This window comes from Solea solea, chromosome 10 (genome assembly GCF_958295425.1).
Source record: "Solea solea chromosome 10, fSolSol10.1, whole genome shotgun sequence".
Taxonomy (NCBI): Eukaryota; Metazoa; Chordata; class Actinopteri; order Pleuronectiformes; family Soleidae; genus Solea; species Solea solea.
The window spans coordinates 23,196,281-23,340,459 of record NC_081143.1 but is presented as its reverse complement, the minus strand read 5'-3'; the positions used below and the strand labels follow the sequence as shown (position 1 = coordinate 23,340,459).

General features: G+C 41.9%; 1 protein-coding gene across 1 annotated transcript; it reads right to left on the bottom strand.

Moving 5' to 3' along the window:
• Positions 1-37,114: 37,114 nt before the first annotated feature.
• Positions 37,115-124,250, bottom strand: LOC131466996 (xylosyltransferase 1-like). Its single transcript, XM_058640655.1, has 11 exons — positions 123,907-124,250; positions 76,873-77,458; positions 70,737-70,909; positions 68,619-68,821; positions 64,581-64,661; positions 62,449-62,665; positions 61,621-61,797; positions 57,292-57,557; positions 52,215-52,413; positions 46,031-46,364; positions 37,115-40,423 (listed from the first exon to the last, which is right to left on the bottom strand). The coding sequence occupies exons 1-11, from the start codon at positions 124,195-124,197 to the stop codon at positions 40,101-40,103; spliced, it is 2,850 nt and encodes a 949-aa protein (XP_058496638.1). The 5' UTR covers positions 124,198-124,250; the 3' UTR covers positions 37,115-40,100.
• Between the last annotated feature and the right edge of the window lie 19,929 nt (positions 124,251-144,179).

The window sequence follows — 144,179 nt, the reverse complement described above, 5'->3', positions numbered from 1 at the left end:
AGCAAAAGGCGTGTAAACAGTTTGACATTACTTGTGCTGAGTGTCTGTACTTCCAGTCTGAGCATCTTAAAATCAGTCAGGAAGCTCAGGAACATCCACGATTTCCTCTCTTATGTCTCTCTCTGGCAGGGGGGGAAAATGATTTAAAAGAAGACTTGAGCTGACATGTGATTAGACTACAGGAGAAAAACACAGCCCTGAGGAGAAAATGTATGAAAATCACCTTTTCAGGTCGAATTTGTGGTGAGCTTTAGTTGGTGGCATTTAAAAACTCCTTCAAGGGTAAGATAAGTGATTACATTTCTTATGGCTAATCTAGATAAGTGGGTTACTCGAGTTTTTGAAATTCAGGTATGAAATGCCACAAGAAACTTTGAAATGTCAGGCAGGAATGTAGAATGATCAATATATCTACTTTTTTGTTTGTTTTTGTTTGGGTTAATCCGCTAAATTCAATTTCACTGCTCTTCAAAACTGTAACGTGGAAATCGAACAAAAACACTGGGGTTAAAAGCAGGTCAGTAGTTTCTGAATAATCCTGCTGACAGACAACAATGAAAACATGACATTCCTAATGGAGGGAACCATGCACTTCATTTCATATGTTACAAATATTTCTACTTAGTTTCTACATTTTTACTTCAACAGAAATAAATACAGACCCTGGATTTTTCAGCAGCTCTTATATAGATTCAGTGCGTGACATTTAAGAAGTCTAATTTGCATAAATTGAATTAACGACCCACGGGTATGCGTATAATCGATTTCAATTTTAAAAAAAAAGTTTGGTTTCCATAGCCTGAGAATATGTCTTTTTATGTATTTAAAGCTGCTGTGTCCTTGAAACAAGCTCTGTCAAGCAAAACTATCAGACCTGACTGAGTGGGTGTTTGTGTGTGTATACAGTAGCAGGGCAGGGGCAGGTGGGGACTAGAAGCTTTTATCCCATCAAACCGCCATAGAACCAGGTTTTTGGGGCAGTAGGATTCACCTCTTTATGTTTTCAGTCATACTGTCACCAGTTTACATTAACGCAGTTACGCCAAAACATGCAGAGGTTTTACGTCTTTTCCCGGTGCTTGAAGGCCACCACATTTCCCCTGATTCACTTGGAAAAGAGAGAGGGCTGGGGGGAGGCGGAGTCTCGCGTTTGTTGCACCCTGTGGTCTCACCATAAAATGTCACTAATTCTCACTACCTATCGCTAATGTTCCCATTTCCCCTTAAACCTATGACCAAAGTGAGTTAAATATCACCCGCTCAACAACATAAAGGGAATCTAATATGTCTGCGTCCAAGTGACCAAATGGGAAAAGTACTCATGCTTGAAAGTATTTTGGTCTAAAAAATGCTTGTGCTGTGATATTTATTGAGAAAAATAAAACTCCTGCAGTAACTGCAGAAGCACAGAGAGTTCCTATTTGGTCTTTAAACAGCTTCCATTTGATGATATTTGACTTATTGTATGGCAATCTTTAACCCTTAGAACTCAGAGCCATTACTATGTTAAAACGTACAGTATATACAGAAACTATAAGAATGTGCAATATAGAATGTCGTATGTCCTTTTTTTTTCAGCACAACCTAGGCAACATTTTTTCATTTTCACCAACTATATAAACACACCTGAGCAAAAAGGACTCATAATGTTTCAAATCGGATTGAATTTGTGACATTTGGAAATACGTCACAAACTCTCAAACTTCACATGGCTCCTTTTTATGCACAAAAAGAAAAGAAAAATGGTCTATGTTTGTGACTTCTGCACAGTTATTGCTAAAAATGTGATATAAAATAAATTATAACTTTGACTCAACAAAAAAAACTAATTATTTAAAGCCTGAGTATGTGACCTATAAACACACAACCTCAGGATGTCCATATAAGGAGTTGTGTATTATTCCCACAGCAATTTACCATGGGTGCACGGTCTGTGTGAAGAGTGGAAGACACAACACACGTGTGGAGGAACGCAGCCCACAGCCTCACGGCCTCCAAATGGATGGATCCGTGAGATATCCCTAACCCAACTGTGGAGGAGAAGAGGAGACGCGCTGTTCCCAAAACAAACAGAATTCATTAATACTGAAGCAAAAAGACTGTGCCATTTGGACCGCCTTGACAGAGAGAGCCAGAGCCAGAGAGAGAGAGAGAGAGAGCGATGAATAGTTGTGTGTTTTTGTGTGGAACATGTGAGACTGAAAACATTGCACTTATGAAAACATGATGACATATGATGACATAAATCTAATGAGTAAACGCACAACTGTGGAGGGTTTAACCATTTTACCTGCTGGCAGCGTGAGACGGAGACAATAGATGTGTTCACTTCAATCTCCCACACACACACACACACACGTATATACATCCAGCCTAACTTGTTTTGGAGCCAAGCAGATTTTTCTTTTACAACTCGGCCACATGAAAAGAGTTATCACCAGTGACATTTACACTACATTAAGTGTCCAGTTCATTAAACACTTACATATACAATATAAAATAACGCTGATCAGTGTTGGACTAATGCTAATGTAGCAGACTGATGTATATTCATATTTATTTCATTCTGAAAACACTAAACTACATCCAAAGCAATAATAATAAAAACAAATTCTTCTGACTTAGTCACCCACACAGGAAAATGTGTTACTAACCACCTTGCCAATGTAAAATTATGTAGAATTATAGCTAGAAAAAGCAAAAAGCAGTAGTGTAGGAGAAGGGTCAGTTACTCAGGAGTGACTGTAAAACGCTAATTTTTAAAGAGGGTTTTTTATATTGTTACAGGATTTGAGGAGGCGTTATACTAACTCTTTTTCTAATATTTATCGTTTTCATGTCTTTACACCACAGTTGTCATTTTTTTCACAGGACCTCAGCCACTCACGCCTTTGCTTTACACACACTTTAATAATATTTTAAACTTAAATGTTTGTAGCAAAAGAACACACACACACACACACACACACACACACACACATACAAAGTGGTAAACAATGGTTGTTTGGATGGATGCTGGTTAACTCACACTGTCCCGGCGTACATGACACTGGAAAGAGCCATCATTATTGTGATCACTAAAACCTGTGTTTATGTGCCAGTTGTAATGTTAACTGTGTATTTAGACATTTAAATGTCATATAAGTAATTTAAACACTATTATAATTATTATTATAACACCATTTACATGTATTAACAACAGAGAAACAGACATAAACAAGTGTCTCATGTTACAGATTCCTGGCTAAAGGAGCACCAGCACCTTTTGTGCCTCAAAGTTCCACTTGTGAACACTGGAGGGCAGTAGAAACATGTCTCCCATTCCTCTCCCATTCCTTTCCTCCTCCTCCTCCTCCTCTTCCTCCTCTTCCTCCTCCTGTGGACCTCCTCATATTGCATTCAGTCCTGGTCATTTGGCTTGCAGCAGGACTAATTATGATTGATTCACAGATAACAGAATTAATATTGGAAACGCAGCAGAAGAAGTATAAAAACGTTGATTCATTCAAGAGAAAGATATTTCTTTTTAAGGCAGCTTTACTTGTCCTGTGTCTCTAAAATCACTTAAAGGGTCAGAGTGAAATGAGGGCAAAAAAAAAATAAATGATTAGAAAATTGAGCGGAGATGTGTAAAAATGAAGGAAGTCTCTTAAATGTACAAATCAGGTTCCAATACAGCCTCTGACGCAAAGTCTGCTCGGACAATGGACCTGGAACGTTGTTTTTGTAGAGGTTACAGACCTCAGTTATGTGTGTGAGTGTAGAGCATAAATCTGAAATGCGTATATATATACATTGTTTTCATCTGTATGAAATATTCACACATGAGAGACCTTTAATTTAAAGTTACAGGGGAAAAAAATCTACTTGTATGTTAAGGATTTCCCTTCATATCAAGACAAATCTGCCTCCATCTTGTCCTCTCCCTTGTGTCCTCTTCAGTTACACCAACTGTCCACATGTCCTCCTTCACAGCATCCATGAACCTTCCTGTGGTCTTCCACTTTCTCCTCCTGTCCGGCAGCTCCATCTTCATCATCCTTTGTCCAACATAATCACTGTCCCTCTCCTCTGCACGTGACCAAACTCATCTCAACCTCCACTCTCCAAACCGCTCAACCTTGAGCTGTCCCTGGAATATTGCTCATCTCTAATCCTGTCCATCCCGTCACAGCCGACAAACGTCTCAGCATCTTCAGCTCTGACACCTCCAGCTCCTCCTCCTCCTCCTCCTCCTCCTCCTGTCTTTTAGACGGTGCCACTGTCTCCAAAAATAGATGTGATGACAGCTACAAACAAGATTTTGCTCCGAATGTTTCTCAACAGGAAAAAAACAGGAGGGAAAAAGTGCAAATCAACAGGTGTGTAAAGACAAAAAAGTAGCAAGGAGACATTATTTCTTAAAAATGAGAAGCCATCAAGTGTGCGAGCCGTCAACACATTGTTTTTGTTTACTGTTTGCCTGATGAAGGTCGAGCACCGAACCGTCACAGCTCTGAAGGTTCAGACAGTCTGTGAGCGTCTGCTCAGTGTGCTCTTCACTTCACACATGTTTATCTTCATAAATACAACTCAGTTACACTTGCAGCGCTCCATTGATGAAGCGTTTCCTGGGTTGATTGGGGGTTAGGTTTAGGCAGGGCCGGCCCAAGGTTTCATGGGGCCCTAAGCAAAATTAGATTGTGAGGTCCTTTTTGACACCAGTAATAAAGCAATACATGACATGATGATCCAGGGGGAATTCTGCACAGTTGTAGCTGTTGTTGCTGCCTTACCCTTTTATTGGCTTTAATCTTAAATAGTAACAAAACAACAACAATAATAATAATAATAATAATAATAATAATGATAATAATAATGATAATAATGATAATAATAACAAAATAAAGAAGAATGGCTTTCAAAGTGGCACAATACTACGAGGCAAATATGGCGCCAAAAAGTATACTAAATCAATAAAACAATGCATTTATTCTAACCGTGACAATAACTAAGTTATAAAAAATAAGTCAGTAAATAATTATATGATATTATCATTAAATATTAAAGCAACAATGAGAGTATATAACTGAGTAAAACAGCACCTTGTTACTTCACAAAAACAGTGTTGTAAACAAAAACAATAAATTGTAAACTGTAAAAAGATAATGAAACAAAATACGTTAAGAAAAATCATGTAAAATGGGCAAAAGACGCACTGTTATCACTGTGCACAAACAAATAAAAATAAAATTATGAAATAAAAATAACAAAATAATAATGAAATGCTCCAGGGGACCCCCTGGTGGTCATGGGGCCTCTGGGTTTGGGCCCAAAAATGTCTAAAATGACATTGTCACAGTGTCACAGAAATCCCCCCAAAACATCACAAAACATCACAAAAAGAAAGAGACCTGGTTACAGTGTGTACAATTGAAAAAACTATGCATAAGTATGTTTGTGTAAGTTTATTACTGCTTGGTTTTCATAGCCTTTTATATACAGTATTTCTTTTGAAGCCGCCACCTAGTTCCACTACACAGACATGTGTTTCCCATTCTGAGGCGAAAGCTTACAACTCAATCGAAGGAGGATTGCTTCACCCACAGAAACCTGATGCATAAACTGAGGAAGAAGAAGAAGGTGGAAACAGTAGAGCGAGTGAAAGAGGAAGAATGTCTAAAGGTATGCAAAGGCCACCATAGTTCTCTGATGCACTTAAGGAACTTTATTCTCTCAGTACAGAATGTGCTAAAGAAGTGTTTTGGCTGAGAAACCAGGAACAAAAAGCCTGTGCATCAGTGTAACCAGCAACATACTGTAAGCCTGCAGGCGAGGCTCTGCCTCTGCCTCTGCCTCTCTGCTACAACACAAACACATGTTGTTTATGTCACCGTGCTGCTGTTGCATGAGATCATATTCTGCATTGCAGCAGCCATGTGATTTATTCCACCACCCAAACCAGCTCCAGCAGACCCCCGTATCTACAAAGACCAGAGGAAATCCTGAAATTAATGGTGACCAGCTGAGAGAGAGGCCGAAAATGTATTTTTTGAAGAGAGTGAGAGAGAGAGAGAGAGAGAGAGAGAGAGAGAGAGACGACTATTGTCCCCACCCTATAGTACAAATGAATTCACCCAATTCCAAGGAGAAATAGAGGGCTGTGCATTGTCATATGGTCATTTCACTGATGCACTTATCTCATGTTTTTCACTCTCTGCCCCTATCTCTGTCTGCATGCTTTATTTACCAGGACGAAACCCGGGGAGGTACAGCACTGGTGTGTTCACGGTGCAGAGGAGTCTGCTGTGTGTGTGTGTGTGTGTGTATGATGAATGAGATAGTTAGGAAGCAGTGAATTTATGGTTGTGAACGCAGCCGTCCATTCTGCCCAGCAGTCGCCAGCTGTCCCCAAGGACACCACACTCCTTGGGGTCTCATCTTGGGGGTCTCGCTCGCCATCGCCATCGCTTCTGCTGCTGCTGCTGCTGCTGCTGTAGAGTCAGCCCCTCCCTCCCCTCCGCCCCCCTCACTACATGTTAAGCAATGGTTAATTAGCAGGCGATGAACACAAGCTGCTAAAGTACATATAATAACAGGGAGACCAAGAGGTGCCGGTGAGAGGCCGCTGTTATTAATTAGGCCTCTCATTTGTCCGCTATAGATCACCTTGAACATTATGGCGCAGTTTGGTCCCTAATGCGGATGATGTACAGTCTGCCCCGCTGAAAATCACAGTGAAAGAGGTGATTACCGTTCAGGCCTGAATAATTAACAATGAGTGAGCATGTAATGGTACTTAAGGTAAAAGAGTCACCGCAGATCTGGATCCATCAAAGTAAAAAAAAAAAAGGAAAGAAATGGACGGATTAAATCGATCCCAGTCGTCGGCTAAAATGATTCATGTGTCGTGAGCGTTCAGCAGCAGGATACACTTTGGAGGTTCCCTCTGAAACTGCCATGAGTACAGAAAGTGATGGGATTGATGAGAGAGTCTTCTTTAACTTCTTTAAGTCAACAAAATATGAACGGCGATGTGCATTTAAACACAGAGAGGTATCATTTTATCATGTCATTACTGTTACTGCCCTGTCATCTATATCCTGTTCATGTAGAGTCTGAATTGTGATTAACCCTCAGTGCTCACGAGGCAGTGGCACAGATCTGTGCTGCTTCCTGGCAGTGTGTGTGTGTGTGTGTATAGGTCACATATTCAGGCTTTAAAAAAGTGTGTTATTTCGTCTTCTTAAGTGTTGTTGAGTCAACGTTATGATTACTTTTATATCGCATTTTTAGAAGTGATATAAACTTGCTGCAGACGTTTTGTTTTACATTCATGTTACACTACCACACTGTGAGCAGAGTCACAGCCTCAGCCCTTAAAACTTCACACAGCGTGAGGTCACTCTCGTTGGATCTGATTGCATTTGCATCACATATTGTATCAGAACGGATTTATGCGATTTGCCGCGTTTCATTACGACAGGCGACGATAAAATCCAGGCGAGGAGACGATGATTGTAAAAAAAAAAAAAAAAAAAAAAATACACAGAGACGTTACAGTTGTTCCCTGCAGCTTCTTCTTCTTCCTGCATCATATAATTCACAAACACTCTTCAGGCTCCATCTGCCCACATGCGAGTCGGTTTATCGTTTACAGGTGGTGAATCTTCCTCTTTAAGACTGTGTCCTCTCTGCATGTGAAAAAAAGAAAGCACTTTTCTTTCTCTTATGCCCCCTGAAAATAGCTTTATTGTTTTCTTTACAAAGATGATGTGAATATTTATCGAAGTAAATCAGTTTTCTGAAAGCAAAATATATATATATATATAATTTCTTTTACTAAATATGGAAATAGTTTCAGCATTGCTCCAAGCAATGATGATTCAGAGCCATGGTAGAAGAATATCCTGTAGAATTTTATTTCCAAAAGCTTCTGTTATCTTGGTTTTAACTGTCTGCTTGTCGCATTTTTTTTATTCCATGGTTATTGTGAAACTAGTCAGACGCTTTTATTAAGCGTAATCCACAGTGACATTGACGTTGGTGTTCAAGGACGCTCACACGTCTTATCTGACTTCCTCAAACAGTTCAGACAGAGTTCCACAGCTGAGTTGTCTGTGTTTTAAGAATGCTTTTGTAATTTGGCCCCTGCACCGCTGGGCTGTCCATGCTCTCACAATACGACACTTTGGCGAGGTGACATCACTACGTAATCGCATCATCAGAGGCGTGTGACGCAGGTCGATACAGATTTGTATTTAAAGCTGTAGTGTGTGACTTTTTATCTATCTAACGAGTTCACACAATTCTACGTGTGATGCTCTTCTCGTGTTTTTTCTTTTTTTTTCGTTTCTTTGGACGATGCTGTGTTCACACCGGACGCGACTCCAATTTGCAGCGCAACAACTTTACAAACAAAGTCAATGCAGGGATAGAGGCGTTTGGCGCGCAGTGACGCGACAAAATTGCGCCCATCGCGTCTATCGCACAAATTGCATCTGACACTCAAGTTGAAATTTGCCAACGATTGCGAAAATAGCGACAACACACTGGCCACTCAGCGTTGAGATTCTCCCATGACGTCACGTACTTACCATCGACTCAAGGCTCCGAGGGCCCATGTTGACAAGATGTGTACACAAAAGTGGAAAAGAGAGGATATTACTCAAAGTGTTCTGGGGCAAATGTAAATGTTTAAGTTTTTTCTTTTTTCTTTAAGAATGTGCATTTGAGTGTTTATGTTGTGTGTGTGTGTGTGTGTGTGTCGACAGAGAGAGAGAAGAAGCAGCTGTAGGAGCCGAGGGGGACCTGGGGCTCTAAAAGACGTCAGCCCCAGCTGGACGCCTCCAGGGAAGGTCAGAATGTGTCGACAGCTTCGTGAGGCAGATGAGAGAGCAGACGTGGCTCTGCCTTTCATCTCTGTGTGTCTCTGAAAATGGCACATCACATCACATCAGGTTTCTCTGTAATTAACACTTTTCAAGGGCTTGCTGGAGGGTAGGTGTGTGTCTGAGGGAGGCTGGAAGGTGTGTGTGCGTGTGTGTGTCATTAATGCACATAACAATGAGACACTTTATTGGCAAAGGTGTGTGTGTCTTCATCAGCTGTGCATCCTGACTCTTCTTTCTCTCTCTCTGTGTGTTGAAATTCTCTTTTTACTGAGATATTTCAAGGTCAATATGATTTCAATTACCAAAATGCAGAAAACAAGACAAGGCCTTCTTGATATAGAAAAAACAAAACCAATAAAACTGCAAGAAATGACAAACAAATGACAGCTGAAGCGTAATCAGTGCGACATTTTCAGTCATCAACTGTTGGTATTTTAGGTTTAAGATATTTTCGAATGGCGGCTTTCCTGCTGGTAGCACCTTAAATCCAAGACAAATGTTCAACTCGAGGGATCAAGTTACCTGTAGGCAAAATACAAAGTCTCTAGTGGGAATCAAATGTCCCTTTGAGATATTTTTTGGCAAAATCTTATGAACCTCCCACCAGAAAGTTATCAGTTATGGGCAAGAGCAGAATATATGAAAAGGATTAGCCTAGAATAGCCCACATGTTAGAAGATGTAGTATTATAAGAAACGTGGGTGTACATATAGATCAGGACACAGGTCAGTACAACAACAATGCCAGCCTCCCTCTTTCTCTCTCTCTCTCTCATCTCCTCTCTTCCCTCTCATGACGCCACAGCGCCCACAACATTTGGGAATAGATTTATTAAATAGTTGTAGAAGCCTCTTCAAGCGCCTCCCTGCTTAAAAATCCACGGAAAACTACTTGTAAACAGGATATGATGGAATATTGACACACATATTTACTGCTGGTCTCTTTGCACAGGATTAGTATTACCCCTGGGGTCATTTTTCCGGAGTCTTGGTAACTTCCTCTGTAACTTTACCGTCTGAAATCACTGAGAAGCTCTGGGAATAATTACTTTAGCCCACCTCTCCATGTTAAACTAATTATTTTCAAAAGGGCTTTTGACTGTACATAAAAATGGACACAGTCTTCCCGTTTGCAACGTGAAGTTCCAGTAAGTAGGGCGTTAGCCACCAGGGGGCGACTGCTGTTTGTGGACAAAGCTCAGTTTGAATGAAATGGGAAAATGAGTCTACTTCTCACTTGGTTTATAACATCGGTAGGCGTTTTCTTGAGGAATTAATGGTATCAATCAATAGTTTCAGGTCTTCTTCAATCAATTTTATAAATTATATTTGATATTTAGAAGAAAATAGATGATGGCACGTATCATCTGCCAATTTCCAGTTGCAAAAACATCGTCGTGGCGTCGCTCAAATTGCAAATCTCAAGGTTTCAAAGCAGGAGTTTGTTTTTCCAGCAAAACTCTCTCCATAAAGTAGAAGCGTTTCCTTCCCGACTCTTCACACTCATCAAAATCCCTTCGGTATTTATGTCCGCACGTGGAAGTCACCAGGTGAGCACAGGTGACATTAAAGAAATCACTTAAACTCCATAGTTTTCTCAGGCCATTTTATAGACGATGGCATTTCTCAGGTGACAGGTTCACTCTCTCTGTGTCGCGTTAAAGCCTGATATCAGTACCTCGTCTGTCTCAGAATCACTTCATCCCTCTCTCGCACCACCAGGTGCAAAAGGTCAGCGGCAGCTGTGATCCAGGCAGCCGTCCCCCAATCTAGGTGCCTTCCTCTTTGCTTGGCAGCCTCCGTATTGATTTGATTAGTTGCTAATTAAAACTTGGCAGGCTGGGCCAGGCACAAAGGAGATCACTCAATTAGCAGGGTGTCAGAGAATCTAATTCTCTCTTTGTCACCCTCTCCCGCTCTCACTCTCTCCTTCTGTCTTCCTCCCTGTCCCATCCTGCTCTATCACACATCTCCATTCCTTTTAATGAGCAGGAAGGATGAGTGAAGAGGGAGTGAGGATAACTCTCTGAGGAAAGAGATTGAGCACTCTCAAGGAGCTAAAAGCATCCAGCCCTGTAATCCTTAAACTAATCTTTGCTTAAAGATGCAGTTTGTAGGTTGTAAAGAAAGCGTCGCCTGCCAGTGGACGTTTGTTTGGGCATGTTGCCTCCAGCGCGCCTTGATCCCCCTTTTTTTACCTTCTCTTCTCCTGGCAAAGACAACCACGTTACACACAAGCTGTTGCAGTTTTAGTGTGCGTGCCTCTGGGAGATGGAGTTACGAGCTTTAAGATCCTGCTTTTGTGTTTGTCAAGACACCAGATTGTCAAAGCTCTCTGGATGGGGACTGGTGTGTTCTATTATGAAGGCTCTTTCCACAGAGGCGCTTTCTCTGTGCTGCTGAATCCACTCATTTCCACATATTTCTTCTTCAGAACTTAGATTCACAAACTGAGTCTTTGAGAAAACATACGTGTTAGAATAACATGCTGCCACTGCAGGTCCTTTTGGGGGATGAACGCACTCCTTGTTGAATTTGTCCCTTTAATCCAAAACGACTGCCTGCCTGCTCTGTTAGATCCTTGTCTGTCTGCAGCCAACAGATACGAGGAGGCCAACCCTGTGGCACCATTCTCATTGCATTGATTATTCCTCTTTTTTTTAAGGGAAGACATGTGGTCAATTGGAGGCATTAGGTGCACATGATAAAACATTTGTAGATGTTTGTATACAGTTGAATATGTGATACAGAAGGGGAACTCAGGAGGGACGTGTAAGCGGGTCTATTTGTTTCAGTGTGTTATCTGACTGCAGCAGCAGGAGTCTTGGCTTTTCCGATTCTTCTCTGCTTCCAGCGACTGCATCTCGAGAGTCGGCTCCCACACAGAACCCCAGCTTTTCATTCAGCACCTCTCTTAACAGTTTAGACACTGTTTCCAACTCGGTGCTGACAAATACACACTCACGGATTCACTACAGGAGATTCCAAGACGGATAGGGAGAAGTTTGTGGCCGATGTCAAAATACTAAAATATTCAGAGAGCATTTATTTTTTTCTTGTTTATGTAACACATTCACTTAGTTGTGCTGAATTTATAAGCCTGTGAGGCTGCAAATGAAGAATTCCTCCCAAACTTACACCCACTCTCACCAACACACAACAGCTCTGCTAAATGTCTGTGCCGTTAAGCCTGGCTGTCATCGTCCTGCAGCTCCCGATCGACTGTACACAGCCTGCATTCATTAGCCACCTTCATACTCTTATATAATATTTACAAGCAGCAGTTTATGTGAGTGCAGAGACCTGGCCTTCCACTGAGGCCCGGCCCGGCCCGGGGCCAAGGCTGCAGGAGAGGCTGGCTCACCTCGGACCTGATTGACTGTGGCTTTTTTACACTGATCCTCCATGTTTGCATTGCAGCAGCACGGTTTCAAATGTCAGCGGTTGCCAGGTGCCGGTGCCAGCGACAATTGCTCATAGGCTGGCACTGATTAACTTTGAATAAGCCTGAATAGGAACCTGGCCTGTGGGGTACATACTGGGCTATTGTGTGATGATGGGATGCACATAAGGAGGATTTACCTCAGACATGCTTGGATAATGCGGACAGATTAGTCCTATTATTCACACAGAGGTGCTCCTATAGATCATGTCACTGCCTCGATGTGGACACTTGAAGGTGAAAGCATGAGGTAAGTATTCTATATTATCTTAGTTATAATATTGGGACGTCTCTAAGCAATAGATTCCTAAATGAGTGCTAAGTTTGAACTGTTAATGGTTATTATCAATATCTTCATCCATCCTTCATCTACAGCTATCTATCTATCTATCTATCTATCTATCTATTATAATAACTAACTAACTCACGTCAGTGCATTAATCAGGCTTCAGCACGGATGTTTTATAAGAACTGGATCTCAGACCAGATTGCACGTTTTCATTTTCCGTGCATGTCACAGTGCATAATTTACACTGGTATCAGGAAACAACACTTACAAATAGAGTCTTTCAGCTCTGGGGACGCTCCCTCCATCCTCCAGATTAAAACATAATTCAGAGGTGATATTGTTTACACTCTATAAATTCTCATAAATGTGGCCCATGTGGGGAATTGTATTTTTTGAGGTTAATTAATAACACCTTCATATATTATCAGACAGGTTAAATTGATACACCTCACAGAATGAGGTGAGATTAGATGGCAGGCTCTGTCAGGCTTATGCTGCCTTGTGAGTTTTGTTTCTCCTGTTTTGTGGCTAGACAGAGACTGCAGAATTGTTTTTACTATATTAGTTGAAGCTAAAAGCTTTTAGAATAGGCTTTTTTCCAGGTGTTATTTTGGCCTTGGAGACCTTTTTTGTTTTTCCTGCTCCCCCTTTTCTACTGTTTTACATGGTTGACAATGTAGACATTGAAATAGGTTTCGATGGTGAACAATAGGGGATGAATTAAGTCAACGAGTGACATAAGTGTCCTCATAAACATAGAAGTTAAAGCATACGTGTGTGTGTGTGTGTGTGCGCACATGCCAGGTGACAGAGAGGGATGGGAACATGGGCAGGTCCTGGTAATGAAGGACTGATAAGTCCCCATTTCCTGGGCCTGGGTTAATTGTGCCCACAGATAAAAGGTAATAAATTGTCACAGGGTAATGGCAGGAGTCTGGACTCGGTCCTGCTCCACATTCATCACAAGCGACTGGGCCTGTGAGCCTGGGGGAGACTTTAAAACTGGTGGAGCCAGGCTGACGGGGAGGGAAGAGGAGGAAAGCTCACAGGATTGAATGAAGATATGATTTTTTTTTTTGTCCAGAGATGACCTGGTGATGGAGCTTTTTAGAAAAAAAAAAGAAAAACACTGTAAATCAGCTGTAGGTTAATCATTTTGTCAATAAAATAATTCTACTTCATTCTGACATTTATGTATCCCCCATTAACTGCTTCATCCCCCGAAAATGACATGCCCAAACTAAATAAGTATAATAGTATACCTCTGCAATTACAAGCTCCATGTGAATTATCTTGGTATCAAAATAAAGATAACACTTCACTGATCACTGTAGATGCCACTGTGTCAGTGTAAATGCAGATGCATAAATTAAGGATTAAATATTGCATTTTAAAGTAAATATCACCTTTATAAATATGCAGTAAGAGCTTAAAAACATGTGAACATTAGCTGTGCAAAGACAGATGCTGCTTAAGTGAAGCAGAGCAAAATTACAGAGGTTTTAGAAAAGAGATGCCTACGCGTTCTCCAATTTGGCACAGTTTGCCACATTTTGGCACCACCTGTGCCATTTGAGATTTCTAAGCTACCAAGCTATTAAACTGACTTGATGACAGAAACAGTGACTCACATCCTTTTCCCACTACATAAGTACCTTTTCTCATTGTGACAATTATAAATCATTATGTTGCAATACCTCTAAGGCTCAGCAGTGGGCCGCAGACCACAATTTGGGAAGCACTATTACAGATAATCAATTAAAGCCAATATCCATTATACTCATTTAGCATATGATAAGTGTGCAACAAACAAACACTGCTTTTAAAATCGTTTTCAGGTTTGTGTCAAAAACATTCAACGAAATCCCAAAATCAAGGTTCATTCCGAGCTGCTTAAAGGTGAACGTGGGAACACTGAGTCACACGTTGTCATCACACGAACTGCTCTTTTTTGGTTTTTAGCGGGCCTCAGCGCGCCACCCTGCCAGCTTGACAGATCACTCGTTCACACTGAGAGATTGCGATGGTTGGTGGTTGGCGCGGAGGCTGAGGAATGATACATCCCACACATTATACAGCGGAGCTGCTCCCGCAGAGGGAAGTTAATGTCCCCACCATGCGATGATGACACTCACTGTGTCATGACATATGATGTGTGTACAAACAGGAAGCTGGCAGGCTGCGGCTGTTGTGCCTTTAACTGTTATGTGGGTCACACATGACATGCCGGGGCGCAGAGAGGACGTTTTTCATTCGACCCATAAAACCCATAAAAACAATACCCTTGAGATGTGATTTCGTGTCTCACAGGAAATCACCACACAGACTTATGGCGGTAAACGTCCATGACATTGAACCATGTGAAATGTTGTGCACTTTGTGTGTTCTCTTATTCCTTTTGGCTGCATATTTTCCCCCTCCGGCTGTTCTCACGGCATCTCATTTTACTCACAGAGCCTTTTGAAGAGGAGGAAGACGCCACGTTAAAAACAGAAAGTGAAGATGTATCGCAAGTGTGAGCTTTAGATTTCGCTGTCATATGGTTTGTGTTTCTCCCCCCGGGGGAATAAATCAAACCTACGGGTAACTGTGATGTGAGATAAGCTGTTGTCACAGCTTTACTTTCATTACTCAAAACAAGGCAGAGAAGAGGAGAAGCTGAAAAATACAGGAATAGGTTAACGATGAAAAAAAAAATAAGGAGAGAAAAACATTCATTCGGAGAGAAGAAAAGGAAGAAGAACTGAACAAAATATGGAACAGCTATGTTTTCAGCATATGTTTATCTGTCCGTTTGTGAGCAGAGTAACTCAAAAAGTAAAGGACACATTTGGATGACATTTTCAGGGGACACAGGTTGTGGCTCAACAAATGCATCATTAGGTTTTGGCGAGAAATGACTCAATTGAAGAATAAATGTCAGGTCAGACAAGCATTTAAATTGAGAGAAACTTCACATGATCAGTGACTTTAACCCTTAGTGCTGCACCTTTGATAAATTGCCGTGGGATTAATACACAACTCCTTATATGGACATCCTGGGGTGTCTCTTTATAGGTCACATATTCAGGCTTTAAAAAATTCCTCTTCTGTGTTGTTGAGTCAAAGTTATGAATAATTTTATATCCCATGTTTAGTAGTGATATAAACTAGCAATAATTGTGCAGAAGTCACAAAATTAGACCGTTTTTTTAATTTATTTTTGATCATAAATACGAGCTGAGTCAACTTTGAACTGTGACATATTTCCAAATTTCACAAATTCAATCCAATTTTAAACATTCAGAGTACTTTTTGCATAGGTGTGTTGGTGAAAATTAAAAAAATATAAAACACTATATTGCACATTCTTAAAGCCTACATTTTAACATAGTAGTATTATGAAAATGTGTGACATTTTATCAAAAGCAGCCACTGATCAGTTCATCAGCGTCCAGGAAACTGCTTTAGCCTCTGTATGTGTATGTTTTATTTAACCCTATTTTCTCCATAAAGAGGATCATTTATCTCACTGCATGCATGTGCATGTCGATGTGCACGTGCACGACATAAACAAAGAGGATACGCACATAAAATAGGAAGAGATGGGGAGATTTGAAAGCACTAAAAGCATTTTTATGGGGTTGTGTTGTAATAAGAAAAAAAATAAAGAATATTTCCAGCCTTATGTCTTAATTAGGGGAATTAACGTGGAATGCAAATTTTCTGTCAAGTTTGAATTATTAAATAGGCGGCAGGCGAGAGGGGAAGAGTAAAACTGACATGAAGAATGGAAGAGAATCAGTGTCTTTGGACAAAAAAAATAAAATAAAAGAAAGACTGGAAGGGAAAGGAATTTCACAGTAGAGAGAAGATGACAGTAGAAATCAAGGGAAAGAGGGAGATAGTATGAAAGTAAAAAAAAAAGAAGTAAAGTGAGAAGATGGAAAGCCGATGAATGCTCAAATTCATTTGTACTATGCTTTTCTCTACCTGGTTGCACACGGCTTCTCTCCGCTCCAGCAGTCAGTGTTCACCGCTATAAATCTTAGAGTGACATTTTGGCCGGCGAGTCCCACGTAAACACGGCTGGTGAAATGTCAGTGCAGGAGGCAGACAAGCCTGACTTAGGAAGAGGGAGAGTTGAGGCAGTAATGTCACCACACTTTGACACACCCACCATCAGTCTTCATGACATTTAAGAGATCTATCCCTCGGTCCCGCTGGCCCTGGCACATAAAGGAAAAGTTTGGAGGGGAGAGAAGGATAAGTCAGGCGGTTTAATGGGCAGATCTGATCACAAACAAAAAGCTCTCGCCCTCACTTATGTGCATTTTTTTTTTTCTTGCCATGTCAGTCAGATTTTTTCCTAGCCTTGCAGTTTAACGGCTGCACTTGAAAAACAAGCTCACTCTTGGAAGATAAATTCTGTGATGTGTATTTATTGTTATTTTTACAACAGCTTTTATTTCTTTTTTATTCTCTCCCTAATCCAGACAGGTCATTTGAGAATGCATTGCTCATGTGAGGTCCACGCTGTCAGTTTAAAGCTACCGTGCGCCACTTTTGGTGATTTTTGTCGTTTTGTCGCTATTCTTGTTATTATTCTGCCTCTTTTTAGTCTTTGTGAACAGAAAGGATGAAACATCACTTGTACGCTGCAAACTACATACATCTGAAAATGGGCTCTGTCAAGCAATACTATCAGACCTGACAGAGATCAAGAAAGTGTTTATCCTTACAAACTGTTGCAAGAGAGAGTAGTGTTTGTGTCATACGCTAAACCTGTTTGCAGCTTTCTTGATTTATAAGCACAATGTATGGAATTAGATTTGTGTCACAACACTTTTCACGAAAGCAAGCAACATTTTTTAAGAAGCAAGCAACACTTTATGAACTGAGCAAACTTGGGGGAGCCTGGGAATACTTTCGGTCCATTGAACTGTCGCTCAAGTCAGAGCAAACAAAATTCCGATCATTGCAAACAAAAAGTATATTTTCAAACAAATAAAATGCAATATTTTTGAATGATTAAATGGATATTTTATTTGCAATTTGTGTGTTTTGATTTTGTGGTTCATATTTGTTTGCTCAATTCATTATGTGTTGTTTGCTTCGTGAAATGTGTTGTTTGAAAAATATTGACACAAATCTAATTCCATAACAATGTTGCCTCTGTATGTGTCGAATCACTTCCTGTGTGCAGTGCAGGAATGTCACCAGGTGACACGAGATCTGGACACAGAATCAGAGAGAATGGAGATTGTAGGTTTAATCATCAGCATCGTGGGAACCAAAGTGTGGCCTATGGCCCCCTAGTGGTTTTGTGATGATACTGCAGATGGGCCTAGTGTATAAGTATAGAATAGAATAGAATAGAAATACTTTATTCATCCCCATGGAGAAATTGTTTAAAGTACCTAATGACAGCGTGTCAGCATACAGAGCTAATGTTTCCGCAATTGTACACAATGTTAATTTGTTCATTTTAATTTGTGGCTAATGGATAATGATGCACTTTGTTGTGAAGCTACACCTTTCAAATATCACATATGACAGTCAGAAAATGAAGTGAAGTGGACTGATTACTAATCTGCACTGAACTTGTGTCTCAATAATATATACTTTGTTGATCAGATTGGTGATTTAAAGTTTAGGCGTGCATGGACCTCAGAGGATTTTTCAGATTTCAGTCACTCTGACTGACTGAGTGTAGTAGTGCAGTCATTGCACTACTACACTCAGTCAGTCTCTTAATTCTCTTCATCTTTGAAGTAAAACATTAGTGAGGACAGTCCGACCTCTGAGGACCCAACATTCACCTCCTCATAATAGCCTCAGGTCTTGCTTGTCAGTAAGTACACTAAAAGCACATTAGAAGCATCTAAACATGAATAACTGATCACAAATTAAAAACCAAATCACTCCCAATTTTACCATCCCCGTTCCTCTCCTCCGACGTTCTGTCTTTTACCTCCCTCGCTGCTGCATGGGGGTTGTATTGATTTCTAAATGAATAATTGAGGAAGTCGGCTTAACTGCCCTTTTCGAATCTCCCTATAGCCTCCTCTCTGATTCACCTCGCCTCCTTCCCTCTCGCCTTTCTTCCTCGCTGATCTACGCCTTCCCCTTCTCGATCGTGCCATCTCCTCCTTCCTCACCTATTCCTCTTGTACCCTTTTCCCTCTCCTCTCGTCTGTCCTTCACCCCCCCCTCCTTCCCCACCGCTCCTTCTTTCACACTTCTTTTCTTTCTTGCACCACTGATGGGGATCCTATTCAGAGGCTGTTCAGGAGGGAATGGGCTGCTTGCATGGCTGGCCATTCGGCCTCTGCGTATCATCCGTCAGCGAGACATGCTGTTGTTTTAGAGTTCTGCTGGGAGCTGTCTCCTTGTCTCTGTCTCTTTCTCAGCTCCTCCACTCTGCTCTCTCTCTCACACACACACACACACACACACACACACACACACTGTCCTTTGTCTCTGTCTCCCTGCCTCCTTCTCAGTCTCCGTCCGTTCTCGCTCCTGACTTATTTCCACTGCACATCTTAACTCAAACACACAGCTGATCAGCATTTTAAAATCGACCTCAGGCTCTTTGCCTTGAGTGGATCAATGACTGTGTTAGGCTGAGACTGAATAATCCCAGTATGTTAATTCAACAGAGCAAGCTTTGGGGAAAAAGACTGTTTTGTTTTGGGATAAATCCTGTTGTTTGGTATATACATTTAATTTAATTTAGGGGCCTATTAGAACACATTGACATACTATAATGTCTACATTGGTCTCATGCATACATATTGTACACACACGGCTGCAGCACCTCCTCTCTCCCTCACTTTGTGATTGGTCAGATGTCTCCCTTTCATGTGATTGGATAAGACGGTGTGTCAAATTGTAGTGACCCTGAGCCAAATTCCTCTTGATCAGCTGTGAACACCAGCTGTGGTCATGGTCACAATGGTGTTGGTTCTGCTATATCAGGTCGAGCCAAACTATCCATTAGATCAGTAAAAAGATCGGGGCTGTTTCGGACATTGGCAAAGGGCAGGTTTCTACAGATGTATTGGTTATTGTCAGTCTCCTGGTGTGTTGTCTACAATGTTCACTGGTTGGAACAGAGGCGGGCATTCGGAAGACATCACCATATGCAATGTTACTTTGGATAAGAAATATTGGCCTAGTGGTTACTGTATGTGTGGCTTCCGCTGTGCAAAACCTTTGACCAAAATCGAACCAGTTCACCCTTGCCCATGTTAACATTTAAACAAAGTGCTCTTGCGCAAACGTGTCGTCACCGATCCGCTCGATGTTAAAGGGTTAACCAAATTTCAAAGGAAAGCATTGGACAACCAGACAAACAGAAAGGCAAAGCCTCCAGACACAGCTGCTGTCTGTCTCTGAATAACAGACACGACGGCTCTAGTCAAAGCAGCAGCCTCTTATGTGCCACACTGTAATTAAGGCTACATGAGGTAAGAAAATTAATCAGTAATTACTACTGGACATTCAGACTTACGGAAAAGATGAATCATGACCCAAACGACTGCTGTCATAGTTTCCCTTAAGGACTGCGTGATGTCTGATTATACTTGCCTCTAAGTCTTTCAGATGACACGTCATTTTTTCCCCAAATTTTAGTTTGCTAGATGATGTAAAACCAGTGACGGATCTCAGTGAGTTAACTGGATAACCACCAGTAATTACAACAAAGGGTCAGAGCACTTTTATGGTTAAGTCTTTATCACTCATGTGTTAATGGAGTTTAATATGGAAACCTTTATCGTGCAACAACATCCAACATTGTCCATTTCAGGTGGCATTTTTTTCTGCTTTCCATTCTCATTCCTATGAGAAACAACACGCTCAATACGTGTGCAACCTACAGGTTGACAATGGAGACGTGAATAATCCAAACGCACACACTCGACATCAGTCTTTTCACCTTGATCATTTAAGTCAACACAAACAACAATTTAGTGAGAAACCCCCTCTTCAAATTTGGAGACTGTAACAACACCGTGATCCGGAAACTACTTAAGAGGCACCGTGCCACACGCTTGCTGTCAAATGCTTAGTCATTTCAGAGCGTCCATGGCTCAATCCCATTTCACTCATTGCCCCTGTAATTTAGCCCTTCAAATGGAGACATTTCAGAGACTCACTTTAAACAGAGGACACTGAGAAAACGCAAGAGAACTGATTTTACTGTCCTATGGCGAACACTGACAGTAACACTTAAAAAAATCTAATAAAATCACGTAGTTTCCTTAGTATTCCCAGGCATCAAATATCAGAGGTGGAAAGTAATGAATTACATTTACTCGCATTACTCTAATTGAGTGGGATTTCTGTCATTTTTAAAATTTGCAATTTTACCTTGACTTAAGTATGTTTTTTACTACTACGTAGCAAAGTACTGTACTTCGCTTCTTTGTTGAGGACAGGTGAACGATGAGAACAGGTGAACGATGAGGACCGGTGAACGATGAGGACAGGTGAATACCTGGCGTTACTGAGTGAGTGAGAAAGTTAAAGCCTTTGTGACCTTGGGCCCATTTTGACTGATACATTACTGTTTACATATTTTATTTTGTTTGTTAAATTTGTAAAGTTTTGCCTTTAATTAAAAACAATTCATGTGAGATTTGTGTCCCCTTGTCCTTTTTGCACGACACAAGAAAGAACCCCAACCTTGTTACAAAAGTAACTAACTTTTACTCTGAGTACATTTTAAACAAGCTACTTTTTACTGTATACTTTAACATGAGTACATTTTTAGACCAGTCATTTTACTTGTACTAGTAAGTCAATAAGCCAGCGACAGTGTGGGACTTAACTCCATGTGGGACAGATTTCAGGTGAAAGCCTCCGCCTGGGCAAACTAAACTGCCAGTTTGTTTTCCCACTGGAGTTTCCTGATTTTGAAATGCACGACTGGCCTGCATGATATCAAATAGCAGTTGCTTGTGTTTCCTTCTTTATGCCGTTCTTATATGTATTTCATGTCAAGGCAGATCTCTGCAGACACTTGCCATTCTTTTTCTTCTTCGTCCTCATACATAAATGCATGAACACGGTGTGTGTGTGAAGCTGGTTATTTTTCGCCCGTGGTCAAGTTGTCTCTTCCTGCCTCGCTCCTGCTCACGCGCACCTTGTACGGGCAGGTGTGTGAGTGGAGGCTCGATGGATGCCTTCCGCTCAGCCTCTATTATCACGTGGCCTTGGCTCCACTTTCTCACTCCTAACGTTCCCCGGCGTTGCTATCTGTCCGATTGCTGATGTTTTCAGACACTTCCTCATGTAACACCTGCCCAGACCTGTCACCCCTCACTGCTGCTCCCACAACATCTCACACCGAGCCCTTGCTGCATCCACTCCTCTCATGCGCACCGTGTCACTGTCTGTGCTCTGTTACTGAAATATTTAGCACCTACTCCAGCTAACAAGCATCATGTGCCTGGCTCGAAAAATATTGGCTTGGGAGTAGAAGTTGCATTGGAGAGCGGATGTTCTTCAAATCGTATTCGACTTTTATGGATCTTTTTCCTCGCGTTCGGGCTGACGCGCCGCTCTCCACAGAGTAGTAGGATCATGCTGGCCTTGAAGGATGATGGGATTATTCTGCCCTCTGGACAGATGATGGGAAAGATAAGTGTCATTACAAGCCAGCTGGTGATCAAAGTGGAGCAATTTCCATTTCATTTAAATCTTTTAGTGGCCGTGATAGTGGCTTCAAATGGTAGTTTACCCCCCCAACTAGATCGATTCTCATCTCAGCCTGAGCGTTTGGTTGGCCCCAGTGTTGATCTTTAAAAGTTACAAGCAAACAGCATTTTTCAGTGTTGTTGCTGGATGCTGAGAGGAGGAGTTCATTAAGACATAGCGGGAAGACGACAACAACAAAGACAAAAGGAGAGACACTGAGACTTGTTGCATATTCAGTTCAGTTGATGATCAACTATGATAAGATAGTCCTTTATTTGTCGCGCAGTGGGGAAATTTACATTGTTACAGCAACAAAGACGGTAAAGATAATAAATAACAAACATGCATACCCAAAATAAGTACACTTTATAAAGATGTTAACACTAAGTCTATTAAAAAAAATAAGTTAAAATTTAATGTAGAATGTACAATATAGACAGTTATATACACAGAATATACACAGTATGGGCTTGATTTTTACATTATAAACAAAGACAAAACTATGTAAATTACAGTATATTGCACGTGGTAGAGAGGAATGAGTAGCCTGGTTGTGTGTGGTCTACTGAGAGCAGTGCTTGTTGTACAGTCATAGAATACATTATATCTAATAATATCTAATAAATATACACACAAAATCTGGTGTACAGTGGTATTTTTTTTTTCTTTCAATAAAATGTTCAGTTTTTCTTCATTTTAAATTGTTAATACACTATTTTAACATGCAGCAAATTGCAAATAAGTGCCAGTTATTCAGGGAAAATGGGCAAAAGCACTTACACACATTACTTTTCACGTGTATCGCATTGTGTTTGTATTGGGTTTGGAATTGTCCTATGTGTATTTACAGTATAGTTACTGTCATCAAATAATGAGCAAAAACTCCATCAGTAGATTCAACTACGTCCCATAATACATTTTGTTTTTAGCTTCCCTTGAAAATGGTTTGGACCTGGGAACGAGTAACTGACACATCAAACGTGGACAGGCATCAAAAATCGACCACCTGTGCGTTGGAAAGCTGCCTGGCATTAGCGGCCAGATGGACGTTTTACGCTTTCTTGAATTGACAATTCACTTTGAGCCTGTTGGATAACTGGCCACGAGTGAAAGTCATCACTTTTTTTCCTAAATGCAAACTATCATCAAGTATCGATAATCAAACGCAGCTCAAATCTCATAGGTTGTGGATATTGTATTGTTTTAAACAGCAAATAGTCTATAGTTTATGTCATACATTCTGTAATTGGTGTGAGTTCTTTTTTTGATATTTTATAGTCAGTGTACCCCGAGGACGCTGGCTCAGTGTAATCTAAAGTTTTGACTGCGGAGCAGTTTTGGCAGCTGGAATGTGAAATCTTGACGTTCAGTATCTCTGAGGTGCAGGCGACACAAAGGATAAAGGATGAGCGCACTACTAGATAGTGAGTTTGTGACTTTAAGTATTGCATATTACGTTGGATTCAAGTATATTAGATATTATTAAAGGATTATTGTTGTGTCTGTGTGTCTGTGTGTCACATTTATAAATCTTGCAAACGATAAGTGAGACAAAGAGAGGAAAGAACGGGAGGAGCGCTGCACACAAGACAATCATCACATTAGTTAATTCATAATTATTGCATGTGGTTTAAATGAAGCTTGTTTTTGGGCTAATTTAAGACCTTAAAAGGTTCAAACTCATATCTCCCAAAAACTATTTAGACATTGTAAGGTCAAACATTTAAGGGTCCAGTTTTTTGGAATATTTAATTATTTATAATTAATGAATTATTATAGTTTTTACTTGGTAGAAATGAAAGATAAAAATAATAATGATAAAAAATGTCCTCTCATTTTTACAATAGCCCAATATGGACAAACTTAGCATCTTCTGAGTTTTGCTGCTGTAACAGAAGGTTTCATTGTTTTCCCAACACTCTCAAGGGAAGGGTGAAGTGAGGGATATAAAACATTAAAGCATTAAATTGGACTTTTAATGATTTATTAAAATGAATTTTGAGACATTAATTTTCTTCAATCGTCTTGAAGTAACCTTTAAAAAAATACAACTTTATTTTGTACTTTCAGCAACAAATCCTATGAAAACACCAAAACTAAAAAAGACTGACATTCCCACTCCTAGTAATACACATTGTTGTATTTAAGTTTTTATTAAGTATTTTTCCAAAGTGGTATAGTAACAAACAAAAGAAATAACAGCACAAGTGAAAATAAAACCAATGCAAAACAAAATAGGGCAAACGGTCCAAGACACGGAGATATAGATATACTGCTGACAACACTAGTGTTCTAAATTTAAACACAAACTCTCATTCTCCAGGAAGATGTGGGTGGCCCACTATGGATCACATTAAACTTGGCAAGATGGACTAAAAATGGCAGCCAAGTCTGCCTAAGTTCTGTTAACTCCTTAAAATGAACCTCTTTGCTATTATCATTGATGCATAACAGTGTTCAGAGTCAATAAAGACTAGAGAGTAGCTAAACAGTGCCACCTCTGGCTCTGGTTTTACTCAATTAAATATTTTTACACCAGAAATCATTTGGACGTGTCCAGAAAAGGTGAGCCATCAGCAGACTTACTTACAGGAGAGATTGCAGGAGGACTTCCATGGAGTTTCGTTTTTCGATCATGAAGTCTACGAGTGGCATTAGTCATTCAACAGTATTGAATCCTACTGAGGGCTCTCCCCCCAATGTTATCATCAATCTGTAACGCCAGCTCTGGTTTCTTTTAAGAGTGACTGGGAGCACTCACTTGACCAGAATACACCTTGACAATCTGAAATCAAATGTTGTGTATCATGTGAGGCAAGCAAAAAGACCAAAAACCCTCAAAGTTACTTGATCTCACCCTAACCCATCTATTTAATTATTATTATTATTATGTTAGAGTCACCCACACCCATTAACAGTAATGTAAGCAGAAGCACGCATACTGCAATTATGTAATGTAGGTGTAAATTGTGCAGGTTGTGAAACAGTAAATGATTAGTTAGCTATAATGAGGCCGATAATGTAATCAGTGGTTTAAAAGAGGAAACGATACCCTGCCCTGTTCTCCATGTGCACAGAGCCATGATGTTACAGTGGTGAGAGGCAGACGATCAGTGTGTTGTTAGCCTCTGTTTCAAACGTGTTAATTAATGAAGTCGCATGTGTGTCAGAGAGCGAGAATTAAAAACTGAAAATAATCATATAGGTGTTTTATGTGCCATTAATTCGAGTCACAACATCAGCGGGATGGCTTTCAATTATCATTCTATTTTTTTCAGTGGTTGAACAAACACAATAAAGCTGCTAATAGGAAATTCAGCAGCACATGGCTGCACATTTCTCCCCACAGCCACCTCATATACATACTGTACCCATGTGTGTTAGCGTAGACCTGCATCACAGAGTGATTCTCATGTTTGCTTATTCAGGAAACAGAACGCACACACACACACACACACACGGACACTGTAAGCCAGGACTAATTAGGTTGCATGTTACAAGTCTTAGGGGACAGTAAATCTGTTGGCACCATTGTGCTCCTTTGATTAAGGTCTGCCAAACACTCCATGATGCTGCACACACACGCACACACACACACACACACCCTCACAGGTGTGTGCAGCTATTCTTCTCAGGACTGCATTGACTACTAACCTTAACTTAACCAGTTAATGACTATCACTAACCTTAACCCTAACCACAAGTCCTAAACTTTAACCAGTTCTTTAGAAATGAGGTTCTTCCTCATTAGGACCAGGTTTTGATCTCCATGACGACGTTTACTGGTTCTGACAAGGTCGGTGTTTATGACAGAAAAACACACACACGGAATTCTGACTTTAATCTCAGATCGTGGTTCTAATACTCTTCCGTATTTTGTAAACTGGCAGGACCAAACAAATGAACCACAAAAGGTACAGCTCAGATAATGTTGTTGTGGTTGGATAGAATCTGTGCATTTAAAACACTTTTTTCCTGTTTACTTAAGACTGACCCAGCTCTTCGGCATAGTCTCGTGCCTCTAAATTATTCTTTTTGTTGTTATATTGCTCACAGGGAAAGCTCCGCTTTTCCAAAATACAGGTGGGATTTTTGAGGATTTAACGTCAGCCAAATTCAACGCAACAACAATGTACAATAATTTGTCATGTCACATTTCATGACTGCATTTAAGTAACGCAATATAGAATCGCAGCTGTGGTGAAGAACAGTAAGAGAAAAATGTTGCAAAAAACAGTTATGAAATTGAAATGAAGTTTTTATTGTGCTTTTCTTCACATTGCATTGCCGTAAAGAAAGTGACCCCACAAAGATGAGTTTTTACACATACAAACACACACACTATCCGCTCCACTTCGTTATCAGATGCATTGAGCAACATGTGACTCCACTTCAAAGCATCTTTTATGGTAGCATGTTATGATTTGAATTGAGCCGTTTATATTTGAATTGATACGTTTATCTAACCCATGACTTTTTGGTCAAATTTTATATTACATACTATACTATGACTTTTTTGTCACATTTTGGACGACATACCATACGATGACTTTTTTGTCACATTTTGGACAACATACTAACCTATGACGTTTTGGTCACATTTTGGATGACATACTAACCTATGACGTTTTGGTCAAATTTTGGACGACATACTAACCTATGACTTTTTTATCAAATTTTGGACGACATACTAACCTATGACTTTTTTGTCAAATTTTGGACGACATACTAACCTATGACGTTTTGGTCAAATTTTGGACGACATACTAACCTATGACTTTTTTATCAAATTTTGGACGACATACTAACCTATGACTTTTTTGTCAAATTTTGGACGACATACTAACCTATGACGTTTTGGTCAAATTTTGGACGACATACTAACCTATGACTTTTTTGTCACATTTTGGACGACATACTAACCACTGACTTTTTGGTCAAATTTTAGATTACATACTAAAGTATGAGTTTTTTGTTACATTTTGGACAACATACTATACAATGACTTCTTGTGTGATGTTGGACAACATAGTGTTTTTTGTGTAAAATAAATAGAGTACGATAATAGTTTTTACAGTTAATTAGCCAAGTGGTCTAAGCCACTGGCTTTTAGATCCCACCCTACCCCAGGGAACACTGGTTCGAATCCAACTCCTGACAGACTCTAAGTCATTCTTACCTGATTTTGGACGGCATACAATCCTATGACGTTTTGGTCAAATTTTGGACGACATACTAACCTATGACTTTTTTGTCACATTTTGGATGACATACTAACCCACTACTTTATTTTCAAATTTTGGATGACATACTAACCTATGACTTTTTTGTCACATTTTGGACGACATACTAACCTATGACGTTTTGGTCAAATTGTGGACGACATACTAACCTATGACTTTTTTGTCACATTTTGGACGACAAACTAACCTATGACGTTTTGGTCAAATTTTGGACGACATACTAACCTATGACTTTTCTGTCAAATTTTGGACGACATACTAACCTATGACTTTTTTGTCAAATTTTGGACGACATACTAACCTATGACGTTTTTGTCAAATTTTGGACGACATACTAACCTATGACTTTTTTGTCAAATTTTGGATGACATACTAACCTATGACTTTTTCGTCACATTTTGGACGACATACTATACAATGACTTTTTTGTCAAATTTTGGATGACATACTAACCTACGACGTTTTGGTCCAATTTTGGACGACATACTAACCTATGACTTTTTTGTCAAATTTTGGACGACATACTAACCTATGATGTTTTGGTAAAATTTTGGACGACATACTAACCTATGACTTTTTTGTCAAATTTTGGACGACATACTAACCTATGACGTTTTGGTCAAATTTTGGACGACATACTAACCTATGACTTTTTTGTCAAATTTTGGATGACATACTAACCTATGACGTTTTGGTCAAATTTTGGACGACATACTAACCTATGACTTTTTTGTCACATTTTGGATGACATACTAACCTATGACTTTTTTGTCACATTTTGGACGACATACTATACAATGACTTTTTTGTCAAATTTTGGATGACATACTAACCTACGACGTTTTGGTCCAATTTTGGACGACATACTAACCTATGACTTTTTTGTCAAATTTTGGATGACATACTAACCTATGACTTTTTCGTCACATTTTGGACGACATACTATACAATGACTTTTTTGTCAAATTTTGGATGACATACTAACCTACGACGTTTTGGTCCAATTTTGGACGACATACTAACCTATGACTTTTTTGTCAAATTTTGGACGACATACTAACCTATGACGTTTTGGTCAAATTTTGGACGACATACTAACCTATGACTTTTTTGTCAAATTTTGGACGACATACTAACCTATGACGTTTTGGTCAAATTTTGGACGACATACTAACCTATGACTTTTTTGTCAAATTTTGGATGACATACTAACCTATGACGTTTTGGTCAAATTTTGGACGACATACTAACCTATGACTTTTTTGTCACATTTTGGATGACATACTAACCTATGACTTTTTTGTCACATTTTGGACGACATACTATACAATGACTTTTTTGTCAAATTTTGGATGACATACTAACCTACGACGTTTTGGTCCAATTTTGGACGACATACTAACCTATGACTTTTTTGTCAAATTTTGGCCGACATACTAACCTATGACGTTTTGGTCAAATTTTGGACGACATACTAACCTATGACTTTTTTGTCAAATTTTGGACGACATACTAACCTATGACTTTTTTGTCAAATTTTGGACGACATACTAACCTATGACGTTTTGGTCAAATTTTGGACGACATACTAACCTATGACTTTTTTGTCACATTTTGGACGACATACTAACCACTGACTTTTTGGTCAAATTTTAGATTACATACTAAAGTATGAGTTTTTGTTACATTTTGAACAACATACTATACAATGACTTCTTGTGTGATGTTGGACAACATAGTGTTTTTTGTGTAAAATAAATAGAGTACGATAAAAGTTTTTACAGTTAATTAGCCAAGCGGTCTAAGCCACTGGCTTTTGGATCCCACCCTACCCCAGGGAACACTGGTTCGAATCCAACTCCTGACAGACTCTCAGTCATTCTTACCTGATTTTGGACGGCGTACTATCCTGACGTTTTGGTCAAATTTTGGACGACATACTAACCTATAACTTTTTTGTCACATTTGGATGACATACTAACCCACTACTTTATTTTCAAATTTTGGATGACATACTAACCTATGACGTTTTTGTCAAATTTTGGACACCATACTAACCTATGACGTTTTGGTCAAATTTTGGACAACATACTAACCTATGACTTTTTTGTCACATTTTGGACGACATACTAACCTATGACGTTTTGGTAAAATTTTGGACGACATACTAACCTATGACTTTTTTGTCAAATTTTGGATGACATACTAACCTATGACGTTTTGGTCAAATTTTGGACGACATACTAACCTATGACTTTTTTGTCAAATTTTGGATGACATACTAACCTATGACGTTTTGGTCAAATTTTGGACGACATACTAACCTATGACTTTTTTGTCACATTTTGGATGACATACTAACCTATGACTTTTTTGTCACATTTTGGACGACATACTAACCTACGACGTTTTGGTCAAATTTTGGACGACATACTAACCTATGACTTTTTTGTCAAATTTTGGATGACATACTAACCTACGACGTTTTGGTCCAATTTTGGACGACATACTAACCTATGACTTTTTTGTCAAATTTTGGACGACATACTAACCTATGATGTTTTGGTAAAATTTTGGACGACATACTAACCTATGACTTTTTTGTCAAATTTTGGGCGACATACTAACCTATGACGTTTTGGTAAAATTTTGGACGACATACTAACCTATGACTTTTTTGTCAAATTTTGGACGACATACTAACCTATGACGTTTTGGTCAAATTTTGGACGACATACTAACCTATGACTTTTTTGTCAAATTTTGGACGACATACTAACCTATGACTTTTTTGTCAAATTTTGGACGACATACTAACCTATGACGTTTTGGTCAAATTTTGGACGACATACTAACCTATGACTTTTTTGTCAAATTTTGGACGACATACTAACCTATGACGTTTTGGTCAAATTTTGGACGACATACTAACCTATGACTTTTTTGTCAAATTTTGGACGACATACTAACCTATGACTTTTTTGTCAAATTTTGGACGACATACTAACCTATGACGTTTTGGTCAAATTTTGGACGACATACTAACCTATGACTTTTTTGTCACATTTTGGACGACATACTAACCACTGACTTTTTCGTCAAATTTTAGATTACATACTAAAGTATGTGTTTTTTTGTTACATTTTGAACAACATACTATACAATGACTTCTTGTGTGATGTTGGACAACATAGTATTTTTTGTGTCAAAGAAATAGAGTTCACTAAAGCTACACAGTTAATTAGCCAAGGGGTTTAAGCCACTGGCTTTTGGATCTCACCCTACCCCAAGGAACACTGGTTCGAATCCAACTCCTGACAGACTCCGAGTCATTCTTACCTGATTTTGGACGGCATACTATCCTATGACGTTTTGGTCAAATTTTGGACGACATTCTAACCTATGACTTTTTTGTCACATTTTGGACGACATACTAACCTACTACTTTTTTTTCAAATTTTGGACGACATACTAACCTATGACGTTTTGGTCAAATTTTGGACGACATACTAACCTATGACGTTTTGGTCAAATTTTGGACGACATACTAACCTATGACTTTTTTGTCAAATTTTGGACCACATACTAACCTATGACTTCTTTGTCACATTTTGGACGACATACTAACCTATGACTTTTTTGTCAAATTTTGGATGACATACTAACCTATGACGTTTTTGTCAAATTTTGGACCACATACTAACCTATGACGTTTTGGTCAAATTTTGGACGACATACTAACCTATGACGTTTTGGTCAAATTTTGGACGGCATACTAACCTATGACTTTTTTGTCAAATTTTGGATGACATACTAACCTATGACGTTTTGGTCAAATTTTGGACGACATACTAACCTATGACTTTTTTGTCACATTTTGGACGACATACTAACCTACTACTTTCTTTTCAAATTTTTTGATGACATACTAACCTACTACTTTCTTTTCAAATTTTTTGATGACATACTAACCTATGACGTTTTTGTCAAATTTTGGGCGACATACTAACCTATGACGTTTTGGTCAAATTTTGGACGACATACTAACCTATGACGTTTTTGTAAAATTTTGGACGACATACTAACCTATGACGTTTTTGTAAAATTTTGGACGACATACTAACCTATGACGTTTTGGTCAAATTTTGGACGACATACTAACCTATGACGTTTTGGTCAAATTTTGGACGACATACTAACCTATGACTTTTTTGTCAAATTTTGGACCACATACTAACCTCTGACTTTTTTGTCACATTTTGGACCACATACTAACCTATGACTTTTTTGTCAAATTTTGGATGACATACTAACCTATGACGTTTTTGTCAAATTTTGGACGACATACTAACCTACTTCTTTCTTTTCAAATTTTGGACGACATACTAACCTATGACGTTTTGGTCAAATTTTGGATGACATACTAACCTATGACGTTTTGGTCAAATTTTGGACGACATACTAACCTATGACTTTTTTGTCACATTTTGGACGACATACTACCCTACTACTTTCTTTTCAAATTTTTTGATGACATACTAACCTATGACGTTTTTGTCAAATTTTGGACGACATACTAACCTATGACGTTTTGGTCAAATTTTGGACGACATACTTACCTATGACGTTTTTGTAAAATTTTGGACGACATACTACCCTACTACTTTCTTTTCAAATTTTTTGATGACATACTAACCTATGACGTTTTGGTCAAATTTTGGACGACATACTAACCTATGACGTTTTGGTCAAATTTTGGACGACATACTAACCTATGACGTTTTGGTCAAATTTTGGACGACATACTAACCTATGACGTTTTGGTCAAATTTTGGACGACATACTAACCTATGACGTTTTGGTCAAATTTTGGACGACATACTTACCTATGACGTTTTGGTCAAATTTTGGACGACATACTAACCTATGACTTTTTTGTCAAATTTTGGATGACATACTAACCTATGACGTTTTGGTCAAATTTTGGACGACATACTAACCTATGACTTTTTTGTCACATTTTGGACGACATACTAACCTACTACTTTCTTTTCAAATTTTTTGATGACATACTAACCTATGACGTTTTTGTCAAATTTTGGACGACATACTAACCTATGACGTTTTTGTAAAATTTTGGACGACATACTAACCTATGACTCTTTGGTCAAATTTTAGATTACATACTAAAGTATGAGTTTTTTGTTACATTTTGAACAACATACTATACAATGACTTCTTGTGTGATGTTGGACAACATAGTGTTTATTGTGTAAAATAAATAGAGTAAAGTTTCACAGTTAATTAGCCAAGCGGTCTAAGCCACTGGCTTTTGGATCTCACCCTACCCCAGGGAACACTGGTTCGAATCCAACTCCTGACATACTCTAAGTCATTCTTACCTGATCTTTGACGGCATACTATCCTATGACGTTTTGGTCCAATTTTGGACGACATACTAACCTATGACTTTTTGGTCAAATTTTGGACGACATACTAACCTATGACGATTTTGTCAAATTTTGGACGGCATGCTAACCTATGACTTTTTTGTCAAATTTTGGATGACATACTAACCTATGACGTTTTGGTCAAATTTTGGACGACATACTAACCTATGACCTTTTTGTCACATTTTGGACGACATACTAACCTACTACTTTTTTTTCAAATTTTGGATGACATACTAACCTATGACGTTTTTGTCAAATTTTGGACGACATACTAACCTATGACGTTTTGGTCAAATTTTGGACGACATACTAACCTATGACTTTTTTGTCACATTTTGGACGACATACTAACCACTGACTTTTTCGTCAAATTTTAGATTACATACTAAAGTATGTGTTTTTTTGTTACATTTTGAACAACATACTATACAATGACTTCTTGTGTGATGTTGGACAACATAGTGTTTTTTGTGTCAAATAAATAGAGTTCACTAAAGCTACACAGTTAATTAGCCAAGCGGTTTAAGCCACTGGCTTTTGGATCTCACCCTACCCCAAGGAACACTGGTTCGAATCCAACTCCTGACAGACTCCAAGTCATTCTTACCTGATTTTGGACGGCATACTATCCTATGACGTTTTGGTCAAATTTTGGACGACATTCTAACCTATGACGTTTTGGTCAAATTTTGGACGACATACTAACCTATGACTTTTTTGTCAAATTTTGGACCACATACTAACCTATGACTTTTTTGTCACATTTTGGACCACATACTAACCTATGACTTTTTTGTCAAATTTTGGATGCCATAGTAACCTATGACGTTTTTGTCAAATTTTGGACGACATACTAACCTATGACTTTTGGTCAAATTTTGGACGACATACTAACCTATGACTTTTTTGTCAAATTTTGGATGACATACTAACCTATGACGTTTTGGTGAAATTTTGGACGACATACTAACCTATGACTTTTTTGTCACATTTTGGACGACATACTAACCTACTACTTTCTTTTCAAATTTTTTGATGACATACTAACCTATGACGTTTTTGTCAAATTTTGGACGACATACTAACCTATGACGTTTTGGTCAAATTTTGGACGACATACTAACCTATGACGTTTTTGTAAAATTTTGGACGACATACTAACCTATGACGTTTTTGTAAAATTTTGGACGACATACTTACCTATGACGTTTTGGTCAAATTTTGGACGACATACTAACCTATGACGTTTTTGTCAAATTTTGGACGACATACTAACCTATGACTTTTTTGTCAAATTTTGGACCACATACTAACCTCTGACTTTTTTGTCACATTTTGGACCACATACTAACCTATGACTTTTTTGTCAAATTTTGGATGACATACTAACCTATGACGTTTTTGTCAAATTTTGGACGACATACTAACCTACTTCTTTCTTTTCAAATCTTGGACGACATACTAACCTATGACGTTTTGGTCAAATTTTGGATGACATACTAACCTATGACGTTTTGGTCAAATTTTGGACGACATACTAACCTATGACTTTTTTGTCACATTTTGGACGACATACTAACCTACTACTTTCTTTTCAAATTTTTTGATGACATACTAACCTATGACGTTTTTGTAAAATTTTGGACGACATACTAACCTATGACGTTTTGGTCAAATTTTGGACGACATACTAACCTATGACGTTTTTGTAAAATTTTGGACGACATACTAACCTATGACGTTTTGGTCAAATTTTGGACGACATACTAACCTATGACGTTTTGGTAAAATTTTGGACGACATACTAACCTATGACGTTTTTGTAAAATTTTGGACGACATACTAACCTATGACGTTTTGGTCAAATTTTGGACGACATACTAACCTATGACGTTTTGGTCAAATTTTGGACGACATACTAACCTATGACGTTTTGGTCAAATTTTGGACGACATACTTACCTATGACGTTTTGGTCAAATTTTGGACGGCATACTAACCTATGACTTTTTTGTCAAATTTTGGACGACATACTAACCTATGACGTTTTGGTCAAATTTTGGACGACATACTAACCTATGACTTTTTTGTCACATTTTGGACGACATACTAACCTACTACTTTCTTTTCAAATTTTTTGATGACATACTAACCTATGACATTTTGGTCAAATTTTGGACGACATACTAACCTATGACTTTTTTGTCACATTTTGGACGACATACTAACCTATGACTTTTTTGTCAAATTTTGGATGACATACTAACATGACGTTTTGGTCAAATTTTGGACACCATACTAACCTATGACGTTTTGGTAAAATTTTGGACGACATACTAACCTATGACTTTTTTGTTAAATTTTGGATGACATACTAACCTATGACGTTTTGGTCAAATTTTGGACACCATACTAATCTATGACGTTTTGGTAAAATTTTGGACGACATACTAACCTATGACTTTTTTGTCAAATTTTGGACGACATACTAACCTATGACTTTTTTGTCAAATTTTGGATGACATACTAACCTATGACTTTTTTGTCAAATTTTGGATGACATACTAACATGACGTTTTGGTCAAATTTTGGACGACATACTAACCTATGACGTTTTGGTCAAATTTTGGACGACATACTAACCTATGACTTTTTTGTCACATTTTGGACCACATACTTACCTATGACTTTTTTGTCAAATTTTGGATGACATACTAACCTATGACTTTTTTGTCAAATTTGGATGACATACTAACCTATTACGTTTTGGTCAAATTTTGGATGACATACTTACCTATGACGTTTTGGTCAAATTTTGGACGACATACTAACCTATGACTTTTTTGTCAAATTTTGGACGACATACTAACCTATGACTTTTTTGTCACATTTTGGACGACATACTAACCTATGACTTTTTTTGTCAAATTTTGGATGACATACTTACCTATGACGTTTTTGTCACATTTTGGACGACATACTAACCTATGACGTTTTTGTCACATTTTGGACGACATACTAACCTATGACTTCTTTGTCACATTTTGGACGACATCTAACCTATGACTTTTTTTGTCAAATTTTGGATGACATACTAACCTATGACGTTTTTGTCACATTTTGAACCACATACTAACCTATGACTTTTTTGTCAAATTTTGGACCACATACTAACCTATGACTTTTTTGTCACATTTTGGACGACATACTAACCTATGACTTTTTTTGTCAAATTTTGGATGACATACTAACTATGACGTTTTGGTCAAATTTTGGACGACATACTAACCTATGACGTTTTGGTCAAATTTTGGACGACATACTAACCTATGACTTTTTTGTCAAATTTTGGACGACATACTAACCTATGACTTTTTTGTCACATTTTGGACGACATACTAACCTATGACTTTTTTGTCACATTTTGGACGACATACTACACAATGACTTTTTTGTCAAATTTTGGATGACATACTAACCTATGACTTTTTTTGTAAAATTTTGGATGACATACAAACCTATGACGTTTTGGTAAAATTTGGACGACATACTAACCTATGACGTTTTGGTAAAATTTTGGATGACTTACTAACCTATGACTTTTTTGTCAAATTTTGGATGACATACTAACCTATCAATTTTTCGTCACATTTTGGATGACATACTAACCTATGACTTTTTTTATTCCATTTTGGGCGACATACTAACATATGACTTTTGAGAAAAAAGTCCCAAGTCTTGTGACCCTTTTAACGTTTCAATCACATCTCTATGTTAAAGTCTGACGACACTGTGATGCTCCAAAGTGGGCTTGGTTTTTCTCCTTTTTTTGGCCATTTCCCTTTCTTGTGTATGTGCATGTGGAAAATATTTCCATTTTTTTTTTTGCAATTTTTGTCTTTATGGTTACTCAAAATGCTAATAAAAATCATAGCACATGATTCCCGATCAAATCGCATGTTTTGAGTACTCTAACCCTAACACAGTAGCAGGCACTAATATATCCCATATTGAAAACATATTATCCACGAAAATGTAATTATCTGCATTGCCACTTGCATTTCAACAAGCAGCAACAGCATAATGACAACCTGTATAACTGCTGCACAAGACACGTGTCGACATGAGCAGTTTTTCCATGTAATTTTATTTCCAAAAAAAGCAGTCAGAGAGAAGAAAAACAAGCCAGTCAAGTACAACAAAACAAATCCCACAAAGGGATGAAAAAACAACAACAAAAAAACCCCAACATAAAAGCCGATAACAACAGAAGGCCTGATGATATATATATACAACAGCAGACATCTTTTTGGTGTTGCGGGTACCAGTGAATCACTTGACAGACTCGCGGTATTCTTCACGTAATGTCAAAACAAGTTAGAAAATAAGTGTTTTCTTCTTTTTCTTTAATGGGCAGAGAAGGTTCTAAAAGTCATCTAAGGCACACAGAGCCTCCCCAGAAAAGAAAAGAGAGATAATGGGGGGGTTAACATCAGTCAGAGAAACTTGTGCAACAGTTGCTCAACAATACATTCCAGCAAGAACAACAACAATCTGGCATGTGATTTTCTCTGAGAGGCATACGGGACGACGGCGGTCGTCCAAAAAACACTGAAACAGGTTATGCACTTTGATTAGAAAACACACACCATGGATTCATTTGTGCCCAATTATTGACATTTTTAAAAACTCTTCATAATTCATTTTTACCACGTCTGTATTTACATGTACAATACCTTTTTAAACAATATCTCAATACAAAATACCTCTGTACATCTTCATTTGTTTACCATTTAGTTACAAAATATGACTTTCACATTGAGTTACATTTATTTATTTAATTTTTATTTTTTTGTGTTTCCAAAACTGTCACCGAACTTATATCATAGTATGCTGAGCTGTGTGAAGTAATTATCGAGAGCACGGTGGCACTTTAAAGTTAAAAGATTAAAAAAAAACTAAACTAAATTGTCCTTTGCAGCCTCAGCCCAGGAAACAGCGTCGATTTTTTTTTCAGAGGGTATGAGTGATAGTGTTTATAATAGACACATCCGACAGAGAGGGAAGGTGAACTTGACATTAATGAACAGTAATGTCTCCTAATTAGCCAGAAAAAAAACAGCCACTCAGCTGGAGTGATGGATAAACAATGTTGACGATCACAGATTGAAGTCCTAATTGGCTTTGGATAAACCTTATTTCAAACTCAAGACAGATGTGCAAACCGTACGCACGCATTGTTCCGGATGTGTTGTGGCACCGTGTCACACTCAGTGGGGGGGGGGGGGGAATGAACTGGCTCAAATGTCCACAGATTGTCTTGATGGCAGAAAATGTGTTTAAAATGACGTCGATTTGAAAAGGTGCCACGGACCCGGCTCTAATAAACCATGTTTTTAGCAGTCAAGTCACAATATAATAATACTCACTTTTATTTATACATTATTGTCACAGCATGAAGATCACTACCACTTGTTATCATTCTCAAACGGGAACTGAAAAACACCAAAAAGAGATAGGAAAAATAAACAAAAAAACACACAGATTCTCCTTCAATTCCAACATTATCTTGTGTTTGCTTGTGAGGAGTGTTTTTTATTTTTTTGTGTGTGTATCGGACCTCTGACCTCTGAGGACAGAGTGGCTTCCTCTTATGATGCACTTTGCAAAAACAGCCATGTAAGAAACCAAGACAAGGAAATCTATTCAGACAGGACAACACTGACAAACACACAGGTGCGGGCCATAAAAAGGTGTCGTATAAGTTTGGGGTTGTTGGCCTTTGTAAATAAAGGCGGCTTTCTTTACAAAAAAATATTTATCATGCTGCCCAAGCAGCGTCGCAGTTATTTAGTCACTGACTAAAAATATCAGTATTAATATAAACTTAGAAATAAATAGCGACTCATGGACTCATCCCCAGCAACCATTCATACTATTTTTTTTGAGACTTCTTATAGAATTATTTACAACATAAAGAAAAGGTAAATAAAAATAATTAAAAAAAAGATGACATTGAATTCAAGGATGGGGAATTTTAAGGTCAGCTTGAGATTGTTGTTTCAAGTTTGAGGCAGTTTGGTAAAAAACAAGCAAACAAACAAACAAACAAACAAACGAACCAACAAAATAAAAAGCTGTTCTATCTTTGTCTTTTTTTCGCCTGTCACAACATCTGGGTTTGATAAACGAAAACTACACTATGTTACGTCTTAAAATACTGACTCTAGAACAATGAATGTGTCTACATGTTCTATTGTTATCTAAATATTTGTAATGATGCTGGAAAAAGGCCTCTGTATTTGCATTTTCTTCTTCTTTTCCACATTTACGATATGTGACAGGCAGCAGATGGCGAGCGCAGCCACAACAGCTCCGCAATCGCAATCTGGCACTGAACTCAATGAAGTTGTGCTGTTACTGATTTATTCGACTAATTTACAAACTGAGTCAGTGACCTATCAGAAAAACTCAGAGATTTAAAGAAAGTGGCTTTAATTACACTGCAATTTGTGTCGTTTCTCAGTAACTTGTAAATTTGCTTTCAGCGTTTTTGAGAGTTATCAAAATAATCTTTTTTTCTTCCGACCGTTTGGATTCATGTGAACACACAGATATCAGCTCATTTTGTTCTTTGTCGACGTAAAAAGTCAAGGAGGCACATTGGCCTCCTCAAACACGTCTTACAGCTAAGGCCTTATTGCAGCAGATCTCGCTCTGCTACCAGTGTTGACAATCCAGGACCACTGCTCCCCCACACAGGGCTTTACAAGCTGACTTTATAATTCATTCAGCAGCAAAATAGGTGTTCAAAAAAATTGCAACATTTGATCACAGTTAAAACTCAGCCATGATTAGAAAAATAAATACAGTGAGAAACTGAAATCGCAAAGCCAGCATAATCCCCTAAATGGAGGAATCCCACGGGAGGAAGTGAAAATCATTCTTAAACAGCCTTCCCCGCCCTGAAAATCCACTTTTTATTTAGTTTTATTCTCCCAAAAGAGAGGAGGAATTTCCTCCCCCCCCAGGTTGCAACAAATGCTTTGAATAAATAAAAAATCAACAGTGACTCTCCTGTGCCGTGGCCTCCTGTCCAGCTGGAGGCCTCACTGCTACCTGATGCGCCCGTCTGCTCTCGGTGCTCTGAGCTGGGATTTGGGGTCAGGGCTCTGGGAGCTCCACGGGTTCTTGGCGCAGGCCTGCATCACAGGACAGGCTGTAGGGCCAACGGAGCAGACGTCGGCCGCTTCCCACAGCTCGCCCACCAGGCTGTCTACCCAGCGCTCCAGCTCCAGGCCAGTCAGGGCTGCGTTCCTCTTGGCCTGCTCTACGTAGCCCAGGCTGACAGGGATGTTGAGCACTGGGTTGAGGCCGTGGAAACTTTGCTCCATGTAGCTGTTCTTTGCCGGCCCGTTGTGCAGCTTCACAGTGTCCTCTGGAGAAACGTGGGCAGAAGAAGAAGAAGGAGCAGAGGGCAGAGCAAAGGGGAAGAGACACATGATGTGTTAATTATCAGTGGTCAAACAGTCAAAGGAGAATTGCAGAATGGGAAAAAAAGGACAGATGAGATAACAAAGCAATAAACATGATATGCTTGATTATTATCTGAAAAGCTTTAACTGGTTGCTAATGTGCTTGGATTGATTTCTTTCTTTTTGGCTGCACTCCCTAAATCCCAGTCCTTGATGTGGTTTGTCAAGTCACTGCAATGCTGACTTTCTGGACACAGTCAGAAAAATACCCAGACGCACACTCATTCTTGCCATGACGGTCAAACTCTGCAGGAAGACAGGAATCTGTAGACAAAACGTCTCCTTGAAACACCTTCTCCACCCTGAGAGCCAGGGAAGCTATAAATTCCTCACAGCTTCTCTAACTGGGGCTCGAGCCGTCCCTTCTAAGTGTGGCAGTGGAACACAAACTCCCTCGCACCCACGTGTTTGCAGACATCAGCGCTTTTCATGCGCCGGTGACAGAAAGATGCAGCCAGACGTGTGGCAAGGCGATGCTTAACTCATGCTTTGAGGGAGACGTGTGTGTGTGTTATGAAAGTCTTTTGCATGTTGTGTAGAGTTGTGTGTGTGTGTGCATATGTGTGTGTGTCTGCTGCTGCCAATGCTGGCGGAAAGCCACGCCATTAAGTTTTACTTGCACTGCATGTAGGAGGTGAACCGGTTGCCAGACATGCCAGTAAATTACAGGAGGGTGGATTAAGCAGCACACACACACACACACACACACACACACACACACACAAAAACAGGTCTGCTCAGCTATTCCTCTAAAGACCCTCACCCTGCATTCAGTATGTTTACATGCACAGTTTAATGGAGGTAAGGCCATAGTCTGACTAAGACAGACATTTGGACAACTTGTGTATACATGCGGTGGAAAAACATAAATTTATTGGCCGTGTACGTCTGACTCCGCCTCCGCAGTGGCGCCGTATCTGTTTACGTCACAGAAAAACAAACGGCAAACAACGAGACGGACGGTGAGATGTACCGCGCTGTGGTTCTGTATGTTTCGGACCTGCTGTAAATGTTAATCGTGATAGCGCATGGCTCTTGTGGTTGCTGGGTTGAAGAAAGGAAGAAAGACTCCAAGTCTGACTCCAGTCCGACAAAGTGTATACATGCAGGAGTAATCGGACTATGAATCGCATTATCCAGGTATATTAGTCCAATCAAGATTGGCTTGATTTTATTCGGACTAACGTGTTCACATGACATGAAGAAAACCAAACTATTGTCTTAGTCTGACTAAAATCGGACTATTAACATGCATGTAAATGCACTGGTTAATAACCAGTTAACGCCTAACCTTAACCTCAACCCGAACCACAATTCAAACCTTAGACCTATACTTAACCAGTTCTGCCTCATTAGGACCAGGGTTTGGTCTCCGTGAGGACAACTGGTCCTGACAAGGTTTGTGTTACACACACACACCATGAAAATGTACCCTGTTCTACTATTGGGATGAAACCCTAAACCATATATTAAAAGGGACATTCTCTGTTTGCCAGCTGGGGACAACCTGGAAGTAAGAACACATTGAACAGCCACCAGGGGGCGACTCCACTGCTTACAAAAATGACTCCATTTGAATTGAAGTCTATGGTAAAATGAGCCTACCTCATAATGGTCTCATCTAGTTTCATTTCATTCCTCTTCAATAGAACATGATGTCAATTTTGTTCACGATGTCCCCATTTAGAGGAAACTAGACGCTGTGAAGTGCGTCACATCATTATGAGTGGACAATAGTGTGATTGACAGCCGGTGTCGTCCAAAAGGAGCCTGGCTGTAGGTGACATTTGCAAAACGTCAACATGGCGAGGGTTCAAATTGCAAATCTTGAGTTCAAATTCAGGTTTGGGTTCTGAGGAGTTCTGACGACTTCTCTGATGTTATAATTGTGTAGTTCTAACTAAGAGTTTACTTTAGCTCAATTACAAAACTGGAATACTTCTATCATAATAGTGTTGCCTCTGACGTTGCTTTACTTCACTCTTCCCTTTCAACAGAAACGGAACATTACAACCGTCATAAACGTAGGATTTATCTCCGCTGCACGCCACTGCGTTAGTTTTAGCGACGCGCCTATAAAACAGGCAACTGACACTTCTGATCCTACAAGTGAGCTACAGCGCAGCTGGGAAGACAGTTGATTAGACAGGTGACGAGGAGATACATCAGCCCCCGACGCCTTCGGGCAGAATTAAATGAGAAGCCAGAGCCGAGTTTTGTAATGCAGATGAACCTAAACACCCATAAACTAGTGATTCATATTTAATGCTCATTGCTTATATCACACAGCTCCACTGAGACTCAGGCTAAAGACAACGGCTCTAACTTTATTTGTTGTTTCTCCTCATCATTAAAGCGGCTCAGGGAGATTATTAAATGGAGAAAGACGTGATTATGCGGGAGCTAAACGTCCTCAACTCTCATGTGACTTTCCGAGCAAACTGGCTGCTTATGGACGAGTACAATCAAGCCCTGCCCCTTATCCATGCTGACTGATTGACTTAATTGTGTCACTGTTTTTGGAGGGCTAAGTGTTCTGTTGTTTAACATTCTGTTTAGTATGTATGAGCAGCTCGCTGGGTTATTAGGGCTGACTTTATGACAAACAACCAGGGTCTGCGGAGGCCCAGAGGCTTGATTAGAAAGGGCATCGATGCAAACACAAGGCTCTGGAGCGTGTGTGTGTGCGTGTGTGAGGTTGTATCTTTGTGAGGACTTTTCTTGAGTTCAGACCTTGCGGAGTAAGGTACCAGAACATTGTAGACGTCCGGTGTGGTGTGTATTTCTTTGCATTTCCATCAGGAATAATAATAACCATTAATAACCATTTTTGGCACCCTTGCCTTGGGGCTACAAAAGTGAAATTGTCCAGTAAGGTCAGGGTGGAATTAGACCAGCTCGCGGCCATCGGGCACAGCCCACACCCCATCTACCAAGTAAAGGTACTGTTTTCAGTCGAAATGCAAGCCTGATTCAGGGCTTCAAGTTCCCATGAAAGATAAACATTTAACATAAAGTACAGAAAACAGTTATTTCATGTTTTGTTGAACTACAATGTTGTAGGAACTGACCTAAGGTTGCCAACTTCCTGATAAGAAAATAAGAAAATAAGGAATAAATGGGGATACATTGTCAGCTACATTACATTTCCCCCACACACAACACACTATTGCAAGTCTTACTGTTAATACAATAGTATTTCAATGTAAAAAATCAATATAATCATTTTGTTATATGTTTTGCAATCTTTTTTTGTCGCCTGAGCAGTATATCCTTCTGTCACCATTTTACCTTTACATCTCTCTGCATCTCCGTTGCTATGACACACAACTAAAAAGTGCCCATTTTCTGTTGGATAGTGATGAATGACAGACAGATGGAGCGGGCCTGACAGCAGGAGGGACGGTTTTTATTTTCCCCCTCATACAAATCGTGCAATCTTCATTAGCGGATTAATCTGTAATTTTTTTCTGTCATGTTTTTGCGCTGACTTGATTAGTTAAGAATAAGGAACAGAAGGACGTGCATTCCTTATCTGTTCAATACGGAACGCGTCTTTTAGCTTTCAAATACAGAACAAATCCTTATTTTACTGAACGGTTGGACATGGTGCAAAAGTGAAATCCCACACCAACAGACATGAAGGATTTTGTTTTCTCTACATAGTTTACACAGTGATTGACAGTGATCTCCCACTCCTCCCCGCCCTCGAGCCATAATTTGACTTTAAGTTTGTGTTCATTTTTTTAGCACAACAATGCAGTCATGATTACACAGTTACACCAGTTTGGTGCTTGTACATGCTGGTGAAGGAAATAAATATTTCTCTGTCCATTCGCTCTGGGACTGACTATTTTCTGAGTCACCTTTGTGTCGCTTAGTTACTCGTGACGTAGCCAAATCAGATGAGAGCCGTTGAGACTCAGTTGCTCTTCTTAAAATAGCTCATAGGTGAGTTTTATCATCAAGTCGGCTTCATTTACAGAGAGCTTGACTGGGCCTGACCTACAGTGGCCACACGGTGGTATAGTGGGGCCTTTTTGCATGGAGTTTGCATGTTCACCCCGTGTGTGCTCGGGTTCTCTCCGGGTTCTCCGGCTTCCTCCCACAGTCCAAAAACATGCAATGTGGGGATTAGGTAAATTGGACACTCTAAATTGACCATAGGAGTGAGTGTGAGAGTGAAAGGTTGTTTGTCTCTGTCTATCTGTGTGTGGCCCTGTGAGGGACTGGCGAACTGTCCAGGGTGTACCCCGCCTATGGCCCGATGTAGCTGAGATTGGCACAGCACCCCCCGCGACCCTCTGGTGGAGGACAAAGCGGTAGATGATGACTGATTGATGACTGACCTACAGTGTCACATCACAGTGAACGCAATACTGTTGGTGTCAGTACTGAGATTGTAAGCTGAATATAACCTTTGTCTCACACAACGCAACACCACTGTGTATGTGTGTATGCAAGCTCTGCATTTAGCAGTTATAACGTCCTGAAAACAAACAGCACAAAGCTGATGGTTTTTAAATGCTGTGTTGTGACTGTGTCAGAAAGGTGTAAATTCAATGTGATTAATTACTGGGTCAAAACATTAGCTATAAATTACAAGTTAATTTTATTTAAGCAACAGTAAATAAGTATAATTACTAGGGATGGGACGATACCACTTTTTTTGTGTTCGATACCGATATCACAAAATCGAGTATCTACCGATACAAATATTAGTCCGATACAGTCATTTTAGACTTTTAGACTATTTATGAACGTAGGACGCTGTTAACAACACATTTGTGCTGAGTCTTTTCAAAGACATAATTCTCCAACTGAGTAACAAATACTGTTCTCCCAAAAAGAAGAAACAAACAGCCCATACATGACTCAGCTAAAATGGTTTTGCTGATTTACATTTCTGTGCATAGTGAAGAGTGTGATATATAGGATTTTTGGATCGTATGGAATTTTAAAATTGTATCTTTCCAATATTTTATTCTGTGATTTTGACCAGTTTGGAACCAGTACCAATTCCCATCCCTAATAATTACCAAAATGCATCAACTAAATGTACTTGTATTGTTTTTTACCTACATATATACACATCAATTTGATGTAAGATGGAAGAAGATCATATAATTATACAGTATATTGATAAATGTTTTTCTCTGCAAAAACAAAAACATTGTTCGGTGCATGAAGAAATGTTTTATTTATCTAAACTGTGTCCAATTTAGTTTTATTCCTTTGCCTCCTTGCTGATCATACAGGTCAGGTCAACCTTTTTATTTTAATTTGTTTTATTTATTTATACAAATTTTACTCTGAAATATACCTAAGTGCAGTTTTGAAATAAATGTAGTTCTATGTTCTTTTTTTTTTTGTTGAACTGCACAGTGTCGATCAGTGTAGTGAAACATGTGACACATTGGGAATCTTCTGTAAAGGCACAGCACAGCCATGTTCTACACATGTACATATACCACAGTCAGTTATCATTTAAGATGCTGAAGATTTCTCACCTTGACGTATGGGCTGGCGTTTGTGGTGGGTCAGCGGCGCAATAAGGAATTTCATCTCCGCCACAGGACTCCAGTGGTGCAGGATGCGGACGCTCCACACTCCGGGTCGCAGCGGCTGGTTCAGCGGCGGGCGATAGTGAGTGTACTCGGCGCTGGCGTCGATCAGGATGTCATAGGTGGCTGCGATGACGTTGGTGGGGTCGATCCACACGACTGTGACGGTGACGTTGGGCCCCTTACTCCACTTCTGCATGCCCACCGTCTCATCCATGGGCCCCATTAAGCCACCGAAGTTCCTGAACATGCGTTCCTTGGCGTCCCACTCTGTACCGATCTGACAGCGGAGAGAGAGAGCACAGGGACAGAGAGTGAGTGACAGAATGTGGGTAAGAACATAAACATGAGGGGAAGCAGAAGCACCAGATCAGTATCTGTAAATTCGCTCCTACTGCCGACTGTAGATAGTGCACAGAGATCATAAATAAATAACACTGTGTTTCACCATACTATTGAGATTACCAACATCTACAAGGAATTATCATGGGAAATTATCTTCCGCATGCATTTTTTATCAAACAGCACCACACGCCAGCCCAGTCCTCAATACAGGCGTTACATAAGCCTTTAATGTGCACATGCTGACAAGCCCGATTGTTTCATTCTGCACATTTGAGTCAATTTGTCCAATGTTAACTGGTATTTTTTTTGACAAAAAAACTGGCTTAGGAAGACTAATGACTTGAACCCAACAGTATCCCAGCATCCCTTTGTGCTTCAGCTCAATAGAAGGAGAGATGAGAGGCAATGACCACCAGTGTCCAGTGTGAATAGCAATAGTCCATAACAGAAAGTACAATGATGACAATTACAACCTGACCTCAGACAGAGGCGGCGATTATAAATGACCACAAACCTTTTTTTTTTTTTAAAGAAATCAGAGTCAACAAAAAGACTAACATCCGTCCTGAGCGACGCTCGGATTACAGGCAGATCACGCCAAGTGCAGATCGTGTCTTCAGATATGAGCACAGAAACCACATTCGGTGGTGGTTTCAGGATGTGACCGCATTCTTGAGCTGAATGCAATCCATCCTCAGGACAGATTAGACACCCCCTCTTATTTTCAGCAGTTATTTCTTTTTACACAAATCAACATTTACATGTTATTTTATTTGCAGCCACAGCCTCAATATTAACCCTGATCGACACATGAGTTACATCTGCATTTGCTGTGTCTCTGCAACATACACACACACACACACAACTGGTGATTTATGAGACATACAGCATGGTGCCTCTGGCTGAGGAATAGGGAACCCGCCGCCAGCCTGTAACACATAGGAGGACTATCAGAGGAATAATGAGCCAATCTAAGATAATACATATTGCACGCTTACATAAACGTTTAAAGTAAGTGCACAAGTTTGACGGATTGTTAGTTTGACTCAACTGCGAATCGCCAGCTGTGTAATTCTAATCTAAGCCTATGGTTTGACGATGGAAAACTGATTCTAACCTGTGGCAAAGACGCGTGAGCTGAATTTAAATAAAGCAGAGAAGAGAAAAAGGTACATAAATGTCATTTTATGTCATCATTACAGTGAAGACTGTAATTCAATAGGTGTGATCTGTGTGTGTGTGTGTTGAAGTGCGGAGAATGGAAACCTATGTGGTATGGAAAATGAGACACACGCAGTGATCCAGATTGATGGCGGAGACGGTGATGGAAGGGGAGCAAAAGTGCACACACACACACACACACACACACAAACACACACAAACAGGAACACGCTGACAGTGAACGATGTCTGGTGTATTGGCAGAAATGTGAGAGGAACGGCGGCTTTAGGAAGCGCTCATCCTCACAATGGCGGTTGATTAACACGCCCCGCCGCACGATCAATGGCTGACTGGAACTGACTCTGTATCACATCCTCTGAGAATTGAGATCGCGATGCAAAGTATAAATAGACACAACTTGAAAATAAATAAGACGCACAGAGAGACGCGTGCGCGTCTTAACCATCCATAAAACGCACCTCACTTTCCACTCAATTACTGAACTGACCTCTGCCATTTCTGCCCCTTGGCATTGGTCCTTTTCTCTTTAAATCACTAATCAACTCCCTTGTCTGGCACCTCTGGAGCTCATTGCTTTATTCAAGGCTAACACACTGGCACACATTACATCCTCAATTGATTGGCAGCACTCTTGTTCTAAGCTGAAAGAAATGAAGGGAGTATTGACAGATGAATCTCACTGTAATCCACTGCAGACGCTCAACTAACGCCAGAGTTGTGAGAGGGAGATTCTCACAGCATTCACACAGCATTCCCCAGAGACCTGCTGCTAGTTCATGTCTGTACAATAATTGGCAACATGCACCACCTATGAGCAGCACGAATTATGCACGACCAGTGCAGCCGACAGGAGGGCGGCGTCCAAGCTCGTCTCTCTCTCTCTCTCTCTCTACACTGACGCGCACACACGAGTTAATCAGGCTCACACACGAGGTGTTCAATGGCTGTTTTGCCACACAAGCAAAACTCAATCCTAATCCTCATCGCTACAGAAAAAGGTGTAAAACACATGCCACCATACATAACTATTGACAGGTTGGGTTTTAGCTACATTGACAGAGTTTAACGCTCATGCCAGAGGTATCACTCTCTGGGAGATTACTTTCGAGGTAACAAAGGAAGAAAGTCTGCCTTCCACTATGAAAGTGGGTCAAACAGGGATTAACTTGTGGCCCGTTTCAGCCGCGGCGTATATCTTACGATGACCTCCACTCTTAACCTGTCGTTTGCTGCCTTTACCCAATGAGCTTTAGCTTAAGACCAATAACCAATAACCTTTTCGGTGCTCACCAAGTCAGAGGCTTATGACCTTCTTTCACTTACAGCAACTACAGTATACTTAGAGTAACATGCTCCTGTGAAACGAATGCTGATCCAAACTCACTGTGACCTCTACACTCCCACTTTCCCCCCTCTTTTCTGTGTTACTCTGGCACTAACAGGGGTTTCCTCATACTTTCCACTCACTCACTTTGATTAATCAGAGTTTCCTCTCATCAACATCAGCGACTAACAACCGTTGTTTGTTAAAACTCATTAACATTTTCTGTGGAAAACCCCAAAAAGAAACAAGGGAAAAGAAAACACATCAGTTGTAATAGATAATTATTGCGATGAAATGTCTGAAAAAATCTTTGCTGCTGAAAGACTGTTGAAGAAAACAGTTAATTTAGGTTTAAGTTAGACCATCTTTTTCCTATATTAATACACATTTCATTAACTGCCTATTTTCCCATCTCACGTTATAGAAAACATTAAATGCTCCCAACTTGTATTTCACGTTTTTTCCATTTCTTCCACCTGACCCTGCAACCTCATAAACTGTTTCTATCGCTGGCTCGCCGGCGCCTATAGTCTGACATCTGGAGGTCAGTTTGATCAGGCAGTTTTGTGGACAGTCCCCGTCTGCATCTGTCCGTGCTTAAAACCAGAGGGCATGAATGTTCCTTCAAACTCTGTATGGAAGCTTATTATTGGCACTTTTTGTGAGGGGTAATCAAAAACAGGTGTTCGCCAGCAGCATTAGAGAACTTTAGAGGCTCCCCGGGGCAACATATCACGACTCAGGGTCTATGGGTAAGATGCATGGCTGCTTGTTAATGCACTGTGGAGAGATGGACCAAGGAAGGGAGGATGGAGAACAGAGTGCACAAAAGTAGATTCCTTCATGTTTGTGCGTCAAAACATACCAAAATAGATCGTTTTTGATCTATTTTCAGGAAAAACATTTATTTGGTTTATTGTCAAGGGCGAAATATGAGAATATTATTATCAACTTCATATCTAAAACCAGCTCCAGGTTGCTTAGCTTAACATACACTGGTGAAAAAACGTCACTTAAAACTGTGAAATCACATTCTTTCCTGTTCTCTTTCAGGTTTATAAGACAATATATAGGGGTCAGATTCATGTTTTAAGCATGTTGATTAAATGGTACATTAAATATCATAACGTAAACATTCAATTATTGGGTTTCAACTGAGCAATTTCTTAGATTACAGCATCATATGTTGCAGGTGTCGTCGCCCACTGTACTCTACTGTATATCCTCCTCCACAGAGTGATCGGGGTACACATTATATGTTACACACCGTGGTGGAGCGAGGACTAAACCATCAGTCAAAGCCAGTCATTCTACTGTATAAGATTTACCCAACGCAGCATAATATACTTCTCAATGTCAAATCTGACTTGAGGTGAAATACTAATTTTAACTGTGCCGGCTGTAAGTGGTCCTTCACTAAATCATGCTGTAAAAAGGCCCATAAAGGCAGCTGAGAGGCAGCAGTCGAGTGCAGAAGAAAGACCCATCTGTCTTCCTATATATCTGAACGAGGACAGGAAACACGCTGTTAACCCAGCCATATGGTTTATCTACCAAAATCCAGCATAAAGCCTTAATGTAACGGGTCATATCTGCAAAGTTGACAAAAAGTACAGAGCTGCCGCAGCAGCTGTCTTGTTTAAGCTGTTTCTGCTCTTGGTTTTTGACTGACAGACGGACTGACTGACTGGAATGACTGACAGCCATTCCACAGTGCCAGACAGCAATGGCTTCCTTTGAGCTAGGCATCCAGATAAAAGCCACAGCTCATATTGCTTCTCTGTCACTCACGGTTTCATAACATAGAAGCACAAACAGGGCTTAGTGAGACGCAGTCCTATGGAGAATGAGCATATGGAGGCCTTTTGAGTTCACGCTAAAGCCTCTTTCACACTCCATTTTGTGGGTTTTTGTCAACCTGGGTAAACCGAGCTCAGTGACAATATTAAAGTCATTACTCTTTTGTATGATCTACTCTTTTACTTTACTCCCTCACTCAAACTCCAAGGCGAGAGAATTACTTTAGTGCAAATAAAGAATATTGAGTGCTGTCACAAGTTGCTAACAGCTATGCTAACAGCTGGAGCATCTTAGCGTTACCGAAACTGAAGCAGAATAAGATCAGTTGCGTTCCCACTGATCAAAACTACGTCCATGCACAGGACAGGGTTCCTACACCTTGGTTGACATTCAATTCAAGGACTTTTTAAGCACTTTCCAGGACGAATTTCATCAAATTCAAGGACCAAATGTGCTGACACAGCTTCAGATGGGAGGGCAACTTGTAAGCGCTGCTTTGCCCATGGGGTCTACTTTTATTGATTTGCAGCACGCTCCGCATCAGGACAAGTGATTGTCCTTGGGCTCTTGGTTCAAGTCAGTCTTTGTAATTACAACTTGACATTTGTTCTGCGTAGGCCTAGTCTACGTACATGGCGTTGTAAGAAAGGTGGGAGATAATTACCTAAACTAACTTAACTTCTTTCTTGCACAAAGTTCTAGCATTTTCAATGACCCATGAGAGCATTCCAAGGACCCATGGGAAACTTGGCAGGATTAGACAGGTTTTTTGACCAGTGGGAGTGGGGTATATGACTCTGTAGAAGAAGGTCAAACAGGGATTTTGTGTGTGTGAGCATGTGTGTGAGACGGTGCTCCAAAGGCATGAACAAATTCATTCACAAATCTGCTGACATGTCTGCCTCCCACAAAACAGCTCATGATAAACCCGAGTAAAAGCACAATTTACATTCCCTCAGTTAATTTTGTCCCTTTTAAGAAGACACTTGGTGGCTGTCACATCACAACCCAGTGGCTGTATCCTAAACAGGCCTTGTGGTAAACAGAAACACAGATTAACATAACAAGACAATCAAGGGAAGCATTCCAGTGTGAAGGTGAGAAGACGTTCTATTAAGAAACAACAAATAAGCAGCACAGGACGCGCTCATCCCTATAAACTTAGATGAATTCAATCAATTTACATTTTACAAGGCCATTACAGGCACCATTTTAAATGTGTGGAGACGCAGCACTATGAGTCTTGGCAAGGTCGCCATGGCAATGAATATAAGGTCACCATGGCAATGAGCTGTATATCTCACCTCTAATTATGTGCTGAATAGCTGTGTTTTTCCTGTGTGGTGCTTTGGGTTTTAATGGAACTCATTTCCTGATGCTGGCAACCGCTGACTGATTGTTCTGTGACTCTTGCCAAATGTGTGACTTAAATGTAAATTAAATAAATGCTACGCCACACAAGCCAATATGCTGACTCACCTCAGCAAACTGCAACCTGCTGAATGCGCTGGTTGGAGGAGTGGTGATCCTGAAGTTCTTCTTGGGTGCCACCCAGGTCTCCATGGTCTCCAGCTTGCTCGTGGCCAGGTTGGTGGCATGGTGTTGGATCAGGTAGCCCTGGAACTGGTCTGATAGGAAGTAGAGATGCACTGACACCGGGTGGCCCATGGGGAAATACCTGGGAGAGCATCCAGAGAGTGAGAATTCGTTAGCACACCTGACAGCGGCGGACGTACCTGCTGGTGTACAATGTGGTGCTTTCAGGGCCAATTGAGTAAAAGGAGAAGAATATCTAGCACTGGAAATGCTAATGTAGCTGAATGCTAGTGTACTCTCACAGTAAAGGTGAGATGGAAGTCAATGTGTTCTGGGTGTGGCACGTCGGACAAACAGACCCACAGTTGGTGAAACGGATGTTATCATTCAGCACGTTTCCATGCACGAGCCATTTATCCGTTGGGGAATCGATTGATTGAATGTGTCTGGTGATCTCCCCCTTACAGCTTGTCAGAATTGGGCGTTTTCATGTTGACCCATTACATAACAAACCAACACAATCTTAGCCGGTGGCTAATTGGGACAATATCGAGCATGTATCTCACGTAGTCTTCTTGCCATCCATACATAAACAAATTAAATTCTTTGAGCAGACAGAGCATATAATCTGGATTTTGCCATGTTTTCCTCGTGCTGGCGTTCATCATATTTCAGTCAGACTAACATGTTTACATGTATTTTTATGTCCGTTTTTAGTCAGACTAAGACAACAGTTAGATTTCTCTAACGTCATGCACTGACTCCTTCACACCTCTTTCCTCTCTCCCACTCTCTCTGCTGTTTCCTCCCTCTTCTTTGTCGGTCTAAGCATCAGGTTTACGTGGGCAGAGTTTTTCTTCTTTCGCATGGTAACCAAAAATGGTAAAATGCTGTGAGAGAATGGCAATGCAAGCAAGGCCCAAACTATTTTTATTTCAAAGCAATTACACACTTACACATACCTCCGTGTAGTATATTCAATTTCTGCCAGTAAACCCTCTTAAATGTTGCACACTGGACCTATCAGTGTGGCTTGTTGTGTGACCACACTTGGACACTTGGGGCTTTTAATTATTTCTATGCCCACACATGACTATAGCAGTAGATCAAACATGTGTAATGGGCTGGTGAACACTTAATTAAAGCACAAGTATCTTTGAAAAGTAAATAACAAACTTCTTCCGCGCTAATTATCGCTTTCCAGTGCGTTTGGGTGCTGCAGCATTTGCTGACGTTCTGAAGTGGAACGGACGGTTTTAAAAAGACACAAGACAGTGGAGACCACAGCAATCTGCCAGCTCCAGACAATTACACACAACAGTCAGGACTGACACGCACACGCGCGCACACACACGACTCCACATATCGCAAGTCTGCTGAACAAAGTTGAACTGGGTCATCCAGTCAGCTGAAGCCAAATGAAGGTCTTGCCCCTATGATTAGTCTGTTGTTTGCTGTTGTTTGTGTGTGCGTGTGTGTGTTGCTTCATAAGTGGCAGGGGGCTGGCCCTCGAGGCAGCCAGCAACAGTGAGATCTGGAAAAGCCGAAAAGGAGTCCAGTGTGGGCACTGCTGGGAAACACACCACAGCTGCTCCCTGCACACTCACCCCCCCCCACACACACACACACCCATGATTTCTCATCCTTCGTCTCTTGTACTTCCTTCAGCTTCCTCCTCTCAAACACACAAACACATGCAAACCCTGCTCACACACTCCCTGCTCCTCAGTGCCTATGTCCTCATCAGTATTCTACTAAAGGACCAGGAGTCAACCCGTCCCAGTAAATGCTACCCTGACAAGCAGAACAGCAAATATTTACTCCCAAAAGGATAGCGGTGCACACTCCCTCCTCCCGTGATGCTGGTTTCTGTGTCTTTCTCTCTTTCTCGTCTCTGTTCTCCCATTTGCATTTTCCACATTGCACCTCTCCTCTCCTCTCCTCTCCTCTCCTTTCCTTTCCTCTCCTACCCTCTCCTCCTCATCCCTTGGCTGTCATTCCCTCCTGCCTTGTGTTTCCCAAAAGAGATGTGGTGTGGATGCCAGTGTGCGAGGCTGGGAAAAGGGGCCAAGGCGTAGCATTGCACAGAAGCTCCATTCAGACCTTTACGCCACAGTCTTAGTCAGAGAGGCGTCTTAAAAAGCCAAATATCCCCCCCCCCCCCCCTCTCTCTCTCTCTCGCTCTCTCTCTGTGGCCTTTTCCTCCTCTCCTTTGCTGCTGCCTCACACTGGGACAAACCCATCCATCTGTTAGTAACATGTCTAAATTCTGAACGCACACACGGAAAAAACAACAACAACTGTTTTGTTGGATCATCAGGAGCACGTTGCTGAAACGATCCCACAGTGGAGTCAATGCCGTTTTAACACAGTTTCCATGAAGGTAGGATTTATTGCACTTGCGATAAATTGATGTTGCATTACGATGCATTAGTGCTGAGATAGGTGTTACTATAAAAGGACAACTACACACACACACACACAGAGCGAAGGTAGGATGCCAGATGAAGACTAATTTGCTGTGACTCGTTATCATCATCTGGTTTTAATTTCTTGGCTTCATCAGACAAATTCCAAATCAATACAACAAAAATAACCTTGTGAACTCACATCACACACACACACACACACACACACACAGTGTGTATTAATTAATGGGCCTATAAACAAGACTGTGGCTAAAGTAGAAGAAAATCACCGGGCTCTTTTTTAGTTTCTATTTCTCCTCTTTGCTCAGCGTCATATCAATATGTAATTGATATAAAAGTAGATTATTAGTCATGTTTTCACACAATTACGATCGTGTATTTCTCAGGTCGTCACTGCAGCATTACCAACATTATTATATCAACTTTTTAACATCCTATACGCCTCACGCAAAATAGACATTTTGACCACATTATTTAATTTGCCTCAGTTTGGCGACATTTGTGCCACCATTTAAATCGACTCACAAAGGCACTTATCTGAAAAAGGTAAAGAGTAAATAACTCCTTAACTGTAACCACTGCACTTAAGTTTATGATCCAATACGTGGATCTTATCTCCTCATTGCCATAAATGAAAAACGGTAACACCACAAAGTACACTCAGTCAGAAGACGGCTTTGCAGTGTCGAGATAAACTCTTTAAGGACATTTACAACAAACTCTCTAAACTGTAGAAATAAAAAAGAGAGTTTATTCATTGTTAGCGCTGCCATAAGCTTCTCGATCAATAAGCTCCATTTCCTTGTGTTGTGTTGAGTACACACATACGGATTATAGCTTATCCAAAAGTTAGTTAAGTATATTTATGTATTGGGGAATTAAGAGGAGCTTGTTTGTTTAAAAAGTATGAAAATGTGTTTATAATTTTGAATAAAGTTTCGTTATTGGTTTATTATAGGTGAAACATATATGTAGAACCTCAAACTAGGTACAACTGAGTAATATCTTAGTTTATGCTCGATTAAATCTACAATAAATTAAAACATATGTGAAGTAAAACCACATTAAGACATCACTCTTGACCTGAACTTGTACCTCAATGGCTTTGTATACAGAGACACGTCAACACGATCTCTCTGGCACAAACACTCGCACGCACAAACCTTCCTTTATATGTATATACATACTGTACATGGGCGCACATCATTTTTCAATTTCCCTGCTTCGTGACCTTTCGCCTCGCCGACATTTAAAAGAGCTTCATGTAAACATTAAAGACTTGATTTGCTCGCGAGGTTTGTTTGTTTGGAAATGTTTCTCCTCACAGTTTCATTTCCTGGCAGTGGCACAAACACACACAAACACACACGCACACACACGCACGTATAGTACGCACATTTCCCATGGTCTGCTCTCGCTCGCTCTCTTTAACAGATGCACTGCATGAATAGAAACAGCTGTAATGGATGGATGTTTTGAGGTCTGACAAATGAAAACATGCTTCCTTTCTCTGCTTGGCTTTACCCACAGGACACAATTCTTTTTTTTGTAGGGGGGGGAGGAGGGATACTTGTCACCCCCACTTAACAGGGATCAAACCGTCTCAGCTGACACATGATGATAGGTTTTGTGTTGCCTTTTGCTTCACAAAAAGTGTGAGACACATTTCTGTCGGCGGATCTGCGAGACTTTCATGAGCAGAACAAACAGCAGACCTGGCAGCTTGATGACCACCGACGTAACGCCACCGCATTTGTCATCATTTAACCGCTTCCCTTAAGTGGAGAAAAGTCAAATTGCTTTTTGTTGTCTTGAAAAGACTCCCTTTTTTTTCCCTTCTTTCTATTGTAATGTGTTTCTTTGTTCAGCGGAGGTGCTTTTTACGAGCCGCGCAGACATTCCCGTCACCTTAATTAGCAGTTCTCACCTCTGCTTCCTGTTTAAAACAAAGCATATTTATTTAGTCTCAAGTTTGATTTTTTTTAACCACTCCGCATCGGAGGTTCATCGCCGTGCATGTAAATGAAAGGAACCTAAAAAAATGCTCCCGCAGCAGCTGCTACTGAAAGATACATGCCGCGGAAACGCCTGCTGCAGTGCATCGAGCTGAAATGTTCCATTCGGCGATTAAAATATGAAAGCGCAGTGTGGTTTTCCCCCTTTTCATTTTAACCACATATGTTAACAGCACTCAGGAATTCATACATTTCCACTAATAACACAGTGGCCTGAAGGGACAGCTTTCAACACTCTGACCTATATAACCTCATTATCTCAGGGATAAATTGACAGAGTAAGATATCCTGTTACAAAATGAATAGCATTACCCAGAGTTCCCTGTTGCTTTCCTTGTCATCGTGTTTCCATGACATGCGATTACAGGCGTAGACATCAACATAGACACAAAAGCCTTTTATAAGTGTTGTGGTTTCTTGCGCCAACACAGCTGTGAGTGGTTTCTTACACCGAGAACAGGGCAGTGCACCTGTAGGTGGAGGTGCACGCAGGTGTGCCGCGTGACGACGGACACGCGCAGAGTCAAACAGAATCAAAAAGCCAGGGTGTATTTGCATGTGAGCAACAAAACAAACCTGCAGCTGTGATCCTTCGGGTTCCCCTGCAGAGAGGCGGCCGCTCTGGCCAGGCCCAGCCGCGAGAAGGAGTGGTAGTACGTGAGCCGCGTGTCCGATAGGCTGGCCGCGCCGTCAGACTCGTCATACATGTTCTCCCAGTATGAGTTCAGCGCCGGCGTTCCCTGGGGAAGGGGTCCAAACAAGTAGGTGTCCAGCTGGTTCACTATCTCCTGGTTGACACTGGCTTCAAACTTCCTTGCAAAGAAGGTGGGTCGCACCGTTTGCTGCGGAGGGAGAGTGGAACGGAGGGAGGGAGGGGTGACATTAAACATCAAACGATTCAAATGGGATGTGACGAGTGAGCTGACTAGAGAGTAGAAAATTGTTCAAATTGAGAGTAGAGCCGAGGTTGATGGCAGGCAGCAGATAAAAAGGGAGGTAAATATTTCCCAGTGATTGAATTATTATGCACATTAAATCAGATTGACTTCCTCCTCAGTCTTGCACAACATAAGGCGCATACTGTGTGAACTAGGTGTTGAGAATAATCAGAAAGAATCAAATATATCAACTATTACGTTACCCACAATGCATGACCAGCAACACCTCCGTTGATGTCTCAGGTGTGTTCGGGTGCTCGGAGCTTTTCCTCACGTCTTTATTTCAGTGGCTTTGGTTTTCACACATTTCTCTCACATCTGCACCGCTTGGCTTTTCTTTTCTTTTCTTTTTTAATTAACTAGATAAATGTGCGCCTTCAGGGCTCTAGAAATTATTCTAATTAAAGAATATGTGTAATTGGGGGTGGGAAGGATCCAGTATGGTTAACATATTAAAACTCACAAGTACAGTCTGAAAGTTTACGACCCACTACTTAGTATAATTTCGGTCATGACCATACACAGCCTGCATTGTTTGAACGGATTATCAAGGGAACGACTCGTGAGAAGGAGAAGAAAAGTTACTGTTCATTTTCAGAACTCAATTCTTTGTTATTACTATTACAGAGCAGAGTGTCAAAGGGAGAAAATATGAGAGCTGGTGAAAACAACTGGTGAAGTGGGAGACGTCTTAAAAAGTTAATGACAGAACACTTGAATTTTACTGGGACTGCAGGTCACTTTAGGCATCCGTCACAAGAATTACACCCAGTGTCAAGAGGTCTAAAAACAGTTAAGACCTGGGTTTAAATTGATGTTCTGATCAGTGGAAATGTGCATAAATTGCATTCACTCCCGGGTAAAATATCTCTGCAGTGTGTGTGTGTTTTTTTTATCGGCTTCAGCTCCAATCAGCATCAGTGGGAACCCAAGACTTATCAAGTAAAAATGCTAATTTCTTCTTCGTCTGCCTTCCTGCTTCATTCCCAGTGCTCCAACGCTTTGACATCCTTTCATTTACTGGCCGAGAACTTGGGACACAGTGCTCAATATTTTATTTATTTCACCAATCGGATCAGTTAAATGATGGATTAAAAGATGAACCGAGTTAAAGTGGTAAAAAAATGGTAATTGGTGTAACGGTGTCATCAAGTTCCATGATGGTGCTTTTCTTCTTTTTTGATTAAATGTGTTTTTCTGGCTCATTCGTGACAATTCACCCATGTGTTATATTGTGTAGAAGAAAAAAACACCACATGGCAGATCAACCGCTGCCAATACCTGATCGTTTCAGTCCTTACACTTGAATGTATGATTTTCTCTGACCTGTCCTTTTTCTGTGTTTGTCCATCGATGCATCATCTGTTTCCTCACCCTGTCTTGCCTCCCCCTCTCCACCCATCTCTTTCTCACCCTCTCATCTCCCACACTGTTGCATACATGGTTGATGATGGCGCATCACGGAATTTGCCGCCTCTTCAGCTTGGCATACGCACAAAGAACATCTCCTCAGTCCCAGTCACAAAACCCTTTTCACTGATAGTCACCCTGCTTCAAACACCATGGTGCTATTTGCTAAAAAAAACAAAAAAAACCCCAGAGACCTAATGAAGCTGCGGCACAGACTTCACTAGTTTCTCAGGCTGCTGTGGCGACTGTGAGATACTGCGGTACCACATGATGCATTAGTTCTAGATTTCGAATGAAAAAGAGGTTTTGTTTGTACACAGTGCCAGACCTCGTGTGACCTGACACGTCCTCTAGCAGCTTTCTGAAAGCAGCAACCTGTCAAAGCCTGTTTCTCTAACAGATTTCCCAACTGCACCCCGTGTTACTTCACAATGATGCACTAATACACAAAGCACACCACCACTTTTCCCTCCCCACAGTAACTCCCACACCCATGAGTGCACTTCAAAATCACCATGTGGGAAATCCAGCAGTCGTACCTTGACTTGTCGCCCACTTTAATTGTCTGTATCTTTCCCTCTGCTCCAGTTCAAAGGGAAGCGCATGAGCTCAATGGGATATTAAGACCTATTAATACTGGCTTGACTGGTTTCTGGAAAGGCTGCTTTGTTCCCAGGGATGAACTTCATTGGTACCAGGGTGCCAGCCAGACCCAGAAGCAGAGCCAAGGACCTGTGGTAATGTGTTGGCATTGAACTGCCAGAGACTGAGGCGAGACAGATGGCAGACAGGTCCGGTCAGGGGAGATCTGAGGTCAGCGCGGCGACTTTGACTGGTATGTGAAGGACAGAAGAGGCCAAATGAGGCTCAGGACTGTGGCAGATATTTTACTGTGGCAGAATTCTTTCAATTTGTCTCGCAGCTTTTACTTCACATTAAAAGTCAAACTGTGATACGGACTTCCTCTGGGGTCCCGGAGTTACTGCCAGCCACTCACTTTCACTTTGAGGAGCTAACTAACCTTAGTTTCCCCCCTCAAACCCACGGCAAAGAAAAAAAGAAAAAAAAAAAGGATCTAACTACTCGTAATTTTATTTTTTCCCCTTTCAGGGTCACACTAACAGAGACATAATTTAGCACGTCGTGATTCTGAAAGCTATGGGAACAGGCTGGACACAGAGGGACAAGAGGACAGAACCTCGAGGGCAGAGAATTTAGAGATTGACTGCTGCTGATTTCCCACGACACACGGAGGTGTGTGCGCAGCAAACATCCTCCAAAGTGACAACGTTCTTTGCAGTTTCAGTTTCGGGGTCACAACGTGTCTCTTGTAGTCATACTTCTCAAAGTTCAAACTTCTTTTGGATGTGCAACCTTTACAGCCCGGGGTCTGCATTTATCAAACAGCCGGAAGTCAACGTTTGGATTTGAGAGAGACGGATCAGTCGCTGTTCTTTGTCGGAGCAAACAAACCCTTTAAGACCCTTTAAAATCACAAGGCGTCATAATCGGTTACTCTGAGTAATATCTAGAGCACTCAGAGTGGGTTCATTGTCGGCGTCCCAGCTGCAGATGCTGCTTTACTGTTATCTGAAAAAGCATTTATATTGCATGGTTAAATATTTCACCCTTAAAGGTCCAGTGTGTAGGACTCTGTGACATCTATTGGTGAAACAAACGTAGGACTCTTTCTCTCACACCTCCTTTTCTCTTCATTAAGTGGCCTTTGCATACAAGAAAGGAACACTACTCCTCTTTATTTGTATAGTATGCTTCTGCTTTCAAATGTGAAAATGCACAACCTGGTGCATTTATCCATTAGAGCCGCTGCAGAAACATGGCGGCACAAAATGGTGGCCTACGTAAATAAAAGGCTGACTCTTAGGCTGGATTTAAATGACGTGCTTCTGCAAACATACTTTTAGGAAGTATATTCAATTTCTCCTAAACGTTGGACCTTTTCCTTCAGTAAAAACATCTTTACTTCATCTTGACTGGTATTTATCTTGTCTTTTTTTTTCTTATCTCACATCCATCACTCTTGTAACACAGCCCAGCGAATGCCTTCCGAAAATGCCACTTTGAATTGCACTGCAAATATGGCTCGTGTAGGTGATACATGCATACATCACACAGTCTTTTGCTTGCTAAAAGGGCCAAACAACACAAACATAAGTGAGGTTTTTTTAAGAAAACCCTTTGCTTTTTGTCTGCAAACGTTTTCTGTGAGTCGAGTGAACTTTGGTCAAGCCCTTTCTGTAACTTTTACTGTCATTTCATCCCCTCCTGCTGTATTTGGTCTAGTATTACTCGCGTCAACACTGTCAAGGAGATGGTACGGTAAATATTATGACAGGTATAAGGTAAACAGTAAATGCCCGGTTGGCTATTTATACTGTGAACATACATGTGGATGATCATGTGACGCCATCACACAACACTTACATCCCATGTCGTCTCACTGGCAATGACAGGCTTGTATAAGTCTCCTGAAACTACATGGAATATTTCAGAGCCAGTTTCTCTTCAATTTCTCCGCACCAGTTGTTATGATTACCTGGAAGCGGTGGAAGTCTGCAGGCTTGAAATCATTCGGGGAACACCCACACCAGTCTACGATGTGCTTGTACTGGCATTTACAGCCAAGTTTACGATTCCAGTTGGTGATGCGCAGGTTGTTATCCACCATGCTGCCACAGTAGGCGCTGTTCTCCAGCACGGTGTGGAAGAATGACTAGGAAGTGGGAATGGAGAGAGAGGAGTAAAAGATGGAGAGGTAAAATTAGGAAAACGGGATTTCTATCTTTCTTTCAAACAATACTTTTTAAGAAGCAAATAAAATATCGATTAAATCATTTTAATGTTGGAAATACACTTGTTATTTGCGCTCCCTGATTTGTTCTTTGTGCCGTGTTTTTTTTGTTTGTGATTCTGACCATGGGCGGGCCTTATGAAGCTGCCAGCTGATTGGCTACTCAGTTTTGGAGCGATAGGTCAATGGACCGGAAGTAGTCACAGGCTCGGAGTCGCTGTCCGTCTGGAATTTATAATTGTAAGTATCTAACGTTTGTCATATCATAAACGTTTAATAATCAATAAAGACGATTTCCTTTCCTTACAATTGTTTTGACGGTCCGTTGAGCTGTCGCTCTAAAACTCAGTAGCCAATCAGCAGGCAGCTTCCTAAGGCCCGCCCATGGTCAGAATCGCAAAGAACAAATCAAAGAGCGCAAAGAACAAGTGTGTTTTCAAACAATAAAATACAATATTTTTGAATGATTACATTGATATTTTATTGACTTGTTAAAAAACACGATCCATGCCCTTGTATGTATGTGTGTGTCTGTGTGTTAGGAATAAAAGGAGAAGGGAGAAACGCTGTTACCTCTGCAGGCAGCAGAGTGTAGGCGTAGAATCGCTTCATGTTGGAGACCAGGTCGTCCTTGGAGTTGATGACATACTCCACGAACATGCGGTTGAGAAGGAACCAGTCGGAACCGCCGTCCACCGAGATGCCGTCGGGGATTTTACGATCTCCCAGTCTCCACATGTGCGTGTCACACTCGTAGAACAGGCGGTCCAGACCCTGTTTGCGGATAAACCTAATAAACACACGCAGAAATGTAAAGTTATACCACTGACCACCAACTGAACATAAAAATAATAGTCAGGGATCCTTATTTTAATGAATTTAGTTTATTATGAATTCCAGCAATACTAACATTTTTGTTCATAATCATGAAGTCTTTTGCATTGTCCTACATTTTATTTAGTTTCCACAAAGTTCTTGTCAAAACAAACTTGTTTGCAAAAGAAAACGGAGTGAAAAAAAAAAACAAATGCTCATTTGAGTGCAGAGAAGCAACTGCCACTGGTTAAAACCCAACTTTTTGCAATAACCAAACAATACATTCCTTTACAAAAATCTGTCCTTGCCCTTACATGACTCGAAGATGAGTGCTGTTCACACTTGTCACTACAGACTTTTATCCACAGCAAGAAAAGCAACACCCCGCATACATAATGGATGGTGTTACTGCCGTGACTGTATCGAGTGTTAGAGAGAGGCGAGTCAAATTCGGGTCGGCCCGGGTCAAGCTGTTCCCTCTGCTCTCCGAAGGGTGATAAAGAACTGTTGATGTACTGACCTTGTGGTACAGTGGAGCGCACAAACATGTACATGTACATGTACATGTACATGTAAGTATACATATTCGAGTGACATTATGAATATGGCTGTGTAGAGTTGGCAAGAACCAGGTCATGCAATACACTGCATTCTGATGCACTGTATGCAAGGTGATATACTGCAGTTCCCCTCCCAAATAGTCATATTTAAGAAAAGCAACGTCATTGTTAAAACAATAGAAAGATTTATTTGACCAGTGAGAAGAGTGGAAGGAGCAGGAGAGAGTTAAAAGGCTAAAGTTGGAGCTAAAATTTTGGCCCTTCAGACTTAAAGGAATACTTCACTGATAAGCATTTAGCTTTGTATTACTAGAATAGTGCTAGTATTTTTGAAAAACTGTGCTTCCCAACCTCAGTTTCACCTCAGTTGAGAAATATCTTCATTGTTTTCTTTGTTACGTGCCCACCAGTGACACTTGGTCCTGTTAGCTTAACTGTTAGCAAAGATGGCGGACACTGTTTACATTCTGGGATTGAGGTCCCGCCCCCCTACGAGTGGGTCTAAAAAGTGCGGAATTAGCGCTGCAGTGTGAAATATTCCTTTAAGGTCTTTGTGAATTCTGTGAATTCTTGTGTATGCTTCTAAACTACCTGCACTGCTGATATGTAACGTTTAATGTGTAAAGTGTATGAAAGTTTTCTGTCAGAAACATACAATGTAAACTTGTTATCTAAGTAATCTATCATTTTAATGCTAAAATAATATTTTATTAAGGAACCTGGGATTCCAATACTTGCATCTAAATATATTATGTTACTTGTGGTCCACAATAGTGTATCGATATTTTCTTACACACTTACACTTCAAGCGGTTTTTATTTAGCAGTCTAATCATAAGCTTGCAATGGTGGAGATTAATGCTGCATTTTTGATTGGCAATTTAAAAAAAAAGATGCTGCTGCTGCTGTTAATACCAAATTAAATCCGGTACAAAACCCACTCCTTCAAACGGCACCGTGTGAAAAAACTGTGACTGCAAACACAAAAAGGTACCACTGAGTCACGCTGACTCATGCAATCATGCTGGGCCTTTTTTATTTATTTTTTTAATGTCTTTTTTCCTTCATGTGTTGTTTTTTTGTGTATTTTTGGAGCACAGACGTGGCGCTCTGGCAGGGACCGCTGCAGCTCACCCCACCAAGAAGGTTAATTTATGAATTCACAGATGGGGGAGCTAATTGTATTATAAGTCAGTGACCACGCTGTGCTGGCAGGAGTGTGTGTGTGTGTGTGTGTGTGTGTGTGTGTGTACGGCAGAGAAACAAAGGCAGTTTACCAGAGTGTAAGAGACAGGGAGCGCTGTTGTGGGATTAAAATGATGCATCTCACCTGGCGTTGTCTCTGCCATGGGACTTGATGAAGTTCATGTCTCTGTATTTGGACAGGAAGGCCACCAGCTGCTTATTGGTCCTGAAATGAGAGACACAGACTTACTTTGACAGGTACACATATGGTGAGAATGCAGGACATGGATTATGAAAGTCCATGTTCGAGGAAACAGGGTGCGTTTTGAAGCTTAATTATGCAAATGAATCCAACTGTTACTCTTTCCTACTATGGAAAAAGCTTCCTACTCACACAATTAATGATCTTCTCACCACTTGGGGGCAGCTACTCTCAGAATTCAAATACAATCTGATCAATGACATAACAAATCGACCTGGTCCAACCTTCACTCTGTACTGGGTGAAACATGTGTCGTCTTTGCTGCTGAATGCAAATGTGTATATTAGAGCTTAATATTATACATGCAATAGCCAGAACAGAAGCCTCACAGATAAGAGGTGGAACATCTTCAAAGAATTTACAAGTCCAGTTGCTACTGATTCATTTGGAGAACAATGATCAGACTGAGTTCACGCCGCGTGTGCATGGGTTTTCTCTGGGTTCTCCGGTTTCCTCCCAAAGTCCAAAAACATGCAATACGAGGGATTAGGTAAATTGGACACTCTAAATTGGCCATCGGTGTAAGAGTGAATGGTTGTTTGTCTCTGTGGTACTGTGATGAATGGATGATGAGACCACCTGGTTGTGTCTGCATATGCTTCATACTAGGAACGAGACTTCATTGTTTTGCAGAAATCCTTTTTTTGGGGCCACTTCAGATCAGTCAAAGCCCTTGGATGCTGTCAGTGTCACCCACACCCCCCTCCCCCCCCCCTGTCCTGTCACATGGTTTTGATGAATAACTTCATGCTGATCTAACACTGTAGGGCACTGTACTTTCTCATACACAAGCAAGACAAGATAAAAGCTTTGCTCTGCAAGCTACGCCCCAGTCAGTGGCTCCAACGCTCCATCTGTGGTGGAGCTTTGCATGATGGCTTGGCTTTTATAAAAAAAAAATAAAAAAAGAGCAGCGAGGCTCTGGTAAAAAAAAAAAAAAAAAAAGAAGCTCACGGATCAGTGGGGGGGGAGGTACAAGCGCATATTAATGTCATTTTCTCTTGAAGGAGCAATTTCACAGCCTGGGGGGCTTATCTTAGGAGGTCCTGAGCCATAAAGTCGAGCTGAAGATGTGCTGCACGGACACATCACAGTCTTCTCTGTGTCGTCCTCCCACACACTCATGCTTGAACGCCGCGTATCTGCAAGTACGCGCAGTGACAAGACAATATATGGTACATGCATGCACATGCACGACGCACGGGAAATTCATGTCGCGCTCCACATTTGCCACCTGAGTGGTCACCTCATCCGCGAGGTCTAATTTACTTACTGTCAGCCCTGTGGCTACTCTGTGGTACCCACACACACACACAGTGCTGTGACACTAAACCCTACTTTGCATACAAAAATGTGTAGCTTTTCAATATCATAGCCAATTAAACATCGTCATTATGCCACTGTTATATACATACTTGCACAGTCTTAAATTCATAATGCGCACTCGTGATCACAAGGAGTGTCAGTGAAACCACCGTACAGGGGAATAAACGCCACACAGCTGCTGAGAAAAAATAATAAATAATAATAATAAACAAACAGATGATAGAAAAAACATATACTGGTCTTGGAAAGATGTTGAAAATCTTTTAAAGATTAGAGGATATGGTGCCTGCAGCCAGTCATTGTCTCACACAGCTCACACTTTTTAAAGCTGCTGTAAAGTCTATGAAAGGAGCTTTAAAGTGGGGGAGAGGTAAAGTCGGGGAGACTGTAGATAAAAGCTGTGAAAGAGTGTGGTACTCTCTGACAAAGCAAGTGTGTAACTCATCCTCTGGCCTCTCTCTGGACAGACAGACACACACAGGAACACACACACACACACACGGTAGTATATCTCCCCGTGGACACTCGGCCCCTCTGCGGGTGTGAAGGGCTCTGGATTTGCCTTTGAGAGGCATCCATGCGGCAGGACAGACATTATCGGGGGAATTAGAGGGGAAATAACGCTCGTCTCCAGTCCCGCTGATAACAACAGCAGTAGTCAGTGCGGTGCAGGTCAGGGGAGCCCCGTCGCATTCCTGACCACACCATGACAGGGGCCATTTGGACCAAGCTCGTCATGAAAGGAAATACTAGAGCAGGTCGGACAGTTTTAGTTGGATGAATGTAATAGGATCAGTATAAGTAATGGGTTAAAGCTTGTAATGTATCAACTTAAGTGCGGCCTCTGCTTATACCAACATGTTTTCCTCGGCTGTAGTGAGTCTGTAATGATAATGTAATGACGATGTGTTTATTTCCGAAAAGGGGGAAAAAAAATCCTCTTTTTCAAAGAGATAGAAGAGGATTTTTCAGCTACAGAACAACTGATTGGATTTCAGTTTGTTGCTGGAGGACACTTGAGTAACACGGATTGTCACCCACACAGAGGCTTGAACCCAGGCCCACTGCTTTAAAGGGCCACATTTGCAAGTTCAAATAGGTAAATACGCAGTGTGAAGACCGTGGTTACAAATGCACTTGCTAAGCAAAGATACAAGAGTGCAATTTACATATTTCCATATTGCACGGATCCAAAACATGCAGTTCCTCCTCGTTCCCCTTCCATGACTGTTTATTCTCACTCGCTGTCATCTCTGCCTCTCGGCTCCCTCCTTCGCTCCATCAATCGTTTCATTTCCCAACAGATGGGGCTTAAAAACCTCCACTGTCAGCCCTTTTCTCAAAAAAAAAACCCCATCACCCTCATGCAAATGAGGTGGCAAAAGATGGGAGGAAAACAGTCACTCGGCGCATGCACTTGCAAATACCTGTAATCACGCACTGACAGACAAACAGAATAATAACGCACACATGTACAGGTGCTGCAACACACACACACACACACAGACAGACACAGACAGGCAGACAGACGGCATGTCACTGCTGTTGATCGGAAATGGTGCAAGCAGGATAAAAAACGAGACTGAACCCATCTACCAACAACATCTGCATTTGCCGCTGCATCTTGGCTCCAGCTGTGGAAACATCAGCTCCAGCTTCCTTTTACCCAGTGGCTCTTACAGCTTGTCTAAATTCAACTGGTGGACATCTGGCTGTGCGGAGGAGATAACTCTCCCCCTAATAGGAGGGTTTTAATTGGCTGCTGCAGAGTTACATCAAAAACCCAGCAGACCCTGAACTCCCTGAGGACTATAAACTCACATAAAAAAAAAGAAACACAGTACAACTCATGAAATCTCATCTTCAACAGCCTATGTCCCTGCTACACGTCCGGTTCACGTGGACTTTGTGGTTTTTAATTACCTCTTACGGCGTCTGAAAGGGGGATGTTTTGGAGACTTTTGGAGCGTACAGTATACAACAGACCCGCAGAGTCGATAGGTATTGACCCGGGGGCAATTAAACTGTAATCGGTTCACCGTGTAAGCCATTCAATGGAGTGCGAGCGAAGGCGCGGGGACTTGGAAGAGAAGATGTGAAAGAATAGGGAATGAAAAAAAAAAAAGTGAAGACTCTACTTCATTGATCTGTTTCGTTTGGAGTGACTGTATTTAAAGCTCACAGTTAACCACAGGACTCCAGACCACTGTGTGTATTGAATTTCTTCCATAGAGGCTGAGAGCTGTCCACTATTGTTGTTCATCCACTAGTGTGGGCTACAGGACTTTTAGTGGCACCACTTATGTCAGTAAAGATGAGTACCTATTGACAGTGGAGTAGAGCAGAGCACAGTGAGATTATGTCACGGTCATATCTTTGCTTCCAAATGGTACCTTCTACCATTTTTTAAAGGAATAACTACACCAGACTGGCGGCCTGTCCTGCGGGGGTCTTTCGCCCTATGCCAGCTGGGATTGGCACCAGCGACCCTCATGAAGATGAATGACTGAATCAATAACTAGGCCACCTTTCCCCCAGGACGACCCCACAACCCTTTCCCGAACGCCCCAGCGGTGTATGGTGGTCGTCTGTTACCTGATGGGATAGTCAGCCGCACTGAGGTTGATGAAGAAGTCCCAGTTCCAGTCTCTCATGGCGAGCAGGTCAACCATGCTGCGTAGATACATGGTCAGAAGGCTGGCTCCGCCCCAGATGGTGGCCATGCGCCAGGGGGTCACCCTCACATTAGGATACTGGACGGCCAAGGCCTGCACCTGCCTGTGCAGGTAGTTAGAGCGCTGAAAAAGAGGGCGTGACAAATTACATTTAAATAAAAAAAGAAAAGAAAAAAGATGTAATTATTTATTGTTTAAACTAGGTTTAAACAACTAACGGACATTTTCATAATTGGTTATTCTGACGATTATTTTCTCGATGAATCGTTTGGTCCAGAAAATGTCGGCACACGTGGATCAGTATATCTCAAACCTACAAAAGATGATGTTCTCAAATGTCTTGTTTTGTCCAAAAACCAAAAACTACTCTGTCTTAATGATTTCTTTGTTATATGGAGCTAAGAAACCCGAAAATATTCACATTTAAGTAGCTGAAAAATCAGAAAACACTGAATCGATTGTCAAAATAGTTGACGATTGATTTAATAATCGATGAATAATCGATTAATCGTGTAATTGTTTCAGCCCTAGTTTAATGTGGATTTTTGCTTTCCAGTATGATTCAAAGTTTGCGTCCAACCGGCAGAATATTTTCATTTGTGAAGGATATTGGAATTGTTGTATCCTTGAATTTGAAGCCTTGTTTTTCACAATTACTACACAAGAGGATATGGAAGAAAAACTACAAAACAAAAGTGCTTCACAAATAAAAACAGAAACAAATAACAGAAACGATAACAAATAATAAAAAGTAAAATTAGGTACAATCTGGAAACGATAAAAGGACATTATGCGTTTCGCTTTAAAGGAAGCCACTGACTCTGTCTGTCGTGTTTACTCGAGCAGGAAGTACCTGGATCGTGAATCTCTTCACTTCAAAAGCTCCGTCTCCCTTAAAATAAATATATATATATATATATATCTTTTTTTTTTTAATTCTCTGATGATATACTGTTTGATGTAAAAAGTCATTAAACCTTCAAAGATCAAAGTTATCATTAATGCGATGCTCCCTGTTTTTAAGTCAGTCTGTTATGAGTGACAGTGTTATGGTCAAAGGAGCTTATTTTCATACATGTAACAAGTAAACTGAAACTCTGGCCAATATGTAGCTAATGCACACTGAGTTTATATAAAATGGCTTCAGTATTAACTTCCATTAGTCTCCGACCGTCGTCCCTTTTTATGAATCCAGCCGGTGAAGAGACAAGTTGCCTGACATATTACCTGCTATATACAGTCTGCTGACATCAGCTGCTGCAGCTGTATAACTGGGTTGTACACCATTAGGGCTCAGTGGTATACTGAGTTTTAAATGTGTTTTAGAATTAAACAATACACTTTGACACTCGGCTATAAAGTCATGCTCACGTGTCTTCAGAGGAGAGAGTCTCAAAATGCATTTATTGCACCACAATATTAATTCATTATTATCATTTATCTAAATGTGAAATCTTGTTTCATGTGGGGTGTCAATACAGGGATGTGCAATGCCTTTCACAGGGTTCCCACACCTTGGTTAACATCAAATTTAAGGACTTATCAAGGCTTTTCCAGGACCAATTCCCTCAAATTCAAGGACACAGCTTAAAATGGGAGCTTGGCCAAAGTCAGTCTTTGTAATTTTCTTTGGTGAGCCACAGATGTTGGAATTTTCATTTCCCGGGCATCACGTAATTTGCTCTCTCTTGCTTGACTTTACTCGCTCACTGTTCTGCATGGAATCTCACGTCATTATGTCTTAGGCCTAGTCAACGTGCATCAAGCAATGCAGGGAATGAAAGAGTAGATGGCATCACAACAAACAAGGGAGACTTTTACCTAAATATCAACTTCTTAAATTCCAGCACTTTCAATGACCCATGTCTATTTAGGGCGATTTAAAAAAAGAAAAAAAACATGACATAGGTTTATCAGATTCACAAACCTAAAAGGATTTCAAGGACCCGTTGGATTCATTGAGCCAATAATATTCCAGTTTGTGATTGTTAGTCCATATCTCCCAGCCCTGTACTGACACCGTCTCTGCGTGGCTTACCTGGTCGACATGTATGTAGTAGTAGTGTGAGGAGTGGTAGATGGCTTTGAAGAGGCGCTGAACTTGCCGCGCGGCTCGTCCGTGGACGACCAGGACAAACGCGATCCTCACCGGGTTTAACGGAAAGCTCTCGGCAGAATCCTCATCCCACTGGACGTTAACGTTGGCTTTACCTGTTGGCGAGAATGAAGACAGCGCGGTTAATATTGTATGACATTCACTCAGTTTCAAATTCAAGTGGAACAGCTGTTAATCAGCAGCGATCTGTAGGTTTGATTACAAAATCACGTTTATTTGTTAAGTTGTGCTTTTAACCGACACAGAAGTGTCTTTCCACCGTGTGAGTACTCATGAATATAGTCATTAATAATAATTAAATGTTATTCCTTTAATAAACAAAACACAAAAACAGCTACGCAACAAGGTTGCTAAGCAACACAGTAAGTAGCGGCTTGAGAGGCGATTAGCATATTCATAATAATTAACAGTTAACAACAGTGGGTAGTTTACATTCTATCTGAGCTGAGGAAATATCTGTTTGTTTGATGCTTTCTTGTAAAATAAGAGCTTAATACAAACTGCTCCAATAAACCGACCATGTGTGTGTGTGTGTGTGTGTGTGTGAGAACATACAGGTCTCTCATTCAAATTCACTAGACCTTCTCAGGAGGCAGAACTAGCCACACTTATGTGCAGGAATCCAACGTCATGCTGCAACTATAAAATATTAATAAACAGATGAATAAATAAGAACAAAGAAGTCATTCATCTATTGCAGCCATGCTTTTGGAAAGAAACAGTGCCACAGAAACCACTGCTCACTCATCCATTTTCTAACATGATTGAATTGGAGCTATGACAATTTCAACCAAACACTACACACACTGTAACTACTATCCTCTTTCAGACAGGAATCCTATAATCATTTTTCTCGGGGGCTTCCAGGGTGAAGCACAGTTTGACAGTGTGGTATCATTCCTCTCTCTCTGCTCGAACTCCCAGAAGATGCGTCGGATTTCACACAATTGACAAAAAAATAGGGGGCCAGCGCCACCCTCGTCCAGGCCTGCCAAGCCACCACCAAACTCAACAATGCCAACAGTCGCTGGAGAGTCATTGGTCACCTCACAGCGCAGGTGCACCTCCGTTAACAAACACCTTCCAGTCCAGTCCCCGAACAATATCACAGACGCTGCTTTTCAATCTACAGTTATTAGAGTGAACGTGCACACACACACACACACACACACGCGGCTCACGGGACATGTGTGTTCACACAATATGCCTTAAGGAGATTAATGGCTACAATTTGGGACTTCAGCTCCCAAAAGTCTGTCTCTGATAAAGGAGACGAAAAATCTGAGGGAACATTGAGAGAATTTCCTGATAGGAGAGGGAGAAAAAACCCTCCCGGCTCGACTAAGTGCCCGAGCTCCAGCTTCTGTAATTACTCAAATGGGACGGCATGTGTCCAACATGTCTTCTTTTAAGAAGTGACAGCGCAGGGACAAGACGGCCCCTCCCCCCGATCAACTAATGCCATTCAACATTAAGGCCAGGTGTCCATCACGGCTTTGTTTAAAGGTGGGTGTGACCACCAAGGTGAGGTTATTGGCATGCTCTTTTGGCTTTAATTGACCGTGGCTCTTGTCAATCACTCATAGTTAGTTCTTCCTGCTCCTTTTCTCTTTCACTCTGTGTGTGTGTGTGTGTGTGTGTGTGTGTGTGTGTGTGTGAGAGAGAGAGAGAGCGACAGCTCAGGGGGGAGCTGCTGTGGGCCATATCAGATTGAACGGTAATTGGTGGACAGCTAAGAAGGTTCACTGGTTTGCTTTGCACACAGATAATTGGCCAGTGTTGGCTATGTAAGCTAGCTGAACTAATGAGCACTGTGGTGTGTGTGTGTGTGTGTGTGTGTGTGTGTGTGTGTGTGTGTGTGTGTGTGTGAACTTGAATTTTGCTGTCAAATTTCACTGTTGAACATGTTTTTTTTTCTTCTCTGCAGAAGAGATTCATGTGTCGTAGTGTTTGACCTGATGCTGCACCTGCAGGTCCATGCAGGTCCACACACAGAAGTCTCCTCTTGAACTCATCATTCTTCATCATGCTTCCTTTCAACATGAATCTTTTAAACGGCCTCTCCCTCACCTCATCTGCTATGACTTTGCTCTCTTCCTCCCATCATCCAGTGCCGCTTCAGGCTCTTATTACCACCGCCTTCCATTTTAACTGCTTATGTGAGAGGTTTTTTTTTTGCAAATGTGGAAATAACACATGCTCTTTGAAAAGTCAGATTTGTAAACACACTCTGTCAATCAGAGGTGAAGAACTTCTGGCCTCCAGACCTTGGGAAAGTTTGATCCAACTTGCCAAAGGAAATCATAACAAAGCAACTCCAAAAAAACACATTGTTTAGGTCATAAAAGAAAATAACATGAAATACTAGACTAAGGGCTTGTCCACACGGTGAATCTGCATCCGCATTGGCGTTTAATCTACACAGAAATCGTGTTTTGGTAGACTTAAAACTGTGTTTTTAGAAACCGGGTCCCAGAATTTCCGTGTTGACGAATACACTACTTTGATGTCACAGTCCCGCCTCTCTCTCTCTATGTTTGTCATCACTGTCATCATCATACTCTTGCGTGTGGAGATTGTTTGGAGTGTTGAAGATTAACAGTGAAACTGGATCACAAAATAAGGGGATAGGACGTCTCTAGATTTTGTCGCTAGTTTCTTTATTGAGACAAAGTCGCTGAAAAGTCAGATAAATGTACAGATAAAGTCACTAAGTTGGCGACACTGTTTGCTTTAGGATAGCTGACATTTTTATCCTTTACTTCCCTTCCTTCACCCTGGCTCATCGACTCAATTGTTGGTGTAGCAGCGTTACAGCGCCACTTACAGGCCTGGCATAATTATATACTACAGCATTTTGAGTCATTTTTCATGGGGATGAAGACATTTCCTGAGACGACGCCGTGTTTACGGTAAACCTTTTCGCTCAGTTTCCGTGTGGCTATGGCCTATGATGCGTCTCAGGGTTCTATGTTTAGATCACAACACACATGTAGCTGTTTTGTGTCATCACTGACAGACACTATGGCAACACAAAAGTGAATGGCAAACATCAGGCTTTCCAGGAGAAATGGACAAATTATTATTTTTGAAGAGAAGCCAGTGTGTCTGCCGTTCACAGGGACATGGTCAGTCTCTCCAGTGTCATTCCAACTGGAAACATGCAGCTAAGACCTGGATACACTGAGAGGACGGACGCTTTTAAATCACGGTGTCCAACAAGCAGCTTTAAACACAACCGCATTCTGACGGAGACGATGCTGCACAGGGACGTTTGGTGGTGAGCGAGCTAATAGCTAAGAAGCCGAAACCTCATTCGTTCTTGTTGCTGCTGCGAAGGAAGCGGCTGGAAACAGAAAAAAAAAGTCAAATTGTTCCAAAGTGTCAGTTTGTCTTGAAGCCTGCGTTGCAGAGTGGTTACTGATGTGGCCCACACACTGCAACAAAAAACAATAAACAAAAAAAACACACTTAAGGACTCAGTTGTCCTTAAGTGTGGGGATGCTGAAGTCATTTCCAGGTGTTTTCTCTCTCCCTGGCCAGTGATGAAACCGCAGCCATAACAAAAAAGACGACAACACAACAACAATCTCCCAGTTGAGGTAGTTAATGGTAAACACTGCAACACCACAACAATAAACATCGTTGAGATGCGCTGCTGTTGATCAGAGGAGACACGAGAGGACACTGAAATGCTGGATTCAAAGTAAGAATAGAGATTTATTGAGTTCTCTGTGGACTCACACAACAAGCCCCGCCCCAAAGGTCCCTCCACTTTCACCTAAGCAGACTTAAGACAATCCCATAATGATGCATCACGGTATCTGTGTCACTGAAAAAAACTTTCTCTATTTATTCACAACACAGAGAATCGAGTGCATAAAGTCTATGTATTGAACTTGGATGGAGCATCTCTTAATGTAGCCATTATCTCTCACTGTAAACTCCCTCTTCTTCAGCCGGGTAACTTCCGCCCAAGTTTCCGTCATTCATTTGAGACATCAAGTAGCGACGCCCAGCGAGTGAAACTGGCAGAAGTGTTGACATTTGTTAATTAAAATATCCATATTCGCCCTGGCGATTATCATATTGCACATATATCACCAAATCCATATTTTGACCTACCCCTAGTCTCCACCCACTAAAAAATGTCCCCGTCTTCCAGCTAATATTTCTCTCTGGAGCATCACAGCCCAGCCATATTGTGATTATGGTTATGTGGTTATCACACAGGAGGTAAGAAAAACATTGAGCATGTTCCTCCTGAACTAACACAATAGGTAATCTACGCGAAGGCCTTAAAGACGGAGCGCTGATCAAATCAAATTGGACAATTCTCTGCTAACAAGGTTAGCACTTGAATTGGGCAGAGGAACAGAGGAGAGAGACGGGGGGAGGAGAGAGAGAGAGAGAGAGACAGCCAGCGATCACACATTGGCAAGCAGCAGGCAGGCAGATGGAGAATAAGAAAGAAAAGTGATTTAATTTAGCTGTCGTGTTGTTACAGCCCCGCTACCAGGGGAAAGTCCTTTTCAATTTCTGTGTCTCTTTTGATCAAAATGTCAGTTTGAATGGGACGGTGAGTTGCTGCGTGAGATGACAACATCGGACAAATAATACTCCCGCCCAAGGGAAGGGGGACCGTACAGAAGCTGCTAAGACACCGTGGCTCCTCCTGTTCTATTAACATGAGCGAGGGCCAGGGAGGTGTCTCACTGGAACAGTCAGGATGTGTAATAGTTTATTCTGCTCCTCCTCTGCCCTGCTGTCCATTCTGTCCACTCCCCATGGAGACCAAAACCCTTACGGTTAAGGTGAGGGAACGTGTCCAAATAAACGGAAGCAAGTGCAGCGTCTTAAGATGAATCGCTGCGTGATTGTTTGTCTATTTGTTTTTGTTACGTCCCTCTTTTCAGGACCGGTAGTCCACATGGAAACCAAAGCCTGGTCCTAATGAGGCAGAACCTCATGTAACATCAAAGTGTGTGTTTGTTCACGTGCGAGGAAAAAGAGGAGAACCTGTGTTCTGCGGCCAGGCGACAAAACAAATGAAAATTGGAAACCAATTTGGAGAGAACACAAGCAGCAGCATCCCCACTTTCCCTAACAACTTACTTCACCAATTACAAATCAACAACAACAACAACAACAACAACAAAAAGAAGACATTTGTTGCCTTTTATGAGAACTGCAATTACAAGGACAGGAAATATTTTTGCCATGTGCTGAAGCCTGGCTGGTCAGAGCAGACACTGTATTTATCTCTGCGGATATTATTTTTTTCTTTTTTCAGCATAGCTGGAGGAAATTATAAGAAGAAAATGAAATGGCAAACAATACCCAGAAAGGCCTTTGACAACCAGTCAACATTATTTCAAAAAGTTTTGCTTTTTGCTTTGTACTTTCAGTCAGCCAGGCAGAAAAATCTACTCCAGCAGAAATCTTAATTAGCTTATTGATATCCTGATTTGAGAGGGTTTTTTTTTTTTTTTTTTGACTAGAGATGAGAAATTAAAGGGCATTGCGGCAACTGCCTCGTCCTCGTTGGCGTTTGCTTTCAAACAGACAAAGTAAATGTGAAGGCTTTACTCGTCCTTGTTTCCGTGTGTTATACACACACACACACAGGCCTCGTCGACTCAACCTCTAACATAGTGTTATTTTCCTTCCTCGTTCCACCTGAACATTTTATTGCTGTTTTGTAATTTTTTGGTTATTTCAGATCAGAACCTGTTTGATTGAATCAAAAAGTCTGTGTGTGCTGATCAAATATGATCAACACCTGATGGCCGTGACATTTTTCTTTTGTATATCAGAAGATCTGATGCTACATTTTCAGGAGCTTCTATGTAACCGATGTATAACATAACCTAACTAAACAGAAGTCTGTCCTCTTATATCAGAAGTGCCCTTGTACTTAGGCTCGATAGATTGTGACCCATCCAGAGAGAGACGTTTTTGCGCAGAATACAAAGTGACTGCACTGCCACTACAGGAATAATCATTCGAATGAACCAAAATCAAATAATCAATCAATTTAAGTACACAATGGACTCACCCTCAATGTGGCAGTAGCGAGTGACCTTCTCCGGCATTAACTGCCCTTCCTTGTGTCTGCAGTACACCTCGGCAATCTGCTGCCGGCAGTCCTTGCTCTTGGCCCTGGAGAGAGCCGAAATGGCTTCCTTCCCACTGATCTCGCACTTGGGTGGCTGGTCGTAGGTGACCTCCAGCGGCGCGGCGGTCACCTGCCTCCTGTGTGAGTGCTGGTGTCTGTGCTGTGCCTGGGCCTGTTGGACCTGTGAGGCGCGGTGCTGCTGCCGCGAAACTCCCGCGACGGCCTGGCCGCCGTGGTACGAGGAGTTGTTGCCGACCGCCAGGGGCTGGTGGCCTACAGGCAGCACTTCATTCGAGCTGCGGCCCAGATGTGGGGAGTTGTCCCGCCAGGCCTGCTGCTGAGCGTGAGCTTTCTCCTGCAGATGCTCACGCTGTTTGCTGCTCGTGGCCCCCACAGACTGCCTGTGTGGCTGCGAGCGTGCACCAAAGTTACTATTGTCTATGTTCTCAAAGTCTTTGGGTACGGAGTTCTCGTTGTTGCTATCGACTCTACTTTTCTCCTTTGGCCGGTGGGAGTAATATCCATCCTGAGTGAAGGGAAGCAGGGGGGGGGGGGGGTAGAGGGGAAACAAACAAGAAAAACAAGATCAGAATGGAGTGAGCGTGTAGCATAACAAATGTCGGATTAACAATCAATGGAACGTGTATGAGTGGTCACTCCTGCGCTGAACCGTGAGGCATGAAATTAAGCAGCGGGCAACTGAGTGTGAGGACAACAAGGTGCAACTTAACGGGAGGTGTTGGAGGGCTGAGGGCTCTGCTGTGCTGCGCCATCATCAGATTAGCCCCGGTTTCAATTAAATTCTCCCTCAAATGGGCCCAGCTCTCCGTAAACAGATTACCCAGAAAGAATAAAGGAACAAAATTTAACTCTGAGTTGTGTGTGTGTGTGTGTGTGTGTGTTAATGCATTCCTTTTTTCACCGGAGCCACGTGAGGACGTGAAGAAACTGTAGGGTATGACTGCAAAGGCTACACTTGTCAGTGTAGTGTCTGTGCATAAATGAGATAAAGTGAGCATGTGTCTGAACTTTTGAACGCACTGTTTCCCTATCTGCCCAACATAATGGGCTAAAGGCGAACGAGTGGAACAGGGGACGGGAGAAAAGAAGTAAAAGGGCAACGAGTCAAAGTGCGGGAGTGCGAGGCGAAGGTGCGCTGACGCGAGGCACGAGTTCCGCTTCCAGGAAGCGGCAGCTCGTTCCGCTGAAATGGAGGCCTGAAATGTGCCATGATGCATCGGACAGAGAAGTTAAAAAAAAAAAGCTGCGTGGCCACCACACCTTGCTCGATATGCAAGAGGAGAGAGGCAGAGAGGGAGGAGTGTGGGGAGAAACATGTCAACAAAAAGCAGCCCAGGAAAGATAGAGCTCAAAACAGAGATTCCCCCGATGTGTTGGTCCATTTTCAAGACATAGAAAAACACGGGGGTGCTAAATGCAATAAAAGACACAGGGGAGGCAAGATGTTGCTGTGAGGCAGGTGCTCTGCATGGAGACGTCTTTCTAACCCTGGAGCCAGGCTGTTCTCAGCCCATCACTCCCCCCCCCCCCCCCACACACTCTCTCTCTGCAAACACCTTGTACCAGCACAATTATAAAAGTGGCTGGATGACACACTTTAACACTCTGAGACATGAGGGAGATGGTATTTTAGAAGAGAAGTGAGAAACAAAAAAAAGGTGGTGAAAACCCGGCTGGGGGTGGGTGTGGGTGTGGGTGTGGGGGACAATTGTCTTCTCGTCAGCTTCTTTTCAGCTTTCGTGGCAGAGTTGCGATTCTCCCCCGCCACTGTCTGCAACTCTAACTTTTCTTGACTTGTCCTCCACTTCCCTTCACACGTTCTGATTCCACCCCTCCACTTTCCTCCTTTCACCTCTCATCCCTTCTGCTCAACATCTCGCCGCTCTTCGCTCGTCACCTGTTCCCCATTTTGCATCTCTAACACTTCCTTTTCTCCCTCCACTGCCTTTATTTTTAACTTCGTCTCTTCTTCCGCCTGCCCTAACCTCCTTGCATCTACTTGTCTCTCTTTACTTTCCTCACTGTGCCAGTTTAAACAGTCCATGTTTTCTCAATGGCAGAACCCACTAATCCCGCTTGTAACAGCTGCTCAGGGCAGCGATCACCTAAAAAGAAAATCTCCAGTTGCCAAGTTTCAAAGGGAATTCTTTAGTAAACTAATCCATGCGCTCTGCAAGTCGCTGGATGTTTGCAGAGGTAAAATGAGTCTGTGTGTGTTCATGATTATGTGTGTTCAGTGGATGTTTTCACTTGAGTGTGTTTAAGGGAGAGAGAGACGGCAAATAAGGAAGAGGCAGCATGTGTTTGCCCTGGAGTAGCAGATACTCCCACCTTGAGTCGCACTGCCGGAGACATGATACGATATGGGTGACAATTACTGTGCAAAATGTTCCGTAATTAAAACTGCAATGTGCAACTCTGTAGCCTGTTACACTCAAACCATTGTCAAATGAGTTCAAACAGTGCTGATTATGCCCTTCAGCTCCACACAACTCTGTACTTCTCGCTATAGCAGTGTTGAGATCTTGTATTTGCCCAGTGACATTTCCATGCTGCACACAGGAAATGACTTGTTCTATGTCGAGACAGACAGAGGCAGCAGCACGATACAATGCACTAGTGAAGCAAGACTGCCAACAGGTTGGAGTATGACTGCAAACACAAAAACACACACACACACGCCCATAAAAAAGTGAATTCTACTGCTCAAAATCCCCAGATCGTTCCGGTCGTGGCGTCTCCCGTGAGTGATGACAGTGGCTACTCACTATATTCTTATCACCAGAAAACAGTCAATTTTTTAATAAACGGTCTATGGTGTATACACACAAACGCTCCCTCAGTCAGGTCTTATTTCCGACGAAGAAAGATGTATGTAACTGTTGACGAGGACGAAACAGAAACTAAAAGTTACACACTGCGGTGTGAAAATGTAAAAAACGAAACCCTGCCCAAATAAAATGAGCATATATTAGCATAACATTGGCATTTATGGATTTGTTCAGAATAAAATGTAAAGAACAAAAGCTCATATTGCCCATTTCCTCCCGGGGCATATCTGTCTACAGCGTATCTGGCAAACTAGGGTTGTGCTACAGATTATCATTTTTTCCTTACTCAGCGTTGTATAGTAGTCGTGTTTTGTTTTGGTTTTTTAAGTCAAAATATCCAGTCTATAATGTCAAATAACTATTTGGATATAATGGGTAGCAGCTGAAATGTGTTGGGCAGAGCTTCCTTACATGCATCCCAGCTGGCTGTAATTGTTTTCATCACAATAGATGGTGATTTGTTGCAAATCTTGCTGCAAATTAATTGACATGGATAAGGGGCAGAGGAGGTAGGCCCCATGTGGCCCTGGAGTGGAAATGAGGAGTGTTTGTAAGCTGGCGATGAGGAGATTTCTCTGGATAAACAATTTTTCATGCTGTGCCCGTCTCTCCCTCCTCCGCACCCCCACCCCCCCTCCTCCTGTGAGCAAAGGACTCCAATTGCTCCTTAATCTCAGGGCCCGGGCTCTAAAGCAGAAGCGGCGGGACAGCGCATTAATAGCAGGACTGCAGACGGGGCTGGGAGCTGGGGGCAGCTATCGATTGTTGCAGGGGATATGTTTGCTTCTCCCTTGGAGTGTCAAGGAGGCCAAACCAGGATTGCCTGGTATGTGTTGTGTTGTGCAAACACAGACACACACACACACACACACACAGCTCCATGAACGATGCTGTAGTGTGAGAAAAAAGCAGAAGGGGTACTTGCTAATATAATCCATCACTGGAAGGTACATTAAGAGAAAAAAGAGAAATTCTGGCCTTTGGGGCTGGGTGTTTTGGCCCTCTCACCCCACTGGGAATGGTTTCATCCATTTCTCAATACAGAGCTGGCCCTTTTTTCCAGTTTCCCTCATTTCCTCTGCCACAGGGGGAAATATTTCACCTCTCCCTTTCCCACCATTCCTCCCAATCTCCCGTGCACCAGAGAGAAAAAAGGCCACATATCTCTCTCCCTGCACATGTCCAGCTTTGCCTCATTCGTCCACCACCTCCTGCCTGGCCCACGTATCATCCCTCGTTCTAGGAAGGAGAGCGGTGTTCATCCAGTCTGCTTCCCTCCCATCCCCTCCTCCCTAACACCATGATTTACTGTTGCAGAGCAAGAGAGAGAGCAAGGTAGCAGCACATATCAGTTTCACCACACCCTCCCAGCACCACAGCTTTAAAAGACATCCTTCCTACAGAGGCCGAGCTGAGATAAGCTACTGTGTTTGCCAACAGAGCATAGACGCCGTCAACTATGGCTGTAATTATTCCTAAAATCCACAGTATGGTTCAGACCTCCACTGAGTGAATCATTGTTATCCAATAGTGTACAGAGCTCAGATAATAAGTTTGAGTACATTTGTATTTCGGTCACTTTTTCCAATATTAATTTGAAATTATATTTGAGTTGTAATGACCCGTTTGAAATGAATGCTGCAGTCTCATAGACTATTTGAAGGAGTACCCCTCAGGATCCAGCAGAGCGTGCTCCTACCTTATCATGTGACAATGATTGAGCACAAGAGAGACCTGTACATAATGAGTGACGGCACCAGATTATGACATCAAACACAACACAACACACAACAATGGAGGACATCCAGCAGCTAGCCGGTTTGTAGCTGTTTGTCTCCACAAGACATCAAGCTTTGTATGAGAATAGATTGCGAGCATTTGCTGCGACTTTGATGGGATATTTCCACCGATCGCAAGCCAGTGACGTTTTTCTGTCGCCTAATCAGCTGACTATTGTGGGTGGAGCTGGTCTAACTGTACTGGACCATTTTACTCTGGTAGCCCAAGAGTCTCGTCTCCAACCTCATCACTCCCCACTGATTTGCATAGACATATCGGAGGGTGATGAGCAAACATATTGAGCCCCCGTTGAAGCCTGCACATGGATACAGGGGTGGCAATGTATGAGCAGCATCCCAAGCACAGACAGAGCGAAGTTTTAGAGCTTAAACAGGCCGCGGCCACATTGAGCGGGAGTGTTTGTGAGGGATGTCTCACAGCTATGGACATGCACCTCGATTTGACTGCCTGAACTAGTTCACAGGCCTCGTGTCATTCAGCACGGTTTATCTCACAACATTTATGATACGTCATATGATATGTCTGGCTGTGGTCTCAGTGGGATACAAGTGCAATGAAACTGTTTTACAATGACACTTCCTACCAAGGTCTGCTCCCAAGGTCCCAACAGCTCTGACTGTATTGAAATCAAGAAACCTCACAGGTGCAGTTTGAGGTTTGAAATCCAATACGGTGCTGAAGCATGTCTCTCTAACCTCATTACTATTGCAGTCAGTGTCCTTTTGTGAAATTTGTGAACCATGATTAAAAAAACTAAATTGGCAACAACAATAATCACCAACATAACAGTAAAAATGTAAAGAGGCAACAAGAAATCAGACTAATGTGTCACAGAAGTACAGTATTACAGTCCCAACTGATAACAGATTTAATTTAAAAAGTGAATCTAGAAGTTCTCATCCGAGCATCATTGTACAGTGTTTCGATGGTATCGCCTATGTTACTGCTCTATCCTGTTATAAATTCTGCAACACAGTAAATAATCTTTTCAACCTTGACTTTAAAAGTAATAGGTTGCAACTCAAATCGCATTCGCAATACACTGTATATCAGAAAAGCGGCAGAAGGTTGTGGTGTTGTCGAGGTCCCATTCAATTTATCATCATGATGCAGAATTGCTCAGAATCCCTACTCCCATTCTGTCAAATCAAGCAGACGCCGACGTTACAGTGTAAACGTTACATTTACTCCAGGTTTACCAGGCACAGAATACTGACTGCACGCGCGTGTGGGGCGGATTCTGCTGCGGCCTACCTGCCATGTGGCTAACAAGCTCAGATTAATCACCGCGATTGAATCCCTGCGATACTCTGAGCAAGATGTGGCATCTGGTATGACACAGGAGACGGATACACTGACAGACCAGTTCACAGCTGCTCGAGCACCCCAGGACACATCGAGGAGAGATGAGCCGGGGTAGAGCGGGGTTGACCTAAATGCTTAGTGACTTCCTAGACGTCTTACTTATAAGCTTATCAGCTGTGGAGTTGGGGGGGGCAAACACAGCTGGTCCCGGTCTATGATCTTAGATTCAAGGTGTAGGTATCAAACACTGAGATTCAAAAACAATAAGAACGAAAGGAAAAGGCCTGGAGTTTCAAATAGTCTGAACTGTCTACGCTGACAATAAGAACAAACAGTGATGGACAGAGAGGGAAGAGAACTTTGATTCTTCAGGCAAGTGAAATATGCGACCACGATTTACAGCTTTCATTGTATTCTGTCTTCTAGTTTTCGATGTTCCCTCAGTCTCTGCTTCCTTTCTCTATCTTTTTCCTCCCGTCCGTCAATCCCTTCAATCCCATTTCTCCTTCCTACTGAGGCAGCAAGGAATGCAAGTCACATGTAGTATAATTGCATATACATGTTTGTCAGCACAGAAATGTATGATTACAGACTAACCCTAAATGAACCAAATGAATAGTATGACTTAGGTTTGCACAGAAGCCTCTTGTTGTGTGTATTTGACAAGCCTCAAGAGCAAAAGTGGTGAACAGGGAGGAGATTTTAGCTTCGACTGTCAATCATAACATCCTGAGAAAGAAAGAATAAACATAAAATACATATATTTTTAAAAGTGCCTCTCGTCTGGGAAACATTTTAGACAGACAAATAACTGTAACTGGCCACTTTAAAACGATTAAAACGTCTGAAAAAAAGAACAAACACATAAGGAGTGAGAAACATGGATATTCTCAGAGATCAGGGGGGCAGTGGTGAAATCACAAACTACTTTTGAATTTGACTTCTGCCTTTCTGTAATTATATGGTTTCACTGCCTACATTCTGCACGCATGGCTTTTAACTGGGCAACGACACAAAAAGCCCACAGTTCTGTACTGAAGAGTTTCTCTTCCTCAAAACGCTTCTAAATTCAGCAAAACCACAAAGTCAGATTATGAAGAAATGAATAAAATGTGCCGGGTTCTCTGAGGACTTTCTTCAAGGCCACAAGGAAATGTACTTTTACATTTGCTACTCTCACAATACAGTTTTCCATTCACTTCCACTGCATCATTTTGTAATTTCCCACTATAGTGTTCACTGAAATCTCCATTCGAGTACAACTGATGCTCTGCTGGACACACCTGTGCAACCCTCTCTTAATCAGAGGACATTACACAGAGGTAGTGAAAGTACATTTGATTCCTTCTCCTGACGAACACGCGTGTACACAAAGTCACAACTACAGGCCAGTGTTTTAAGGAAAAACACGATGGCTTACACTTGTTAATTTCAAGCTTTCTTTCAACCTCACGTAGCAGAACCACCATGATCTATTTATTGTTATTCTTGAGCTCATGGTTAATACAAACTAGAGCTTTGCTATAGTGCTAATAAGGTTTATGACCTGGTAATGGGGATGCCTACGCTAAGATAAACTAATTGAATAGTATCAATCATTTAAAGAAATACTTCACCGATTAGCATTTAGCTTTGTATTACTACAATAGGGCTAGTATTTTTGAAAACTTGTGCTTCCCAACCTCAGTTTCCCCTGAGTCGAGAAATATCTTCATTGTTTTCTTTGTGACGTGCCCACCAGTGACACTTGGTCCTGTTAGCGTAACTGTTAGCAAAGATGGCGGACACTGTTTACATTCTTGGAATGAGGTCCCGCCCCCCTACGAGTGGGTCTAAAAAGAGCGGAATCAGCGTTGCAGTTTCAAGCTTCGGACCAAGTGTCACTGTACTACCCCTCATCTAGTAATACAAAGCAAATTTACATGTCGTGCTGTGTTTTCTTTTGGAGGTATTTAAGTCTCTGTGGTTCAGGTAACCACATTTTATTATAGATGAGTTGGCTGACATCTTCTCATGGCCTCTTCTCCTGTCACTCACATGCACTTTTGTGGGGGGTGTGTGAAAGGGGGCGGGAGGGGTGACAGCCATTAACGGTGACCAAAATTTCAAATGATAAATGAGTCAAGTTATTGGTTGTACCCGAAGCAATAGGATTTACGCAAAATCACAGTAATGATATTAACAAGTTAATCCAAAAATGCACAGGCAATTTATTGATATCCCCACAGTTGTGGTCTTGACCGGTCTCGAAATAAAATCCTGTGTCCGCTTTGTCCGAGACCGAGTAAAAATGCAGTCGATTCCGAGACGAGACCGAGACCTTCAAAAACTAGTCTCGATACCGGTCTCGAGACCAAGACCGATCTCGAGTACTATAACACTAACACTTTCCAGTCCAGTTGATGGTGCACGCTCTGCCAAAAGAGACAAGTAACCATGGAAACCTGCTTGGAAATCCGCAAGTACCCACACACGTACAACTCAGCGCTCAAAGAATCCACGGAAACACAAATGAGGCTGAAATTGCTGCAAAAATACCAAGTGTTGGAATGTGGTAAGTAGGATCCAGCCCTAAATCTTGGCAAGAAAGCAAATGAAAGTATTTCTCAAAAGGACAAACCCTTCCGTATAAGCCGTGAGAGTTTGTTTTTAACATAATTAAAAGGGTTTGTTTTTAGAGTTGGAGAATTATTGAGTTTAACCACAGTTCACGGCCTCCACTGTGCTCAGCATTTCACACTGCGCCACCTCACATGTACAACACAGACCCACTCGTGTATAATTAGATTCCTCCTGCTTTTTCTGGCCAGTAAAACTTAATGTCGCATGATCGCGCATGAGTTCTTCTATTCTCAGACTTGACCATTAAAATCTTTTCTCTTGGTTGTTCTTACCGTCTAAAAATCCACAAATTATAGCTAATTCACAGGTTGCACTCACGATAGGTCACCCCGGATAAAAGCATCAGATAAGAAGCTTGAAATAAAAATGAGTCACCTAATGGGCAGAATTTAATTTAGCTACAAAGTGCTCCAGTGGAAGGAGAAAAAAAGAGATAAGGAGGACAAAAAAAAAACTATAAATGTGTTGAAATCAGGATTATTCTTCTCAGCAACCTTCCTCCTAAATTGAATTAGAAAAAAGAAATACGGGTGAGAGACGACCTGAAATAACCTCATTCTGACGACAAGGAAACTCACAGTGGGAGCAAAGTCTGAGCTCAAATCCCCAAAGTATGTGGCTAAAGTGAAGCCGTCCTGCATGAGTCTCACGAGGTTCGGTTTGCCTTCGCACCTTAAAAATCTTTACTCCACATCCCAGCAGCTTACATAGATGGATTACTCAATACACACACAATCGCACACCTCACACCTGTCTACTGTCTCTAATGCACACAAACACAATTCTGCAGACTCATACACACACTCATCACTATTTTAGTTTACCCTGGGGCCTGTGTGTTGTGTAAGTGTGCGTGTCTGTGTGTGTGTGTGTGTGTGTGTGTGTGCAGTAATATGTGATTTCTCTGTGATGGAGGCAGCAGAAGCCAGAGACCAGGCAGGGTATCAAGCCTGAGGCTGTAAATGACTCAGTGTAAACAAAACAAAAAGTGCAAAGTTGCTCACATATTATTTATTAGCAGGTCCACTGAGGGGTTTTCTCCTCTCTATACATGTGCCTGACACTGTTTACTGTTTAAATATACATGTGCAGTATTTAATGTGTCTGTTGTGGGTTTGCGTTAAGACAGTAAGGACAGTAAGAGTAAAGATGGCGTTAAAAATCACCACAGTGCTTCTCTACAGCTGTAATGATGATAAAGTGTCTGAAAATGCAGTTTTGCTACTATAATTTACACTCTCTGAATATGCAGTTTCATTGAAATCCTCTCACTTTTGAGCCATAAATAAATGTATGTAGTGTGTGTGTGGAAATCTAATCAATACACCCTTGAATTCAAGTAAATATGTGTGCCAAATTTGAAAGAAGTTATTGAGATATCGTGTTCCCACAAACGTAGAGCATGGAGATCCGACCCGAGCCTGTATTTTATTGAAAACTCGGTGTAAACATTTAATAAATGGATGTATAACGTGTGTAAAAATGAGCCATATTAAGTAGAAAGTGTAACCAAGTGCATTTTCGACAGCACACAATTATTAAAGCCCAAACCACGGTGGATGCTGTCCTTCTCCTCCGCAACAACTCAAAATAAACCATGATGGTTGGATTATGTATAATGAGACATGTTTTTAAAACTATTAAAGAGAGTAAAGTTAAGTTTGACCAGGTTTGAATTAAGCATGGTTAGCTGTGTGACTACCAATGAAATGTTGTCTTCCTGTGAAGATCTGGTCCCAAGGTCCCAACAACTCTGACTTGAATGCAACCAAGAAACCTCAAAGGTGCAGTTTGAGGTTTGAAACTCAATACAGAACTGACACATTGCTCTCGAACCTCATTAGGACTGCACTCCCTGTCCTTAAGTACAGTGAGTGCAGTGCAATGATATATACATTCTCTCCTTCTGTCCTCTGTCCCCCGTCTCCCTCCCCCTCTGGGTGAACCCTGGAAGTTTCCACATGACAACAGGAATCTAAATCATACCTACAGAACATTCGGTCCATGTGTCTCAAATCTGAAGAAGATACTGGACCTCTTTATAATAAATAAACCCCACAACTTTACATCTCCGGCTCTTGAATGGCGGCCATCAGGAGATTTTCTGAGCAGTATATCTCACAAGGGCATGAAAAAAAGGCTCACCCCTCCCTCCCTCGCTCCCCCCGCTCCTCCCCCGCACCCCTCCCTGTTCAGCCATGAAATGACACCCCTATTTAATCAATTGTGAATCATGAAATTTTGCACAAGAGACCCCTTTTCTTTGCACTTGACAGTGATTGAACTGCACAGCCATGCAATTCCATTCACCACGGCGATGAGAAGAAAGCCGAGCGGGGGAGGAGCCGCGTCTCTGTGCGGTGTGTGAGTATGCGAGTGTGTGTATGTGTGTGTGTGTGTGTGTGTGTGTGTGTGAGAGATGCAAGCGATTTTCTCTGTGACGTCATGGTCGTGGGCCTGAGGGCCTGAGACTCCCCGCTGTGAAATCCACGTCCATGTGGTCAGACGAGTGCGGTGGGATCCTGAAGCTGATCTATAGGGGTGTGTACTGTATGTGTACCTCTTTAGGACTTCTTTCTGGCATAAACACTGACTTTGTCAGGACCAGTAGTCCTCATGGAGACCATAACGAGGTCCTAATGAGGCAGAACCTCATTTCTGATGAAACTAGGGCTAATATTTGAATTGTGCTTAGGTTAAGGTTAGGGTTAGGCATTAAATAGGTTAGGGATAATGCTTTGGATAGATTGTCCAAAAGAAATGGAAGTCAAAGAGAGTGCTTAAAAGCATGCTGCGCAAAACCTGTGTGCATGTGAGAGAGTGAAAGAGAGAGAGATAGTGGACCTTTCACAGAAACGACGCCTTCACAAACGTTTTACTGAGGCCCCCAAAATAGTGGCGGTTAAAAATAGCAGAGAAACGGGACAAAAAAGAGCTATGTGAGAAGGATTTTAAGTAGCTGAGGGTGGAGTGGACATAGTAAGCTTAAAAGTATAGAAGAGAGAGAGGGAGAGAGAGAGAGAGGGTGGTGGAGGGGGTGGTGGTGGGTGAGAGACTATTGATGGGAAAGGCCCCCATCCCCTTTGTTCCCTCTGCATGAATGGACTGTGGGAATGACATGTTAACGCATGAGGTAAGGTCTGTAGTGAGCCTGTCAGGGAACACAGCAGAGATTCCAGGCCCATGTGTGACATAGCGGTGACACGGCACGACCCCATGGCGACCCTCACGCAGAGGTCAACCGGGGTCAAGACGGGGGAAAAATGACAACCTCAATGTTTCTGCAAACGCTGTGTCATTCGAGACGAAAGAACTCGGCGCGCGTCTGTGCATGTGCATGTTAAGTTTGACACATTATTTTCTGCCTGTTTTTGAATACAGCATGCTAATCGTGTGCAAATATATCACAAGAGTGGGAGCTTCCGGTTCCACTTTAACAATGCAATCTGAAACGCTGCAGGCAGGACAAGAATCCAGTGACAAAAAAAAAGTGAAAAGAAATTCCTGATGATGAACTAGACTCATAAAATTATTTTACATAACCACTGAATGGACGGCCAAAAAAAGTTGGACATTCATGTTTCATTCTGGATGAATTCAAAATTAGCACAAAAACCCACTCAACAACACAGTCTCACATTCCCCACAATCCCATGGGTGATGAATCACCAACAAAATCATGCATTAGCAAAAAAAAGGAGGCACATCTACAATTAAAGCCAGTCATGTGTTTCTTGTGCTTTGTCATAACTTTCCACTAAAACTTCCAACGTCATTATTTCATTTCTAGAATTGACAATTGACTCAAGATCAACTTGCTGACTTGTTATTGGGCGTTGGAGCACATCACACAATCATCTATTCTGCTGATGAAGTTCTGCCGACATGACTGAGAGTTGGGGATTGTTTTGTCAACGCTTTTTTAAAATGAAGAGTTAAATGTTTCCGGGAGCGTCTGAAGGAAACGACCTTCTTATCAAATGTAATATAGCAGTCCTGGGGATTGCTTTCATTTATGTTGATGTATTTCCTATTATACCTCTGCTTTCATGGGATCATAAGGTACTTGTTAATTACATAATATTAATTATGTTTTGATTTCCTTGCAGGTCTGGCGACTCGGATGCATGGCGCACCTCTCAATGCATCTCTTTACGAGGGTTTAAATTAGGCTCGTGTCTCGTCACACATCATCTCTCTTGCAACAGGAATTGAATTTCCCGAAAAGAGAACACTACATTATTATGACTCACGTCGTACATCAGTCACCACGCGTGACCTGTGCCACTCGGCAGTATAAAAAAAGACGATTTGCCGTGCAGAGGTCAGGCCTCGACATGCTGCGGAGGAAAAAAGGAAACGACATCTCTCTGCACTGACAGACGGAGGGTGAAATGAACAGACAACTGTAATCACCTGAGGTCCATATGTGGGAGCTAAAGATTGTTCTGTGAACCCAAATGCAGGTGATTTTTAAAAAGTTCCAGCCCATAGAACAAAAATCATCGACCCCGAGAACAGATGAGATACTGAGATCCTGTATCTGCTGAGTATCTGTGGTGAAGAATTATCTTATTTAGCCTGATGACGACGTGGAACCGCTTCTCAGGTTACGACTGACGAGGCGCATGCAGATGTTTCTGTTTCTAAAATACAATCCTGGACCTTTTCACTAAAACAGGCCCAGAAGAGTTTGAGAGACCAAAGCTCTCGATCGTTCCAATGAATGAGTGTTGACATAGCCTTTGCCTTCAATGAGAAAGGGTCATAATGGGGGCGAGGTTCACAGTGAATGTGATGAGACTACACACTCAATCAGCCTCTGAATAGATGTGGATTCTTTCGCTTCACTCATTCATTCACTCATGCGTCATTCCCTTGAGCCATTTAAATTGAAGTATTAGAACGGGGGGTGAAGCCACTCAGCATTGAGATTCTTCCAACATACACATGTTGTATTAGATATAGAGGACAGTCGCTGTGTTTGCACCAGGCGAAGAGGGACAAGCCCCCAGGGAGACGCACAACCTGGTCAACTCACGGGATTCAAGCTGTTGGTTGCATGTGTTATTATGATGACTGCAGTTAGCTCTAGGCTGGCGATACATGTAACAGGTCGTGCTTACTCGACATGACGCATGACTTGATTTTGACTTACACCTGGCAGCGCACATCTATCCCTTGTCGTCTTGTCTTGTCTTGATAGATGTCTCTAACAGGACAAGAGGCAAGGGAAGCTCAGCTTCCTCTGAAATGGCGTCACGTATGTTCTGTGTTGTATTTACGCTCCAATACTAAAACGTGTCACTAGTTTGTTCATAATCAACTGTTGAGACGGCACAGAATAGGTTCTTTTTCAGTGCGGTGATTGGACAAATACGGCAAAAGCGTCACTTCCGTGGAAACTCGGCTTCCCTCTGTGTCACTGGAGAAGTGGGCGGGCACAGACGCTGGGCTTGTACATGATGATTGGAGGAACTGTCGGAAAGTTTTTGATTGACAGAAACATACACAGCAGCGGAGCCTTTTCTGCCTCAGTCCTGAGTGGATTTTGCGAGGGATGTGTGCGTTTATTTGCTCTGCGATATAGACCTGTTTTATTTGTACATATACTCTGTAAATAAAAACACTATTATAGCATTTCAGTTTTACATAATTATCACATTTCCTTCTTTCACTTACACTTCCTTCCTTCCTTATCTGTCAGACACTTCATACTGTGTTTCATGAATCAGAAGTAACCTAAGGAGGCAGTTCTACCGAGAGAATATGTTGCACCAATGTAAATGGCCCAGTGGTTACATTCACATTGATGATGAGCAGTTAAACACTTTGTCTTGAATGTAAATGACCAAAATGATTCTAATCGATTAATCTGGGAGTCACATCAAATAGTCAGACTTGCATTTAAACAACAAAAGGCAAGCGACTAATGAGTTTTCACGGAGCTGCAGCGACAGTCTCGTAGTTGGGTTACAGTGTCACACGCCGCGAGTCAACGTGAGGAATCTGCCGTTTGAGAGCAATAGACTTTCTTCAAGTCAGAAAAAATCTGGAGTCATCTGTCAGTGATAAAGATCAGAGGAAAACAGGGAGAGCGGCAGGATAAAGGTGGGGAGTTGAGCACCTAAGCTCGCAATAATGAGCGGAGAGACGGCTGATAGGATCTTTTAGTCTGACACTGCCATCATTAAATCCTGTGAATGACTCCAGCCCCCACAGTCCAACACAAGCAGACCCTGAAGCAGAAGGAAAATCAGGACTTTAAGTTGTTTTTATTGGTTTTAAATGGATCCAGTGGGAGAAAAAAAAGAAGTAACCTAATAACAAGAGTCATATTTATAGAAGAAACAAGTTTGTAACACATTGTACTAAGTTACGTCCATTTGTGACAAAAACTGTTTCCTTATTGCAACAATTACAGCGGCAGCATTTATCAGAGGAGCTAATGATTAAGTTATGTCACTGAGTTTTCATTCATGACATCGATTCCCTCGTGTTCTTCATCGATCAATAGATTGTTTGAATGTGAGCGATTATTACATCCGTGGCTGATGGGAACGTCATTCCATTACAGGACTAAAACTTCCTTTTTCGTGTCTGTGGAACGTTAAGTTTAACTTTTCATTCCGAACATAACGCCCGGTGCTGAACGTTACCCCAGGGAATCACCAGAATCCAATGACTGTTGGAATGTTTGTGTTGTACATGTTGGAATTCACTGACGAGCGGTGGTCAGTGAGAGAATGGAGAGGACAGATGTTAACACTAACTCTCTTCATGTCAGTTAATAACAATACCAAAACTACCAAAGCTGCAATTTACAGTATATTATGCTACATATTTATCTCATGTTTATATATTGAATCGTTTGTCAAATTTGTGGCTTCCTCCTCATGTAGTCATGAGTGAATGATCGTTTTATTTATTCTTTTGTTATAGTTACTCAGGTTTAAATGAAAAACGAAGCGCACACACGTTGAGAGCAATTTGTCATCTTTGTATCGGATATATTACACAAGTCAAAAATGAGCAGAAGATAGGTTTAAAAAACAACAACACAATCGTAATCATATCTGTTAAAAAACTGAACTGTTTTCCCTAAATCGCTTCAACCCTAATGTCGGTTCACATCTGCCATTCCAACACACGTCTCTGGTGACCACATACATAAAAAGACACATGTACAACATTTGCAATTGCAAAGAACAAATGTGTGCTTCTTTTTTTCATAACCTGCACTTCTTCACGGGTCAAAGCAACACAGGCAGGTTCTACTCCAGGTTACAGAGTGTATAAAGCCAGCTTATATGATTTAAGAATGCTTCATCCTGACTGGACAAAGTAGATTATCTTCATGAACCAGACGATCACGTCTTATCCTAAAATCTTGTTCAACCAAGTAAGAAGGACATTCCTACTGTCTTTAGCACCTCAGGGCAGTAAAGACCAGGAATTCAGAGATACAGAAAAGGAAAGTTGCTGGCAGGACTGAAAACACCTACAAAATAAAGACATTCTTCCTCGTTATTACACCATGTGGTCTGGCTTGGCATCGCCCAACAAATAACGTTAATCTCAGGTTCTCCTTTGTCTCACGTTGGTGAATACACCATATTAACGGGCCTTTAAGGGATCATTTACAAGCCAACATACCATCCAATTCTACTTAACCAGAGAAACTGCTGAGGTGCTGGAGAACAACAACACTAATCCCACCTCAGAACAGCATGTCGTCTCTTCAAGCGGTCCAAGCAAACCTTTTAACCCTGACATCAAAAGCCATTTGCTGGCAGCAAGCAGGGCTGCTGGACCAGGCCACACCCGCAACAAGTCATAACACAGTCTGGTCAAATTACAGCGTTCACCTCCCCCCCGTTTCTACCCTTAAAGGGCACCTTAATATCCCCTCCACCACCTGGCTGGCATCAAAGCCCACAAACCCAGTGCTTAGCCAGGGAGAGACACATCTGCAACATTTTTGGCTTTCATTTCCTTCTCCACAGTGGGGGGGGGGGGGGGGGCACAGGAGACATGCCATGGCCTCGTCCCGGCATGAAAAGGAAAGACAGACAGAGGTAGACAGGGAGTCTCTACTGCAGCCAATGGTGTCTGTAATTTGTCCACAGACTTGAGGAGACGAGAGAGAGAGAGACAAAGAAAGGACCACGGACTCCAGCGAGGACGCCCGTTCAGCTGAAAGCACTTCTGTGTGCTCGTCTGTGTGGCAATTAGCAGCAGCAGCGCGTTAAAGCCATCTTGATTAGTTGCAGTGTTGAAGGACAACAGGAAGCCCCGACTCCAGCCATCCTCCTCACTCCAAACTTCCATCGCTCAGCTCACACACACACACACACACACACACACTGGACACCGCATTGATATGCTTTCGTTAACCACAGTAAAAAAAATAAAAATATTGGAGCCAATGAATCGGCTAAAATCATTAATTTCTCTACCTTTACATGAGCAGACAGATGCTTCCACACACTCATACGCACCGAGCTGGAGACGTGATGCGAAATTGCACCGACTGTAATTCACCACACTCCTATAAAATCACACGCGTGCTGTCTCATCATCACTGTCTCTCCTCCAGTCTCGCCTGCTGGCCCCCGCGTGGCCTCTCCACACCCACCATATGCTAACTGCTGGAAGAGAGCTGTAATTTGTAAATGATTTAACCTTTTAATAGAGAAAAGATGAGGCTGGCTTCTGCCGAGTCCCTCTGGATGTGGAGCCGGGGAAGAAAAATAAGGATTGGAGGCCGTGATTTAGACATCATTTAATTCTATTGTGCAATTATGTGTGTGTGGTTCATGTGCTGGAGTGATTTGTCTTTTTTTGCTTGTGTGCATGTCTCTGTCTTTCTCTCAGTGAACGATCACTTGTTGTTGGATTTTTACTTGTGTGTGTGTGTGTGTGTGTGTGTGTGTGTCTCTTCTCCTTGTGACATTTCTGTGCCAGGTGTGACAAATGGCAGGCAGAGAGGAAACATTTATTCCCCGTGGTGAGCTTAATTAGCCTATCAGCTAAGCCCTGGCACTAGGTTGTTTTGAAAACCACACACACACACACACACACACACACACACAAAAACACAGCACAGAAAGAGACAAACAGACATACGACACATAACAGCACAAGAGTCATAAAATGCACGGATGTGACGGGGGGTGGGGATGTGACGGGGGGGTGGCGGGTGGAGGAAGAGGAGCTTAGAGACGACAGCATTTCAAACACCGCTGAGTCTCATTAGAAAGACATTTTTCCCGCTAAATCAAACAGAGCTTGTTTCTTTCAACTACTTCTGAAGTGAACACATTCGGAAAGCCATCAGAATATGATACAGGTCATCAAACACCACTATATCACATAAATCATGACATGTCATCACTGTTTCACATCTGAGAAGGCATTTGTGCTTCATTATCAGCCGTGGTGTCGCTATGAAGGCGGGGGGTGTGAGCACTCCACACTTTATTTATTAATTTGTTGGTTATTTAATCATTCGTTCACTTCTTTTTATTTAATCTTTCTCAAAAGCAAACTGTGTGTTGATGATCTGTATTTAAATAGCGATTTTCACTCACACGTTCATACAACACATCTGTGTGCAGCACATTTTCTATCACACGTCTTTCATACCCATTCACAAGCTGCCAGGACAGCCGTCAGGAGACGGGAATCTAACCCCCAGTCTTCAAATTGAATGACGACTGTTTTTGTCTGTCTTTATCACATTATGTTAAAAGTGGTAAATGACAAACAGTTTAGCTGTATTTTTAAATTACATTCCTCTCTCTTTGAAACTTTTCCACCAAAAAATAAATACTACCAGCATACAGACGTCTATATTCAGATGACAAACTCTCATTCTCCACTCATTTCTTGCTCCAGGGGAACTTTGTAATAATGTTTTTTCACTTCTTTCTTATCGTGTATAAGCGGTGGCTTCATGGATGAAAGACAGACTACAACAGACAAGAAAAAGGCAGCTACAGCAAGGCTGTTTAAGGTTGAGAGGTTCGTCTTTGAGCTGAGTGATGATGCAGCCATAATACGAACACAGTGAATGCTAATAATGTGCTAAGTAATATTTAACCATCTTGGGCAGAGGTCTCAAACTCGTTTAATATCTAGTTATAATGAGTTATCTCTGCATGTTTCATTAAATTACAGATTTTATTTGGCATTATAAATCCATGGTGTTCAAAAGGAACACTTTTATTTTGAACATTTTTGGAAAAAAAGTATCATTGTGATGTCATGATGGAATATCGTGATATTCTTGGGGGCTGGCATGGTATTATTTTTTTATTCTAGGCCACAGAAAAAAAAAAACATGTCCAATTTTTCATTTCGTGTCATCCTGCTGAAGAATAAAAAAAAACCCCACCAAGCCAACAAACAGATATGGCTGGAAAAAACACATGTTTATTAGGATTTACCACGGGTCTCTTTTCAGTGTATGACAGATTCACAATAACAGATCCACAATGCCACAGCAGTCAGTCAGACCTGCTCCTGCAAAGCTGCATTAGCACTACAGTGCAGTTCAGCTCACCATGGTAGAGTTTAGAATAACAACCGCTGATCTGTCTCACGCTTTGTGTTTGTTTGTTTCCCATTCCATTCCCTTTGTCGCACAGAAGTGCCAAATCTCTGTCCCCCAATCAACGCACTGCAGTGTGCCTGGCTCCACCCTTTAGATGTCGGATCACTCAGTACGTTTACATGCACAGTTTAATCCAGCTAAGGCCGTAGTCCGACTAAGACAGTCCGAGTATACATGGGGAGGAGGACATTGATTTATTGGCCATCTATGTCTGACTCCGCCTCCGTAGATAGCACTGTATCCCTCCATAAGCTACTATGTACTGAATCAGTTTCCTGTTGACTTTTACGTCACAGAAAAACAAACGGTGAACAGATGGACGGTGAGATGGATCGTGCTGTGGTTCTGTATGTTTCATACCTACTGTACATGTTAATCATGATACAAATTAGATTGAGCATGGCTCTTGTGGTTGCCATGTTGTCTGAAGAAAGACAACTGCTTCTACTTCCAGGTCAAAGACCCGGGAGGAAATTTTGGTTCATGCACAGAACGCCAAGTCTGACTCCAGTCAGACTAAGCGTATACATGCACGAGTAATCAGACTATGAATCACATCATCCAGGTATGTTAGTCCGACTAAGACTAGCTCGTTCCGGAATAATGCGTTTACATGACATTAAGAAAACCAAATTATTGCCTTAGTCCGACTAAGACTTTTAACATGCATGTAAACACACTGAGTGTAGTACACATAAAAACAGAACATGGGACAGTTTAGTTACTTTGGCACACTTGAAACTAAATGGCAAATAAGTTCCAAACGGAACATAATTGTACTGCTTAGTGACACGGTACCATGTTTGCAATTTTAAACTTTGGTCTCCTTCATCTTTTCAAAGTCGCACACAGCGGCAAATGTGCTCAACAAACACTGAAATACAGCCCGCAGGATTTTTAAAGGTTTAAAAGGAATGATGACAAATTTTGTAAAACCTCCCTGACGCAAGGTTTGCGTGAGAAAAAACAAAACAAAATTATGCTTTGTTGCCACCATCCATTGTTAGAGTAAAACAAATGAGCTGCTGTTGTTGTTGTTGTTGTTGTTTTTGTTGTTGTGGCGTTCAGCAATGAAACAAACACTACAGGTCTGAATTACACAGTGTGGCTTTGGGTGCCGGAGTCTGGCACGCAAGCACTTGGGGCCAATTTCCTTTCATTTCAGACGTAAAGTGAAACTGCTGTTTGTTTGCAAGTGATTATTGTCCAATAGATTAGATACAACACTGTTTTCAGAGGAGACATTTCTCATATCTAAAACACTGATGAAACCCCGCGTTGTGAAGTGATGAGCAGTGAAAGTAAAGTGGGAGCTCAGTGCACAAACACTGTGAGGTTGTAATGTTGTCAAAGGCATGAAGAAAACACTGCAGCTGTGCAAGTCAATGAAGACTGTGAAGCCTCAACATGAGCGATGCTGCACCAGACTGGATTTCCTTTTTCTTTCTTTTTTTTTAAATCTATCGCTGAAATTCATGCAAGTCGCATGATGTTATATCCACAGATCGCTTCAAAGGGAAGTGGAATCAGAGATGTTGGACTTGACTGAGGCACACTGGCATCAGAGCCTCCCTCGCATGTGCCTTTTTCATCTTCTACTCGGTCCTCTTATCAGTTTCATGTCAACATGTCATCCTTAACTAACACCAATCTTGGGTACCAGCTGTCCTCTCTTCCCTCTCCTCCCTTCCTCCACCCACTCTTTGAACGTCCCATCTTCCTCCTCTGTGCTGACAATGGACACACTGCCACTGCCATCATCTGTGCTCTGATACACAGTACACATCCGGTCTGGCAGCGTCCGTATGGTCCTGTCCAGCCCAGCACAGCACAGCACAGCACAGCACAGCACAAACACATTAGCCCCATATGGAGCGTCTCCACAAAGAGAATATATCTGAGGAGGTTGGTTGAAGCCAAAGAGGACGTTAGCTCGATGATGATAACAGTCTTTCATAGTGCTCCTCTACAGTAATGATGTGAAAACCTTAAGCTACTTAAACCGCAGGGTTGTACTCTTTTGATGAAGCTTTCATGCCACTCTCTTTTTTCTTCCAGATTTCCATTCTCACTTCACCGATTCGTCTGGAAGTTTCTCAAACTTCCTCAACCGTTATTTTCTCTTTTTCGCAGACATCTGCAAATGCTCTGCACCAGTGGCAATTGCTGCTCTTTGAAACCGGGGGAAGCTCATTTCAGGCGCAGTTATTTATACAGACATTCTTACATAAATTCTGCAAACAAACAACTCCAACAAGGAAACCTGATAATTATGTAAAACTGAAACGCTATAATGGGGCTTTTATTTGCAGTGCATTTGTACAAACAGAAATGGGCGACACCGCCGAGCAAATAACACACAACAAGCAACTATTTGTCGGCAGACTTCCCTCGCAAAATCCACACAGGACTGAGGCACAAAAGGCTCCGCTGTGGTGTAAGTTTCTGCAATGCTGTCAGTCAAAAACTGGTTCCGCCCTTTCAGACAGTTCCTCCAATCACGATGCAGAAGCCCAGCGTCCGCACACTCCGAGAGAAGCTGAGCTTCCATGGAAGTGACATTTTCGAGCTCACCGCAGTGAAAAAAACTTTTCTGTGCCATCTCGTAGAGAACAGTTGAAGCTACGGGAATACGAACATCGCGTAAGGCGATCAGTCATCGGCAATGAACTGCTGATTCTGAACGAACTAGTGACACGTTATAATCGCAAACCTATTTCAAGACATTTTAGAGGAAGCTGAGCTTGCCTTGCTGTCGTAGAGGAATCACCCCGGCTCTACACGTACTTGAATTGTTAAATTTAGGGCCGCACTCACTGGCTGTATCGTTGTTAAAGGCCCATGTTCCCATGCAGCCCTGATAAAAGAGTAGAAGGGCAGAAATCAGACAGCTCCTCTTAATCTACCCTCGTATGGCTCAGCCTAACTGACATTTCTTAATTTATTCTTCTCGGGAATCCAACATTTTAATTAGGTCACTCCAGATGTCCTAAGCAGTGTTATTGCAATGTAGTTTTTTTTTTTTATTTCATCTTGTTTGTCATTTTGCCTCTATTCTTGCCTCTCTAGGTGTCTGCTGTGTTCATGTTTTATTATGCACGTCATGATATAGATTTAAGTGTGTATGTTGTGTACGTGTGCTCTTGAGCGATTATGTGAAGTTGCAGCAGCGTACGTGCGTTGTTTCTTCTCGCGACTATACGAGAATGTGTATAATCGGAGAGTCGCTCCTCCGTACACCAGGCGTCTTGGCTTATCTCCAGCCTCAATGGAAACAAGAGGTAATTACTTTTCTACAAAGCGTCTGACAAGGCAAACTCTTTTTACACGTTTTCCACCGGCGCAGCAGCACATTTACTACGAAGTGTTTTGCTGAAGGGGTTTAACACACCACAGAGGTGGTACCTCTCTGGTTGCAATTGTTATTTTTACGATCAGTCAGTAGGTGTAAGTCCCTGACACGTCGTGCTGACTGCTGTCTGGTCGGCACATTTTTTGGACTGTGGTGTGGCACCGTTGGGTCAGTTTGTTCAGAGTGTGCGTGCCGTGGATGAGAGCAGTGCCCGTCGATGTAATTAAAAGCAAAAGATGCAGCAGTTGACACTGGTAAGCAGTGCAGGCACTTTTCCTCCGAGCTGGTCGGGGGAAAAGTACCTGTGGTACTCAAGGTTGAAGCAGCGGGAGAGAAAGCAAGCAGCCTACAATTGGATCAAAAGATTTATACTATATTATTATCATTTTCAACATCATTATAATAAGTTTAAGCCAAAAAGGTGTCTATTTTATATTTAATCAAATAATTACTAAGTTGTGAGACATGTGGGGTTTGTCTTTGTAATGACATGACACTAAGATCAAAGCTGGAGAAGAAAACGATAACAGGAAAACCACAAAATGTTTTTTTAGTTCGACACTCATGCAGTTATTTTTGCAGTGTTAATGAGGAAGTCCCCGTCTTTCGTTAACAAGCGCACTGATCAATTTCAGTATTTCCTGGCTGGGTTTTGTCTACTTCTTCTTTTCCTGCTATGGGATGTAGCCTGGTGGAAACCCATGTCATCCCATGTCCACCCCCAAATGCATGCTCTACAATTTATATATATATAACAAAAGGCACAGGCACTGACGCATTAATGCAAATACCGTCCATAAATACACACCCACACATCCCATGTAGTCGTCTTCGACCCAAGTAAGAAACATTTAAAATAATGTGTATTTCAAATACAACTGGCCTTCATGAATGTCCTCCCTGTGTGTGTGTGTGTGTGTGTGTGTGTGGGTTTCCTTCGGGTTCTCCGGTTTCCTCCCACAGTCCAAAAACACGCAATGTGGGGGATTAGGTCAATTTGGACACTCTAAATTGACCGTATGTGTAAGTGTGAGAGTGAATGGTTGTTTGTCTGTATGTGGTCTCCAGGGTGTGACCCCGCCTTTTGCCCTATGTCAGCTGAGATTGGCCCAGCGCCCACTGCCACCCTCATGTGGAGGATAAAGTGGTAGAAGATGGATGGATAGGAATACGACTGGATGTTTTAAAATACATGGACACGTTTGCCTTTCTGAAATGTCCGTAAATCAAATTTCTCAAAGTCAGAGTAACATGAATGGAATGGAATTGAATAACCTTTGAATGACCTAGGAGCTACGCACATGCCAACGCCAACAAGGCTTTGACCTGGAACAAAGATGAAAGAGAAGAAGAAGAAGAAGAAGAAGAAGAAGAAGAAGAAGAAGAAGAAGAAGAAGAAGACCAGCCACCAGCTACCAATGCTGTGGTCTGTGATGTAATTGGTCAACTACAAAACACCTCATACTAACAAGCTGAAGATGATAGTGATGAGGATTATTGTTATTATTGATATAATTTGAAAATACCCGCCAATCTAGCGTACCCGAGGCGTACACACTCCAATAAATCCTTTCCCCTTGTATGGTGGGACAAGGACAGTCGTCCAATGGAACTGCATGGTTGAGCTACAGTACAACCATAGCTCGACATAAATGTGCAATGAAATGGACTGAGTGACTATAAGATCCTGTTCCACCACAGTCCCACCAACACCATCAGACTTTCCTACCACAACTCTGAGCCATTCATGCTGCAGTGCGGCTCGGTTGACTATGCTTTTGGTGCTGATACATTAACATCGGAGCTAGGTTTTGTTGCTACATGGCCCTAGGATTTGCTAATCCATGACCTTCTGAGACAGATAAGCTGAGAATGCCTGCTCTATCTCCAGCTCACCGAAGAGAGGGTTATGAAGGCTGAGCTTTCGCCTTGCACTCCGTCTTCTGTGTTCAAGGGTTCGACTAAAGCAGCTCTTCACAACTGCAGGAGCATGCTTCTGCACTGCACTGAGAGGAGATTGGCCAGATGAGTGCAGTAATTATGTGGTTAGCCTTGGCACGTGGTGGAGGCTACTGGTATAACTGAAGGTCTGGAATATGGAGGCACGGCGAGCCAGCTACAGTGGTGCACTGTGTGGCGAAGAGCAGCCAGACTGCTGCCTAACTCTAGCTCTGTCTGAGGGGAACGTAAAGAGCCTCACAGAGCCTCCTCTGTATGTGTGTGTGTGTGTGTTATGAAGCAAGGAGGAGTGCCCTGTGTGGGGATAGATGAGGTTCACTGGGTTCAGTCACACACTGAATGTTAAGATTGGTTTATGTGTTTGGGAATGTGTGACACTACACTAGTCAATATTCCTCCATAAACATAAGATGCTTCCAGGCCTGCACTGAAGACCTGCAGATTTTCTTGAAACTTTCCAGAGGGGAATGTATGTGACAACACAAATGAAAACTGAGGAGCCTATGTGAGAGCACAGCACTCTACGGATGATTTACAGCATGCTCATAGAAGGGGAATGTTAAAAATACTGGTTTCCAAGGTTTCTTTCATTACACTTGGCATTAAAATGCATTTTCTGTGATTGTATTGCAATCGGATAGCGCCCGACCACTTATAAGTACAAGTGTAAATGCAATGCAGCTCAGTTGTGTCTCCAACATTTATGTGAGCTTCTCAAAGACAACTTCTTTCCCTGCTTCAGAAAGGTCAAAATATATACAGTCTACAAGTGCTTCAGACTGAACAAGATAATTACCAAGTTGTCCAGTAGGGGACTCTGTGAGCACAGCTTGACCTTTTTCATCAAAGGAAGACCCTTGTGATGTGATGTTGTTTTTGCAGTAACAATGAAGGACAAATACAAGCTAAGATGTCCTCCTGAGCAGAGAAATATCCAAATATCTAAGTAATATTTGTCTGAGCACAATTTCTTGAAAAAAGGTGGCAGCCCCACAGCTTGTAATCAGTGATACGTAACATTGCTTGTTTTCAGTTGCCAGAAGCTGCAGCTCAACTGCAGAAGCATTAGTTTTGTTTTTCGAGATGGACCGTTTCAATTTATTATTCTTTTTATTAATATTTAAATTCATACTACTATGAAAACTGCTTGTACTGATAAATGAAAACGTAGCATTAGTGCATTAGTATAAATAACTGAAGATGCAATCAAGGATAATTAAATCCAGTGAAACCAGTGAAGACGCACACATTATTCCAGTTTAAGGTCCTCTTTAACAAACTATTACAGGATGTCTGTCATCGTTCCAGTTTCTGTTTTGAGTTTCAGGTTACTTCATCTCGGATGTTCATTTGTCACTAAATCAGAAACATAAACTGTCTCTCGTGCCACTGCACTGTGGGACAGCTTTACTTGATATAACGATTGTGTTACCATGTTTAAAAAAACCTAACTCTAATGCAAAGTGACAGATCAAGCCTAATACTTACAAGTACATACGCAAACCATATGGGCTTGTCACCACAGCAAAGACAGCTTCTGCTGCGCTAATCACTCTGACATAACAGATGCACACACTGAGGCATTATTGGCAAAATTAAAGCTGCTTTCCTCAATTTTCACATGGGTGAAACAGCTGTCCAAAAATTGAGAGCAAAACAGAGACAGTGAGACAAAAGGAGAGAGAGAGAGAGAGAGAGAGAGAGAGGAAGAGGGCAATGGCCAAAAGCCAGACCCAGCAGCGACTCAGATAGGATTCCCCGGAGGTGAGGATTAGGTTTCTGATCCAGATTTTTTTCTGGATTTCTAGCTATTTCCTCAAGCTGGGCCTATCTGAAATTCAGTGTGAGTATGTGTGTGTGTGTGTGTGTGTGTGTGTGTGCGCACGTGTGTGGGAAACAACCAGGCAGAGAAAAGAGCTCACGGCTATCACTTGGTATTCAGAGTACATAGTGGACAGTGCCAGCCACAGAAGGAGCAGTTAGCCAGTCCGGCAGCATTAATTTGTCAGCATATCCCAGCAAAAATCCTTCAGGGCCCCTGGGAGCTGAAGCGGAGCACTGGCAGGAGCGACGAGGGCCTGGGGTGACGCAGCAGGCGCTAAATACACACAGCTGTCCGCTGATATGACAAACGCACAGAAATGTGCGTATCCTTCACACTGAGTGCATACTAATAGTGACAAGTGTATGACAAACATACATATTTAGTTCAATTTACGCCGCCGCCCCCTCTCCCCTCATCACAACAGGACAACATATACACGCGCGCGCGCACAGCTGCAGTCTTCTATCAACAGCTGCATCAGCGCAGGGTCAAAGACAGCGCACGTCATGCAGCCTGTCCCCTCTGAATCATCGGCCCCGCTGCAGGCTGAGATCCCATGTGGAGCATCAAAAACACACACACACACACACACTATAGAGACACCAAGAGAGAACTATAACCTTCCCTAACCTTTGCTGTTCAATGCACCATACACACAGATTATATATCCTCACCCCACCACACACAGACAGACACACACACAAACAGACAGAGAGGTTTGTGTAGCTATTCTTCTTAGGACAAAGACATTCATTTGGACAACCTAATCAAGGCATTGTCCCTAACCTTAAACATCATCAGCTGATGCCTAACTCTAATTAACCTACCCACAATTCAAATCTTAACCCTAAACATAACCAACTCCTTAGAAATGAGGTTCTGCCACATCATGACCAGGGTTTGGTCTCCATGAGGACTACTGGTACTGACAAGATCAGGACAAACTCAAGCTTCACTCATCGCGAGGACCCTTATAGACACAATGCATCGCCTAGCCCCTTACACTAACCTTAACTATCACTACTAGGTTTACCCTAACCCTAACCCGAAACCCTTAACCCCCAAAAGGTCCTTTAAAGATGTGAGGACCAGCCAAAATGTCCTCATTCCGTATGGTTTATACAACTTTTGGTCGTCACAAAGCCACAAATACAAGAACACACACACTCAAACAAAGAGGGTGTATAACCATAATCTCACATTCATCCATTACACAGAAGTAATATAAGATTGTGGTACTAGTTTCACTGTAATTACGAATTACAAAGTCAAATGGGAAGCTGAACGGACAATACACAAAATATGAAATGTAAAGGTATGAGTTGACACATGCTGATGGCAAAACAAGCTAAACTTAAGGTTCAATAGTTATTTTAAGGCTTTTATGTAGCAAAAAGTGTTTGATATAATGGAAGGTTTTAATATCTATGAGTGAAATAAGAAAAGACTTTGTCATAATTGTCCTATTTTGCATTAAGAATATGCAGCTAAGAGTTCTGCTTATCGCTAAACTAACTGCTACAGTAATTAGCAGATTATGATATACAAGTACTGCTTCCAAGGTCAGAATAAACTCTGGAGCTCCTGCGTGTCATGGTATTAGAAAAGTGAAAAAAAAGGGCCTGGGATGATGATGATGATGATGATGATGATGATGATGATGATGTACACCAAAAGTGAAAGTCACACATTGGTAATAGCGGAGAATGTTTTTCTTTTATCGCCCGTAGCTCTTGTCTTAAATTGCTTGTGTTGTGATAAGATGAAGAAGCCAAAATCCAACAGAGCGGTGAAAACTGCAATGTCCAGGCAGCTGGAACCAAAGAAGGTTTATCCTCAATGTCTGAAGTAACTCACACAGGACGGACATGACAGGAAATCCACAACAGAGACAATCACAGAGCAGGAGAACGACATCATGACAATTTCCTATATGCACCTGATATAGTAACGTGGCGCATATTAACTTGTTTGTTTAATCAGTTCAAAGTGAGTGCAGTATAATTGCTTTAATGGTCCTTACATGATGTTAATCAAGATATTTACAGTTATTTTAAGTTGATGGTTTAAGTGTAAAATATCGAGCCTTAATTACCTTTCTGTGTCATAACCCTTTAATAATGATAATAATGTCAACAGAACATTTTATTCCCTCTTATCAGTATTAATGGTAGCAAGAAAGCATATCAGCCGAGCTCTAATTCTTCACGTTCACTGCTAATGGAGGAAACCACTAATCTCCCTTCAAATGGAGTCATCTCAGGAGATGTAGTACACGGACTATACACTCAGAGTCTATTAAAGAGGGGAAAAAAGAAAACGAATGAAAAAAGGCAGAAGAAGAAGAGGAAGAATGAATCTCCATTGCTGCCACTGGACATAATGCCGGTAAAAATACCGTCCTATTTCCTCTGATTATTCTCCCCACCTTAGAGCAACACGCTCACATCAGACAAACAGTTACCAACTCATTACAGTCCTCTTCTATTGCTGTTAAATTGCAGTCATTTGTGTCTCTTAGGCAAATAGACTTAGTGCTCAGCCGGCGCACGTGTCCGGGCTCAATTATAATTGTCTTGACCAAATCTCACAATCATGTCGGCATAGTCTCTCTCTGTGTGTGTGTGTGTGTGTGTGTGTGTAGGTGAAGCTACAAGTCAACTTGGTCACACGCTTGAGTTTTATTTTATACACCAGCTGCTTGTTACTATGTATGGTATGTTTGTGTTCATGTCTTGTCCAGAGACACCACAGTGAAGTCACGGTTTCGTGCTATGAACATTGCAAGCATACCATGTACATTGGATTTTAATGCACAGCTTGTCCGAGACTGATCACACACATACACATTTGACAATGTCCTAATTTTCCTCAAATGAATGTCCTCACTCCGATAATATGGTTTATACATTTCCCATACGTCGAAATAATGATGTTCTCAAATGTCTTGTTTTGTCCACAAACCAAACCTTTTGAGATTTAATCATTTCTCTGTCAAATGGAGCAAATGTAACCAGAACATATTCACATTTCAGAAGATGAGAAATCAGAAATCCTGCTTTAAATATAAAAAAAAACCTCTTAAACCACATTTTCATTAATCGTTGCAGCACTAGAACACACACTCACACAGATTTGAGCAGCCATTCTTCTTAGGACACAGGACTGATGCAATGTAAACATATTAGTATAAAATGCTATAACATAGGCTACTGTATCAGTTTTAACAGACAATGCCATTCACCAACTGTAGGGGGCCCCCAAGAGCAAATCCTACATTGTGTTACTTTAATGTGTGTTTGCTCACCATTCCTGCAGCAGATCACAGTATGTGTCCCATTCAAAAACAATGAAACGACAAAAACACGTGTGAATGTTTAAAGTTTGGCCATAAAATGCATTATTAAAAGGATTTTACGCACCACAGATCCCACATTCATCTCCATCTGTTCACTAACCTTTGACTTAGAAAGACACACATAGACACTGAGCTGACCCCTTAAGTAAAACACACAAACTTTCCCAGCTCGAGGGCTGACATAACACACAGTGTGTGCGTGTGTGTGTGTGTGTGTGTGAGGTAGAGGAACAGACAGGGTCAGTCTGACTATAGACAACACTCACATACTGTGAATCAGCCACTGTGTCGTGAACCTTTGAAGTTAACTTTTTGCAAACCAGTCAATCAAAAAATTCCTTGGTTCCCAACCTGGCGTCCAAGTCTCCTCAGGTCAGTTAGAGGTACCTTGGTTTTCAGGGTCTAGCCAAGATTTGATTTTAGCGTAATGGTAGTGACGAGGAAGGGTGCCCAAAGTGGAACATTGTTCTTTTTACACCATATATTGTTGATGGGTCATTTTTATACCGTTGCATCTCGGCATCATGTTCTCCCCGTGTGTGCGTGGGTTTTCACCGGTGCTCCGGTTTCCTTCCAAAAGTCCAAAATCATGCACTGTGGGGATATTGTAAATTAGTCACTCTAAATTGACCATTGAATGGTTGTATGTCTATGTGGCCATGCGATGGACTGGCGGCGAACCGTCCAGGGTGTCCCCCGTTTATCGCCCTATGTCAGCTGAGATTGGCACAGCATCCCCACCGTGACCCTCCTGTGGAGGATAAAGCGGCAGAAAATGGATGGATGGATGGATCTTGGCAGCGTGTCACCTTCACAAAGGACGTGCCAGAATTGCACTGGTGAATTTGACATCTTTCAAAGAGCAGGCGCGCGGCAAGTGTCCAATTAACTCTTAAGTTTGTTTCTTTTACCTCGATAAAAAGAATGTAATTTAGTGGGGTGGGGGGGGGTTACAGCAGAGTGATTGACACATTTAAGTTGAGAAACGCGGCGAAGCAGGCTTCTAAAGTTGTTTACATATGGTTTATGTATGCTAACGTCAGGATTAGTTCTTGAAATCCATTTCCATGGGCTTGGCAGTTGCTATGCAGTGATTGACATCGGAGCGCCTTTGTTCTGCTCACTCGTAGGGGAAACGTAGCGTGGGCGATGTTACGTGATGCTAATGCACAGAGGGGGCGGCGGCAAGCTTACAAAGAGACATTAATATTCTGGCCCGCATGTGCCATTGTATTTTGGCCATTCCGATTCTGTCCCAAAACAACTTCCGGAAATACTACACAAGTAAACATAGACAAAATACAGTTAGACTGATTGAAAATTAGCTTTACGTCCTAAATTTTGCGCGTCGCCCACAAATCATAGCCTAACGGGCCGATACGCTACCATGCGCTAGCTAGAACTCTTTGATTTCATGGATGCACAGGACAGTTTTTTATCCATATACACTGTGAGAATAGGATCAAAAACGTTTTTGATATTTTTTTTTGCATTTTTGCATATAAACGATTGTAATCATTCCCTTTATTCTTTTGGTGGGTGTGTGTGTGTGTGTGCGTGGACAGGGTTTCGGGTTTCGGGGGGCTGGTTTGGCGTGGACATAAGCAAGAGCGGCTTCTAAGAAAAAGGTTGAGAACCACTGAATTAATGGATGTGATTCAAAGATTGGCCATTAGGAACATACCATCTCATTTTCAAGGGGGTTCTCAACAACATTGATACAATTTATTGATTCAATAATATATGCATAATAATGACAGATAACAATAATTAGGTCATTAGTGATTATATGCTACTTTTGTGACAGGAACTATTAAATAATGTAGAATGTCTACAGGAAAACTTTTTTAAAATAAGTGGGTAATTATATTTAAATGTGTTCACCCACATGATTTGTAGGAGTCAACACTGCTGTCAATGCTCATGTGAATGATCAGCAAATAAATTCATGTTCGAATGAATCATTACCTGCAGTAAAATCTAACATTGTTCAGAAGACATCCACCTCCACCAACTGCAACACTAAAATCCTTGCTTTGGATTGTGTGATTATGCACTTTAATACTCCTAATTAACATTTTTAAGTACTGACAACTGTATGTGGGCATGGAGAAACAGTGATATTTTTGTGAGGCAGCTGTCAAACTATGAAAATCTCAAATAAGTTTTGTGAAACCTAATTGGTCTCAGCAGATAAAGTTTTTTAAAATGATGTAAAACGATGGATGTTGGCCTCTTTGCAGGATGAAGTGGATTTTAGTGGAACATTTTAAGGGATGAATTGGGGACTTTGAAAGCTTCTTTTTTTTTTTTTTTTTAAACACACACACCCCACCCTAAAAAACTGGGCTGTTCAAAGAGGAGACGGTCAGAGAAAAGGAGCAGCATTGTTCTTTGTTTAAACTCACACTCACACACACACACACACACACACACACAGATGCACAAATGCACACATAAAATTCAAAAAGAGTGACACCATAAGCAGTCAATGATTTTTCTAATGGTTCTCTTGTATGGAAAGACAATTCTCATGAGGAAGGTTAAAGCTCTGAAAGCCATGTGTAAACTTCCCTCCTGTTGGTAATGTTCTCTCTCTCTCTCTCTCTGTCACACACACACACACACACACACACACACACACACACCCTGTCTTGGCTGAACAATTTATCGTTTTAAAATCGAACCTGCAATTTGAAACAATTCAATTAGCAAATTGCAAAGGCTGCATTTAATTTAACCATTTTTATTTCTGACAGTATACGTTACATGCCAATTTAATAGCAACCCCTTTAAGTTCTCCCCATTGCATTAGCAATAGTTAATAGTTCATATTTTTGACGGTATCTCAGTTGTGCTCCATGTTGTTTAAAATCGAGAGTGATGTAAATACTGCACTGAAGCTTGCATTAAAAATGTATGTTGAAAATCAAATCAAATGTGTGTAGGTGTGTTTGAATTGTGGTTAGGTTATGGGTTGAGACGATTGGGGGGTCAATGCAGCGTCCAAAGAAGACAAGGTAGACAAACCTGTGTGTGTGTGTGAGCGCTGAAGCATGCCCATCTTTCCATTTATAATTTGAAGTCTTTTTTGCTCTCACTTACACCAACTTTTCAATATCTGTCAGCCACACTTTCACTTATTCTCTCACCACCCTCAAAACCTCCTGCAGCTGTCAACAGGAGAGTGTGAGAGTACAAGAGAGAGAACAAAAGACAGACAGGTCTTTTGGGTTAAATGTTCAAAATGTTTTATATTTAAATTGGTTTCCAAAAACTCAACCTGCCGCAGACAAATGATCAAATTTATTATTTCCTACAGTGGAGGCACAATGTCAAAAAGGCTTTTGACATTGTGCTCACACCATCATCCACCCTAATTATCTTCTCCTCTACACCATCCATCCCTCATCCACCCTCCACACACACACAGTGACTTTTTTTTCCCCCCATACATTGTAATATCTGTACACCTCTGAGGCATTAAGCTCAATGGAATGGAACAGCGACAGGAAGGATGGCTGGAGACGGATGAGAGGAGCGAGTAGCAGTGAGGAAAAAGTGAAAGGGAGAGGAAATTAGAATAAAACAAGTGGAACCACCGCAATTGACGGGAAACGAGTGTACGAGTGGGGCAAGTTTGACGTGGCGGCGGCGCGAAAGTGTCTGTGGAGCGTTGCTGATGCGATGGCACGATGATGATGATGATGATGATGATGGTGTTGATGATTCACCGCTGGTAAGAAATCAGACAGAAGAACATATTATTATCACGCAGCTCAATTACCGAGCAATTTCTCCCCGGCTGCGACAGCCTCTGCAGGGCTCCTCATTGAAGCTGATTTGGGAAGCCTGCGGCGTCTTGGAGGACCAGTCAACGACTCAGCAGTGTGGTGAGACATCCCCACTTCAGATGAAGAGATGGAGAAGAGAGCGAAGGGGAGAGGACGACCTGGGAGAGGAGGCACGCGGGAATGAAGGGGGCGAGGAAGTCGTCAAGTAGGCAGAGTGGTGTCAGACAGGAAGGACAGAAAGGATTTAAACACCTGTTCAGTGATGAGAAGAAGCTCTGCTGCTGCTCCTGATGGTTTAGGCTACATCCATACTAATGTGTTTTCATTTAAAAATGGGTTTTCATTGTCCAGTAGGGCTGCAAGGATTATTTGATTCATCGATTTGATTAGAACAAGCGTTCTGATTGTGCAGCTTCTTAAATGTGAATGTTCTCTGGTTTCTTTACTCAACCATCAACATTTCCAAGTTCTCTCAGACAAGTCCAGACAAGAATGGCAGTTAGACTGGGCATGCACATGTGATGCAAACAAAAGGCTGATTCTCTCCTTTACAGTTCTTAGCTTAGTTTAAGAGAGTTTTACTACCAAGAAAAGTAAGGACTGACGACAATGTGACCCTGAAACGGTGTAAATCCAACTGCTCGTTCACAGATGATAGTGCAGTTACAGCAGATAAGAAGCGATCAGGAAGCGGATTCGGGTTTCCAAATATCTCATTTAAGGACCCAAAAGATAATGAACTATGCCCGGGCCTCCACCAGAGGAAACTCAGTCCTGGTGAAAGACTAATTGAACCATCTCAACTGAAGTTTCCCTCAGGACAGCTGGAGCTCAGAGTCCGCTCACTCTTTATATGGTAAGGCGAATAATAAGAAGCCTTGGGGCCAAAACGATCTCAACCTATTCTCAAACCTTAAATGGGTAAGAAGCCAGGCTCGCTGCCCTGGAGCCTTGGGGCATGGAATGTGAGCCACCTCGTGGGTCACTTTGGGGAAGCAGAACTGGTGCGACAGGGCCAACCACATGGAGCCCCAAAGGTTTTAAACACAAAACAGCATGAGCAGCGGCGTATTTTAACTCAGCAGAATTCATGCATTTTTTAAACCAACATGCAGTAGTAACTAACAACTGTAGGGCAGCTACTCCTGTGGTCCTCACTGTTGTGGAAGTTTATTTACTCTCAGTGTGTGTGTATGTGTGTGTGAGCGAGGTGCATGAGTAAAAAGCAGAGAGATAAAGGGCTTTGTGCATCTGTAAGCCGTTATGTGTGTGTGTGTGTGTGTGTTTGTGTGCACGTAGAGAGAGAGAGAGGAAGACTGAGTGGGTGAGTTTATTTGTGATGCAGGAAGGGGAGTTATTTTATGATTTAATGCATTCTGTAGGTGTGCACCTTTCACACAAAAGGGACTCTGAAGAGTGTGTGGGAGTGTGTATGGATGTGTCCAATTCTGCGCGGATGTTTGCAGGTATATATGACCTCGTGCAATATACAGTAACTGGCCCATCCAGGCCGTCTCCGGGGTAACTTCCAGTGTCATGAACAGTGTCTGCCCAGAGGCAAAGGCAGCGTCGAATGAATCGCCTCACTGACCCGCACCGTGAGGGAATCATAAACACGACCTTGACCACAAACCCAAAACCCTGAGTCTCTTACACACAACGTACCAGCAACTGTGTCGTGTGTGTGTATCGTGTGAAATATGTCACTTATCACCTGCTAGATCAAACACCGGCCTATATTTACCACCGTTTCCTTTCAGCTATCCTTTTATGTCATTTAAAAGCTGTACTAATCTATAGTTTTATGTTCTCACTGTGGTAAATGCTGAAGGTGTCGCTTGCAGTGATGAACCCACTGAGAATGATCCCCTTGGCTTTAAAGGAAAGGGAGGAAAGACGGAAGGAAAGGATCTTTATTGTCATTATGCAACTGAAATTGCAAGGTCAGATGGAGGCTTGATCAGAGCTGCTGCGACGGAGCGCGCCAACCACAAGGGACCGGGACCTAACATTCTAACAATCATGGATTTTTCTGATGGTGGGAGGAAACCGGAGAGACTGGGGAGAACATGCAAACTCCACACACAAAGTTCCCAGACAAGGAATTGACCCCAGCACCAAGTCCTGCAACTCATTTGATCCAGTTTCAGACACAGGAGGCAGCCGTCCAGCATCCAAACTGGCACACAGACAATGAAAAACGTCTATTGCTGCAAATTTTGAATATTCTTCACACCATTTTTATATCATTTACACTCACAGACCACTTTGTTAGGTACACAGGACGACGTCGTCTGCTGGTGTAGCCCATCTGCTACAAGGTTCAACATGCTGAGCTTTCAGAGATGTTCTTATTAAAAATTGCTGTTGCTGCTCATTGGATATGTTTTCCTCTTTTGGACCATTCTTTTTGAAAATCTACAGATGGGTATGTGTTAAAAAAAAAAAAGAAATCCCAGCAGATCAGCAGTTTCTGTCTGACACCAGTAAAAATGCCATGTTTAAAAGCACTTAAATCACCTTTCTACCCCATTCTGATGCAAAGAGACGTGTCTAAATACAGTGAGATGCTGCCATGTGACTAATGTAAAAGTGGCTGGTGAGCACATTTATGTGCTCGTTTCATTTCATATGCCCTTTTTTGTTTTTGCAATAAATGTGAACAGTCAGTTTGAGACGCTAAAGTTCCCAAAGCCAAATGTCTAAACACAGGCTGCCATATTGAATGTTGGAACGAGTATGTTTGGACATTTGATCTTGACGTTTTGGACAGTATGATATTATATCAAATGTAAACAATTCATTTAGCATCATTTGGTGGATGACATGTTTGTTTAGTTGAATGACTTAAAGAGTGAAGGAACAAACACAGGTTAAATATAGTTAAATACCACCATGAACCATCACAAAAGCTGTTTGCATCCGTCCGGGTGAATAATTAAACCGGTGCAATCACCACTTCTGTTTACGGTAGCGACGGAGAAGAGGGATTATTGGGCAGCTTTGCTAAACCTCCTTGGTATAATCTCAAACGAGGGCTCCAATTTAGAGATGCTCGATAAAACCAGCATAATCAGGGTCTTCGTATCAGCTTACCCCTGGATCCCAAACTACATCAACAGAGGGGAAAATTACAGACCTGATCCCTGCATGCGTGGAGGCCATTTGGACTCCAGTTAGTTTCCAGAAATGTTCTGCACCAACCACACAGTCTCTGCCAACCAGGCCTCAGCTACTCTAACAAGCCTTCAAACCAAACTGGGGTTCCCCTAAGGATTACGCCAGGATTTGAGTCAACGTCGGATTTGTAGAAGGGATGAGGCGTTTATCTTTTCTTTCCCCCACCAACATTCCTTCCCTCAGCTTTCTTCAGTCTCACATGTCTGTCTCTCTTTCTCTTGCCTGTCTCCATCTCTCTTTCTATCTCTTGAACTTACAGATTGAGACAAGTCTCTGGGATAGTTGGCATTCAGCCCCTGTATTGAGAAGTCAAAATAGCAACGCTGTCAGTTCCCCTCCTCGTGCTCAATGGGACCATAAGGACAAAAGCTTTCACTGACAGGCCCTATCTCTACCCAACCAACATGTCATCACCCCGCGTCTTCACTACACTGCATCGTTCTCTCTTCTCTCCCTGTCTCTAACTCTCTGTCCTATTAGCGCAATACAATACACGGGGATTAGTGTATGGTGTGTTGAGGAGATAGCGAGGCAGCGGCTCATGCTCGGCGTTGTGAGTCTGCGTGGGTGTGATTGCATGTCCGTGTGCACACTTGCGTGTCGCATGTCAATGAAGCAGCAGACGGAGTCATTTCACACAAGTGGACATTCTGCAGAACGCATCGCCCGACAACAAGGCCGTCGAGTGTTTTTCAGCGTGATGTGATCATTACGCTCGGGAGACAGACACACTTCATGCTGTGTGATGATTCCGTACGCGCGGAAGTCTATTTGTGGAGGACGTTTCGCGGTGGGAATGTTTTAGTGCAGCTTCGCATCATGTCCCACCGCCCAGCACGGCTGCAACACCATAGCATTCAGCGTACAATATTTCCCTGAAAAATATTTAATAAAATTCATTCATTTTATTTATTTTGTTCGCAGACCATTCCTCTGCTTGCTCTGAGTAAACATTAATGTTAAATATGTCAACTCAAAATGTGAATTTTGGAGTATAATAATTATGAGATTAAATTGACCACTGGTCTGTATATTGAAATTGACATTTTATTTGTGATATTAAAGCCCCTGAAACAATAAAGTGTAGGAGCTTCATGAAGTGAATGGACGTGTGAGGGACATTTAATATTTTTTTCAATTTCATTTGAGGCATTTTTTGCTGCGTCCTGTTTTAAGATGATCTATTTATTTAGATTTAGACCCAGTATTTTATTTTATCACAACCCTAGCTCAGCTCAACACTGAGGCAAAGCTGAAACAAAACATGTTAACATGTGTATTCTATTACTAGCATGGGCAGCTAAATGTAAGTATTCTGTTGTTCCATTCAATTTAGATAAATGACAGAATGACTGACTGACATGCGATGTGCACTGAATTTAAAAATATGGTTCTTAAATAGCAATGATTTAATTGTAGAATCTCAATACAAATCAAATCAACAAACAACAACAGACGTCCTTCCTGCTCCTTTTTGCCCATTGCTGTGCCTCACTTGTAGTATTCTGTGCAACTAAAGTAACCAACTGCAGAGTCAACAATCTGCTTCCTGTTTACATGAGCGTGTGTGTACAATATCTGCAGTCATGCAAACTGGTGTGGACTCAAGTTACTGCTCAATTGGCCATTCATGGCTCAAGCTTTACATCAAGAGCATTTAAAAGGTAAAACAAAACAGAGACCACGTGTGTTTGTCAGTGCACTTGAGCAGTTTTTTGTGGAATGGTTTGGCCTGGCACAATATGGTACGCGTTTCCATTAGATATAGTACCAAAATAACCATCCCCCACCGTTCAATGCTTTAGTACAGTGGTTTCAAACTCATTTGAGCTCAGTGGGCTGGACCAGTAAAATAATAGCATGATAAACTATGAACAACAAGGACTCCAAATGTTTCCCCTTGTTTTACATTTAATAAAGTATCGTGTTACAAAACATATTATGAACAACGTGAATTTCCTGAGAAAAATAAGTGCAATTTCAACAATATTGTGTCTAAGTTTACCATTTACTCATGTGCATTACAACTATAGGTCACAGTGGAACTACAAAGGCACAAAACATTTAGTCACAGGTACAACCTAACTCTTACCGTAAAAATATGTTATTTAGCTTTATTTTATTTGATTTATTGTATGATTAGAACCTAATCATACTGCAAAATGTTCACAAATTCATCCTGCGTCCGCGGGCCATATGTTTGACACCCCTGCTTTAGTACCTTTCCCTTGCATTACCCCCATTACACCCACAGCTGATTGGGCAACAAAAAACATCACACCCTTCTATTCTCATACAAAGCTTGACAGCCACAAACCAAGCAGGAAAGAAAGAGCTGCTGGATGGCCTCCTTTGTTGTCTGTTTACTGGCTCGTGTTTCGACTGCTGCTAAATGGCTTTACCATTCCAAACTGTTCCAAACTGCACCATGTTTACCATGATGGAAACACAGCACTGGAGGTAGAGTTCACTGAAAAAGAGACAACTATCTTTTTGGGCGGATTTTTACAGCAGTTGAGTTTGAAATATTGCAGAAGGAGCAGCCACAGTGAGCTGTAAAGAAGAGGAGCTGCAGGCGACAGGCTTCACACCTCCAACCTCTCAGCGAGGTAACCGACTCCTTCCACTGTGCCCTGCTGTTCCGAGACTGATGCCGTGCACAGCAGAAAATCACATCACGGTCGCTCCCACGACGACGGAGAAAAGCCAATTAATGTCTGACTTATTCTCATTACAACAAAAGTTAATTGTGCAGCCCACAGACTGAGAAAACATGTTTTCAGAGGCTTATAATTCAGATTTCTTTGTCCATGAGAAGTTGTCCTTCTTCAGTCCAGACTGAGCTCAGAGACACATGCTGTGTGCATGAGCTTAAAAACAAAAACACAATCACATCGTAGCTATTGGTGCTCCAAGTGTTTTGTTTGTGCCGTATCTTCACTCTCTTCAGTAAAAACTATTTCTTTGTTCATTAATTTAATTTAATTTTCAACCAAAAAAATTAAGCTGTTTAATGTGATCGGGAATCACAATCAATGCGACACATGATGTGTCTTAACAGCAGTCAGCACTAATCTCCTTTCATGACATAGAGTAGATCTATTTAAAGGGATAATCCTGAAACAGCAGGGGAGTTGAGTGATGGGTCAATAACCCCTACATATGTGTGTGTGCGTGTGAGTGTGAGTGTGTGTGTACTGGCATTTGTCACCTCTTAAGGACCTTTTATGGCATAAACACAGACCTTGTCAGGACCAGTTGACCTCATGGAGACCAAAATCTAACCTTAATGGGGCAGAACCTCATTTCTGAGCAACTAGGGCTAAGATTTGAATTGTGTTATGGTTAACTCAGTCTTGTATAAAGTACAATAAAGGGAAGTATCTTACCAAAAATGATTTAGGTAGACGTTGAAGTCACTTTATAAAGTCTTAAAGTATATGACATTTACTGTACTTAAGTATCAAAAGTACATTTCTGATATAAAATGTACTTAAGTTTTAGAAGAAAAAGTAAAAAAAGTAAGGCATAAGGATTGAGCCATGGTAGCTCAGTGGTAGTTGGAGTTGCTATTCAACTGGATGGTTGTGGGTTCAATTCCTGGCCCTGCTAGTCTATAAGTGTCCTTGAGCAAGGCATATTGAAGCGTGTGAATGGGTAAAAACTATAACGTAAAGCAGCTCATCAAGACTAGAAAAGCTCTATAAAAATACAGACCATTACTAAATCTTCTTCTTCTTTTGGTTTTATTCGGTAGCAACGAGTAACAAAGATAGTTATGGGAAAATCTAGTGGAGTAAATGTAAAAGTTGCTAGTAATATAAATAAGAAAGTTTTGCACTTAAGTACAGTTAAGTATATGGTTATAGTTAAGGTCAGGGATGACTCTTTGTTTAGGCTGTCCAAATGAATGGACATCATTGCAGTGTCCTAAGAAGACTAGCTTTGTATGTGTATGTGTGTGTGTGTGTCTAACCTCTTAGCCCTGCACTAAATATCCACATGGACACAACTTCAGATAAAACAAATCTGGCCCCTGCCCCTGCCACTGCCTTGCCTCGTTTGCTCTCTCTCTCTGTCTCTCTCTATGTCTCTCTCCCTGTCTCTCTCGCCGGGCTGCCTGCTAAGCCTCTTACCTATGGGATTATTGGCAACGCTAGGTATTATATAGCTTCATTCATCGAGATGATGCGTTATTAATGTGTTGGGGAATGAAACCATCTGTAACAGCAGTACAGGATGACGGGTGAGGGGATGGTGTGTCAGTGTGTGTGTGTGTGTGTACTTGTATTTGTTACCACTTTGGGACGTTTTCTGGCATTAACACTGACCTTGTCAGGACCAGAAACCTGGTCCTAATGAGGCAGAACTTCATTTCTGAGGAACTGGTTAAGTTAAGGGCTACGGTTTGCATTGTGGTCGGGTTACGGTTAGAAATAACACTTTGTTTAGGCTGTCCAAATGAATGGACGTCAATGCAGTGTCCTAAGAAGACTAGCTGAGCATCCAACCATCCATCCATCTTCTACAGCTTTATCCTCCACATGAGGGTCGCTGTGCCAATCTCAGCTGACATAGGGCGATAGGCGGGGTTTACCCTGGACAGTTCACCAGTCCATCACAGGGTCACATACAGAGACACACAACCATTCAATCATGTTTTTGGACCGTAGAAGGAAACCGGAGGACCCGGAGAAAACCCATGCACACACGGGGAGAACATGCAAACTCCATAGGCCACAAACTCCACAAAGGCCCTTGTTCTGAGCGGGTCTGGAACCCCGGTCTTCGTTCTAACCACTACAACAATACCCACATTTTGTAATTATCCATGTGCTCCGTGAGGGATAATACAATCATCATCTCCAGACTCAACACCATTGACAGGACTACAGGAGTCATGCCAGTGCGCATGTGTCGCATTTCTAACATCCTGACACCTGTTGAATACCGACCCCCTCCTTCACACACAGTGAGTAAAGACAGGAGGAGGACAGAGAGAAGTGGGGGAGAGGGGGAGGTCTGCTGCCTCCGCTGTAAACAGATTACATGGATACCACATGGAAGAGGCCCGCCGTACATTTAGCACCTGTGCGAGGAGGAGTGTTCAGCACAGAGGCGTCCGTGTGTGATGTTTGCGCTGCCATGGATACGCCAACTGTCAGTCTGAAGTTTTCAGATTCTGTGCTGACACAGATATTTTGCACGGGAGTGGGATCAGCTCGGTGAAACAACATGACAGGGCTATGGCACAGCGAATTATGATAATAATGAAATGTTTTTTTTGAAGGAGGAAGGTGTCATGTATACAAATTACCCATCAACATCAAAGTGTCTTGGTGTTTTTTTTTTTTTCATGCATCTCTTTCAAGTCGGAGTTTCTTACCCTTTCACTCAGATGTGAACGTCTCTCTCTCTCTCTCTCTCTCTCTCTCTACCTCTCTACCTCTCTCTCTCGCCGAGATTCCGAGCACTTGAAAAAAGGAAGATCTCCGCGTGTTGAGTCATCGCGACAAATGGACGGACCGATGGGCAGGCTGCACTTTACTTTTCCCTCATTACAGGTTTAACAGGGCAACACTTTATTGATGTAATGATTGGGACAGTTGAAATTTGAAATCACACAGTGCATCTCCGAGGGCGTCTCTGGACTGTAATTATGTATGTCCCGATGTCTGTTTAAAGCAAAATAGCTCACACTCCAGCGTGATTTAGTTTTGCGAAGTGCCAATTTAACCACCAATTACCGCGGCGAAAGTGGCTTTGCTGCCACACAAAAACCAGCGCTGACAGTGACTGGCACATGAAGTGGCACCAGGAGCAGACTGCGTGTGAGGCGGGTGTGGGAAAGGTGAGGAAGGCAGTTTTTCCTCGCAACGCGAAGAACGAGTGTTTCAGGAAATCAAATATACGGCACTGTTTTAAAACGGACACACTGGAAGCATGTTTTTGCATCGCTGCTTTGTAATATAAACTAATCTGACTGAATGAGGACTAACACGCCAACTGAACACATTCAAGCACATAAATCTTGCAGCTACGGAGCCGTGTCACCTATGACTGTACACCCCCTCATTGCACTGTTCCAAAAAAGGACATCATTGAGTATACACGCAAATGTATATGCGTGTGCCGCTATGTAGTGGCTTCCCTGCATCAATGTTTGTGCATCATAGGACATTTTGAGGCACAAACAAAGTCCTCATGGGGACCAAAACCTGGACCTAATGAGGCAGAAGCTCATTTCTGAGGGACTGGTTAATTTAAGGGGGAAGATTTGAATTGTGGTTAGGTTAAGTTTAGGTTTTGTGTTTTTTTTTTAGTTTGGGCTGTCCAAATGAATGGAAGTCAAAGCGTGAGTCAGCGCTGTGATCACGAGCACAGTGGGATGAATCACGGTGTGGTCGCGCTGATGGTCGGAGCACAGACTGGTAGCAACAACGAATTTCCAGCAAAGCTCCCAAATGTGAAACACATGTGACGCACGCCGGTACTCCTCGGTGTACTCCATCATCATCATTTAAACGATGATTCCAGCAGGACTCCAGACCTTTAGCGAGTTATTTCATTTTCACGTTAATGCTGAGTCTTTACAATGTTTTTTTTGCTTTTTCAACAGAAAAAAAAAAGTGTTTTGAGCCTGGCTGAACCCACTAAAAAAAGGTGATTAACACCATTCTCATTGCCAGTGGTTGGTCTGCCCCGTGGTGCTTTCACCCCTGCACCATCTGTGTGTGTGTGTGTGTGTGTGTGAAATGTGATGTCACGAATGCGGCAGACACAAAAAGAGTGAGCGAGATCCGTGACAATGTTACAGTCGATACTATTTTGTGTGATCCCAACTTCAGAGCGTAACGATGAAGGAGTGATTTTTAGATGCTAAAAAAAAACTGCTATAGTGGCTGTAAGCGTCAGAAATGACGTCATTTGACCTGCGCGTGAATGCAGATTAAACACATTCCCACTGGTCAAGAACACGTTTAAACCGGGGATTACACAGGGGTTTTTTATTCAAAAGGGTATTCGAAAGAAGAGAATATTATATCAGGGTATTTTCTGTCAAACCCCACAGAGTTGTTTTTGCTTCTGTAATTTTTTGGTTATTTTCTTTAGTCAGTCACAACCTATTCAAGTAAAAATATCCAGCGGCTCTCGTTTCTTTGTATACATAAGGTCTGCAGCTGAGCCAAGTGTACCACCGAGAACAAAAACCATGACATGAAGTATGATTTTCTGTGGTTAAACCGGGCATGTAATATTTGTATACAGTGGAACAACGTACAAAAAGAAAGAGAAGGATTTCAAATGTCCTGTGTTTTAGAGGAGGTTTGTAAGGATTAGTTATGACATCATCTTCCACACAGGAACCCATTAGGAAAACTTGGTGCAAGCGGAAACAAAAAAGGGGAAAAGTGAGCATCATAAGTAATGTTTCACGTCCTACCATGACTAACTGGGAAACTCTTTACGACATGTGTGAGCCGGACGCCCGCTGGGCACATGGGGCTCGTGACGGCGTACGGCTCCCGTGGCAGATGGAAAGAAAGCGCTGACAGCCAGATGTGGAGCTCGCAAACAGACGCTTTGCAGAGCTTTACTGAGTCTCCTGCTGAAGGTAGATCCTTTTAATGTTGGTACATGAGCGGGGAAACCTTAATAAGCACTTATTAATAATAAAAAAACAATTGTGTAATGTTCGGCAAAACAAGACAACACACAGACACAATCCTGTGTGAGAAATCAAATCAATTGTATTTGTATAGTCTAAATTCACCAATCGCAGTTTGCCTCAGTGAGTCAATTTTTGTACGAGCGCTAATTTCCTGAATTGATTCCATATAAAGAGATTTTTGGAGAAAACCAAAGGTGCTAAAGTCTTCAACTGCGTGGTAGACCTTTGTGGCGAGCTCTCACTAATGTCCTTGTCCCCTGACGGTGGTGGTGGACATCTCTCTTTAGATCATACCATTTTACTTTCTTCTTTTTCCCCGATATCAGATCAAGTGATTTTGGCCATTACCAACACCGACTATCGTAGCGACTCGTCCCCTACAACATGTACAGCTCTATGGATGAAACCTCAAGAAGAGCCACCGAGGATGGAGCAGAGAAAAGGGTTCAACAACATCGTTCACGTGTGACTATACACCCAGATACAGAAGGCGGCAGACACGTGAACAAACAAGCCGCGGTGTCTGATGGATGACGAGAGAAAAAACATCTCTTGCTCTCCCGTTTGCCATTTCCTCAAAAGACACACACAACAGGAGACAACCGCTAATGACAGCTGCAGCTCCTGCCTGCTGTGGTGACACATCCTCAGCTATGCAGAATATTCCAACACAAGTTATCATGTAAGAGCTCTGCTGCGTTTGTCACTGTAGCTCTTGGCTTATTCTATTCTGGAAGTGCTGCTCTCGCCACTCTGTGCCTCATATACAGCATCAGTTGGTGCTTATGCCTAAACCCTTAGGCTGGACTACGCTGCCTCGCCAAGTGCCGCTCACACAAACACCACCCACGAGGAGGGAGGGAGGGGAAGAAATGAAAATGCAGTTATTAACCAGTTGAGGGAGCGCATGTGGCTGAGAGCGACTAGTTGAACGTGAGGAGTCTGGGGGCCACAGAACTGCAGAAGAAGAAGAGAGACGGAGGGCTGAGAGTCTCTGACTGGCTGCCGTTCAGGCCGTGTGAAGTGCTGCTCTGAGCCCATGAGGAGGAAAACCCTGATTTAAGAGCTCACGGCTGCAGCATGAGCAGGATGTGACACAACTTGATGCACAGTTGTCATTTCATGAAGAGTCCTTGAAGGGATATTACAGTAATTCCATGCAGCACGAGGTAATAATATCCCGAAGTGCTTTAATGTTAACTCACTAACAAGCGCCACAGTCATCCGTTCCCTGAAGCACCATTACTGGTATATTACGCTGATGTTTCACTGACGGATTCACCGGCTGACAAACAGCAGACAAACGCCTCAAATAAGAAAAGCCGCCCTTGGTACGACTTTGTTCTGTGGAGAGATGCCGGCAGGTGGGACAAGCCGGTCCTGATGCCAGATGAAGTGAGTGAGTGAGTCACTGCAGGATCTGCGGAGGAGACAGATAATACAGCTATAGAGCGCGGCTCAGAGTGAGTGACTGTGCGCGAGGCCACAGTGTATCACGCCACATCGCAGCTGCTTATCTGCCGGTCGCACGGCGGTGGCTGAAGAGGAGTAGGTCGTACTTGAACGGCCGGCAGCCTCTACGAAGGGAGGACGCGCAGCACGTTCTTTTCAGCCAGGAACAACAACTGTGTCAAAGCGTCTGTGCAAACCTCAATGTGCGAGACTTTAATTCCAGACATTAGGTTGTGAAAAATGAATCTCTGCAAATACATAAAAACCTACTCAGTCAGTCAGTGTACAAGTCTCCGGGGCATGGGGGACATGCTCCTCGTGCCACTGCAAATAAACACTTGGATTTTTTTTGGGGGGGAATCAATTTTTTATTTAATTCCCAGCGTGCAACATTCTCTCCTCTTCGCTTATGAATGGACACAGTCTCAGAGGCTATCTGTAGTTCATTTATTCATTTTAGTGTGTATGATGTTCATTATGCAGCCACAACTGAACTGCTGTGTGTGTGTGTGCGCAGGCTCCACAATCACACCATTGTATCCCACCCTGACCTTTGTGTTTTGATGTTGCCATTAGCAATAAAAACCTTTTTTTTTCTCTCCACAGACAGCACATGACTCTAATATCTCTGCGCACTCATCAAAAGCGAGGATGTAAATTGGATTAGGTTTCAATTTGGCCTGTGCTGCTGAGCCCAGCAGCTCCTGCATTTGACACAAAAAACCAAACAGACGTGACAGGTAAAAAGAAAAAAACCAAAAAAAACTCACACCCCACTCAGTTGACTCTGCATCTCCACAGAGCTTAGTCAAAAGCGCGTGCCCTGGAGTGAACCACTGCACGCTGGGATCAGATTTTAGACTCAGCAAACTGGAGTCTCTGTGTCTTCATTCAGCGAGCCTTCAGCCGAGGATGCCCGTCTCCCAGCATCCCTCACCAGGGCTCCCTCAACCTCATCCTCATCCTCACACATCCTCTCATTTCCCTGCGAGGAAGGTGACAACAGCCGCGCGCTCGTTCTTTTAGACGCAAGGCCGCCAAAAGCGCAAACTGGGAATGTTTTGACCTGTCTGCCTCACATCCTCCCCGCAGAGACACACACTCTCTCTCTTGCTACACAGACACTGTACGTGGTGATGGACACATTGGCAGCGCTGTCTCTGCCTCTGCCTCCGTCTCTCTTACCGGTTGCTGTATGTGTCGCGCCGCTCCTCTCGCGGGCGGAGGAGGAAGATGCTGCTGCTGCCGCCGCTTGTGGCTCTCGTCGCGCTGGAAATAGTCGCTGCCAGCGGCTTTGTTGCCCGCCGCGACCCGGTCCCTCTTCTCCCGCACGCTGGAAGCCCCGTCCTCGCCGGAGTCGAGGCTGCTGAAGTTCCACACGATCAGCGTCTGCACCAGCAGCACCGTGAGCGCCGCGATCAGGGCGGAGCGCGAGCGGCGGGCCAGCCTGCGAGCACACGAGCCGCCGACCATCATCGCACACCGGGGCAGCACGGAGCTGGAGGAGCGTCTGTGGCTGACTGTGCGCAGCGCGACCCGAGGAAGCAGTGGAAATAGAGAGGAGGAGGAGGAGGAGGAGGGGAGACAGGAGGAGGGGGAGGAGGCGAGGAGGAGCGTCGACAAGGAGAGGCAGAGGGCCACCGTGTGGTGAAACGACGGGGATTTTATCATTATATTATATTACATTACATTATCATCATTATTATTTGATATAATTTATTTCTTAGACGAATATTGTGGTTATTTCTCCACAAGATAAACCGGAAAGTCACGAGGTCAGAGCTTCCCATACCCACTGTCTCAGTGCCAACATCTAAAATCAACAAATAAACAAATAAACATCATTCAACAAATAAACAAATAAAACAAAAACCATCACTTTTCTAGGTGCAATTCAAGAATCCAAGCATCCTGCAGTCAAAAGTCAAAATGAGTATAATAATATTAGAAGTAGTAGAAATGCTAACAAGGACAATGTTTCTAAGAAAATGTAATGGCTTTTTGTTTTCATATTTATTTTAGTGAATTAATTAACATAAATGTAAAATATATGCACATATTACATGGAAAAAATAAATGGAGGGCAGCCCATGGACGTGCGGAGGGGAGTTGGGCTTGTAATAGATGGTTACGAGTTCGAATCCCCAAGACCCCATTTCTCATTGTTGATAGGACACTCATTTCCATTTGTAAAACCTCAACTAGGTACTGGCCAATTTTGCCAACATCAGTGGTTCAAAACAAAGGGTTGAGATTGTTATAGGCGAAGTCACTACTGGTTGCCACGTGCGTGCATGGAATCCAAAAAAATCCATTCAGCTTTGCATGTGGCCCTCATTATGTGAGACATCATTAATGATGCGAGACATCATTAAAAGCAAAAGTAAATTGGAGGGAGAGAAAAAAATAGTATGTATGATGGTGAATTTCTTTAAAGCTCTTCTTCTTCTTTAAAGAGTGCAACAAACAGAGGACTCCTCCACTCACCCCTCATATCAGAGAACTATGACTCTGTCCACTCTGTCTCTGCCATTCCTTCCTTCTTTTTCATTGGTTCATGCATCAGGTTTATGTGGTGCAGACTTGCTATTCTTCATATCTGTAACAGGCTTCTGCTTTAAAACACGAAATGCAAGTTTGTTTGGGCTGTTAGTAAAAAGCCAAACATTACATTTAAAAGACTTATTCTCAGGCGTCAAAAAGCAAAAAGGAGTTTTAAAGGGCTTCACAAATAAAGTTAGATTGGAATGGATTTCTAACATGAGAAGGTAAATGATTCCAGCAGAGCGGTCCCCAGAATCAGAGGGGAAAGGGAAGGAAAAAGCATTGGTCTGATCTTGTATTATAATTATGGATTTGTTAATTAAACAGAAATTCTCTCTTGTCTCCTCTCTGTTCTCTATGTGAAAGAAATTGCTGGCACACTAGTCTACATTTTCATTTTTCCAAAACGAAATCTGGCAAAGAAATCCTGATAATAACCCAATATACCTGTAAATGGCTCCATTTGAAAAGCCCAATATGGTTATTACAGAGTATTATTGAGGCTCCAAGGACTCTCGACAGACTTAACTGATCCCAACAGGTAGCTACAGGAACACTGGGTCTCCTGATATATGATTTCCTGGGGCCACCATTTAACCGTACGTCCCAGTGGAATATCTGTCTTTTCCTCACTAAGTTTAAGAAAAATTACCCTATCTGCATTCACACTCGCTAGATCCCAGCTGGAACCCAGTAGGAAAATTTACTTTCTCTCCGCTGCTTTCCAGGAGGTACGTCACAGCTGAGCTGCAAGAATGAAGTGAGTTGCCTGAAGACAGTCCAAACATGCTAGATAATTGCCATAGTGTGCGTCGGGCACCTGTATGACTTTTTTATTCATTGATTTATTCACTTATTTTTACCAAAAGGGCACCTTGTTGCCCACCATATGATCTACACCCATGTTTATCAAACGTCTAAGCATGATAATGAGTCTAATCACTCATAGACCATCACATATTGTTCAGTTTCTGGCACAGGTATGATGGTGGTTGATGAAGTGGTCATTAAAACCAGTTAAAAATGGATAAAAACATCCACGGCCAGATGTTTGGGCCTCCAAGTCATTCAGTATCACCTGTAAAAGTGTTCAGTGAGACCAGCTCCTTCAGTTTTAGCAGCAAACTTGTTCTCAGTGATGCCTAACTGACAATACAAACAAATCAAGTGACCTAAGACCATAAGAAAGTGCTTTTCTCATAATAAAAAAACCCCTGTAGATATGATAGGAATAGGCCATAAAATACATTTATAAATACAAATTTGCCAGTGTTTACGCCTGCGATAGGAAAAAATCTGACCAACCAACACAGCTCTGTAAACGGCAGCATGTATGACTTGTGATATACTGTAAATAACACATATCAAAAGTTACTGAGCAGATTAAAACTTATTTTGCCCTGCGATTGCCATTGCATTTGTAACAAGGGAAATCAATCTACAGTAGTGCTAACTTTGGTTCCTTCACAGCTGTGTATAGGTTTATTGCACCTCAGAGCACCGGCGCCATTCCTATTCAATATTGTCTCTGGCTTAATATGATTTAATAAGTTGCTATATTCAAACTGGTGGTCTCCTTTAATTTGTCACCGAATAGCTCACATGAAATTATTTCCGTAGCGCAGAGGAAGAAATGTTATAATGAGTCCAGGACGCGCTTGCACATTAAATCCTGAATTCTTAAAAACTAAAGAGGAGAAATCCTGCATTGAGCTAATGCACAGTATCAGTCCAGTCATCTTGGAGGCTTAATTTAATTATAAAATAAAACTGCACAATGTCTTAAAAATTATAATTTGCACTACAGCCTCGTGGGAGACTGTCAACTGCATGCAGATAGTTTGTGTATAAAACTTCATAAATAACTGTGAGGTGGGAATATTTTTAGTTCAACCAAACTTTCAGCTCAAGAGTGATTCAGAGATCCTTGTTACAGTAAACACACTTCCTGTGCTCCTTGCATGGCAATGCGGAGAGTAACAGAGTTTGGGAAAACTTCTCTGGCAGATACACAGCCCAATACTGCACCAAATCTCAATATGGTGATTTTGCAGCACATCAGCAGGGAGACACTCACGCTGATAAAACATCGGCCAGTTATTAAGTGAATATGTAATACTCATAACAGGAGACTGGTCTTAAAAGTTAAATTACAAATGACCAAAACTGTTCTTTATGGACTTTTGCGTGCTTAAATAAACCCAGCAGCTGAAGCTAAATCTGTGACTCAAGTACTGATGGCAGTGACTAATGTAATGTCATGGAATCAGCCAATAACAGGCCTTCAAAAGGTCATGTGTCAGGGCTGCGTCATGCATCATCATGGTGTAGTGCACATCTCTGTAAGATCACTCATCAGTCAGCGTTACATGCAGCCCTATGCTTCAGTGTACTGAGGGAGCAGCACGCTTGTGCTGTATAATGGCCACATTTGCCCAGGAGGGTGTTTATGCTGCTAGAAGCACACTTTTGAAATAACACTCATAGGATATGAAATAATAGGTAGGTAGGTGGTAGGTAGGTAGTAGGAAGGTAGGTAGGTGGTAGGGAGATACATTGGTAGGTAGTAGGTAGGTAGTAGGTAGGTAGGTAGATACATTGGTAGGTAGTAGGTAGGTAGGTAGGTAGGTAGGTAGGTAGATACATTGGTTGGTAGGTAGGTAGGTAGGTAGGTAGGTAAGTAGATACATTGGTAGGTAGGTACATACATTAGTAGGTAGTTTATGCTGCTAGAAGCACACTTTTGATGTACGTAGGTAGGTAGGTAAGTAGGTAGGTAGGTAGATACATTGGTAGGTAGTAGGAAGGTAGGTAGGTAGTAGGAAGGTAGGTAGGTAGATACATTGGTAGGTAGGTAGGTAGTAGGAAGGTAGGTAGGTAGGTAGATACATTAGTAGGTAGTAGGTAGGTAGGTAGGTACATACATAGGTAGGTAGGTAGGTAGGTAGATACATTGGTAGGTAGTTTATGCTGCTAGAAGCACACTTTTGATGTACGTAGGTAGGTAGGTAGGTAGATACATTGGTAGGTAGTAGGAAGGTAGGTACGTATGTAGGTAGGTAGGTAGGTAGGTAGGTAGTAGGAGGGAAGGTAGGTAGATACATTAGTAGTTAGTAGGTAGGTAGGTAGTAGGAGGGAAGGTAGGTAGGTGGTAGGTAGATACATTGGTAGGTAGTAGGTAGGTAGGTAGATACATTGGTAGGTAGGTAGGTAGATACATTGGTTGGTAGGTAGGTAGGTAGGTAGGTAAGTACATACATTGGTAGGTAGGTACATACATAGGTAGGTAGGTAGATACATTGGTAGGTAGGTACATACATTAGTAGGTAGTTTATGCTGCTAGAAGCACACTTTTGATGTACGTAGGTAGGTAGGTAGGTAGATACATTGGTAGGTAGTAGGAAGGTAGGTAGGTAGTAGGAAGGTAGGTAGGTAGATACGTAGGTAGGTAGGTAGGTAGGTAGATACATTAGTAGGTAGTAGGTAGGTAGGTAGGTACATACATAGGTAGGTAGGTAGGTAGATACATTGGTAGGTAGGTACATACATAGGTAGGTAGTTTATGCTGCTAGAAGCACACTTTTGATGTACGTACGTAGGTAGGTAGGTAGGTAGGTAGGTAGGTAGGTAGATACATTGGTAGGTAGGTAGGTAGGTAGGTAGATACATTGGTAGGTAGGTACATACATAGGTAGGTAGTTTATGCTGCTAGAAGCACACTTTTGATGTACGTACGTAGGTAGGTAGGTAGGTAGGTAGGTAGGTAGATACATTGGTAGGTAGTAGGTAGGTAGGTAGGTAGGTAGTAGGAAGGTAGGTACGTATGTAGGTAGGTAGGTAGGTAGGTAGTAGGAGGGAAGGTAGGTAGATACATTAGTAGTTAGTAGGTAGGTAGGTAGTAGGAGGGAAGGTAGGTAGATACATTAGTAGGTAGCAGGTAGGTAGGTAGTAGGAAGGTAGGTAGGTATACATTGGTAGATAGATAGATAGATAGATAGATAGATAGATAGATAGATAGAGAGAGAGAGAGAGAGAGAGAGAGAGAGAGAGAGAGATAGATAGATAGATAGACATGTATTATATATGTCTATATTCCAACGTGTCCCAGGGCAAGACTCTAAAACCCCACGTTGCTCCTGATGGCAGAGCCAGCAGTGTGTGTGCAGGGACATGATAGGTGCATGAAAAACATAGATGCAGCTCTGAGTGGTCATCAAGACTAGAAAAGCAGTATATAAATACAGACTATATAAAACTTGCCCCGAGAGGAGGCTGTGATCCGCAGGCTGACAACAGCGCCGGTGGAGTGACTGAGAATAAAAGAAACTCTGCAGCTGTTGCCAGTGGCTACACTTCAGGACAGTGGATAATGAAGAATGGGGGGATATCTTCAAATTCACTTTCACTGCTCCACTGTCTTATTGGCCACTCGGGAGGATCAAACTGAAAAACATAACATTCACAGAGTTGACCTCATGAATATGTTACAGTGAGTTTGTTTGGTTTGGTCTTTTGACTGCAAAATGCTCGACTATGTACATACTAGTGATCACGGTAGCTCAGTGGTAGAGCGAGTCGTCCTTCAACTTTAAGGTTGTGGATTCGGTTCGCGCTGAAGTCGTAATATGTCAAGACAGACGGAGGCAGCAGCAACATTGTTTAAGCAAAGAAGGACGGCTTCAAAAAGGTTGGAACGTGATTGAAGACGTTCGATAGACAGACAAAAGTGACCTCCAAAAGTTTCAGAAGTGAATTCTATACTGCTCAGAAACAGTCATTCAGCAGTTTGAAGTCATGGATGCTTTTTTTTTTTTTTAACCCCGCCCACTTTTAAATGATCACTTTTATATATTTATGTCTGACAACTACTCAAGCTGGATCCACGTCTGTCCAGACACATGTATGTAGTGAAGGAATTCAACCAAAGGAACTGAATGTGTTGTATAAGTTGTTGAGTTACGACCAAAAATGTGTGTAACTTTGGACTTTGTCGGCCGTTTGTCTTTATGGCCACTGCACCTCTGGCTACAGCTACTGCCAGAATAAATATATTGATTAGCACAGCTTTAAAGACCTGACACACAACTCCACACTCAAGGGAAGAGGAAGCTCCAGCCTTCTCTACCCTGAGTGACAACTGTGGCACAGCAATAAACAACAAGACCCATCCTTCTAACGGTTGTTGTAGCTGCTTACGTGAAAGCTGCTGGAGCCGTTACATTAGTTCACCTAATCACTCAAAACAGGCGACTGTGTCTGCTGCTAAGGTTACACTGCCATTTGCCGTATATCTAAATGAGAGCCCAAGCTCTTAAAGTAGCTGCTCTGTGCCGGGAAAGTTCTGACACACAAGAGTTACAGCCGAGTCTGTGTGTTGGTGAATAAAAGCTACAGCCTCGTCCAAACATTTATCGTGTTTACGCTGTACCGCTGAATAAGTGGCTGAGCTTTAGGCTAATAAACTATAGACTGCTGTTGGGAGAAACGACGGCGAGTCAACATAAAGGTTTTGTTTAAAACGTGTAGGGTTAGGGTTACAAAATACTATTCTGGTTTGAATGACCTACTACAACAACTACTAACTACACTACACTAAATATTCTGCATTTATAAAGTCTTTGTTATGATTCTTTCACTGCTGAAAGTTTCATTACTCCCCTTATTTACATGCTGCGTGTGCGTATTCTAATGCTAGAAAAAAAATAATTAGGGCCCGAGCACAAATGGCAGGGGCCGAAACTGCTGGAAACTATTGTCGGACAGTTCAAACACCCTATGTAAATTAGCGAACTCGTCTGAAAGCGTTTTTCGTACCAACATAAAAAATCGTGCCAACGTGAACGGTTTTGCAGATTCAAAAGGGTGTGGCCTCGGCAAATTTAGAAATTTCGACCATTTCACCACGAAACAGGAAGTGTCCTCTAACTTCGGCATACATTGACCGATCGCCGTCAAACTTTATGCCGGACACAAGAGACGAATCCCGAACACGTCTACGGACACAAACTTGACCCAACAGGAAGTCGGCCGTTTTAAATGTAGCTGCCATTTCGCCATGAAACAGGAAACAGGAAGTGTCCTATAACTTCGCCATACATTGACCGATCGTCTCGAAACGTCATACGTGACACAGCAGACCGACCCTGAACATGTATACTTTATTATTACTAATCCGTGGCTTTGATGGTCATTTTTGACGGGATTAATTATTTTTATATTTCAGTGATTATACACTACTTACGTCTAGTATATTCAATTTCAGGCAATAAAAACCCTCCTAAATGATAAACACTGGACCTTTAAATCTCATCTCTGCTCTGCTGAAGGCTTTGGAGCTATGATATTGTCAAATTATACAGAAAGATAATACGGTCAATGCTTTATTTAATAATAATGCTGGAGAAATGACACGTTCATGAAAGCCGGTCAAAATCGTTTTGGTCTTTGGTTTCAGGGCAACAAACCACTGACGTGAAGAAAAATAAGATTACCCGGAGAATAGCTATAGCTTTCTGACAAATTTATAGTTGGTTAGATGTTGAATGAAGGGCAACATGAGATAATTGTGGGAGGAAAACAAGAAAATTGCTACATGCAAATTTTTATCACCAGACCAAGTTTTGCTTACATCAAGCCTGAGAAAGGGAAACGAATTATACACTGTATAAGTGGCAGCTGAAAGACAGAAAAATAAGTTATCATTTCATTCTCAGGAATTCCTTGGCTGACACACAGACAAAGCACATTATGCAAAACCCAAAAATAACAACAGTAAAAGAGCCACAGGAAGATCTGTCTCACTGTGTGCGGGATCCTGACCTTTCGATTCTTAAATTGACGAGGCAATTAGACATTCTCTCCATTTTGTGCTTTTTATTCTTTTTGTCTATTTTTTTACGCCGCTCCTGTGGCACAGAGCTGCGAAAAAAAAAAAAAAAAATCAGTTGAAGACATCAATACGAACTTGAAAAATGAGGAGCAATAATTTGTGCAAGTCATAAATATTCTGCAGACCTTGAGTATCTTGAGTATCTTGTCAGCCCTGATCAAGTGTTTAATCTGTATTCTTGTCATACCACTGTCTCAAAGTATTTTAGCATTTGAATTGCAGGACAAATTATTAACTTGGTGGTATATCTGCGGGCAAACACAGCCAAGGCTGGAGAGATAAGATGGATAAATGTTAAATGTTGAATTTTAAAATTTGAGGAGAGGGGAGAGGAGAGAGGAGAGGAGACATGCTGCAAATGAAAGACATGTGAAGTTCTTAATCACAACAGAGATGAAGGAAGCCATAAATGAGAGCAAAATGAGATGAAGATCGGTTAAAGGACCAAAATAGATATAATTGGAAAGTAGGGGTGAAAGTTGGAAGATGGAGGAGGAAAAAAAATAGAAAACCTAATCACAGCACGGCGAAGTTGCCCATAGGTCTGTTGAATTAGTAAAGGATGTGAGAGCGATGGACGAGGGTAGAGTCAGAGGAAAAAACAAAAACATTCACACAGCGGACACAACGTGGAGAGATGAAAGAGACGAGAAAAGGGAAAAATAAGAAGAGACAGAGAACAGCTCATACTCCTGCTGCAGAGCCTTGTCTTCCCCTCTCATTAGCTGCAGCTCTGTTGCTTAGGGGACTGTGTGGGCCCGCTGTCGCCACGACGATGGTTACCATTCCCTGCGGCAACAAATGCTGATTTTAATTAGAGCCGACCTCTTTGTCACTCAGGGAGATATAGACAGACACACGCACACACACATGCATCGAATGACCACAGTAACTCGCTGGGAGATTTCGGCGAACAAGCAACTCGGCCTCGCGAAGACCCTGCCCGAATCTTCTGAGGTGCAAATAACAGGGAGACAAGGAGGGAGAGAGGGAGAGAGGGAGAGACAGATGAGCAGCCAGCTGGTAGAGGGAGTCTGGGACAGGAGGGAGAAAAGCTTGGGTGGGCGCTGCACAGCACGACTGGTGAAGCCTTAGGCGTCCTGCTGTAGGACACTCGTGCATTCAGCGTTTTATGTAATCTGGCAGCGTGCTGACTGGAGTGCAGTAGAACACAGAGAGACGCAGCAGCAGACAGGTGTCCTTGACAGCGATGCTCCGGGGGAGCCAGCGAGAGCCTCTTTTTCCTCCCACTGCGATATGACGAGACGTGGTTTGAGCTACTGTACACAGAGGGAGGGAGAGCCATTTGTTGACATTTTCATATTAGGCTGCTAAAAAGTGAATGCAATGTTTCAGCTGATCTTTGAGTCAGCCGGGGCAACAACAAATCTGCACTGTTTCTGTCGGTCTGAAAATGTCACAGTCTTAACGGAGTTAAAGGCCAGTTGCTGCTGCTTTGGTGGCGGTTACCTGAACCTCTCCCCAGACCACTGATTGTCCAGTCTTGAGGGCAGGACCACACTTTCAGGATTCCGTGTCTGCAGAGAGTCACTGTGCATTTCCGTTCCACACATGTACATTCCGGCAGTGTCAACTTCATTGCCAGAGGTTTGTTTCCATTTGTGTGTCCTTGATTCTTTGAGTGATGGGTTGTACATGTGTGGGTACCGGTGGACCTCCTCAAGCAAGAATTCATGGCTATGTTACAAAAAAACAAGAGTGCATCACCAACTTATATCACCAAAAAATGTAGGGGTGCTCACGTACAGTCGGTCTGCATAGGGTCTGTGTGCACCGCCGGAGACATGGCTGGATGATGATGTTGTAGACCTCTGCCAACCTGCAGTAGTGGAAAGTATGATTCCAGCCTGAGGGGCCATTGCACACACATGTACATCATTCTAAATGGAGAAGGCACACAAGAAAGCAGCCCTTTACATCTGGCATTACAGTGTGTTTTCTGTGATCAGATAGCGATCACATCACATGCATTCACACGTGGTATTAACATGCATCTCCGGTGTCCACATCAGGAACGTCATGTGTCGCCATAACAACAACAACGACAACGTTAGCCACCCGTGATGTCGCGCTATCGTCTTCGATAAGCGAAAAACTGACGAAAGCAGAGGAGATTGTGCAGTTTTGTCCTCGGAGCTCAGTAGTTCATGCGCGTGGAGCTGACACACGCCGGGACTCGTTGCATTTACACTTCTGTTCAATGTGGTCACAATGCGTCTCCAACCACCTCTTGAAATGGTTTGGCACATCGGATAACGACCTTTCCTCAGGTGTATTTACACCTGTACTGGTAAGTGGTCAGGCACTATCCCATTGCTATCCGATCACAGAAAACCTCCCAAAGTAGTGGGTCAAACCGGTATTTGTCTGCTCTGAAATAAGCATTGAACTACCATTATCTGGAAGCATGGCTGCAGTGAGGGCAATGTGTTGCTGATCATCATCTATTGTCTTTATCTTTAATTTAATGTGTTAATTAAGTCAGTCAACCTGCAGCAGCTACACTGTGATTTCAGCAGCTCTCAGGTTTTAGTTGTGTGGTAACAGGTGCACAAAACCCAAGCAGCTTGGTTGAAAACACTCTCTTCCTCCACACAGTGTTTTTCCGATGCTGCACGTGAACGTGAACCTTTAGTTCTAATCACTGTTCTGTACCCGGGAGCACATGCCCTCACGACAGTTAAGGCTCACAAAGGTCACAGATTTCTCCACTAGATGCCACAACACGGATATGACAATTCCGCTGAGCCCACTGGTGACAGCCGGCTGTTGTGACCGGCTCATTTAATAGCTGATGTGGTTCATTTAAAGTCCTTTACCTTATCACATATGGCGAGAGGCTGTAATGTCAGGTTTCGGCTGGCACATGTGCGCGCGCATGAACCGTGAGCATGTTTCCTGAGGAAATGGATGTATCCCAGGATACTATAAGCTTTTCTCACATCAGACAGCTTATCCTGGAGGAACGCCGTAGCGCTTATCAGGTACAAAGCTGAAATCACCACCCGGGAAAAGCAACCAGCCAGTCAAATATGAATCCACAGCTTTAGGAGGGCGAGCAGATAAGGAAAAATGGAGTCAGCCACAAGGAAATTTCTACAAGACGGAGCATTAACACCATATGTTTTGTTAAGAGGCAACCACCAACAAAAATAAATAAATGAAACATTATTTGCACGTTAGAATAAAGAATTATTTTTGGAATGGGCCAATTTCAGGTTAGAGCAGCAAGCAGACTGGATTCTAGTGTCCTCTTCAAAGACCACTGTCAAGTTAGTAGAAGGTCAGCCCATCACAGATACAGATCCATAACATTTTTTGTTGCTAAGCAACAGACGCAGCAGATGCTGTGGACTCTTGCCTACAGACATGTTTCTTTTCTTTTTCAAGTTGAGAGACATTTCTTGTTGACTTACTGGGAAAGCAGGAGTTATATCCGGCACGCTGCACAGCACAAGAACGGCTCGGTCTAATTTGGGCGCTTTTCCTATCCATGGCGTCACTGTGGAGTATTTGCCATGTTCAGAAGATACTGCAGATTCATTTCACCTCCTCTGAGTCATAAATTTCTCTCGGTTAAATAATCAGCCTGGAACAAAATTATAAATCATATGCGTATTTCTGCTTTATGGCATAATCATAACATTAATAAATAACACACCTTCGGAGCAGCAGAAAGGTTGAGCACTGTATTTCTTCTTTATTTATGTTTCTCTTTACTTCACTATTTCACCCTTTGACTTTATTTCACACTGTTGAGAGCTCCCAGAGGCAGTGAAGAGGCAAAACAAACCTCCGTGAAGGAAAAAGTCAGAGCAACAAATATATTACCAATCCCTGCAAATATAAGCTACTTCTAAAAGGTAACTTTCACTATTTGTTTAGTCACTGTATTAAAAAAATGAAGTTTACTTTACGTGTTGAAAATGACATCATCTTGCCGATGACATTTGGATGTAAATCAGACAGAAGAATCCTGGCATTTGACGTTGTTTAATTAGAATTCGAGGAAATTGATCTTATAATCTAATTTCACAAAATGTCATAAGGCTCAACTGCAAATACATCCGTGGCTTTAGTGCTGTCTTTCCATCAGGGAGTTAGGAAGCAAGTAAAATGACTCTATTATCCCTTGGAAATGCTCAGCTGAGGAAAAGGAACAGTATATTATCAGTATTTATCTGTAACACGTATGCAGAGATGTGTCATTTGTCCTCAATAACAGCATTAATGATGTGATGGGATGATAGGATCTCAACTTCAACTTTAAACTGAGACGCATCACAAGTGTCTACTCGCTTCACACTGACGCAGTCAGGTTCCACATCCAGTGGCCCATGGCGTTTAAATTACTGGACAATTCCAGGACGACCAAAATAAAACCTCTTCTGAAGTCAATGGTGTACTATTTCACTTTATCAAGATTGTAATATGTGCCTAAATGTAAGCAGGCGCCAAGCATTCTTATTCCCTCTGCAGAGAAGCCTTTTTACCTACATTTGCCATTTTAACAGCAATCAGGCAGAGGATGCAAGTGCACTTTTAAAGGAAACTGAAACTTAAAGAAATGTACTGAGTAAAATACAGTTTATGTGACTGCAGCTCAGAGGTAGAGTGAGGTGTCTTTCCACTTGAAGGTTGTGGGTTTGATTCCCAGCTCCGCTAGTCTATGAATGGGAATAACAGATGTGCCGCACATGTAAAGCAGCTTTGACTGGTCGTCAAAGCAGTAATATATAAATATGGACCATTTACCATAAAATACAATGGTTTTCCATAAAACCTATGGAAATGTGTAACGCACAGTTTAACAGCTTTTGTCTCTCAGCACCCATTTTGTCCATTTGAGGTCTAATTACTCATCGTCTGTGGTTGTCACCAAGATGATGGAGCACAGGAAGAGGGCACCTTTAAATCCCATCTCTCCAAGCCAGACGGTATAGATGTCGTGTCATGTAAACTGTCAGTGGCATTAACCTTTGGGGACTGGTACAGCTCTCTGTAGCTTTACATCTATTAATATTGATATTCTGTGACCTTACAGCTATTCTGTATGTCCCGAATCACTCAGTGAACTTCCCTGCATCGCGGCGCCATTTACAACTGAACAAATTTAGCCCCCGTGCACCCTCATTAAAGCTCTGAATAATTTATCCCTGCCAGATCCAGGTTGATTGTTTTGCTGACTGGATATTATAGAAAGCACGGCTAAATGGGTTTAAATGGGTCGCCGTGTCTGACAGACAGAAAAGGACTTTTCGTGCATCAACGTCTGCTCTTCTCCTCTGTGCATTAGTTATTCATATGACACAGAAGACAGTAGATCATATCAAATGGACTGTGTGTGACCTCTATGTAAATAGGAAGATATTGGATTTCATATGTGCTGGACCCTTCAGAGCACAGCTGTGCACTGTATGGAAAGGAAATCTTTGCCGCTCCATGATTTACAAGCAATTGTGATTTGGGTATTTTTCTCATATATTCTCATGGCTGTGAAAATCATCTTACAGACAATAAAGCTAAGGCAGGGCAATACATATATAATATCGCCAGTGCATAAAAATGCTTTAGAATTATATTATAAGACATCGTTTTCTGTGCATGGCCATGGATACCTGAAATGTATTACTATACTGTGCCATCAGAGATTAAGGAAACATGTTCAACTGAAATACTGGCTTCACTGATAACAATGGCACAGCCAGTTTATTATACACAAATACGTTTTCTTTTGTGGGCCACAAACTGTGTCTTTGATTTGCTTTGGTGGTTTTTGTTTTGTTGCATCACCCAAAGCCACCCATCCAATAAAATAAACGTATAGGCCTTCAACACACGGGACGTCCGCAGAGCCAGCAAAGAGCAGCGAGCTGCCAAGTGTTGGAAATACTGAACCATATGGGAGCTAAGAAGCCTTGGGACCCCTCTCAAAAACGTCTTGACCAAAATATAAGGAAAAACGAGGGTCTACCAACCAACCAGCCAACCGACCAACCAACCAACCAACCATCGAACCAGCCAACCAATCAACCAACCAATCAACCAACAAGAAGACTTACCCTCTAGGTTAGTACTTCTCAAATAGTGGGGCGGGCCCCCCTGGGGAAGCGCGGTGAGGTGTCGGGTGTGTTTTTTTAATGACCAAAAAACAAACAAATAAAGAAATAAAAAATGCTGCTGCCTTAAACACTGTTGCCAAGTGGAATTTAAACCTGGGGTTATATTAAATGTGTGTTTTCTACAGCTGAAAACAGTTCTATGTGAGGGCAGGGCTGCGGGTTAAAGGTCATATGTGTAAAATATATATATAAATATATATAACTGCAACCTTCGGCATTTAAAATGGAGTCCAAACTGAAAACACTGGATGAGCGTGGTTCAAGAGGTTGACAGATTTCACCAATTACTGTACGTAAAAAAAAAGACGCTGCACTTGTGAGTGGGGGTTCACTGTGTTCTTGCACATACACATCCACCTACATAACTGTCGGTTTTATTTTTATAAACCATGAACTTATCTGTTTTAGTGGATAGAGCTGATCCTCAAACCTCAACTCTCAGGAACAACACTGTGTAATAGTTTTTCATTTCTAGTTGCGTATCTAACATATAGCTCCTTCAACATGTTCTCTGATGACACATCACGGTGACTTCATGAGTTAACATACAGTATATCACCTTAGAAAGTGCAATGCTTCTTCTAGGTGAGTAAGTAGATGACTGCAAATGTTAATTTTTGGCTTTGTGACACATTTGCTTTCTCACAGAAAGTTAGATAATTAACACTAACACCATTCTCACATTTGTCTGCTAAATATGAAGCAGAAGCCATGAGATGGTGAGCTCAGTGAAGAGAATGGAAACCAAAAATGAGCCTGACACAAAACCAATCAACTTGTCTGTAATTTTTCAAAGCTTCAACTTTATACTCCCCAAACAAAACTTTACTACCATGATTTAAACCCTGATTTCAGCTCCAGGCTGATTCTTTTCATCTGTCTCCAAGGTTAAGTGTTTGTCTAACTATCACCTAGACGCGAGCAGCAGCAGCAGCAGCAGCAGCAGCTCTTACACCTGCACTGTCTTCCTATTTTTCTCCCATCGCTTCCCTCCTCAGGAGGAGGGCTCCACTTTCAGTCCCAGGGCCCTTTGCTCTCAGGGCAGACGTAACAGAAGTAGCGTGTCTGCATCTTCGATCTCGGCGAACATTTCTTTCCTCTGCCACTCCACACAGTCCTCTGTGGCTGCGCAACCTTGTTAGACTGGTAAAAATAGTAACAACACTTTCAATGATTTGAAAGAAGTAGGAAAAAAGAAAACAGGAGATAGAAGCAAAGGTAATGAGGGATACAAAGCCAGGGAAATATATTACCGGCTACAGATGTCCTCAGCAGCCCAACTTTCAGCTGTGTCTGTGAGAGAGACTTTGTGTCCCCTGCTGCTTTGTCTAATTAACAATGACCCCCGCTACACAACACAAACGGCAGCATGTAACACACGTAAACCACTGTATTCCAATTTTGTGGTTTAATTTGAATATGATACAAGTCGGTTTTGTTATGCTTGAGAGAAACAGTAAATACTTCTTGTACCTGAAAGGGGCCAAATAAATTTGGAACCCTATTTGTTTCAAATACCGTGGTCATTAAATAATAACATTAATTATATAAATGGTGTGTATGTAAAAGTTGTGTATATGATAAATTAGGGCTGTCAGGATGATTAAAATTCAATTAGGATGCTTCATACTTAGGTGAATGATGAGGACAGGTGAGTGAGGAGGACAGGTGAATGATGAGGACAGGTGAGTGAGGACAGGTGAATGATGAGGACAGGTGAATGATGGTGACAGGTGAGTGATGAGGACAGGTGAATGATGGTGACAGGTGAGTGATGAAGACTGGTGAATGATGGTGACAGGTGAGTGATGAAGACAGGTGAATGATGGGGAAAGGTGAGTGATGAGGAGAGGTGAATGATGGGGACAGGTGAGTGATGAAGACAGGTGAATGATGGGGACAGGTGAGTGATGAGGAGAGGTGAATGATGGGGACAGGTGAGTGATGAAGACAGGTGAATGATGAGGACAGGTGAGTGAGGAGGACAGGTGAATGATGAGGACAGGTGAGTGAGGAGGACAGGTGAATGATGAGGACAGGTGAGTGATGAAGACAGGTGAATGATGGCGACAGGTGAGTGATGGTGACAGGTGAATGATGGGGACAGGTGAGTGATGTGGACAGGTGAATGATGGGGACAGGTGAGTGATGAGGAGAGGTGAATGATGGGGACAGATAATAGGGCTGTCAGGATGATTAAAATTTCGGGATTTTTAAGTCTTTTTAACTGACTCTTGTGTTGGACTCTTCCAGTGATGACACTATGACCAATCAGTGGCCGGGTGGTCTGTACGGACCCAACGCGCACCGCCCTCGTGACGTGAAGCTGTAGCATTGTTCTCTTCTTCTTCTTTAGGAGGAATGTGTCCTATTCCCTGCTTCCAGACCATGTACCGCCACCCGATGGTAAAGTGGGATACTACAGGACCCTGGAGCGCAAGTATACCAGGGTCCACGATATGCGACACGCACTTTGTATACCAGGGCCTTTACTCTTGGTTCCTCCCTGCCTGTGTTTATGCAGGAAACTATTGAAGGTGACAGTGAGAGTTGAGCATGTGAAGTTGAGAGAGTAAAGTTGAATGTTGGAACTATCCTGCTGTGTTGGTGATAATTAAAGAGAAACTGGAGCCTGCACATCACCGACTGTCAAGAGAACACGATACACCATCCTGGAATCAGGGTTACAAAAGTGTTGTTGTGGATTCATCCCATGATAAATGCAAGAAAAAGAAAAGGACCAAGCCTGCCTCCTAAAAGTTACACCACAACCTTGTAGATGCTTTTAAACACAGGAGAGAAATATCGCATGAAATTTCCCAGCTCCATCTGAAGTGCTAACTAAAGTAAGGTCGGACTTGAATGCTATATTTGATATTTCTGGCAGAGGTAGTGATGTGCGCCGCAGCGAGAGACCTGCTGAATTCAGCATTTAAACACTAATAGTTTTCGCCCCAACTTGTCCTCAATCAATAAGATGCTGCCGTAAGTGTTTGCTCTCAAATGAATTGGGAATTCATATTGTTTTGTTCCTGCTCCTCACGACACTCAGCAGTTGTTGTGCTCCCACTGTTGATGCTGGTGGTTAACTTTTCCGCCCGATAATGGAAGAGAGTGGACTGCTTATTGATTTGTTTGTCTAGATACGAGTCAGTCCGCACTCTCGCTGCTGCTGTAGTGCTCTTACATGTCTTTGCATTGTGCGCTGGCCCCGCGGCGAAGGGAGACGATGGAAAATAGGCCACATGTCGACTAATGACAAACATTGCACATTTTTTTAGCCAATTTGTGCACTTGATGAGGTCAGTGAGGAATCTAATCTATGAAGTGCCCCTCACACTGACAACGGGCAATAAGTCTTTGGTAGGGAGCACTGTATGCATGAGGCCGCTCTTCCTCCATGAGCTTTGTGATGTATGAGAGCTATTATAGTTGATGCATGTGATTTCTGCTAATATTGGACTGAACCCACACATTTTTTACTCTCTTTTTTTTACATCTTTCTCCCGAGCTGAGTCATTTCCTTCTCTGCGTTTGAGCTGAAGTTTAATAAGCCAGAGATCTGTTTTGGGAAGTGTGTGTGTGTGTGTGTGTGTGTGTTCCCGACTTTGGTTAAATTTAGGATAAATGTGCATAGATTATTGACTTAAACTGCTTAAAATAGATATGAATTGTGTGGCATTAAAGTCCAGGCCCAGTGTGTGATAATTAGTGCATAACAGTAAGAATGCAGAGTGCAACAAACGGAGGACGGTGGCCTTTTGAATACCAGACAGAATGTAAACAATTCATCACGACTCTCTTCCCAATCTCTCTGCTGTTTCCACCTATCACGATGTATGAGAAAGAGAACGGGGGAAACAAAAAGTATTTCTTCACAGTATTTGTATTTCTTCACAACAAAGCATTCGTTTCAAAAAAACAACTGAGACCCGAGAGCGATACCTTGCAGAGTGCACAGTCTTAACTTATTGCACTCATAGCCTTAAATTGACAAATAACAAACTGTCAGAAAGCAGAACAATTCTGAATTTAAAATGTTTTTGGATCTTTGATAAAAAAAAAATTTGGTCAGTGCAAATGAAAAATAAATGTAACAAATAAATAAATAAATAAATAAATAAAGCTGTTAAAAATAAATAAAGTTAATGCAAAAAGTTCAATATATATCTGCAATATTTCTGCCCTTGTTCTCGCAGCATTCAGGAGGTTTTTTTGTTGTCAAGCAAACCTCTGGTACGTGTCTGTGGAGGGAAAGCTGAAAGTGACTGTCAGAATTAAAAGATGCTTTATGTTTCGGCATTTCTGTCACATGAACAGGGCGAACAGCAGCAGCAGCAGCAGCAGCAGCAGCAGTTCAAACATATTTGATCGACACCACCAATTATTTGTTAGACAAAGGAGGACACTGAGCATCCAGCGTTTAAAAGCCGCACTGACATATGGCCATCCTACCAAAGCTACATATAAAAGGCTCAATTTTTAAGGCTAAGAAAGTCAATCGGAAACAAGTCAATGAAAGTCCGAAATGGCTCTTTCCATACTTTCTGCATTCTGCATTTCTGCAATTGTTACACAATTTCCACACTCAGCCTCGGCTCCATTCACACTAACATGAGGTCAGTTTGTACCCGAGCTCACCTTACATCTCATTCCAATTTATGTTCTTACCTGGAGCACACGCACGCACACTCACCAATTTTTAGTCGCACATGAGGATGTGGAAAATATGAATGGGCCCTGACAAAAATAGCTTGTGTGTGTGTGTGTGTGTGTTCTTCTGGTCTATAAGGGTTTAGGATTGTTGGAGGCTTTAATCTCAGTGGTGCTTTACAGACAATTTAGCAAATAGCGCAGTCTGACCAGCTGCTCGATGTACTGTTCAACTGTTAGATATCCCAGACTCCCCCCAGAGTCACCACTGGCTGACTGCTCTTATCTCCCTCTCTCCCTCTCTCTCTCTCTCTCTCTCTCTCTCTCTCTCTCTTATCTCCACCCCTTCTACACTACTGTCACACTGCTATCTTACTCTGCGTTCCTGTCACTCAATTAAGTTAAGTTTGCCTTTCATTCTGTCAAAGTCTTTTGATGTAACATTTTTAATTCTTGGCAATTTTGCCGTTTCCGAGCCTGCACATGACACAGTTGTCCAAAGACAATCCTAATTGTCTCGACAGTCACGCAGTGGGAGCGGTCCACGTGAGCATATGCGTGTTGTAGACACGTATGTCAACACCGTTTGAGGAGAACAGGAACATCACGTCGTCAGTTCCCTTCTATGAGTGAATGAGGGGAAAATGATTCTTGACTTTTTTTTGACGGGTTGAAGTAAAGCCGTGTTTTTACTTGGTGAGTCAGTGCGTGAGAGCACGTCACACCTTGGCAAAGGACTCGCTCATTAATCTAACTAACCGTATAGTCTTTCTATTTCTGGTCAGTGTGCACGCAGCCTTTTTGGAGTAGAACTTGAGCACATAGTCTTATCATTAAAAATTGGCACTTAAAAGACTTTGTAAACATAAACAGCAGCTGTGTGGAGGAAACTGTTCCAGTCTGTTTGAAATGAAGCTAAGTTTAGACAATGTCAAAGCATCACATGATGCCAAAAGGAAATCATGTTAGACACACACATATACAGGGCTGCAAATAATAATAATAATGTTCATCATCGTCTAATCTGACGATTATTTTTTCAGTGTTTGTCAAACCTGGAAATAATGATGTTCTAAAAATGTCTTGTTTTAATGATTTTTAATGATTTTTAATGATTTCTTTGTTATATGGAGCAAAGAAACCAGAAAATATTCACATTTAAGAAGCCGAAGAAACAGAAAGATTGTTTTTGAAACTGATTAATAATTGATTAATCGAATAATCGTTGC

Coding starts and splice junctions, on each gene's coding strand:
- LOC131466996 (XM_058640655.1), bottom strand. CDS start 124,197: ATGATGGTCGGCGGCTCGTGTGCTCGCAGGCTGGCCCGCCGCTCGCGC. Junction 57,558..61,620: donor CAGACTTCCACCGCTTCCAG/GTAATCATAACA, acceptor CTCCCTCCGCAG/CAAACGGTGCGACCCACCTT. Junction 52,414..57,291: donor CCGAAGGATCACAGCTGCAG/GTTTGTTTTGTT, acceptor ATGCTCTCCCAG/GTATTTCCCCATGGGCCACC.